The 144,179-nt window shown below is 38.6% G+C and overlaps 2 protein-coding genes and 1 long non-coding RNA gene across 8 annotated transcripts; 2 read left to right on the forward strand and 1 right to left on the reverse strand.

Moving 5' to 3' along the window:
* Positions 1-24,167: 24,167 nt before the first annotated feature.
* CISH (cytokine inducible SH2 containing protein) lies at positions 24,168-33,983 on the reverse strand. The gene is made up of 3 exons (XM_032210494.1): positions 33,132-33,983; positions 27,313-27,539; positions 24,168-26,469 (listed from the first exon to the last, which is right to left on the reverse strand). The coding sequence occupies exons 1-3, from the start codon at positions 33,176-33,178 to the stop codon at positions 25,967-25,969; spliced, it is 777 nt and encodes a 258-aa protein (XP_032066385.1). The 5' UTR covers positions 33,179-33,983; the 3' UTR covers positions 24,168-25,966.
* A 4,474-nt stretch (positions 33,984-38,457) lies between these two features.
* LOC116504425 lies at positions 38,458-44,350 on the forward strand. The gene is made up of 3 exons (XR_004254808.1): positions 38,458-38,600; positions 40,761-40,952; positions 43,932-44,350. It is a non-coding gene; the product is annotated as an uncharacterized LOC116504425 (long non-coding RNA).
* Positions 44,351-50,816: 6,466 nt separating this feature from the next.
* On the forward strand, positions 50,817-116,760 carry MAPKAPK3 (MAPK activated protein kinase 3). 6 transcript variants are annotated; one of them, XM_032212260.1, is made up of 12 exons: positions 50,818-51,056; positions 52,877-53,039; positions 53,386-53,740; positions 102,113-102,252; positions 106,964-107,028; positions 107,993-108,072; positions 108,417-108,543; positions 109,558-109,633; positions 110,196-110,320; positions 112,161-112,246; positions 114,018-114,098; positions 115,411-115,569. In XM_032212260.1, the coding sequence occupies exons 3-12, from the start codon at positions 53,516-53,518 to the stop codon at positions 115,567-115,569; spliced, it is 1,164 nt and encodes a 387-aa protein (XP_032068151.1). In that variant the 5' UTR covers positions 50,818-51,056; positions 52,877-53,039; positions 53,386-53,515. The 6 variants fall into 6 exon arrangements, with proteins under 6 accessions (XP_032068150.1, XP_032068151.1, XP_032068152.1 ...); XM_032212261.1 differs by having other exon boundaries at positions 53,448-53,740; XM_032212263.1 differs by lacking the exon at positions 52,877-53,039.
* Positions 116,761-144,179: the final 27,419 nt, after the last annotated feature.

Below are 144,179 nucleotides of genomic sequence, written 5' to 3' on the forward strand. Positions count from 1 at the left end.
AAGCTCTTCCTCTTATATTTAGAATGCAAGATTGCATACAAATATATGAGAAACACAGTTTGCATGACAATACACTTTTCATCATTTTAATGAAGTCTCAGTTTACCATGGACTCCTTTAGATATATTTACCTTGTGGAAAGACAAATGAAGAGGGATATGATGGCACTTTTCACTAGTACCTGGAGTAATACTACAGAGATTATTCTAATCTGACACATCCCAAAATTAAGGACACAAAAAAGTGGTCTCAAGTTACGTAAAGGTTTTTAAAAAGTTTAATGTTAATAAAAATGTCCTCAGAGTAAGAGCATCATATAGTGGAATTTATTACTAGGGGAGTTAGTTGGCTGCCTTTTAGTGGATGTATTCATTGTAGAGCTGTGCTTTTGGGATGCTTCATTGAGGAGGGATGTTGGATTCAATAGCCTAAATGACCCCTCCCAGTTCTATAATTCTATATAATTTATGTTTTGACTTTATAATTACATGGTTTTATAATTGCAGGATAGTTACAGGTATCTATCAGATTTGCTTGGTAGAAATGCGTTGCACCAGGCTAATTACATGCCATGTAACAGAAATCCCTGCTCCTGCACAATCCCATCCATTAAAAGTGCAATGATTTTTTTTAAAAAGTTGTAATCATAGTGAAACAAAGCTACCATGGTCCTACCACAATTTTATGTGTGCCTCTTAGAGCCAAGTGGAACAAATGCAGAGTCTGAAGTAATGTCACCAAGTGATTCAAATACAAACTGGTGAAGTTCAATACTAAACATACGGACAGCTTTTTTCATGTACGTATAACTAGCTCTCCATAGACAGACCAAACTTTATTTTGGTCATTGATAAATTTTAAAAACATAAAATAGAATGAACAAAGCAAAACTATTCCTAATAGTAACAATCAACATGGTGAAGTAAAAGCACCTGGCTATCAAAATGCTGTAACAATTTTTTAGTCACTCTACAGTTTCTCATGTTTTTGTATTGGCTCTGCTGATGAAACAAGGAAGCATTTGGAAGAAAAATAAATACATCAGCTATTTCTGGATCTGCACTAAATACACAACATCTATTTAACTATGTCATATATATAGTGAGAAGAATAAAACATAATTTTGTTGTGGCCTTAATTTTGCTAAGGGTCTGGAGACTAAAACATACAATGGATGGTTGCAGGAACTGGGTATAGCTAGTCTAGAAAAAATGACTAGGAGTGACAGCACTGTTGGAAGAAATGTCCTTCTGGGTTCATCTCCAAGTGGGGAAAAAGACACTGGAGACATGGAGGCTGCTTGGAAAGATGGTTTTAATGGTGGATAGGACGACATGGCTTGAGTCCTGAACAGAAAAAGTTATTACATGCTTCAATGTTGTGTGGAGAAAAAAAGAGGGGGCGATAAAGGGGCTTGCTGGGCTTTTTATAATCTGTTCAGCCCCACCTCTCTGTTTCCTGTTCCTGTGTAAGAAATTGGTTGATTGGTTGTCAGACTCCCATGGGGCCATGCAGGGGCAGCTCTCTAGGCTGTGTTTTGAATCCAGGTTTGGTTGAGTTCTCAGATACCATGTGGTGAGTGGGTAAAGGCTAATCATGCCTTAATCCCATCACCCTGGAGCTGAAGCGGAAAACTCTTTATTATGCAAATGGACTGCCTTGGGCATCTTAATGGCCCATTGACAAGGGGGGTGGGCAGGAAGCTGCAGGGAGCTACTTTGTCTTTAAAACATGTTTCTTCCTTTTCACACCAAGGGAAATGTAATATTCTGCCTTTTCAATATTTCCTAGGATATTTCATTTTTCTGGGAGAGGGCTGGGTGATAACTTTCTACTATTTTTTTTTTTTAGGTATTTTATTAAGATTTATAGGCCGCCCTTTTCCCTGAGGGGACTCAGGGCGGCTCACAATCATTAGGGAGGGGGTGCAATACAAAATAAACAATATGTAAACAAAATAAAGTAATAAAAGCACAACTTGCATTCAACATTCAACACTCGGGTGGGGCAAATTAAAGACTTATCCCCAGGCCTGTTGGGAGAGCCAGGTCTTGAGGGCTGCGCGGAAGGCCTGGACGGTGGTGAGGGTGTGTATCTCGACGGGGAGATCGTTCCACAGGGTCGGAGCTGCAACAGAAAAGGCTCTCCTCCGTGTAGTCGCCAGTCGACATTGACTGGCGGATGGGATTCGGAGGAGGCCCAATCTGTGCGATCTTATCGGTCGGAGGGAGGTAATCGGCAGAAGGCGGTCTCTCAAGTACTCAGATCCACTACCATGAAGGGCTTTAAAGATGGTCAACAGCACCCTGAAGCGCACCCGGAGAGCAACAGGTAGCCAGTGCAGCTCGCGGAGGATGGGTGTTATGTGGGCGAACCGCGGTGCGCCCACTATCACTCGCGCGGCCGCATTCTGAACTAACTGCAGTCGCCGGATGCACTTCAAGGGCAGCCCCATGTAGAGGACATTGCAGTATTCCAGCCTAGAGATCACAAGGGCTCGAGTGACTGTTGTGAGAGCCTCCCGATTCAGGTAGGGTCGTAACTGGCGGACCAGGCGAACCTGGGCAAATGCCCCCCTGGTCACAGCCGACAGATGATGATCGAGAGTCAGCTGTGGATCCAGGAGGACTCCTAAGTTACGAACCCTATCTGAGGGGTATAAAATTTGACCCCCCCAGCCTGATAGATGGAACATTAGCCAAATTGTTGGGAGGGAAACACAACAGCCACTCGGTCTTGTCCAGGTTGAGTACCAGTTTGTTAGCACTCATCCAGTTCTTAACGGCCTCCAGACCCTGGTTCATCACGTCCACCGCTTCATTGAGTTGGCACGGGGCGGACAGATACAATTGCGTATCGTCCGCATATTGATGGTATTTTATCCCATGCCTCCGAATGATCTCGCCCAGCGGTTTCATGTATATGTTAAATAGTAGGGGGGATAAGAAGGAACCCTGCGGCACCCCATATTTTAGGGGCCTCAGGGACGATCTCTGCCCCCCCACCAACACCGATTGCGACCTGTACGAGAGGTAGGAGGAGAACCACTGCAAAACAGTGCCTCCCAGCCCCACCTCCCACAGTCGTCGCAGAAGGATACCATGGTCGATGGTATCGAAAGCCGCCGAGAGGTCGAGGAGAACCAGGATGGACGCATGGCCTCCATCTCTGGCCCTCCAGAGATCATCGGTCAATGCGACCAATGCGATACTATTCCAGTATTTGAGGGACTGCCATAAAGAAGATGGTGTCAACTGATTTTCCAAAGCACCAGAGGGCAGGACAAGAAATAATGGCTGGAAACTGATCAAGGAGAGAAGCAACTTGGAATTAAAGAGAACCTTCGTAACTGTAAGGGCAATTAACCAGCTGGCCTTCAGAAGTTGTGGGTACTTCATCACTAGAGGTTTTTAAGAAGAGCCTGGAAAGTCACTTGTCTGAAATGGTATAAGGTCTCCTGCTTGAGCAGGGGGTTGAACTAGAAGACCTCCAAGGTCTCTGCCAGCTCTATTCTGAATTGAATTGAAAAGGTTGTATTCACATTTTACCTATCCTTTAGCTATATTTCTAGGTATGTAACTAAAACGAAGCTAATGACAAAGAAATCCCTAAATACAAATTCACAATACAAATTCTGAGGCTGTTGTCCTCAGAAACTATTCAATTTCCTCTATCAACTATGTCTTCACTGAGGCATTTCTAACTGTCATTTCCTCTTCAGTGGTAGACACTTCTTGACTTAAAGAGGAAGGAACATATCTGAGAATACAGGGGCATTTAATGCAACTGAGATATAAGTTACATATCTTAGAATAACTTAAAATCAATACTTAAAATCCAGAAATACTTAATCTCTAAAATATTATTCATTAATAAATATACTAAATAATATATCTTAATATCTTAATTTTTGAAACTTTATATCTGTCAATAGAAACATTTTTTTCAAACCTTGCCCTAGTTATTTTCCCTATTTTGTAGTTAAATGTATATGCTTTACCCAACATATTTATAAATCCCTTGATAGAACAAATATAAATTTTTGCTTACATGACCATGGGATGCTGCAAAAGTCTTAAGTGTGAAAAACAGTCATAAGTCATTTTTTTTCGGTGCCATTGTAACTTTGAAACTAAACAAAGTGTTGTGGATTGTAAATTGAGGATTACTTGTGTTTCAGCCTATAAACAAATGGCTAAATATATTCCACAAAAAAAGAACTGTATAATCCATAGTTGCAAAAGAATTTTTCTTGCAAAGTTTTAATAGTGCTATCTTGTTAAATGGAAGCACTTTTCTAGCCCTGGCTGATATCCCCAAAATGAAGTTAAGCTGGGCCAACTTTATATTTGAATGAGAAACAGCCAGGAATTTTTGAGCTAAAGTCTAGACTAGAAAGTCAAAGAAAAATCCTGCAAGAAAACAATGGCAGATATTTTTATACTGCTACAAGAAAATTAGAGAAATGTGACCATGAAATAACAGGAAGTCAATTTCAACTTGAGAAGACATTATGTTCTAAACTTATTAATGATGCTAAATCAAGAGCCAGTTTGATGTAATGGTTAAAACATCTGGCTAGAAACCAGGAGACCACAATTCTACTCCCATCTGAGGGTCAAAGCCAACTGGGTGACCTTGGGCCAGTCATTTTCTCTCAGTCTTAGGAAGAAGGCAATGATTTCTGAAAAACTTTGTCAAGAAAACTCCAAGAATCAAAAATCGAACAGAAGAGAGAAATGGATAGACAGACAGACAGACAGACAGACAGACAACAAAAAACAATGATCCAGAATAGGAAGTAAAGAAAGTGTTACTGTAAACAAAATAAATGTGTTACGACTCAGCTATAAGAAATCTGGGCAACAGTATCAATACTATTATTTTGCAAAGTCTTTACATCTATTCCAAAGTGCCTTCGTAGATATTGTGACAGATTTATCTTTATTGAGGCAAAACAAGTATAAACTAAGAATATCCCAACATTGCCATTGTAAAAGGAAAAAACTGCAATATCAAATGAATAAGCAAAGACATATTAAAAGACAATTTAGTATGACAAAGATGTCTTATCTAAACACATTCTGATTACAAGAACACCGTATTGCCTTCTGTTTCTACCATGATTGTATTGTGAAATTTCTAGCTGCCCAATCATGCAGGATTAGGTTCAATTATGAGTAATGTAAATAGGAAGATTCCTAGACATTCCACACTTTCTTGATCAGGCACTAACTTCATCTGCAGGTCATTTAATGTTAAATGCAAGGATGACTACTCAAGTGCAAATGTTCCTGGTTAATTATATGGCAAAGTATATGGGATTAAGCTCTTTCCAGGAACTCATCCTACTTTGTTTTGCTCTTAATTTTTTTTCTGGCAGTTCTAGAGATTTTATGATGCAATCGGAAATTGTGTTCTGGCAGAAACAATTATTTGTACTTTGGGTTTTCAGTAACTAATATTGACTTTCATAGTGGTGCATAAATTGGTCCAAATGTCATACTGCCCAAGAGGGATTCCAGAAAAAAATTGTGTAAGATATTCTGTAGGAATATTATACAAAATGTGCATTCATTGCCTTTCTTCAACAACAAAGCCTTTCCTTGAACTGCACTGTATGAAATTGTTGGCCTCTTAATGGAAACAAGTAATATGTTCTCAAATCAGACTGAGTACCAGACACTGAAAGGTGGCTAATATGGCACATTAAAAAACATTAGTGTTAGATTGGGTAATGGATAGGCACACACAAGCTTAACGGTAACAACCGCTCTTTATTAAGTACAACAAGTGAGAACAGTCCAGCGAAGGTTGAGTCTGAGAGCACCCCTTTTATAGGGAGCTGTTAGACCCTTCGACCAATAGGATTAAACTTCTGTTCCCACTGGAACAGAGGACCTTGGTGGAAACCATTGTAATTAGAACAAGTATCTAACACTCCTCCCCTCTTGGATGGAACAATCCTACTTGTTACGTAGTCACGCAGGTAGGCGGGCTTTTGTGTAGCTCTGCCTGACCTGTGCAGTTCAATAGGAGGGGTTTCCTTGGACAGGTCGGACGGACCTGTTTGCTCCGCAGCTCTGCTTGGTGGAAGCTCCTGGAACCTTTCACAGGCCATGGCTGGAGCTTCTAGAGCCAGTTTGCTCAGAGCTCGCTGCGCGCCTGCAACATAACCAGATAAGTTTCCCGGTACCCTCGGGCTTGAGCTGGCAGTGGAGTGTTTGCTTCGTTTGGGTAGGGCTTTGGCTAACGCATGCAGGAGTTACCTCTGGTTGTCTAAGAGTGGAGTTGGAGAGGCGGCCACGGTTTGGGCAATATGCCTTCTCCAATTCCTACTGTCTTCGAGCTCTAGGAGGTAAGAGTGAGGGCCGGTGATACCTTTCACTGTGGCAGGGATCCACAGAATTCCCCCGGCATAGTGTGGGCATATACCGAATCCCCTATGCTAAATGTCCGAATCTTGCTTGTGAGTCTGGGGGCGATGAGGCAGAATAATTAGGGTGTTACACCCTAAGTGAGACCTTAGCCAGCGACCCATGAGAAGCTCGGAGGGGCGAAGCACTGCAACGCACTTATTAATTGACTCGCCCTCTTTCTGGTTCCTGATGTTAAACTCATGCCAGCAAATGTGCTTAGACAGCTTGGGGGCATAGTGGGTCCTCAGCGTCTGCTGGAGCATGGACCAGGTGACTGATTGTAGCGGTGTCAGCTAAGAGAGGCCTTTCGCCATCTGAACACTTCCCAGCCACAATATCCAAGGAACATGTTCTTCTTGCGGCCTTCAGAAAGGCCCATGAGGTCATTTGCCTCGAGGAAGCAGTCAAATCGTAGCATGTACGAGTCCCAGTGCTTAGTGACTTGTTCATATGGAATCGGTGGGACGTGCATGGCCATTTTGTCTTCTGAGGGCGTTTTGAGTTTGCCGCATAAAAATGGCTGCTCGAAGCCGCACTGAGCTTCAGGCTGGATGTACTTGCTGGATTTCTACGCTCTTTTTGGTTCGCCTAGTTGCCTTCCAATCCCATCTTTGTTGCCAGTGTTAGATTGGGTAATGGATAGGCACACACAAGCTTAACGGTAACAACAGCTCTTTATTAAATACAACAAGTGAAATCCAGTGAAGGTTGAGTCTGACAGCAGCCCTTTTATAGGGAGCTGTCAAACCCTTCGACCAATGGGATTAAACCTCTGTTCTCGCCGGAACAGAGGACCTTGGTGGAAACCACTGTAGTTAGAACAAGTATCTAACAATTAGCATGTATTCCAGGCAAACTTTTTGAAATTGTAGTAAAGAAAAAATAAGCAGATGAGGAGCAAATTTCATAAAAGGAAACATGCATGAATTTTGCAAAGTTAAATCCTGTCTTACTGATCTCCTAGAGGAGTTTTTAAGAGTGGTAACAAACAAGTGGATTGAAATGACTTTACCAGATTAAAACGATACTTGACTTGATTCAGCGAAACTGATCTAATGTAATTATGAACTGCACACTTAGCAAGTATACTTTCTTTGAAAGCAGCAACACAACTGCTCATATGCAATCAGTTCATTATATTTAAAAATCTATCCTATGTAGCTGGAAATCTTCAGGGCTAAACTTTTAACACTAATCCAGAAGCTTCTTTAGCCTTCAGAAACTCCAAAAAAGCATATTTCAGCAGTTTTTATAAACATTTCATGTTTCCTGAATTTTGGCAACATAATCTGAAGAAAAAGTTAATTTTTCTATGTATTTATGTATTTATTTACTTGTTTTCTATAGCCACCCACCTTAGTCAGTGACTCTAGGCAGCTTATAATTCAATTGTTCTATTAATTGTTTCCTTTGTTTTTGGAGAAACCTCTGGCTAGGAACAAAGTTTGAGAAATACTTTAATAAGCAGAAAAGAATTGGCAATATTTGGTCAAATTCAACAATTCTAGATATTTGTGTGCAAACTTCAGTGTAATAGAGACAGGATGTTCCAGAGAAAGTTCGTGTTATTTTTTTTTCCAGATTCATCAATCCAGTTATAGTCAGATAATTTTCTAAGAAGCATTTCTTCTTCTGGAAAATTCATTTCCAGAAAACTGATGGTGATTAGATCTTACTACTAAGCAGAGGAGGTATCTAGAATGCTGTTGGAGGACATATACTGATCAGGGGTAAAGCATGTGTTTGAATTTATGCTATGGGATTTAGGTGACAACAAGAAAATTTTTTGTCATTTTTATTGCATCTGTTGAATTATGCCCAGAGACCCTTTTTAAGGCAGCCTATTCCCTGTAGGGATGAAGAGAATTTGCAAGGACACCTGAAGAGCCATTGTGAAAAATTCTCATGACTTTTGGCAGACAAAATCACTCAGATTCAAGCTAAACCTTATTGTCCTCCATGATCTTTCAATGGTGTCATACCTTCAGCCATAATATCCTTCTGGATCAAAGGATTGGAGTGAGGGCAGCAGCCTCTTTTCTCCTAAGAAGTCAAAAACAGTCTAAGGTGGAGAGGAAAGAGAGATCTACTTAGAGTTGTCTGTTCTACACTTTAGTATTCTCCAATAACTGCATGAAACCTCAGGAGAGGTCAACTGTCAACATGGGATCAGGTATCTTCATTATGCTGATGACATCCAGTTATATATTTTGGCCTCATAACAAAAATGCAGTAGAAGTGCTGACTTGGGTGCTATTAGATTTCGAACAAGGATGGGAATCTCTCCAAGGCAGAGTGGCTTTGAGTCTTGAATAATTGGCTTTAATGAAAATGGAACATGCAAACTTTCTTTTGATCTCTCTAGAAGTATTCCTCAGGAAAGATTTTAGCAAAAAGAAAAGCATGGGGAAGAAGCCAGTCTCTAACCTAAGTTACATTTACAGACAATGCCTCTAATTTAAAGTCAGTCTTATAGAAACTATAGACTGGCTGCACTGTATGGGGGAGGTGTTGATGCTTCTTTACATCAAATACTCAGAAACAAAGAAAATGGTTGCTCTTCTCAACTCACACACTACCCACGCAAGGCTTTGGAACCTCGAGGAAGAAACCAAATTACAGGCTTGGAATCCTGAACCAAAAAACCCACCTGTGGCTGGTAGCGCACAGCTCTCGGGCGGGTCCCCTATAGTGATGGGGTTGCTGATTCACCTGCCTGAACTGGTAGTGACAATGTCACCATGGACCAACGCAATATAATAGTAGTAATGATGTCTATCTAAAACAAACAAGATGAAAAAATAATAGAATGCATGTGACGTTGCCATAGCAACTTCCTCAACTTTGTCCCTATTTTTAGGGCTTTATATATCAGCGATGAAAAACCAACCCGTCTTTTTAGGGGGGTTGAAACGTACTCTTTCTAATGGGAATGATTTAACAGAGTTTCCAGAAGATCTTTTTTTGTAAAAGCGGGCTGAAAATACCCTATTTTTGGCATTTTTACAAAAAACTTCAACTTTACACTCAATTTGTAAACTATTGGAAGGCAGTAGGAAAATGAAACTTTATATTTGAAAACTTTGTATTGCTGAGTTATTACGCACAAAATTTCACATTTATCATACCTTTCCTTCCAGAGATATAAAAAGGCAAACTTTAACCTTTTGTCAAGCTGTAATATTTTTGGCCGACTTTGTTCCAAATTATCTAGATGGAGATCACTCATGAGAATGTTTTTATTATTTTGTTTAATAGAGCAAAAAAAGTTGTACAAGATGGGCAAGTTTTGTTTTATTTCAATAAAATATTGCCGAAGATATTACATTTCACAGTTACTGGAACCTCAGAGTCATACTGTAGAAGGCTGAGGTATGGGCTCAAACAAATGATTATATCTCTGCAAGTATTGCATTAGCAAATGGAACACTTGACCAATGTTCATTGGGGACATGTGTGGGATGTTCACACAAAATTTCATCAAACTCCATGATGGTCAAGTGGGGCATTTTTCTGAAATCAGACCACTTGACATTGCAACACTGCAACAGTCATAAATGTGAACTAATTGCCAAGTACTTGAATGGGATGCTGCAACGTTCCTAAATGTGAAAAATGGTCATCAGTCAGTTTTTTTTAATGCCATTGCAACTTTAAATTGTCACTAAACAAATGGTTGTAAGTCAAGGACTACCTGTAGTATAGGAAAACAGCTCAAAGCATTTATGATATATGCTATGCAGTCTCAGCTTGAATACATCCAGCAAAGGGAAGTCCTGGTTAAATTGACACCACTGTTAAACTGCCCTATCTCTGAAAACACCTTCATGACTTTCAACTGGAATTTTCTGTTCTGTAACTTAGGACCATTATTTCCATGTCATGGTTCTCTGAAAATATGTCCTGACTTTCTGTTGAGATATCTCTTCTGGTAAATTGAATGGGTATCAGTCCCAAGTCCCACCAACATAGACACAAAATATTTCTTTTGTTAATCTTACCTTTTGCTTCCATACAAAAAGCCAGTCCCAGTTCAGGGAGATTTATGAAAAGCAGTTAGAAAATTTATGGGAAGAGAACTGTTATGGAAATCTCTCTCTAGTCTCGTGTTTTGAAGTACTCAAAGTACTTGCAGAGATCAAAAAAGCCTTTAAGAGAGATAATCAGCTTCTCCCATAAAATTAAGTCTATTATTAAGTGGCTGCGCCCTTTCATAATATAACAAAGGCAAATTCTATATTCCACCCTATCTTTATTGAGTTTGAGTTTGAGTTTATTGGGATTTATAGGCCGCCCTTTTCCCTGAGGGGACTCAGGGCGGCTTACAACCACAAGGGAGGGGGGTGCAGTGTCAAAAAAACAAAACAAAATGTGAACAAGAAAAATAGTAAAAACACAACTTTCGTTCAGCAATCAAACACTCGGGCGGGTGAATTGGGAACCTATCCCCAGACCTGCTGGGAGAGCCAGGTCTTGAGGGCTGCGCGGAAGGTCTGGATGGTGGTGAGGGTACGGATCTCAACGGGGAGATCGTTCCACAGGGTCGGAGCTGCAACAGAAAAGGCTCTCCTCCGTGTGGTCGCCAGTCGGCATTGACTGGCAGATGGGATTCGGAGGAGGCCCAGTCTGTGCGATCTAATTGGTCGAAGGGAGGTAATCGGCAGAAGGCGGTCTCTCAATTTAACCGACATCTGACTAATGCGGTGTTCTTGGAAAATTGAGTTATACAACAACAGCATAATGTCTCCTTCCTGTTCTCTTTACATAACGCTCAGTGATTCGTTTCATATCTCTCTCTCGAATACACACCTAGAGAGTGTGTTTTCTCAGAGTTGTTAAACAATTAGCCAGTTCCATTTTTTATATCATTGATACAGATTCCAGGAGTTCTGCAGTTTATAAAGTTGGTTAAGAATGGCTTCATCTGTTACTTCTCCCCCTCCCCAGTCCCCCCACCCTGCTCACTACTATTTTTTTTTTCAATTAACAAGCAGTCTTCATTTTCTTCATGTAATCAAAGATACTGTATAGTAAAATATTTTAATGTTTATTCTTTGGCCTCACATTCTGAGCTAAATATTCAGGACATTTTTGTTGATAATGTGCCAATCAGACATTTCTATAATTCTTATGGGTGTTTCAACTTATTAGTAAGCAAACATATCATGACACATTGTTAGCTAAAAGAATGAGAGGAAGGTAAAGATATAATCATAAAATGTGTAACTGAAAGACTAGAATGCTGTTTGCTAACATGTGCTAATAAAGATGCAAATTTGGAAGATAATTGAATGATTTAAAAATAAATATAGAATATCTCACTATAGAAATAGCCTGGGCATCAACAGAACAGCTTGAATACTTGAATATAAATCAGATGGAACAGATAAGACTGAATAGTGCTCACATGCCTGCCACGATGGTAGGGAAATTCCCAAGGGCCAACCAACTCAAAGCAGCACTAAACTGTATGTTTTAAAGAGAGTTAAGCAGGATCGTGGGAAGATCCACTTCTCACAATATAGAGAAGGAAATCCAAGATGCAATATGCATTTAAGCCAGAAGCCACTATCACAAATTGTGGTGGCTGCCAACTTGGACAGCTTTAAAAGGAGTCAGGCCAATGCATTACAATGAAGGTATATGTAATTATGATCATTCAGAATTGCCTTTACTATTGCTGTTAGCTATTGGGAGATGCTCTGGATCACATGTCTGTTAGCTGATTTCCCATCAATACTACATTGTGATAGCTATTGTGGAAAACAGGGTGTTCAGTTTTGATTAGATCCAGCAGAATTCTTCTTATGTAATTCTTATGCAGCAGATCACAGTATCTTCATAAGTGTATTTATACATTCTATAAAATTTTAGCATGTATTCTCTGCATTTTGTTGTTCATCAGAAAAGATAATACTGTGCCAGAAATAGTATATAGTACTAGATTTTTGGAACATCAATGTGAAATCATTGTGCTGGGGAAATGACTATATTGCAAAATACAAATAATGTTTTGGACTGTAACTCTCACAATCCTTTGTTACTAGTTATTCTGGCTGGACTTTATGGGAATAAAATCCCTACTTTTGGAGAGAGGCACCAAGTTATTTATCCACTATTCCAGATTGTTGGGTTGAAGTAAGTCTGCTCAACATTGTGGACTTCAATCTGCAGAGAGTCTCTGGCTGAGCCACAAACAATATAGTCTGTTGTGGAGTATATGTGATGGAATGTGCACCTGGAGAATCAGTGAATAGGAGATTTGACAACACAGAGTTTTTCCCAAGAGGAAGCAGTAAATCTCATCTGAGAGGGGCCCAGATTAAGAGAGTGTGCAGTCCCAAACTGGAGGGAAGGGGGAAAGTTTTAGGGTAGACACACCCTCGAATCTCTCAGAGTACATCTATTAGATTAGAAGGTTATAGCTTTAGTTTGGCAAGACTGTGTAAGTGAATAAAGTATTGTACTCAATTGGATTTTTGCTGTGTCATCTTTGAGCTTGATCTGACAAAATGTTTCATCCCCTGTTGCCCTGTCATCAGATGTTGCATATCTCTATCAAGGTCCTCTTCCTTATTGTCTATAAAGCCTCAACCTAGCAGCCATTTTGAGAAATTGATCTGGAAAATGCCCATAACTTGCTCTCAAAATTCCAAATATACTCTCCAACGGTTGCATCCTCCTACTCTTATTCAATTTACAAATGAAGTTGATAATAGATGAACTCACAGATCTTCTACAATCATGTATGGCTTCAGGCTGCTTTGTTAATTAATATTGATTTGCATTTCAGTGTGAAACTGTAGTTTCCTTCAAGCAGTAAGTACATTAAGTGATTGAACTTGACAGTCCATAGCTGAAACCATAATCTGTGTGTTTTAACATCTGCCAAAATAAAGGTGGGTTACAAGCACATTTCAAAGTTCTTTGTGATACTGAAATGGGAGATATTATGCATTTCAGATTCACAAACTGTCAGAAAAGCATTTTTGTATCCATTCTTTCTACTACAAACAGCCTGTGTTAATTAAATTGTAATTTACCCTAACACTTGAGGATAATTTCAGTATAAAGCTCTGAAAATAATTGTGTATTTTATTCCTCCGGTACTATTAAGTTAAAAAGGCATGGGAATCTCTGTAGCAGATAGAGACTAACCTGTGAAAGTAGTTGTGTGTATCCTAATATTGTGATAAATGAATGGAAAAATATAAATACTGTTTCTTTTACTGATAGATTGATCATATTTTCTATTCCAAGAATATTTGCTTTAAGGAACTTGGTTGAATTGCGAAAAACATGGCAAAATACAAAATGATAGGAACATATAGTTAAACTGAAATTTATTCTAAGGACTGTGACAGGTTTCTTCTTGTCTATACTACTGAATTTTTAAAATGTTGCACTTTTTAACCTGCATTTGAAATCATAGAGCTGAAGTTTCTGCAGCTAACTTCATATTGGCCTAACCCAACGGGATGATAATGGGGACTGTCCTATCTGTTGGATTTATATCCTGCCTTTCCTCCAGGAACTCACGGCAACATATATAGTACTCTCTTTTCCCATTTCAACCATCACCATACCAACAAACTTTAATGGTAAGTAAACGTGGCTGGTGTAAGATCACTGCATGAGTTTCCCTGGCTACGTGTGGATTTGATCTTAGGCCACCATTTTAACCATTTCACTGCATCCGCTCTCAAATGATGGGATTCAAAGTCCAAAGTATGTGAAAGCAATCAAAATACATCTGCTTTATATATATTACCCTTTGGAACGAGCTCCCCGTGGAGATTCGTACCCTCTCCACCGTCCAGGCCTTCCGCACAGCCCTTAAGAACTGGCTAGCCCGTCAGGCCTGGGGACAAGGATAGTTGCCCCTCCCGAATGATGAATGTATGTTGTTTACTATTTTATTATATGTCTCTATGTTAACGTCTGTATTCCCCCTCCCCGATTTTATGTGAGCCGCCCTGAGTCCCCTCAGGGAAAAGGGCGGCCTACAAATATTAATAAAATCTATAAAAAAATCTATAAATATTGTCTGCTCATTCCATCTCAGAAACCTTGTGGTTTAATTTCAGTGTCTTTCCAGTTGTTCTAAATTTTCTAAAACTCTATTTCTGAATGGCAACAAATTATCTGGCAGCTTCAGGAGCACATTATTTTTCTTAACAAAAGGAGTTTTTAATACCTTGTTTCCCTGAAAATAAGACCTCCCTGGGTTAATAAGCCCAATCGGGCTTTTTGAATGCATGGGCTAAAGTAAGCCCTCCCCCCCCAAATAAGTCCTCCCTGAAAATATTGCAACACAACAGCAGCCATGAGGTGACCACACTTGCCGCCTCCTGCACCTCAAACATAATAAGACCTCCCAGAAAATAAGGCCAAGCACTTATTTCGGGGGTCAAAAGAAAATAAGACCCTGTCTTATTTTCGGGGAAACATAGTACTTTGTTTTGGATTGTATAAATCCTGCAATTGAGTCAGTTTGCAATAGTGGTTGAATCAGTTTGTTTTAGTGGCACCAGACTAAAACGAGGAGTCTGTGAGTTTTCAAGCACAAAGTCAGCCTAAAAAGAGAGCTAGTCTCTCTCTCTGTGTCAACCTTAGGAAGAAGATAATGGCAAACTACTCCTGAAAAACCCTGCCAAGAAAACTGCAGGCACATATGAAGGCACCACAAGTTAAAAAAAACCTGACCCAAAGACACCAAAATAAAAATACGGAGATAAATATGGCCTTGGCCCATAGTAACAGTTATTTTGATAGTGGATGAATCACAATTTACATTTGAGATGCCTTTCATTGCTCCTGTTTCTTCTGCTGTTTCTCTTCTTATTTTGATGCTGAGAATAGAAAATAATTTTAATATATTCTACATTGTATAGATGGATGGATATAGGTACACACACGCATATACATATACCTCTTAGTGAATGGTGGGTTCTTTTTGTTAAGTCTGAATCAAAACCAATAAATGTGTTATCTTTTAATTATATAATATGTAACACATTTATTGTTTTTGATTCAGATTTAACAAAAAGAAACCACCATTCACCAACATGTGCATACTACCGTGTGTCCATCACTGCCTAACTGTTGTCTGAACAGATCTATCAAGTGATGGATGGATAAGGTAATGATATTTTTGCTAACTCCATTCAAACTTGTGAATGTTGTTCATTATCAAGCAGAGCTGTTTCCCTTACACATGCAATCACACTAACTCTGAGTTGTCCAGAGATGTACACCGTACATGCTCCCAGTGGATTTCTACGCTGTACTATAAATACTTTTTGATGTAGAAAGCGACGCTCCCATCCACTTTGTTTATTTCATTGTACCATGTGAATTTAGAGTTCAGCAAAGGACAACATGCTGTTATAATTAAAGTTCTGTCTTCGTATCCATGCACATCTCTTTATAGCACAGTTGTATAAATAAATTCACTTGGGCTGTAACTCCTGAGTCTCCTGCTACCACAAAAAAAGATTGCCTCTGCAAAATATACTCAAATATAAGAATGGGGAATTATCTTTTAATACTGACGTATGAATAGAACTGTCCAACCTGTCTTCTTACTGGTAAATCTCTATCATGTTAGCACATGAATAAACCCAGAATACCTTTTAAAAAACGATATGGACAGTTATTTTATGCTCTGGGGCAGTGTTTTTCAACTTTGATATGTGGACTTCAACTCTTAGAATTCCTGCATCTGCATGTTGAAGTCAATAAATCTTGTTGCCAACACTGCTGTAAAAGGTTTCTTCTTATCTTCTTAGATTCATCTTTGGTTAACGTTGTTGGGTTTTTTAAATTCTGCTATTTTTCAATGTGTTGTTAGTTGCCCAGAGGTGTATCCATATAGTCTAAAGTGATACACTAAATAAATGTTTTAGCACATCCAAACATGTATGGCTTATATGTATGTGATTCCTTTTTGCTATTTGTTTTCCATTTAAAATAGGCTCTGCCAATAGACAGCACTTATTTACAGTAGCTCCTTATTGCCTGCAGCTGACTGGCAGTAACTTTCTATCCCAACTTGCTGTGAATTTGTGACTATTGTTATTTTTAGTTGCTTTTACTGAAGTTTTAATCCTATTGTGTAAGCCACCAAAATTGCTTTGTGATTTGAGGCAGCAAACAGATTGACAATTAAAAATAAATAAATAGGGGAATAGAACAAAACTACCAAAGAGACAATGAAAATGTTTAGCATAAGCTTCACAGCCCAGTTCTATATCAGGGCTTCTGCTGTCTCACAAACATGACACCTAATATTTCTACATACTCATTATGGCTCTTGTGGCCATCTGAAAAATGAACTACCACCTCTAGTATACGCCATTATCCTTCCTCATCCTCCTCAGATGCAATTACCTAGCTTTTAAAGTAGGGGTGTTAAACTTAAGGCCTGGGGGCTGGATCCGACCCATGGGGTGTTTAGATCTGACCCGCAGGGCCACCATGGAAACAGTCCATTTTTGCTGGCAGAGCTCTCGGGCCACCACAGAAACCCCTGACACAAGTGATGCATAGCTGGCCATCCCTACAACCCCCCACCCCAGGTCAAACACAATGCTGATGCGACCCTCAATGAAATTTAGTTTGACACCCCTGTTCTAAAGCAAACCATCTTTGTAAGAATGAGGTTCCTATGTCAATCACAATAACTAACCAGGGGGCTTCTCACTGCCCGCACCCCAATACATCTAGACAGGAATAGGTACCAAGAGTTGAAGCACTATATGCCTACAAGTTTTTCTTTCTGTCCTCACTTAACTGTTGCTCTCTTCTAAAAGTGGCTTTGACTTCATGCCAGCAGTTCTGCACACACCTCTGGGTGTGAGTTTTATTGTGTTTATACTTTGTCATTAACCACTTATGGGTGCTTATACAAGAAGTCTATTAAATGCATTGAAGTAAGTAATCCCATTTCTGAAAAAAACATGTAACTTCCTAAGCATTTGCCCTGTCTTTTATAGCACTAGTTAAATATTAGTTTCTTTCTTTTCTTTTTTTTTTTTTTAAATATATTTTATTCATTTTCACATTTCATTTTACAATCACTTATATACAGGGTATTTGCTATAAGAAAAAAAAAAGTTAAACAAAATAAAAAAGAAAACACAACTCATCATTCACAACCCCACCTGACACTTCCATACACCCCATCTACCCCCTCCAACTTTCCTTTCCTCCCTCTAACACTCCCCTCCTACTTCCCTTTCCCCTCAAACCTTCCTTACTCCCAACACACCCTCCTTACATTCCCCTTACTCCTTCCTTACTCCTCCCTCTTCTTTCCCTCTACCTCCCTCCTTGGTGTATTCCTTTATTCAAGTGTTGTTTATTATAATCTGATAAAAAGTAAAATAAACCAAGGGGGAAAAAAAATATAAAGAAAGAAAAGAGAAAAAAAAAGAAAAAAAAAGAACAACCGTATATAAGTGCATTCTTGTTCTTATTGAGACTATGTTAACACCCACCCACCCACCCCCCATAAATCCCCATCCCTAATCCTCCCGACTTCCCAGGGCCCACACCTGGCACTGCCTTCTATCTAAAGTATCTTATGTTCGTATGGATTAAAAATAAAAGTAATATATTAAAGGAAAGAAAAAGAAAAAATAAAAAAAGGAAAAGAAAAAAGAAAAAAGAAAAAAAAAGAACTCTTTGTGTTAAGCTCAGCCCCCCATCTTTATCTATGCTTAAATAGTGTAAGTCATTCTATCTATATTTTATTCTCGTCTCTTGCTTCTTTGTTATTTACCCAGACCTCCTGTAGACTCTCCCGTTCCTCTTCCTTAACCTTGTATTCAGATAAACATTTATACAAATTTGTATAGACATCAATATACAATCTAGCTCAAAAATAATCCCTTCTAGTAAAATTTAAGCAGCGTGGATCGTTCCACATATTCAAATATTGCTTTACAGAAGAATAATCAAACTTTCCCTTCTAATAGGGTTTAAACAGCGTAAATAATCTTTCTTAACCTTATTTTCAAACAGTAATTCAAAATAATCTGACCAAACTTACTCTTCTTAGTGAACTTTAAGCAGCGTGGATCAAGTATTACTTTACACAAAAATCAGTTTGCATTCTATCTTAAAATGATCCCGACCAGCTTTCCCTTCTAATAGGATTTAAACAACGTAAATCATTCCGCATGCATTTTACCCTCATCCCTTGCTTCTCTGATATTTACCACTATCAAATTTATGCAGACATTAGTTTAAAATCTAGCTCAAAATAATTTCACCAAGCTTTCCCTTCTAATAAAAATTAAATAGCATGGATCATTCCACATATTCAAATAATACTTTCAACAAGAATCAGTTTACCTTCTGTTTTAAAATAATCTCGTCCAGCTTTCCCTTCTAACAGAATTTAAACAACATAAATCATTCTGCGTTCATTTTACATATATACATTCAGTATCACCCCACCAATATACGTAAATCATTCCGCATGCATTTTACCCTCATCCCTTGCTTCTCTGATATTTACCACTATCAAATTTATACAGACATTAGTTTAAAATCTAGCTCAAAATAATTTCACCAAGCTTTCCCTTCTAATAAAAATTAATTAGCATGGATCATTCCACCTGTTCAAATAATACTTTCAACAAGAATCAGTTTACCTTCTGTTTTAAAATAATCTCATCCAACTTTCCCTTCTAACAGAATTTAAACAACATAAATCATTCTGCATTCATTTTACATATATACATTCAGTATCACCCCACCAATAAGTTCCGCTTTTTCTACCGGAGAGAGGTCGCAAACCCCCATTCAATCCACAACTTTGGCGAGTAATTTAGAATGTCTAAATCCTCGATCTCCGCTTTTCTGCTTCTCCGAGGGAGGAAAAGCTACCCCCTCCATCTTGCAGCCATGTGGTCCGTTGCTTGCCTTCTCCTTCGACTTGTCTCTCCTCTTTTCCAAGTGAATCAGGAAGCCCCGCCTTCAAGATCTTGTAATAGAAGTCTCGAGCCTCCGAAACAGAATTGAGACGAAATCTTTGATTCTCAAATGTGACTGTAATACCGGCTGGAGCCTCCCATTTATATTGAATCTGATAATTTCTAAGCAGTTTAGTTAGGAAAGTATACTCCCTTCTTGCCTTTAACATCTGGAATGGTATTTCTTTAAAGACAATCAGATCCTGGCCATCAACTCGCAAACTATTATTATGAAACTTTTGCATAATCGCGTTTCTAGATTCTTTTGTGGAGAAATATATAATTATGTCCCTTGGGAGCTGTCGCTGTTCCGCTACCAACGAATTCTGGCGATAGATTTTCCGAATCTGCCAATCAAAGTTAAGTCCCGGGCTTCCCACCGCATGGCTGAGGGCTTCAACAAAGGTCTGTTTCAGATTCTCTCGCTCCTTTTCACGGAATCCTCTGACTCTTATTGCGAATGCCTTCTTATTAAAGTTTATCATAACGAGCTGTTCTTGAGTGTCTCTAATTTTTTCTTGTAATATTTGAATATTAGTAGTCAAATTAGAATTAGCCTCCTCCAAGCTTTCCAATTTATTCTCTATTTCAGCGGTATAATCTGACAGGGCAGACACGGCTGCAAACGTATTCGCCTTCATTTGGTCAATTTTAGACTTTAAATCACCATATAGCTCCAATACAAATTCCTTAATTTCTTGTTTAAAATCATTAAACATTTGAAAGAAAAATTCCTGTGTTAAGAATTCTCCAGTAGAGGGCGTAGGAGACAAGGGCTGCGATTCCAGTGTAAATTCTTTAAGTTCATTCATAGGTTCTTTAGGCACATTTGTAGAGAGACGCTTCGATTTTGACCTGGGTGCCATTATAAATAAACAAATAAACAACGCTTTCGCTCCCCTCTGTTTCCCCAAAAAAAAAAAAAAATTTATTTTGTTAAGGAGCGGTCTGCAGGAAGGTAAAACCGGCTAAGTACTTCCCCTATCAATCACCAACGGAGAGAAATTGCCATTTTGAAGTCCGTTTAAACAAAGAAGCCTCTAAGACAAATGGTGCTGGTGTTTAAGATAGTAATAAAAGCATAAATCTCACAGGGGTGGGACCCGCCCGTATTAATCCTAGCTTCAAACAACTTTGCTTTGTCCTGGGGGGGGGGATCGCCTGTTTAGGGCTGCAAAAAAAAGGCAGCTGAGAAGAACTGGCTGGAGATAAAGGCTCCGCTACGCTGGATCTAATCTCTGTCCACAGCCAAAAAAAGGAGAAAGGCTGTGAATTACGAATAGACCCTAGCACACAGAGCTACTCCCTGCCCCTTTATAGCCAAAAAGGGGTGATATCTATGATCTTATTTAGATATACAGACCAGATCTCTGAGAGGAGCTCGGTTGAGCCCTCCTCGGCGACAGGCTCCGCCCCCCCGGAAGTCCCCAGTTTTTTTCTTTTCTTGAACCCCCGACACTTTTAGTGTCATGAATGTTCTGTGTCTTCAACGTGAGGAAGAGAGCAGAAAGTGGGACACAAGCACAGCTTAGGCTCTGCTTCTTTAATTTCTACGTAATCTTTTAGTAATCTTTCCAAACATACTGAAGCTTTTATCATACAAACAGGGGCATCAGTATCCAAAACAGCTATGTATTCAAAGCAACTTAGCCTTCTACAAATGTAAAAGGGCTGGCCAAATAATGTTTGATTTGATGCCATTTTGACCATCATTTCTCCAAAGCTGCCTTCTGTATTGCGTGTCAGCCCATTGCACCATGCGGTCCGGGCTGCCATTCACTTGGGGGGGGGGCACGGGAGACGGAGTACCTGCACACCAGAGGGGATTGTTCTACTGCCACGCCAGATGCCTGACTCCCAGCTGATAGCTTGAACTGTTGTTTGGATTCGGAGCATGTGCACTGAGTCAATTCATTGGGTGATGATTAGAACGTGCTGGTGCCTCAAGGAGAACAATACAATCTAGACTTTGAGCTGCATGTTGGTTTGTTTATTCCTTGTTTGCCAAACCGGAACCTGACATTGCATCTACATCCCTCACTTCTAACAATCAAGCAACCACTTTGTTTTGCTTCTATCTGCTTTGGAATTTCAGTCTGTTTCTAAAGAATTTCCCTATGAGAAAGGATGAAGAGAAGGCTTTCCTACAGTTGTAGCTGAATGGGCCTCCTAAGCTGGTGGCTCCAGCCTTCCCACCTTTCTCCTGCTTTAGCTGTTCAAAGCTTCTAGTCTGCACATCCTGGGAGATGACACCCACTTTCACCCTCCACCTCCACTTTAAAAAGTGGGTGCTAGAAGGGGGATGGGCATGTAAGGAATGCTGTGAGCTCTGCCACACTTGGCTAGTTCCTTCTGATTATATGGGCTGTCTGGCTTTTGTTAAACACTTAACTGGCAGGAGATGGATGCTTGTGGAGATTTATTTCATTATGATCTCACGTAGTTCTTGATATCCTGGTCTTACCTAATTCATGCCCATATGTGAAGTTTCTGTGATCATCATGGATGGAGGAATCTTCCCAGATTAGGTTAATAGCTTGCAGTTAGCCTTGGTTTATTAGATGATTACTTCCTTACTTAAATTTTGGGGGCACAACAGCTCTGTTTGATGGCTGTTTGTTGACCTTTGGGAGCACATGCAAGTCTTTGAATCTTGTTCCTTTTCCTCTCCATTTCTTGCTTTGTTGGAAGTGTTTCTAGCAGGTGAAGCTAGGCAAAATCACACCAGATACCTGTACAATTAGCACAGGAGTCTCCCAGGATTGTGTGCTCTCTCTCCACTTCTCTCTATGCACCAATGACTGCATCTCAAAGGATCCCTCTGTTAAAGTCCTGAAGTTTGCAGATGATACAACAGTGATTAGTCTCATTCGAGACAACGATGAATCTGCATACAGATGGGAGGTTGAACAACTAGCTTTGTAGTGCAATCAGAACAATCTTGATCTAAATACACTCAAAACCATATAAATGGTGGTAGATTTTAGGAGAAACCCTCCCACACTACCACCTCTTGCAATATTAGGCAACACAGTATCAACAGTACAGATCTTCAAGTTCTATCGTATCTCAAGACTTAAAATGGACACTTAGCATCAACAACATCATTAAAAAGGCACAACAAATAATGTTCTTTCTCTGCCAACTCAGAAAGTTCTAACTGCCCAAAGAGCTGCTGATTCTGTTGTACAGAGGAATTATTGAGTCTGTCATCTGCACCTCTATAACTGTCTGATTTGGCTCTGCAGCCAAACAAGATAGACACAGACTTCAACAGATAATTAGAACTGCAGAAACAATTGCAACTAGGCTGCCTTCCTTTGAGGACCTGCATACTGCATGAGTCAGAGGACTCATCCTACCTAGTACCTATCTCTTCCCACATGACTATAACCATGTTGCTTATATCTTTACAATTTATATTGTTTTATTTGTTTCCTTTTATGATTTGATTGCTTATTAGTAACCTATTAGTAACCTATGACTAAAAAGGGGTGGTGGTTCAGTGGCTAAGATGCTGAGCTTGTCAATCAGAATGATTGGCAGTTCAAATTCCTAGTGCCACATAACGGAGTGAGCTCCTGTTATTTGTCCCAGTTTCTGCCAACCTAGCAGTTCGAAAGCATGTAAAAATGCAAATAGAAAAATAGGGACCACCTTTAGTGGGAAGGTAACATTATTCCGTGCACCTTCGGTGTTTAATCATGGCGGCCACATGACCACAGAGACGTCTTTGAACAATGCTGGCTCTTCAGTTTTGAAACGGAGATGAGCACCACCCCCTAGAGTCAGGAATGATTAGCACATACTGTATGTGTGAGGGGAACCCTTACCTTAACCTAACCTAACCTATGACTATCACGAAGTGTTGTATCTTATGATACTTGATGAATGTATTCTATTTTATTTTTCTTTATGTACACTAAGAGCATATGTACTAAAGACAAATTCCTTGTGTGTCCAACTATACTTGGTCAATAATGAATTCTATTATCTGCAAGGACCATATCTGGAAGGGATGGCTTGGTTGCCTTGCAGATTGTAGGTACTAGGGAGTTTTGAACATTGTTTCAGCATTGTTTTTTAGATGTGTATGGGACTTTTTTCAGCTATTTCTCACTCCAGGTCTGTCCAGATCTATGATGACTTGAGTTTAAGTGTCCCCATAACACAATGTAGTGCTATGTAGTCAGTGTAACCTTGTTCTTGACCTGGTTTAATCGATTGTAGTCTTATTAAGTTGGTTGACAAGATCAGTTAACCAATCATTTTGGTATTCCTGCAGCATGCTTAATCCCTCCAACCCCAGCAAAATTGTCCAGTTGTGGAAATAGGACCATAGTACTATCATCATAAATGCTAGTATTACCAAGTTAGCCTTATTGTTTTGGATTTTAATTTCCATTTCCAGCCACCCAGCCACCCTACTTGATAGTGTGGGATTGAGGGAGTTCTAGTCCAGACTATGTGGAAGGCACCGGGTTGCCATCCTGTGGCTAATTTCCTTGGTATTTTTCATATCTGGTTCCTCTACGTCATGCACAGCAACAGCAGGTAGTCCATGTGTGCAGAGGGATCACTGATCTAATTCTTCCCTTTGGGGATCACTGCAGCACCTCTCAATTTTTTTTACCTCAGGAAAAAGCACTCCAACATTTAAAATTGCAAGATTAGCAGGTGTATTTGATGTATTCACTTCTATACTTCCAAGAAATGGCTAAAAATTAATTGTGCATGCGATTGGAAGAAAATAATGCTTTAAACATTTTTAGTATTTAAAAGTATCATTTATTATGTTTTTTTGTTTTGTTTTTAATATATATTCTCCCATTCATTTGCCCTTGTTCCAGAAATGGAGAGCATTGTGATCAACCAGACATCTCTCTCTCTCACACACACACACAGAGTCAGTTATCAAAGTATCTAAAATAAAATCATACATACAACAAATTCTGAAAAAAACATGAGAAGAAGTGGACACTGACTAAATATCCCAAGCCACGTTGGATTGCTGAAGGAGCATACTGCTCCTTTTGTTTCAAGTTGTATCTAGGGCAGCGTCAGATATGCTGGGAATACACCACCCAGAATTCTCCACCAGCAGGGCCAATTATAATTCAGGATGTTGTAGTCCCACATTTGAAGAGTGGCAGGTTAGAAAAGACTGCCCTAGAATTTTATCCCTTCCTGGAGCTCACACATGTAGCAGAGGTATTCACTGTTGAACTATAAAACCATGAAAATATGTATAACTCTCCTGAGGATTTCACATATAATGAAGGACAGTCTTTTGACAACACAAATTTTCCACCCTCAGCTACTGTTATTGTAAGACAGAGGAAGGAATGGAAGGCAGAATTAATGCCAATAATGCTTTCTTAGCCTTATACAACCTTATGCAACTGTAGTGTCTTAACTTCCGACCTAACAAATAAGGTGCATCAGCGCAACTGGAAAAGATGGAAGCTGGAGTGACACTTAATTCCTGCTATCTTCTCTGCCCTGTGGACAAGCATCAGAATCAAAGAAGGCAAGTACTCACAAGGAAAAATGGTGGTAAATAAGGTATCAGTATTGTGTTCTCCCTGAAGCTCCTTTGTGCTAATACAGCAATAATGCGGGTTAACAATAATGCAGCTAACAAGTTGACACCAATGTGATAATAGGATAAAAATCGCCCCGTTTCCTGAATTTTCCCTCCAAAAGATATAAACAAAATGCTACAGAAATGAAGTTTCAGGATGTGGCCATTTTTCCAAGGACATTATGCTTCATAAGACAGATACTGTAATTTTAACAAATCATCATTTGGATTTAACTGATTCAAATTAGGAAGAGCCTCTTCAAAAAGGGAGAGAAAAGAGGGTTTACTAATCCAAGCTCAATAAACTTGAATAAGTTTATCTCTTTGTCAATCTAATGGGAACTGAAGTCTGGATGTTGATTGTAACTGGAATCAAACTTTTATACACTTCCAATATTATTTATCTTATATCTGAGTATGAATACAACAAGACAGGTTATAGAGTAGCCAATGGCCAGAAGACTTCATTCAAGTTCATAATGAACTAACACAAGACTGTCTCATGTAGTTATGGTTTGAGTCCATCTTTAAATAATTTGCTTGCAAAAGTAAAAGAAAGATATTCAATTTATATGTTCTCAGAAATAGCAAAAAAAAAAAGAGTACCATGGGAATAAATAATACAGTTCTGAGGCTTGAACATTCCTGGCGCAGTTGTGACTGCCCAATTCAAGTAGTCTGCACATGCCAAGAATAGTTCCTTTCTGCAGAGAAAGAAGAGAAACGCCATCTTGAGCTTTTGGCCTTGGATTTGTGTACCTTGTGCATACTGCCTCCTCCATGGCATGAAAATGAATTTAAGTAACAGAGAAAAATAAGGGAGAGGATGGTGGGAAAAAAAGTCTCTTCCTTTTTGCAATTTAATATACTGTGCCCACTTAAGTACATAACCTCATCAATGTATCAAAGTCAATCTGTTGCCAGAATTTGATGTTTTTCAACATTATTTCAGTGGCTTGTCCCAATCAGACTGGCTGCCTTTAAAGTTGAAAAGGGTACTGCTTCAAATAGTCCTTCATTCTCTTTGGTAGAGGCAATTGGTCTGTCTTTCCAGTGCATCGATTGATCTGTAGTCGGCAGAGGTGCTGCAGGCTGGGGGCAATGTCCTTGCGGCTGAGTGCCCGGATGAGCTTCAGATGTACTGCTGTTGCTATCAACTCCTTTTGTGGGAGAGGCAAAGGCATGGGAGGCGGGTAGGGAGCATCACTCTTGCTCTCCACAGTACAAGAAAGAACATAATGCTGGATGAGACTAACCACATCTGGGAAGGCCAAAACCCGAGGTTTGGAGAGGCAATTGGAATCTAACTGGAACTTGCTATCAGCGTATTCAATGCGTACATTGGTAGGGCCTCTATTGGTCTTTACGGATAGCGTGAACAGGTAGCTGGGATGAGCACTGTCCCGTACCAGAAAAGTCCCCTCTGGCATCTTCTGGAGTTGCTGCTTGGCTTCATTGGCTGTAATAGAACCCCAATACCAGCCTGGAAGAGAATCCCAGAAAAGACACGGATAAGGACAAACTATTCATTTAAAAAAAGAAAAGAAAAAGAAATATTTATTGATGCATTTTCTATTTTATTAACATATGTAAAGTAAAGGTAAAGGTTCCCCTCACACATGTGTTAGTCGTTCCTGACTCTAGAGGGTAGTGCTCATCTCCGTTTCAAAGCTGAAGAGCCAGTGATGTCTGAAGATGTCTCTGTGGCCGCCATGACTACACACCGAAGGCGCGCGGAACGCTGTTACCTTCCCATCAAAGTGGTCCCTATTTTTCTACTTGCATTTTTATGTGCTTTTGAATTGCTAGGTTGGCAGAAGCTGGGACAAGTAATGGGAGCTCACTCTGTTAGGTGACGCTAGGGATTTGAACCGCCAAACTGCCAATCTTTCTGATCGACAAGCTCCGCGTCTTATCCACTGCGTCCTTACTTATTAACATATGTACATACATATATTTGTGAACTCAAGTGGCAGTTATTGTACACTCCCCCTCTCTAAGCAGTCTTGTTTAGTCACTATCATAATGGGAAGTATCACAGATATTTACAAAGGCATTTATGAAGTCAGCTTTGGGATGATATATTCAAGGAGCTGTGGAAGTGGTCCCTGAGTTAAGTGCGGCCTGCTTGCAGACAAAGAGCTATGGAATTGTAGCCCCAGACAACCATATTGGGGAGTTTGCATTTTTTGGAATTCTGCTCTTTAAAATCCAGGCTGCCCTAAAGGTGATATAGATGCTTTCCTCAGTAGCAAGGAAATGTGCACTTCAACAATATACAACAGGTTCTTATTCCAAAAGTCAAAAGTATCAGTTGGATCCTTACCAGATTCTCTCAGAAATGAAAACGTTCTGGCAATGCATAGCAGATCCTCCTCTGGGTCTCGTGTTTGAGGTGAGTTGGTTTCAAGTCTGGGCATTACCAAGGGAGGGGCAGACTGTTCTTGGAAGGATGTGACTGATAGAGGCTGCATGACCTGTTCTGACACATTCACTGCAAGGCCTTCAATGGGTAGCCTTCGGAGTTTCTCCTCTGAGACCAAAGGATAGGATCTGAAAAGAAGAGAATTTGGGGATTATTCCTTTTCTAGATGAAATGGATGCATCATTGAACACAACATCACTACATACACATTGGATCGTGCAGTTAAGTACACATTAGAGTTCATTTCCACAAACAAGGCAACCGTATTCATGGCAGTCACGCATTTAAAGCAAAGCAAAGAGGATAACTGGGCTCAGGATTCTTTGCTCTTTTTATCCTTACAGAAGTTACTCACTTATCAGTCCTTTTATTTTGAAAATGAGACAGTGTTTTAGTGTTTTCCAATAGGTAAAATTTGGATAAAATTTAAAAATCCATCTTAATGCTTTGCAAATACTACAAACAGATAAAGGAAAAAAACACAATGTAGATTCTTGGAAAGCACACCACCCTCCTAGTAATTTTTTAAAAAATTATTTGTTTCCAATATTTTAAAAGTTTCTGATTTTTAAAAGACCATCTTACCTGAATCAGACAATCACTAAATTCATTATTCACAATAACAAATGTAGGAACATGTGGGAGCCAGCCACAAAGTAAAAAAAAAAAAATCTCTATGCTAAACTATCATCCTATAGTTTATATTTCCTGGTTTTCCTTTGTGAAGGTTATGCATATTTTCTCTAAAGGATATTCTACTTAGGGCAATGGAACTTTCCATTGGACTTTTAGTGATATTCTTGGCTTCTCTGCAATTTTAAGATAATTCCCAAATTTAATTTAATAAGGAAGTATAACATTATGATAGATATACTAGTGTTTGGAAGGATTCCTTCCAAAAATTGGTATTAAAATAAATGTGATTATTTAATAGAGTGTAAATGAAAGATGAAGGTCTCTCTCATGGGATGATCTGAAATGGCAATTTATAGGCCATTTATATAGACCCACCTTTGTACCCTGATAATAACCCTATGATGCCTCCAACTCCATGAACAGCTGGTCTCCTGTACCACTCCTCCTGTCCAATCCTCAATAGTAGCACTCAACCTTATGGAGTTGCCAGGAAGCAAATATCAGATGGTAGCAATTGACTCTCTTTGCAGCTGAATGCTTGACAATCTAGTTTCAGGCAAACACATTGCCACATAGTGACTTTTAAGGAGCCACTTAAACATTCCAGATTGTGTGAAACTGCCTTAGTGTTTTAAAGAATCATTTTTACACTATACGCCAATCTGTAACTTTATCTAAGATGTGACAGGATATTTTTGGACACCATGAATTTCAAACAACTTTCACACAGTTGTATTTTGCTATTGGCACTTTCTCTCCTACCCCATAAATGCATTAACAATTATTTCCAACGGCTCACAAGACTGGAAATATTGCATTAATAGAAACTTGATCATTCACTCCCTCAGTTTACTTATCATTCAACCTTGTAAACACAACGGGCCCACAAGTAACAGTACTATACTTTCTGCTTTACTTACAGTTTATAGTTTCTCTTTTGAATAGTTAAAATAATACCACAGTACTGATTGTGTGCAATATGAATATGTTACCAATGAAAACAAGGATTAAATGTCTATTCTATGCTATCTCCTATTTTCTTTTCCTTCCCTCTGTTCAGCCTTTTTCTTTTCTCTGCAATTATTCCAGTATGAACTCAATACTCAAGTTCAACTATAGGTCAAGTAAAAGCAGAAATAAAATAAAACCATCCATTAGGAACCGAAACTTTCTTATTAAGAAATTAAATTCACCACTTCCTGACTAATAAGCATTTTTCATCTCACTAAAATGGAAAATGAGAACTCAAAAATCACTTCTAGAAAACACTTCCTGGTGTCTAGCGAGAAAGGAGATGCAATGATAAATGTAATTAAAAATCAACCTCTAGATAAAATCTGGAATAATTAAAATGCTACACACTGAAATTCAACTTGTGTCCACAAACTTGATATAGATTTCTTTCCATTTAAGAAATGGTATCTATATTCAGTATCCTAATTGGGTTAAATGAAATAGCTGCTTCTATTTCAGATTCTGTTGCTGATTTTAGTAAAAGTATCTACATCAGGGGTGTCAAACTCAATTTCATTGTGGGCCGCATCAGAGTTTTGTTTGATTTTAGGGGGATGGGGTGGGTGTGGCCAGTTCGATGTCACTCATGTCGGGGTGCCTATGGTGGCCGAAGCGCTCTGCCAGTGAAAACAGGCTCCCGAGCTCCCTTTCTGGCTGCGACAGCCTCCTACAACCCTCTGCCAGTGAAAATGGAGCTTGCAGGGGGGCTGCACATGGCCCTCCCAAGCTCCATTTTTGCTGGCAGAGGCATTGTGGGCCAGTCCTTTGCTGTTTCCAGGGCGGCCCCAAGGCCAGATCTAAGCAGCTCACGGGCCTTGAATTTGACACTCCTGATCTACATTCATTCAGGCAATTGGGTGTCTCTCTCTCTCTCTCTCTCTCTCTCTCTCTCTCTCTCTCTCTCTCTCTCTCTCTCTCTCTCTCTCTCTCTCTCTCTCTCTCCCCCCTCCCTCCCTCCCTCCCTCCCTCCCTCTCCCCTCTCCCTCTCTCTCTCTCCCCCCTACCTCACACACAGACACACACACCTCTCTATCTTTAGTTCTCTAAAGTGGATATGATTCACAGGCAGGAAAACAAGACATAAATGAGTCAACAAAATATACAGTAGGGATGAAAGATTTCCAGACCATTTCTTCAGAAAGGACTGTCATTAATCCTCAAATAATTCTGCAAAGGATAACCCATGAAGATCACTGCTGCTATTCCTAGGATCTTTGGGGATTTGGGGTCTTTGAAATTATGTTGGTGCTGTCGTTTTGGAGCAATCATGTTTTCACCTGAGGCTTTAAACCTTACCCATTTTGTCCCCGAGAACAAAATTTATATCTGAGACAAAATTTAACCTTTTCCTCTTATTAATCTTCTACAACACTTTGGTCTATTTCAGGTGTCTTGACTTTTCTACTCATTATAGTCTCCATTTACTGCTCATATTCTGTAAGCCTTTATAAATACCTAAAGCTGTAATTGTTACAAAGACACATCTTTCAATGAAATCTTCCTTTATTTCCTTAACATCTAATATTTCAGGAGCAGAAGAAAGGAACCAGAATAATCATGAATCTGCTCTTATCGGTGGTTTTCAGTGCCATTTGCCCACCCTCTCCCAACATGGACGCTTCATGTACACCATTTAAAGTCATTCTTCTTTCCATCACTATTGCTGCTCTGTAAATGAATGTTCATAGTCGTGAACAAGTGGAAACAAACTGAAATAATTATACTGTCTCACTCCCACAATTAATGAGGCAAGTAGTATGGTTGGCACTGGTAATCTCAGGGCTTCCTTGCCAAAAGGGGAAGAGGGCACATGCCACTGTAAACCATCTTATTTTCTTGAGTGAATAAATTTCTTGGCTGGGGATTCTCTGAGTAAAAACTCTCCTGGATAACTAGTGAGAGAAAAGAGCCTCTTGTTTGCTCATGTAACTGTAAAATAAGGGAGTTAAAAGTTGTATTAAAACCAAACTAGTTACAAGTTCATTTTAATTATTTTTGGGGTGAGGGACTTGCTATCGGTGTATTCAATGTGTACATTGGTAGGGCCTCTGTTGGTCTTTACAGATAGTGTTTCTTGTTTTCTTTGATTTTAGGGCCTTGATCTATATGCTGCAAGCAATGAACCGCTTGGGGCTCAATAGTTCCACAGTTTATAGGAGGAGGGTTTGGTTCCTTGGTGTGGGGAAAGGAGGAGGAAAAGGAAACAGCAGATTTGTTCTTCATTAAATGGCAGGACATAACAAAGTTGTGAGACGGAAATTGTATATATAGAAGTATCCACTGTGAATATGAAAAAGACTGCCGAGTTGTAGGTTAGGAAACATCATAAAGTGAATTGACTATATGACACAGTGGCTATCAATACTGAATTATGCAACCACAGTAAGAGAACCTTCCAGGGGAAGGCTCCACTGCAACCAAAACAGCTTCAGGACAAGCTGCTGAATAACAAACAGAACTGTCAAGTTGAAGATTGACAGAACCAGAAAAGTGTGTACACCAGGGTGAAAAAACATCTGCTGCAGTTGGCAAAGTTGGCCTTAAAAATATTCAAATTCAAATCCCCGTGCAGCCAGAAAGTTTACTGGAGGTTACTAGGCCCTTCTCATTTTCACTGTGATAATATACTGTATACCACTCCAGAGCTGTGTTTCTCAACTTTGAAAACTTTACGCTGTCTGGAGTTCAATTCCCAGAATTCTGCAGCCAGCCATGTTGGTTGGGGAATTCTGGGAACTGAAATTTACACATCTTAAATAGCCAAAGTTGAGAAACCCAGCTCTAGAGAGTACAATGCATCCAAAGTGATACATTAGCTCAGGAAGCAATTAAATGTTGAAGCAAGAGAGGGACATACAGAAATCATGTAACTACTATGTTCTACTAACATAACCACTACCACAATTAAAATACAACTTTACAGTACATGCCTAAGTAAGCCTGATGTAATTTAGCATAGTGTTTCCAGGATGGTGTGTATAAATCTATAACTTTAATCTAGCATTAATTGAGAAGCAGATATAGTATAAAAAGCATAACATGGATTCCGAATATAAAAAACAAACAAATGTGTGTCTGATATAATAAAACAAAAGCCCAAAGGAAAACTCCAATTTTTGTAACATTTAATAAATTTAAAAAAAATCTTATTTAGAACAGCTTTAAATGGCCAACAACTTTTAGTAGTTTGTTGGACCTGCCATATAAGATTCAATGAACCAATGTAATTATTTTGTTTATAAATGACCTGAAGGAACAATAAATGTTAGGCTTGGTAAACATATAAATACACAGAATTTGTGATTACAAACATTTATAATAATAAGAGAAGAACCTAAAAAAGATTAAACTGTAGGCAAAAAAGACCCAGTTAATCCAATGTGTATTACCCCAAGGGCAGCATTTCTGTACATGATTATTTACAAGTCGTTTCGATGGCGAATAGTCACACTGGAACAAACATTGTAAGTTTGACTTCTCACTCACCTATTATCCACTGCCATAATATGTGTAGGTTTATTCTATCATAACAAATGGCTTGGCATTTCAGGTATCCCTGCTATTCAAAGCAAAGTGCTTTGGCCCAGTTCAGACCTGGAATTCTCCTTTTCTTGATGGTTGCCCCACCTTCTTTTCAGCTCAGTTAGATTTATAGACATTTCACTTCAGAAGACATACATACAGGAAGGCCTTTTTAATTTTTCTATTTCTTTATAACTACCTAATAAATGCTCGTTTTGAAAGATCTCTAAATGCAGTAGTGCGCACACAGCTAGCCACTATGGCGTTTTGCTTCAAATGAAAAAGTACAGAAAATGTGAAGACTCTTGACAGGTTAGAAATGACCATCAGAGCTGATTTGAATGGAAGCCCATAATTTTACAAAAAAAAAACAGGGCAGGAGAATACATTTGCTGTCCTTTTCTTGGGGTTGTCTAAGTGTAAAATCCTAGACAGCTGGAGTAAACTGTCACTGAAAACAGGGCTGACTTCGGAGCAAGCTTTCAGAGGATTCCACTTGTCTCTGTGTGTGTGTGTTTTAAAAAGTCATTGTTTGTAAGGAAACTTACCCTTGAACGCAGAGGATCATGTCACTCCAAGACTCAGGAAAGAGCATCAAATCCTCAGAGAAATTGGGGGGGGGGGACCGCGCTCCTTCTTTTGTTCCCAAACAGAAAGCTGCCACAGTCCGTCCGAAAGTTACCAGAAATCCAGAAGTGTCCCAAAAAAGCTTTCTTGTGAAATGCACTCAAGAATCACCCCCAGAAAATAAGCTGCAGGTAGCTCCAGAGAAATCTTCTCCGCACCAAGATCGTAGCTCTTTTCTTGTAAACTCCCGGCTGAGCTTTAAAACATGACAATGTTTTAAATGTATTACGTTCACCCGCTTTTAAAAACAATCTCCTCGGTGGCGTGGAAAGTCGCCGCGAATAAAAACTAGAATAAAAAATAATAAATACCTGTCTGAATAAATAAATAACCTCGCGTAAAAAGAAAAAAAAAGTTCGGGGAGAAGCGCAGAGCCGGACACCCAGCCACCGTTCGCCTCGACGCCGGCTCTTGAAGAAATGCGGATTGCGGGGAGCGGAAGGGGAGAACCACTACTCCGTAATCTTTTGTTTGCGCCCTATTAATCTATTCCAGGAAGTGATGGATTCCTGGAATTGTATTGTATTCACACCAGTGTTCCGACAGGCGCGCACCCAAAAAAAGAGAAAGAGAAGTATAAATAGAAGGGGCCGTTCGAGGCACCTTCGTTTCAGGCTTGCGGTCGCCTAAGGTCAGGAATAATCCCCTCTCCAAAAAGGCATTCCTCGGCTGGAAAGGGAAGCGCGTGAAGAGATCTGCGCCGAATGGTTTGAAAACTTGCGTGTTTTTCGTTTTTAATTCAAGCGCTGCCTCCGCTCGCTCTCTCCGTTCAAGGAAATACCTTTGATAGATTTCCAAGAACTTTCCAGGAAAGCGGGGCGGGCTGCTCTCCTTCTGCCAATCGGAGCGAAGGAGGGCAGGGCCGGGCGACCGAAGGCCCGCCAATCAGCAGCGGATGACGCGCGATGCTGCAGTTACCCAGGCCCTGTAGGGCTAGTGAGAAACCCGCAGGCCGGTGCTGAGTCCCAGGAAAAGCGGGGGTGGGGTGGGGAGCTAAAACCAGCAGAAAGCCGCGAGGCGCCGCTCGCCATGTGGCCGGCGAGGGTGGGCGCTGACTCTCCTTTGCCCGCCGCCCGAAGGCAAAAAGTCTGATCGGGGAGGGCAACAGCGGAGTCCACCATCGCTCGCCTTTGACAGGCAGGAGAACAAAGGCTGCTTTCTTTAAGAGCTGATAGCCTTCCTCCAAACTTTTCTTATCGGGCATGAGTTTTTGGCACCCATTATTCTCCGTTGAACAATAATAAATATCAAACCTTCTGGTGGGGTGCGAGACATTTCAGCCAAGAGATCCTGGTGAAAAGCAGCCGCCTTCGCCCAATCCTTCCTTTCCGAATGCACATTCGGTTTATGCATTCCTTTCTTTTTAGGAATACACCCAGAGTTTATTTTCATTTATCCTTTTATCTTTTAAAACGATGAAAAACCAGGAAGGAACATCCTAGAATAATTCGGTAGCTCCTATAAATGAAAGTGAATGTATAGAGTAGAGTAGAATTTCTTACTGTACAAGTGTGATTGGACACACAAGAAATTTGTTTTTGATGCATATGCGCTCAGGGTACATAAAAAGACAAGATACATTCGTCAAGAATCATAAGATATAACACTTAATGATAGTCATGGGGTACAAATAAGCAATCAGGAAACAATATCAATATAAATCATAAGGATACAAGCATCAAAGTTACAGTCCTGCAGTCATAAGTGGGAGGAGATGGGTGATAGGAACGATGCGAAGACTAATAGCAATAGTAATGCAGCCTTAGTGAATGGTTTGACAGTAGAGAGGGAATTATTTATTTAGCAGAGTGATGGCGTACTGTATTGGGGACTTCTGTGAAAAACAATTAGGAATGATAGCCCGATCCTCCTAACTTGTAGGAGCTCATTCACAGCAGAACCTTAAGGCTATTTTATCTCCAGACATCCCAGAAATTCAGTATGGTGCACCACAGAACAATTCCATGATCCTGGATTATGTGTATTTCATGGTGCAATTCAAGGACAATTGGTTGTCAGGCAAAATATGCCAGCCTATTTCTTTCCAATCCAATGACTTCCTGCACCACAAGGCAGGATTCTCAAAAGGATTGAGTTCCCTAGCTGGATATTCAATTTCATTGTACACATGTTGTGCATTGACAATAAAGGTTTGATTTGATTTGGCCTTCAGAGAGGGAATTCTTCCTCCCAGAACAGGCTAAAAACCACAAGAATTTCCTCTCAAGTCCTCCTCTTCAAGTTTCAAAGCCACAATTCTTAAATTTGTTTTGTTTTTGTTTTTCTAGAAATTGAAGGGGATTGTAATTTTTCACTTGATTTAGGAAACAAACCAAATAGTTTTGGGCAAATCCTGGTAAAGGATTGTTGCTGTCAAGACTCTTGGGTAAAACAAGGGTTTTGAAGTGGGGGATTTTGACAGTATTCAAAAGCTGGAAAAGGGCTGATTGAGTCCAAGTGTTAAAGAATGGCTAAAATATGGGATGGGTGCTTCAAAAGTAACTCTGATGTAGATTCCATAAAGCAAATTGCTACTATGCATTGGATTGTAACACATTTGTTTTTCATGGGATTGTAAGTGCCAATCTCCCTGATGTAGAAAAGTTAGCTATTTACTATAATATGTGTGAATGATTAACAGTTCTTATACAGTAGGATACTGTTTTCCTTTTAATGTTAATTTTTTTTAACAAGTCAGTTTTCAAGGATTCCAACACAGTAGTCCCTTCCAAATGTGCCCTTGGAGATGACGCTAATGGTAATGGTTTCAGTGTCCAGCACAGGTTGGGATCCAAATACTTCTGTGTTTGTTGGGGAATGGTTTATTTTATGGGTCCAGTTGCATGGAGCATGGATTTAAATTCCATAACTAGAAACTACATTTTGGAAGAAAAATTAGTGAATAATCTTGTACAAGTAGGACAACCATGATTAATGAGGTAAACTTAGCCAGATAGAGTCCTATGGAGTGAGACAAGCTGCTATATGTAAATGGAACCTGTTTTGTCCTAAATGCCTGTAAATATGCATGTTTCTCTGACTCTATAATATAAATTATAGAGATACACCACTTATATAAACAGATGAGAAATAATGGTTGCAACCAACATACATCATAACCACTTAAATCCTAACATCATCTGGTCCTTATTTAACCTACCCTAGAAGATCCCAACCCTGTTGGCACCAGCTGTCCAGTGTCCTTCCACTACTGAAATATAGTAATCAGCTGTTTGCACCAGTGAAGATACTGTATCTTTTTAGCTTATTACTTTTCTTTATATTGATTTTGGACTGTAAGAAAATATTAGAGCAGTATGAGTTAATGTTATCTGACTAATTAAACACCAGATATTCTCATAAACTAGAACAGAGATGATTTAGTATTGCCAGATCGATCCTGGAGATTAGTTGTTCAAATACAACAATTTATTATTGAAATCAAACTGGCAGCTTAGAATGATTACCAGGACATAAGAAAGCTTTACTATTTCCTGGAGCTCTATTTGGGGGGCTCTTTTCTCTTAACCTCAATTAGATAGCAAATTAGCTGGTGCTTTTTTAAAAAATATTCACACTAAAAGAAAAAGATCCGACTAATCATCTGGAAAAGGGTCTGTGTGAATTTAATTACAAGCACTGCAACTGCAATTTATTTGCAAACTCAACATAACCTGCAATCACAATTTTCATTTCAAAGTATATATTTTGAATTTTAAATGTATTATGCCTTAGTGTTATGATCATCCCAGTTTATTATGGATAGAAAAAAACACGTTGCCTTTGTGTATTTTCTAGGCATGCCACCAAGTGCCATTTAGAAGTAAAAATCTGAAAAATGACTTTTCTAAGTACAAATGGAGTATTTATAAATCCAGACATCAATACTTGTTACAGCTGAAACTTTAGTAGATACAGTAAAAACTCAACTTCGGGGCTGATGTTATTATTTTCAGAGTAGGTTTCTATCTGATTTTGAAACCTCCCACCTTCTGTTGGCTCTAATTAAAGAATGTAAGCTTTTGTGTTCATCAAGCAGAATGAAATGGCAGCGTCATATTTTGTAACAGATGTTAGTTCAATTCTATATTTGTTTCAATACCTGATGCTGAGAATAATATTGACTTGGGAATTACCTGCACCATTGGATAACTCAAGTTGCCAGGTGTAGTCTCATAATCTGATTATTTACTTACTACCTCTTTCAGTTTGCTGTCTTCTTTTTCAACATGAAAAAAGATCTGACCTAATTTGGGATTATTTATTTTTTTATTTGCTGCTTTTTGTGCTTTATTGTCTGAGGACGTCAAAACTTAGAAAAGAATAAATCTTTCATAATTTTAATACATTACGATTGTGGTCAATAGTTCAAACAAATGCCATTAGAAATAAATTTTATTATCAACCTTCTGAGAAGCTCAAAGTAGCACTGCTGAAAACTCAAAAAAAGGAGAGCTAAGGGATCCTTCTTAAACAAACCATTCAGGATTTCAAAACAAAGTGTCACCACCTACTGGTCAAAGCATAAAAGAAAGAGGTTTGCAATCTGCGATACTGTTAAGTGGAGTCTTTTATTGTAGGATATTCTGATCATTTGTTCCTTATCAATTTCGGCAATTATCTTTTGTTGCTAATTTACAAGTAGAAGACTTGATGGCCTTGCTTGTCTCTGGCTTATTAAAATGTTGTACCAATTGTTATCCATTCTTCAATGCTTTCAATCTGTAATATTTCATTAAACCAAGTAGCCAATCTTTCATGGAAAGTCATCAGATGTTTAAGCCAAAATCCACGTAGTTCATCATTTCCTGATGCACTCTACTTAATATCTTTTGTTTGCTTTTTAATCATTTTTGATGTATGACCTCATTATCTATTTTTACTGATCTAATGCATTTCTCAATCTCCATTATCCATGTTGATCTTTATTATTGGTTATCCTAGATAACATTCCGAAATTTTAATATTTTATCTTTATCAGGGTTAACTTTATGTTTGTAGTATGTTCTGGCAATGTTTTATAAAACAAATGCTTTTTAAAAAAAAAACTGCTGATTTTGTCAAATTGTTTTTTTCCCCCTACCTTCATATCCTTCAATTTTTTTAAAAAACAGCCAGGACTCAAACATTTAAAAAAATTATTCTTTTTAAAAATTCTCTTAGGTTATATCATTTTGGTAAAAATTTTCATATTCTTGCCTGCAAATTATTCAAATTGCTAACATCCATTTGTAAATTATTAATCTTCCTTTCCAATTCAATTTTCTATTTTGAACCTTCATTTTGTTGCTTTTGTTTTACAGCCCTGTGTCCCAACCCTGACATTATCTCTGCTGTTGCGTTATAAATTGATCCCTCCATGTGTTACCTGAGCCACTAACTCATCCTAGGTATATGCTGAATTCTGACCTCTTTCCTTGCACCTCCCTTTCCCTACTCCTCTTCTCTCCTCTCTGAAGAAGGTTCCCTCTCCCTCAATGAACTGATTTGGATGGGGCAGAACTAAAGCGTGGCACGACTAAACCGCGCTCGACTAAGCCGCGCCTGATTAAACCGTGTCGCTGATGTCATCAACAGGGCGACAACAGCGAGCACGAAGAAAGAAGGGCGCTTTAAATAGCGCTTTGAAAGCAAGCCGATTCAACTTAAGGTAAGGGTTAGGTTTAGGGTTAGCTTTAGGGTTAGTTTTAGGGTTAGGTTAAGGGTTAGGGTTAGGTTTAGGATTAGGTTTAGGGGGGGTTAGGTTTAGGTTTAGGGGTTAATTTTAGGTTTAGCGTTTACAGCGTGCTTCTGTCTCCGCGCTGTTGTCGCCCTGTTGATGACGTCAGCTACGCGGTTTAGTTGAGCGCGCTTTAGTCGAACGCGGTTTTGTGGTGGAACCGAACTAAAGGTCTTCCAAGTTACTGCTTTGGACTCTTATGTCTGAGTGGTACAGGTAATACACCTTACAACAGTTCATTCAGTGACCATTCAAAGCAGAAGTGGGTTGCTCCCGGTTCAGCCTGGATTGGCCGAACCGGTAGTGGTGACGGCGGGAAGCTCTGCCCATCTGCCTGGATGCTTCTGCGCATGCGTAGAAGCGTTGTGCGCAAGCACGAGGAAACCGGTAGTAAACTGGCTAGCAACCCTCCACTGATTCAAAGTTACAACGGCACTGAAAAAGTGATTTATGATCATTGTTCAAACTTACAACTATTGCAACATCCCCGAGGTCAAAATGCGGGTGCTTGGCAACTGACATGTATTTATGATGGTTGCAGTGTCCTGGGGGTCATACGACCACCTTCTTTCAAGCAAAGTCAATGGGGAAGCCAGACTCACTTAACAGTCATGTTATTAACTTAACAACTGCAGTGATTCACCTGGCAAGAAAGGTCATAATATGAGATAAAACTCTTTTTTAATATTTCACTTAGCAATAGAAATTTTGAGCTCAATTGTGGTCATAAGCCGGAGATTACCTGTACCTTTTAACAGCGCAACGTTATCAATTTTTTTCCCAACTCAATCTTGTCATTAACAAATTAAATTTGCTTAAATCTGTGTTGGATTAGTTTCCCATAACATTTCTATATACCTCCCAAAGGAGGAATAGAAATGCAGACATGAATTCCTTTCAAGCCTCTATACCAGGCGTGTCAAACTCAAGGTCCGCATGGTGCTTTGATCTGGCCCATGGGGCCATCCTGGAAACAGTGAAAGAACGGCCCATACTGCATCTGCCAGTGAAAATTAGTTCAATTTTCGCTTGCAGAGGGTTGCAGGAGGCTGTTGCTGCCAAATATGGAGCTTGGGAGCCTGTTTTCACTGGCAGAGTCTTTGTGCCACCACCGGCATCCCCAACACAAATGATGTTAAGCTGGACACACCTACCTTGGCCACACACACCCTGCCCCCTCCCCCCAAGGTGAAACACAACCCTGATGCGGCTGTCAATGAAATTGAGTTTGTCACCCCTGGTCTATACAGAGTGAAGGATTTTGGTATGGTGAAAATAATATCTAATTGCAGGCAGCTATCTGTAGAGGTACACATACATATCAATCATAGACCCTTACTCAGGCAGCTTCAGTGATGGGGAAGAATGTCTATGAAGTAGGCAAGATGCAGCTTGTGGAGATGATGGGAGCCAGGCACCCATCAGGAGAGAAGCAATGGCAGAGCGGTGAAGAAGAGTCTGGCTGGAGACAGGTTGAATGGTGCCAAAACAGCACAGACCAAGAGAGTACTTGATTGAAGAAGCAGCAGCAGGAAGGCAAGGAAGCAGTACAAGGAAAAACCAGGCTTGTGCAGTGTGAAGCAGGTTGGGTATACTATCAGGTTTTGTCAACCTCTACGAGTCCTTCCCTATTTTGTCTTACAATAAACCAAATACAATTCTAATATGATTGGATATTTTCATGCAGGAACATCTCAATAATGGAAAGACATTATTGCAATTGAGATTGTCATAGCGTGACTAATGGTTCTTTTATAACTGATGTGTAGGTGTCTTTGAGGAGGACAATTGCTAAGCAGTGATGGAATCTTTTTTCTTTTATAATATACAGTAGTGGTGCAATTCAACCAGTTCTATCTGGCTTGGGCAAACTGGTAGGCTTCGCCCACCCACGCGGACGTCATCATGTCCCATTTTTTATGCTCTGCGTATGCGCGGAAGGTCCTATGCATGCACGGAGATGTCACATGCGACCGAAACGAGAACGTGTGCATGCGCTCACATTTGTGAACTGGTAATGAAGGTAAGTTGATTTCACCCCTGATATACAGATATATTTACAGGAATTATTGAAAAAAAATCCAAATGTCCAAACTTTAGAGGTTGTAATTTTTTCTACTCTCTCCAGAACTATTTGCTGACAACCACCTGTAACAAAGCATAACTACCAAGTTCCCCCTCTTTCCTCCTCCTCCAGCATCCATCTGCAGGGAATCATGCTCCTTAGGTCTTTTCTGCCTTGGATTTGGGGTGGAACATATTCTTCTGCCTGCGTCTTTTATTCTCTTTCCCCTGGGAAGAGCCCACCAGTGTCTTCTGCTTCCTCCTGGACCAGGAATGGGCATTTGTTCATTTCAATAGCCCAGCAGACACCCAGAATGAAGTCTCTTTTTAGCTACCACTACCAAGATGTCTCTCTCTCCCCCTCCCTCCTCCCCTCTCTTGTCCTCCTTTGGGTATTTAGACTTCAATACACCTATATTCTAGGTTTGGCCAATGAAAATGCTGCCTCCATCTGCCCCAAAACAGCACTGGTTAGCAATAGCAGTAGACTTATATACCGCTTCATAGGGCTTTCAGCCCTCTCTAAGCGGTTTACAGAGAGTCAGCATATTGCCCCCAACAATCTGGGTCCTCATTTTACCCACCTCGGAAGGATGGAAGGCTGAGTCAACCCTGAGCCGGTGAGATTTGAACCGCTGAACTGCTGATCTAGCAGTAGCCTGCAGTGCTGCATTTAACCACTGCGCCACCTCGGCTTAGTCGCCTGGACAGCTTATTTGCCCTTGGGAACAGCACAGCTGCATTTCAAAGCCACACCTCAGCCTGTTCTCCATCCTCTACCCCTTTTTGGGGGGATGGAAGTATATTTTTTCTCTGCTGATTCACACCTGTGTCCAGCTCAGTAGCAACCTGGACACAAAACCTTTTAGCCACACAGATATAAGTTTGATAAATAATAAAAAGCCCCTTCAGGCTACCAGTATGAGAAAAAATAAATTGGGTTCTGTGCTAAATACCATAATTAGGCAGTCCTGTTATTTCATTAATATCAGCTCACCCTTGAACTCTGTCCTTTAGATGAGATGGTTCTGCTTCTTTATAGCAGCAACATCACTTGCCAGGAAGATATCAAAGTTAAATTTGGTCAAGCCTTGTCTAGAAAGTAAATGCTAGAACTCTTCAAAAAACAACAACTAGTTTTTCACATGCCCGCATTAACAAATAATAAAATTGTTTTATTCCATGTGTGACCTTCCGGTTTATAGACTAGAAAAGATCTGCATATTTTACAATAATTCATCTACCTAGAAATTATTTCTCCCTGTGCAATTTACAAAAGAAGTCATTTTCTCAATAATAGTAGTTTGGTATGGCACTAAACTAGAGCATTTCAGTACGCTATACAAACATGGAAGATTGGTGTAGATTTGCATAACTGGAGATGTTTTGAATTCACTATTACATTCAAAATTAGCAATTCTCTTGCAGCTATCTATAGGTAGATAATTTTTTTAGATAAAATTAAACAGCTCAGAAAATCAGAGACTATAAATTTTCATTTGCAGTACTGTATCATTGTCAGGAGTAGAAACATTATATTTTGGATATAAATAATCAGAATTGCCTCCATGGATACTTCATGCAGTGTTTATTTTTTAAAAAACATACTGATGGCTGAGGTTAATTTGATTACTTTCAATGTGCTGTTCCAACATTACTTCAATGTTTTTTACAAGCTTGAAGAACATCCTTGTTTCCTTTATTAGAGAATTAGATGTTTTATTTAACAGACTATTAGTATTTATTAACCAAAGGTTAATGAAAGTGTTCATGAAACGTGCTGCAATCTGAAAAGATTAAAAGAGGTACTGAAGTATAGGAATGTTATTACCTACCAGTAGCTTAAGACTAAAAATAGATTGTGAATTTAAAAACCAGAGCTTGATGAAATTGTTTGTCCAGGAGGACTTGGATCAGCTTTTAATCTTAAAAAGAGTTTTGCATGTATGTAGTGAATGATGCATTAGTAGAATAGATTCAGTAGAGATTCTTGGGAAACCTTACCAAGAGGACAGTGGTTGTCCAGATGTTAAAGAGATTTATTTATTCAGCTCAAAGAAATTTAAATTAAATAAATTTATCTGTTCCTCTCAAACAAATGACTCTGGGTAGCCAACAACAATTTAAAAAAATAGCACAAAACAACAAAAACAGAAACAATATACAATCTGCAGCTGAGATCTTTCTAAACATCCCATAAAAATCCCAATACAAATGTTGCAATAACAATAATTCACAGGCTCCAATAGACATTCTGACTCCAAAGAGCAGGAATATGTCCACATTTTCAGGGCCTAGAAAAGGTTAATCTGGCTAAGGCTAATCTCATTTTAGGGAAGGATATTCTATAGGGCAGGTAAAAGGACACACATTGCTCGTGCATGCAATTGACTATAATTTGTTCTGCGCATGCGCAGAAACAATGCGACAGTGGCAGAAGAGACCGGGAAACCAATTTGAGGGCATGGCCTGCCTGGGCGTGGCCAGCCTGGTTCTGTGACTCAGGCTGAATCACCACTACCGGTTTGGCCGAACCAGGAGCAACCCACCTCTGGTTCATCGTAGGAAAAGCAGATGCTCAACTAGGCTCTCAGGTAATTCATTGGAGGCTTTAACTGGAGCACCAGCAAGGCCACTGTAGCCTTCACTGTTCCTCAGTGTGAGCAAAAGTTTTATTCCTCTACTTTGTGCCAACCATCAGGCGAACTGCCAGATTTTGCATTTAAGGATTACTCAGCTTTGTATATAATAAGCTTTTTACAGCAGTACATAATATTCACATTTTTAATTTTGTTTTCCAATTTTTAGTTCTCTTAAGAGTAGGAAAAGGGAATCAGACAATGAAGCAATTTTGCCTCCCACAATCCTGTTCAGCCAGATTCTCTGGGTTACCTGCAATGGCATTATTTTACTAACACCACCCTTTTATCACTTACAGAATCAAGGACAAATTTAAAACGAATTCCATTTTATGCATTGCAAGTGACTGCCTAGTGCCTTTACAACGCCTTGTTCTAACTGATTTATTACTCTATATCAGGCCTTTTCGGGCAACAGAACCTATTAGTTAAATAATAATAATAATTCCCCATGAAGCACTACCTTGGTCTGGTTGAGGGACTTGCATGCTCTTAGGAGGGCGAGAGCTATTCCAGAATATTTAACCATACTGGGCAGATCTTATCAGAGGAGCCAGAGATAAAAGCCTCTTTCATAAACAAGGAAATTTCTCAAATAGCAGAACAAAAGATCAGCTCTTAATTAACAAGATGATTTTGGAAAACTGCAAGAAGAGGAAGACCAACTTGAATATAACTTGGATTCAACTCCCTACCATGTGATTGGATAATCAACCACCTAGAAATAACAGGAGTAAGTAGAAACGTCAAAAACTTTGTGCAAAGATCAACGGCACAATGGAAGACAAGAATGGAAGGCATTGGAAGAATATCTGAAAGATACTAAAGAAGATGCACTGAAGCTAGTATACTATGAAGGCTTATTGAGTACTGAGGAAACCAAACTGGCCTAACAAGAAAGACCAAATAAAGAATAGAAAAGAAACACTGCAAGGCAAAGTATTAAATGACCAGTACATTAGAAGCATAGCAGGCCAAGCATGTACAACAAAGACCTGGCAAGGACTAAGAGCAGCAAAGTTTTAATGACAAGCTATGAGCCAAAACTCTTTCCAAGAAGAAACATGAGATATAATATTCTCCACTTCTTCCACCGTTAGTGAAGGGCAGAAACTTATGGTGTTGCTATCTATTAATCTGCAATTTACTGTCAAAGTGACCTCATGCCTTGTTTTTCTGCTGCAGTTCTGAAGGACATTATGTTTATTTATTTAAACAATGCATTATTTATTAAAATAGCTTATCTGGATGCCATCTCACTGCCATAATTCTTACGTTGACTCAAGCAGTCTTGTTTCTGATAACATGCTTCAGTTTGTTGCAGATTAACCCTTGCAATTCATTATTTATAGAGGCTTGAATGTCCTTTCAAGTGAATCGATGTTTACCATAGTCTCTTAGAGCTTTAAAAAATAAAAAGGGAATACAGCATGTGCATCGTTTTACTGCAGTAGAACTTATTTGGGAACTGAGTGTGACTAGAAAAATGATGAAATGGTTTGTCACTGATTTTTTTTAAATACAAGGAAAAGTAGACAACAAATAGCAATTGTTGAAAAAGCAGCTTGTTGTCCTTACAAGTGAGTGCATTTTAAGACTTTATTGAGAGACCGCCTCCTGCCAATTACCTCCCTACGACCTATTAGATCACACAGATTAGGCCTCCTCCGAGTTCCATCCGCCAGTCAGTGTCGACTGGCAACTACGCGGAGGAGAGCCTTTTCAGTAGTAGCTCCGACCCTTTGGAACGATCTCCCCGTGGAGATTCGTACCCTCACCACCGTCCAGACCTTCCGCACAGCCCTTAAGACCTGGCTATCCCGTCAGGCCTGGGGATAAAGATTGTAATCTGTCCCCACCCGAATGATGAATGAATGTTGTGTTCTATTTTACTTATGTGTTGTTTTATGTCTTACTGTCTTGTATTCCCCTCCCCATAAATTGTAAGCTGCCCTGAGTCCCCTCAGGGAAAAGGGCGGCCTATAAATAATAAACCATAAACCATAAACCATATTGTAGAAAATTAAAGTCCTAAAATGTACTATACTTTGTATAGGAGGAAGAGCCACTATGATACCAATGCAAGAATAAGATAAAGGGGCTTGAGCCCATTCCAAGAAGCTAATTTGAGTAAATGTTTCAGAATTCCTATTTCATAAACAGATAAAATGAGCGGGAGGAGCACATTCAGACCAGAGGTGGGTTGCTCCCAGTTCGGCCAGGATCGGGCAAACCGGTAGTGGTGGCAGCAGGAGGCTCCACCCACCCATGCACGCATGAGCAAACTGGTAGTGAACAAATGGAAACCCACCACTGATTCAGCATCTGAGAGTCCGTTTCTATGGTTGCTACAATAACATTTTTATCCCTTTATTACTTTACAAGGAAGTCAAGGCAGCAAACATACCTAATAATCCCTCTTCCTAAGTGGCCCAAAGAAAGTCCCAGCAACCTTTCATACCTAAATTAGGACTAAAAGTCAAGTCTTCTGATTTCTAGTCCAGCACCTTCACCACTACATCAAACTGGTTCTGATCTCTATGGCACTATTTTTTTAGGCTAGACTGTTCATGGTGCCCCACAGGAAAGAAAGCAATTCCTTTCCAGGAATAAAATCTTTTCTGATGAGAGCAACTTTTGCCAAAAGCACCAAAACCTGGTCCAATGACAGTGGGATTACTGTGCTTGATTGGCGTCTTCATTCTTCCTCCATACTCTGGGTCCTTGGTTTCCAAATGAGGTGCAAAAGTTGCTCTCATCAGAAAAGAGGACTTTGGACCACTGAGCAACAGGACTTTGGACCACTGTGCTTCATTAAGACCAGGGCCAACGCAGCCGTCTACCAGGAGATTTTGGAGCACTTCATGCTTCATTCTGCAGATGAGATTTATGGGGATGCTGACTTCATTTTCCAGCTGCCCACACTGCAAAAGCACCAAAACCTGGTTCAGTGACCGTGAGATTACTGTGCTTGATTGGCCAGCAAACTCACCTGACCTGAATCTCATAGAGAATCTATGGGGCATTGCCAAGAGAAAGATGAGAAACATGAGACCAGACAATGCAGAAGAGCTGAAGGCCGCTATTGAAGCATCCTGGTCTTCCATAACACCTCAGCAGTGCCACAGGCTGATAGCTTCCATGCCACGCCGCATTGAGGCAGTAATTGCTGCAAAAGGGGCCCAAAGCAAGTACTGAGTACATATGCATGCTTATACTTTTCAGAGGTTCGATATTGTTCTATGTACAATCCTTGTTTTATTGAATGCATGTAATATTCTAATTTTTTGAGATGGTGGATTTGGGGTTTTCATGAGCTGTACGCCATAATCATCACAATTACGACAAATCACGGCTTGAACTATCTTGCTTTGCATATAATGAGTCTTATCTCATATATTAGTTTCACCTTTTAAGCTGCATTACTGAAATAAATGAACTTTTGCACAATATTCTAATTTTTCGAGTTTCACCTGTATGAGTGTGTGTTTATACATACACTTTTTTCTTTAGGTACATAGTATGTAACCAATTAACTTGGTATTCCTTTTCTTATAGTCAGAGCAATACTTCCTCTGCATGACTCATTTTAATGATTAATCTCACAGCAACTGTTTGCCTTGAATAAAAAGCTTGTTTTTATTTTGCATTAGAGATAATTTTGGAAATAATTCATCAGAATTATTGGTGTTTAAAAAAATAGGAACTTTCGTTTGCAGGGCACTATTTAGAAGAAAACAATGCAAAGATTTTACACAAAATATACTTTTATATTACAGAATTACATTACTGACTTACTGGTAATTATCTAACATCTCTTCTGTTTACAAATTGAGAAGCCTCCTTTACTACGGTATGTCTCAATCAGATAATTTCACTAGATAGTTCTTGCTTTACTGAACTGATAAGACAATGCAATCTTTCTTTTCACACAAAGCTTACTCATAACAGGAATGATGTCAGTATCAGGACTTGCCTCTTGGGGTAAATCATACAGGAATCGCAGCCAGATGAGCTAATTCTATTTTATTGCAAAGCTACATTGATAGAATGTTGAAAGACCAATCCCTCCCCCATCATCTCCTTTACAGCCTGAGAAACTAGGGAAGGTCTCTTCTGAGCCTCTTGCCCCCACCCACCATCCGGTTGCAGGCTTTGCTGCCCTTTCATTTGACTACTGGTAGTCCTTGCCTTACAACAGTTCATTTACTGACTGTTCAAAATTACAACAGCACTGGAAAAAGTGACTTATGACCGTTTTTCACACTTATGACTGTTGCAGCATCCCCATGGTCATGTGATCAAAATTCAGATGCTTGGCAACCGACTCATTTTTTATAACCGTTTTGCAGTGTCCCGGGATCATGTGATCCCACTTTGTGACCTTCTGATGAGCAAAGTCAATGTATTCCCTTGGCAGTGTCTCTGCCCTTTGTCTCTCTTTCAAGAACTTTCCCGGATTCAACCACAAGTTCCTCAGCAAGACAGACAGGGGAGGTGTGGGCTCTGAAGAGTCTGTCTGACAAACCAATGCTGAGATTCTTTTGGATTAGAACCTCACTGTGTGTGTGTGTGTGTGTGTGTGTGTGTGTGTGTGTAGAAGGGACAGTGTTTCATCAGACCCAGAGGAAATGCAACAGGTCCCTTGTAGGTCAGAGATTTGCCTTCTGAATCGGCGTTGGAGAAGGCAGCATGGCAACATGGCTATACAAGAAGCTGCTGACATGTGGTTATTTGTTATGAAAATGAAAAATAAAAAACTTTAAAAAAAGATCTTTCCCACATACCATTACAGGATTGACCATTTTTCATTCATTGTTATATTCAATAGTGCAAAGAAAGATTTATTATTGTTTGTAAATTCTATTACACCTCATGTAACTATGGTTGCAAAGATTCTGGTTTGACTCCCAAGGCATGTAATTGAACACTCAATGGGGTTTTATACTGTCTCATTAGCATAGTGTCTTAATGTCTGCCATTAGCACTTTAAGCAACATTAACATACTATATAAATGGAATGAAATTAGGACTACTGGTTAAGTGTCCTAATTCTATAACCACAAATGTTTATGCATATGAACTTATACAGTATAATTGTATACCGGTAGTGACACATTTGGTTTGTTCAAAAAAAGTAGAGATCTTACTTCTATGTCACTTTTAGTGTCTTTCTCTCATATATGGATTTGTTCAGTATCAACGGATAGGGTGAAAACTGTAATTTTCCAACAAAGCCATTAATGTTCATTAACTATCAAAACTAAATAAAGGCTGGCATTTTGCATACGGTATTCACATAATTTAAGAAGCAAGGACGGGCGATAATATGTTCACAAGGAAAATAAAACCTCATAGTTTTTTGTGAATTTGGAAATAATTTGATTCTAGAGCAGGTGCAATCAGAAAGCTACATAAGCGGGAAGAATTAAATGGGAAGTGCAATGAAGGAAACCTGATGGATTATTGTAAAAGTCATCTTTTAAGATTAATTAACAGTTCATTGTTTAAAACAACAACTTGGGCAGCTTTTGTATTTATCAATGTATCATGCCCAAAGTCCAGCAACTGCTGTTATAGAATAGTATTAGAGGTTATTGTAGCCAAATAAGTAGCAATAAATAGCCCAACTAAAGAACCACCAAGACCACTCCCACTGATACGGCAAGGCATTATAATATAAATTGAGAGCAAACCCCACGCCTTACTAGCACTCATGATATTACCTAGTTTGGTAAAGAAACACCTGCAAGAAAACCACCAAGCTGAGAAACCTCCCCCCCACCCCAATTTAATACTGAGCTGCAAATACTATTCTATTGATAGAAAACTGTATTTTGTAAATAGCATTCAGTGTTACTATATATAACTGCAGGGAAGGCTGTTCAGGTGAACTGAGGCTTATAATGACTCTGACAGTGAAGCTGTCATCAGTGCCATGCATAACATTTTAGAACGAGCAAAGAGCATTCAAGTCCTCTCAAATTCACATTCCTCAATCCAAATTCTATAGAGATTCTCAGTTATCCAAGTCATGGTTATCCCAAAAGTGGTTTGTCAAAAGGCAACTGGACTTTATGGGGTGGTGGTGGTGGTGGTGGTGTGTGTGTGTGTATAAGATGTTTTGCTTCTCATCCAAGGAAGCTTCTTCAAATGAGCAGCAAAACATCTTCAAAGAAAAACCAGACAGTCCATTTGCCTCTTGAAAAACTACCTTTGGATTCCTCAACCCATGAACATGTCCATAATGCATCTTACAAAATACGATCAAATTAACTTGACTCTCCGCATCTGGCTTTAAACATCAACTGCTTACGAGCTGCACTCATCTTTTGATACTTTACAATTAGGAGACAGGCACACACGTGTCTAGCACAGCACCGTAGGCTAAACTCGCTTTCCTTCTTCCCCTTTCCAAACCACCGTGGAAACGTTGCTCCCGCAGTCCGTCTTGTCGACCTAACCTTCCTTCCACCAGTAGGTGTTGCCCTGATACCAGATTGTAATGGAGAAGCAACCGCAGTCCTGAAATCCGAATCTACAGACCCATCACGGTCAGATTCGTTTCCTGTAAATAGTGTCGAATATATTACTAATATTCAAAGACATTTCAACTGTCTCATTATCGTCGAAGGGCCTCAATGGTCTCTATATAAAGATGCTTCGTTGTTCTCCGGCGGGGGGGGGGGGCTCCGGCGAAAGACGGCGGCTCCCAGCCTCCCCACCACCCCTATCCCACGGCTCCCTTTGTTCTCAGTACAAGCTTCACTGTCTGGGAAAAGAGACCGATGAGCACGAAAAGACAGGCCAGGGCGTTTCAGAGAGACAGCAACGTTTCGGACGGGACGTCATCGCAAAACATAGACGACCTAATGTTACCCCACTGCTAACACCCACCCCAGATAGGCGAGATTATGCCTTTCACTATAGTCATCCGTAACTATTGAGGGCCGCTGCTCGCCCTTCGCTTCAGCAGCTTTGGCCCGCCCCGCCTTTCTCTCCCAGTTCCTTTTAGCTTCGGACGACAATACAAGTTTGTGAAGTGCCAGCTGGACGGGGCAGGCGGAGAAGCACGCCCCCACTCCCCCCCCCCCACTGCTGCTGGCCGCGGAGTGAATAGGTACCAAGCAACTCCCGCCCGGGTAGCCAGGTGCCCCGGAGCACGTGCTCTCCCGCCTACAATGCCCCGCCCTCCATGTTGGCAATTGTCTATGGCGGGACCGGGTTGGGCCGGCTGGGGCGGAGAGTCACATGAGCGGCTGCCTGAGCTCGTCCTGCTCGGTTGGCGAAGAGCTTTGGCTGGGCCTGGCGTGGGCGAGGCTTCCCATGGCCGCCAATTCCTCCCTCCTCCCCCACCGGCTAGCCACAGGTTTGAGGGAGTAGCGGCGGAGCGACCACCTGTGAGGAGCATGCGCGCCACGAAGGTAACCTCCCTCGTTGAAGCTTCCGCGGCTCTGTCGGGGGGGGGGGTTTCTAACCCCCAACCCCACCCCCGAACGTTGCTGCCATGAGGAATTGTACACGAATGGATGGGTCGTTCTGGGTTGTGTGAGAGGTTTGTGTGTTAGCCTCTAGCCAACCGTGAAGCAGGGCAGCCCCTCTCTTCTGGAATATTTCGCCTCTTTGGCCAGTTCAGAGTTAGACCAAGAGTTGCCCAGAAGGGAAGACTCAACTAAGTACCCATTATAAGAAAATGGCCTTGAGTGGGGGGGAACACCCCTCATTTTCTGCATCCGTGTCAGAGAGATGATGGTCCAAGTGGGGCAAATGTTAGCTGTAAATTTCCGCCTCTTCATTTGCTTGCCAGAAGGGATGGGGTCACAGGTGCTGTAGAAGATCAAGTAGACTGACCTGTTGGATGTCTTTCTTTCCTTAAAGAGAAGATATGCTGCCTCAGATGAGGAAGCAACTGCTGTAAAGTATTTTTCTTTGAAAAAAGATTTTTTTTCTTTGAAAAATGCACTGTCTCCGTTGTTTGGCCAATCCAGGTAGCTGGCTCTTGTTTTTGGATTTTAAAATTTCATGTGCACCCTTAATATATAAATGGGAACTATCTTTTACCCTAAAAGCTTGTTCTGACCATGAAATCACATCTTGGGTTAATGGCAAATATGAATAGGCAGACTCATGGCAGAAAGGGACTCTTGAATTGTCTTACCAAATACAGTCAGTCCTCAAATTAGGATCATTTGTTTAATAACTTCAAAGTTATGATTGCACTGAAAAAAGTAATTTACATCTGATCCTGCACTTTGACTGTCACAATGTCACTGTAGTCACATGATCAAAATTTGGGCTCTTGCCAATATGTATTTACAATGGCGGCAGTGTTCCCAGGATGCTTTCCCAGAAAGCAAAGTCAATGGGGCAAGCTGAATTTGCTTAATAACTATGGCAAAAAGGACATAAAATTGGATGCAAGTCACTTTTAATGATTGCCTTGTTTAGCCATGGAAATTCCAGTCCCAATTGTATTTGTAAGTCAAGAACAACCTGTATTATCAAAATACAGCCCTGCAATTTAGTTGTGCAGAAGACACGAGTTGTCAAATTAAAAGGAAAGATATGGGTCAAATAAGGTTTGTGGGGGTGTATCCATGAATTGTGATACGGTAAGTCTTTCTTTGCCTTTGTTGTGGTTTATAGTGCTTGTAATTCACAGGAGGCCTTTTCAACATTATTGAAGTAATTTTGAGCTGCATTTAGCACCAATGTGGGGAATTGAGCAGGAATGTCTTAAAATTTTATTTGCTAGGATTTTTAATTTGGAATCACACTGATTGGAACCTCATTGTATTGTTACCAATTTTAATTTTGTTTTTATGAAAAATTACCACTTTAGCTGCTAATCATATGCTTCCAAGTGATCAGTATTATATACACCTTGTCTTTATTTGCTAGTTACTCAGCAGCTTAAAAAAATAGCCTATCAATATACAGCTATTATACAAGATGTTAAATACAGTGATTTATTTCATTAATTTAATTCTTGCAAACATTGGAAGCAATTTCATTTGTGAGGGCTTTGCTTATGGGGATGATTTACCAGTTCTTAGTACAGGGCTATGTAATTATTCCTACTTAGGTGAACTGAATATTGTTTAAATGAACCTTCTTACAAATGTTAAAAGTTGTATTTTTATTTTAAAAAATAAGAAAATATGATTTTAAATGATCAGTGCTTTTTTTAGTTTTCAATCCAGGACTGCTATTTTGTCACAATGTCAGAAATTCTTTGTTACAGCATTTCTTACAATAACTATACAACAAACTCTTTGGCTTAAAAACAAGAAGATGCTTAGTCCATGGAGACATGAATGTAGTCCCTATTTACACCTTATGAAACCAAATGTGTGCTTTCTTGGGATCACACAACAGGGGACAGTCACCGAATCCGGAGAAAAGATGTAGGTACTTTAAAGAGTACAGATAGGTGTTATGTTCATTCAACTTCCAGGCTCCAAAGCACCTTTTTGTCTTCACACCTAAAGAACAACCCAGTTTCTTACATGGGACAGAATATTTGACAGTGCTTCTTAGTGTGTTAAATTGCTTAATGTTATATGACTTTTAGAGTGAAAATATGATAGTGATCAGTAAATATTAATGCTGCATTCCTGGTATATCACAAGATTATTGAGTGAATTATGTTCCTTACCATGTTATAAATTCTGTGCCATAGCATAAAACCAAGAAAGAAAGTGTAATAAATAGTCCACTCTGTGCCTTACAGTTAATATTTCTTTTTTAAAGGAGGATGTTCTGTGAAATCCTAGGAAATGTATCTAGTCTCTTTGAAATGTTTGCTTCAACAGCCTAATGGAAGAGTCTTTCTGAAGATTGGGACAGCAGATTTTTTTTAAATTTTGAGCTTCTACCTGCTATGGAACAAAGTGAGAATCAACAAGGATCCTCATCAGAGATTCAAGATGAAAGCAAAAACAACACAAGACTTTTGCCTAGCCTGGCTGCTACTGTCAAAGGGGAAATAAAGAAATACGCAGTTACAGATGACTATAAAATCTCTAAACGGGTTTTGGGCCTTGGTATTAATGGGAAAGTATTGGAATGTTTTCACAAAGTGACAGGACGGAAGTGTGCTTTAAAGGTATGTAGCAGATGATTCATGGTGATTTAGCTGTTAATTTTCCTTATTTGATGTCTAAGCTAAAAGCAATTGTTGAGGCCTAGGTAATAAAGTATTCATATTAGAAATTCTAAATTGCCTTTCCCAGCCTTGTACTCTCCAGAGGTGTTTGAATTCACAACCAGCAGCCATAATTCATAGCCAGCAGAGTCAAAGGTTACTTTAACAAAACCAACCAAATGTTCAGATTCCAGGATTCCTTCAGATCAGCATCTTTTTTTAAAATTTAGAACTGAGCCCAGAGATAATTTTGTTTATACACACTAAAACAAATGCTGTTGCTTGCTTTTTTCTGTGATAATTAAATGCAGTAATTTCTTGTGGAGGAATTAATTTTGAAAATCTGTATATTAAATTAGCCCATGTTAAGAAATAGAAAATGATTGAAATTGCTTTTAGAGAAGCAAAATAAAAAATGTAAGTTTTTAAAAATACCTATAACATTTGTTTGGAATAAGATTTGGTTGTGGTTATTAAATAATTTCTGGTATTTTGGTTAGAATACTTACATTCATATTGAGAGACTAAATATTGTGCTGCATTATATATGGACAACTGACACTGAAGTCAAAATAGGACCATGATTAATAACTCAGCTAGATCCTTCGTGATAGTTAAGAATAATGAGAGTGAAATCTGAGAATGTGTACATTACACTTTTATGAAACTTAATTATAAATAAAATGGCCCTCAGCTGTTAAGTATATGCAAACATAAGTTACAGTTGTAACTGTACTGAAGTATAAAGCAGGATGAATAGAGTGGGAATGCAGATTTACATGTTCTCTTATAAGTAACCCTATTTGAAGTTTAAGGCTTTGGAGAAAATTGGATAAAGCAAGTCATGAAGAGATGTAACTTATTACATGTTGCCCTTTATGACCAACTGTGTATCTGGTAGACCAGTACGTATCGTGAATTCTTTTTCTTACTGTATTACTCAATCTTAGTAATCTCCAGTATTTGAGTTTATTTGCCTAATGATAGAACTGTGAGACAGGTTCTATTGATATACTCCCTATCACACTCCTGAAGTGTTTCCCTGATTGAACTATGAGAGATTATGTTGATACCGGTTCACACTATCCTGACTGTAGGTAGGATTTTAAAATTTGCACTGTATCTTACCTTGGGAGGTTTAGGAGCCAGATTTCATTCATGTCAAGCATCAGTGTGTCAGTGAATATCTGACTATTTGTGGCAGGTTATACATTCTATACTTATAGTTGTCATTTAGCATATAGGCATCTTTAGGAAGGTTCAAAAGTATGGGTAGACTAGTTTAACAATAGTAATTGGGACAGGATTTTTTTTGTTGCTAAGTGATGTACTCATAAAGTTCTATATGACATGACCACATGGCTTAGCAGTATCAGTTCTGTTGGTTCCCAGTTCCCATTGTTAATCAAGGACCTCATGTGATCTTCTGACTTCCTGCTAGCTTCCTCATTGAATTTGCTTGTGGGAAGGCCGAAAGAAAGCTTGCAAATCAGGTTGCATGACCTGATGAATGCCAGATTGTATTATGACTGCTAAAACTTTGAGGACTAGTTGTAATTACTATTTTTTAAATGTCATTGCAAGTTTGAACAGTTAATGAACGAGTGGCTGTTAATTGAGGACCACTTGTACTTAACATTATCATCAACTGATCACCATCAAATACGATCTCTTAGGTTCATGTGGATTGGAATGTCTGTAATAGTAGGGAAATGTTACATTCACAAATGAATCGTGAATTAAAACTAGCAATCTTATCTCAATCTTCAAACCTGATTGATCTGTGAAAAAAAGAAATTGGTGGTTATGATATATTGATTGGGATCTTGAGCTGAATTTTCTTAAATTTCCAGTAAGTTTTGGGTGGTGACACATCTTAATAAATTGTGAAGTAACAATAGAGGAATTCACCTTTGCAAATATCAGAGCCATTTTAAGATCTTTACTATATAAGGGCACTAAAGAAAATTCTATAATTTTATTGTTTTTATTTGGTAAAGGGAACTTTGCACACTTGAGGGCTGGATAGAAAGGAAAACTTCCTGAACTCTAATATTTTAGGTTTGCCAGATACTTTATAAGAAAAGTCTTTATTATCAGCTTTGATTTAATTTTTTTCTTACAGTAAAACTAATAACAGATGACTGAAGTACCACTTTGCATAATTTAGATGGATGAATTTAATTTGTATTATTTGAAAGTAAAGATAAGATGGAAGTGTAGAAAGAGGCCAGCTACGAGTTCATTTGGTTGATGTCTACCATTACTTAGAAAAGCTGCTAATTGGAGATTATTTATAAATTGTTACTAAAATATTCGGAAACTGAACAAGTTAAACATTGTATGCAACAGTGGGAATTCCAGTGGAAGAAAAATATTAAAATTTATGGTGATATTACATTCAGAACTTCTTTTTCCATTGATAGAATTAATAGTTATTGGTATAATTGCACCTGTGTTGATTGCCAAACTAGATAATTATGTTTTAAAAGATATTGCAATAATCAAGCTGGTTTATTTTTTTAAAAAGTGATGCTGAATTAAATTTAGCTTATAAGGCAGTTATAGGCTATACTTCTGCACATGGACTTTTAAAGTTTGAAGTTGTTCTATTGATATCTCTGAATGGGATAGAATACCCCCAAGTAGAATCGATACATATTCTGGGAGTCAAAATCTATTGTCTGTACCAGTTGCATCTTGTTTCTAGATCAAACTTTTTCTGCCAAAAAATTCTTTTTTTATAATAAGTTTCAGCGTCATACAATAAAATGAAAATTAATAGAAAAGGAATGACAAAACAATGAATGTGGATTGCAGTATAATTGCAGCCACTTCCTCTGGTCCTATAGAAATAAATTGAACAGGCTGAATCGCTAAATATTTTGGTCAATTTTGGTTATCCTGTTTATGAAGCATAGTTGTTGCTGAAAGGAGAGTAACCTTATACAGCATCTCAGATGTACACCATTGCAGCTTTATAGGCTATACTTCACCTTGAAGCATGGTAGAATGGAATCAACAAGAGCACCAGGTGGTAATGTGAACAATTGCATTCTATATATTTGCAATACAGAAAAGCTATTGGTTCTAATCTACTTACGTTAATTTGTTCATAAATTTTATAGAACTTAATTGGATACATTAATCACACGATAGTATCTTAAGCCATCTTTATTTCAGTAGACTTAGGTAAGGGCCATCTCTGTACAAGCCACTGTTGTATAATAATCTTTTCTAATTAGAACATAGATTCTTTTTATTAATTCATAGAAAAATTGTTACTACATAAAACGTTAAGAATTTACACAATGGATAATGTAAAAAGAAGACAATGGAGATCTAAATTGTTATAATATAAACATTACAAAACAGACTGTAGGCTTAACTTCCATTTCTAGATTTTAAACAAAGTTAAAATGGGAAAGGTCAGAGGCAGGACTACAATTATGTAAAATTGAAGTGAACTTTATATATTATCTTAACTGTAACAGATCTACCAACACCACATTTAGGATATATACTGTTTTTATTGTTTGTGTCTATATTTACTTTTCAGCACATTTTCCTCTATGCATCATGTATTTATGTTACCTGATGATTAAGTTACTTGATATTGTTTGTTAATTACTGTTCAACAAAAAGTAAAGAAAAAAACAACAATTATGATAGCAATTACTAGTATTCTTACACCAGAAATTTTCACATTTTCACTTTTATCTTTATATCAATTAATTGCACAAGTCAACCACAAATATAAGTAATATACTTTCTCAGTTACATTTTCTGCTAGACAATCATCTCTGTCCTGGAGCCTTGATGTTTACACTTCGATATCCAGTTATTTTGACCCCAACTATCTATAAGTTATATGTTGTCCAGCTTTGAAACCTTACATTCTTTTCTTTAAAAGCAGACTCCGCAAAATCTCCTCTGGTAGCCGTTCTGTGTCATCAAAAAATGAACATAAATAATAGCGATTGCAATTATTGAGGAAACACTCAAGAAATCAAGAAGAGTAAAATTGTTGAAGTGAATGAGGTACATTTCATTCCTAAAGGTTCAAACACAGAAAGAGTCAAGCAAAAACTGACTGGGTATTTAATCCTGGTTGTATATAGAGGCAATTGATGCTGAAGAAAATCAAGGAACCAACTAGGAATGACAGTTCCCCTTTCAGCTTGAGAGTTTTGTTTTTAAAAAGCCAAGGTATAATCTTTATTTTGTCTTTAGTCTAATCTCTGGTATGAAGAGTAAGCCTTCTCTTCCCTGTAGACTAGCTGAAAGCCAAGTAAGAAAAGAAGCCCCATTCCTTAAAAATCATCCAAAAAGGTGGCAGTTTTTATACTACCTATTAGAATAAATGAAACTAAATTCATGTTGGATAGTACTGTATTTTATTGCCAATGATCAGGGTTCTTGTGGCTTTGTTTTAATTTTTTTTCTTGATCTCAGTCTCTTTGTGTTGAGTGAGATCTTAAAAAAGCAATTGAATAGTCTTCCCAAAAGCAAGTATTCATCTCGTCTCCTTTTCCCCCTTTCTTTTTTAGTGCGCTACAACTTTCTTCTAGTTTTTTTAACCTTAATATATATGTTTGTAATAAAGACTTGAATTCTTAAGTGGTATTCATTCTGAAGAAAAGAATCAGCCTCTAGGGCGTAGTTTCATATTTAGGGAACTTCTAAAGGAAAGTCACACGTGCCTCTTCCTGAATAAACTGGGGCAGACAGCATTTATTTGGAGAAAAGCAGCTAATACTGTGTGGGGAAATAGAAGCATTTCTGTAGTATTGTTGTAGCTGGAGTATTCCGATACATAACTCTAGTGTCCGGTGGAGTAAATTGAAATACCTTATTCATTCTGTGATTCCCATTACAGTTGCTTTAATTTATTTTGGGGCATTACAAATATAGGATTTGGAGGGAAATATTTATACAGGTGGTCCTCTTTTAACAACCAGTTCTTAAAGTTGTGGCCATTGCAGCACTCCCATGGTCATGTGATTGTGATCTGGCAACCAGCATCATAGTCATCATGATTTGAAATCTCCCCTGCAAGCAAAGTCAGTGGGGAAGCCAACAAGAGATCAGAAGTTACAATCACAGGAGATCCTCATTTAATGACCTGCCTAGTCCTTTCTTAATGATGGTAACTGGAGGATTGCTTGGAACAGCCATTGTTAAGTAGCACGGCCATGTGATTTACTGCTTTATACTGCATTGCTTAGCGATGGATATTCTGGTTCCAATTACTATTGTTAAGTGAGGACTACTTGTAAAAAATTGTGACACTGTGCATAACTGTTCTCTTAAGATTCTCTTAAGTGTTCCTATTATCTCAGGTGATCTCTTTTTTGAGAAAACTGAGTTATAACAGAGTTCCAGGCTCATCCAGTTTTCCCCATTCAAGCTTTTTGTTCTTGACAGATGGTGTTTTACCAAAAAATATTTTGTCTACTATGTGAACAAAATTAAAGCAGTCTGGACCTGGACAGATGACTCAAGGGAAAGTTATAGTTAAGTTTGTGATTTTAAGATTCTTCAAAAAGTTTTCAGGAAGACTTACTTGCAGAGCCATATGTTACTCATCCAAACTGCTAGTAACTGGAAAGTCCCTGTCATGTCCAATAATTCCTATTAATGGAATTACTCAACATTTTGGCTAATCACGTTTATCTGGAAATGTGAACATGGTATCTCTAAAAAAACGTAGGAGTTTCAATAGTTGCTTTAGTTATTTTCTCAAAGTGTTTAAGTTGCTATGCTAAATATAATAAATTAAACTATTTATTATGCCCTTCTTAGAAATGGTGTTAACCTATTTCCGTGCAGTTGAAATGCCATATGCATTGCTGCCATATTTTAGAAAATTAAAACTGGGTATTTGGTTTTAAGACAGATTATTTGAGAGGCAATGCTTCCAATGGAAAGAATGCTCAGATTAAAAGGGCAGAAAAATAAAAAATGTTAGCTGATGTGATAATATGTCAGGAATTGTTTTTGTTTTTTTAGTTTACTTTTGTTAATTTTTATATCATTTATTTTGTCTGTGAGAATATTAAAGGATTAGAGGTATGTAATATTTTTTATGCATAGAAATTCCCCATCTGTCCCCTCATCCTTTTTTATAACTGGCAAAATATAGTAGGACAGCTGATATTTATAGGATAGTTGATACTGAATAAACTGAATTTAATTTACTGAAAGGGAGAAGCTGGGCATTGAAATAAGATTTTTCGTGTTCATTTTATTCCTTTTTAGTCAACCCAAATAATGTGTTCTATCAAATGGTTGCTTTGGCTTAGTACAAAACATGCTTGTTCACTTAAACTGAAGTACTAAATTTTCCACTTGCCAAAAGCCATTCTGTTCTAAAGGGTCCCACAACTATCAGCAGTTTTGCTAGAGGATTCGGGAGATTAGTGGCTAAGGGATTAGGGAAAATTAGGTGCCCCAATTTCTTTTCCAATAAAATAGAATCATCATGGATTTTCCATTAATATCAAATAATTTAATCTTTAAATATTCTCGGAGTTAAAAAATGTGGCACAAACAAAATAATGAAATTGGATTAATCCCCAATCAAATTCTTTTCTTCTTTCTTTGAACCTTTTCAATGAATGCCCAATAATGCTTTTAGCATTCTAAAGACATTTTGCAAAAAAATGAGTTTTATTTACAAATTGTATGTTTTTCAGAAAAATGATTTTTCTATTATTTTTCTAATACCATACATGTGATGATTAAATAAACATGAAGAAAGCATGTGTATATTCCAAACTATAATTTCGCTCAGGATCAACAATTTTTTAGAACTGATGATGGTAGATTTCTTGAATGCCTGAAGTGTGCTTTAATTTTGTGAGATCAAAACTTGCTCCCTTTCAGAAAGTTAATTTATTGTGAGATAATTACTTCTTGTAACATAAGATACTTTGTTCTGACTAGTTTTATTCTGATGAGCATGTCTTTTCCTGTTAGGTTACCACTGAAATCAAAAGTGAACTTTCAGTTGCTTTACAGTAATGCTAAAAATTCCCACAATTTTAATATATAAAGAATGGAATAAAATCTAATTTAAATAAGGGATCCTTGATACTCTCTAGGTTTGGTTGTTTTCTCGCAGAGGTTTTACTACTCAAACTAGGTAACATCATCAGTGTTAGTAAGGAATGGAGTTTGCTCTCATTTTATATTCTGGTGGCTTGCCCTGTCAACATTGGTGAGAATAGTCTTGGAGAGCTATTTACTGTTAGCTTGTTTGGCAATTCTTTGATTGGGAGATTGTTTGATTCTTGATTGTTAGTCTAATGTTAATCTTGACGTTAATCTCTGCTCATTTGGGTGTCTCTTTGTTTCCTTTTTGGCTTGTTGATTGTCTCTTTTGAATAAACAAGAATATTATTTAGATGAGGACAAATACATTGCAGCAACCTGGAACATTTGAAAAAGGAAAAAGATTATCTGTGCAACATCTTCCAACAAGACATATATCCATGCAACTTCAACAAAAAAAATGTTTGCGCACTCAATCCAATATAGAACAATGAATCAAGCTGTGGAAAGGGTAATGTGGCCATGCATCAAAAACATCTCAGCAACTTTTGCATCTCATTTGGAAACCAAGGACCCAGAGTATGGACGAAGAATGGAGAGGCCAATCAAACACAGTAATCCCACGGTCATTGGACCAGGTTTTGGTGCTTTTGGCAAAAGTTGCTCTCATCAAAGAAGAGGACTTTGGACCACTGAACAACAGGACTTTGGACCATTGTGCTTCATTAAGACCAGGGTCAACGCAGCCATCTACCAGGAGATTTTGGAGCACTTCATGCTTCCTTCCACAGACGAGCTTTATGGGGATGCTGACTTCATTTTTCAGCTGCCAAAAGCACCAAAACCTGGTTCAATGACCGTGGGATTATTGTGCTTGATTGGCCATCAAACTTGCTTGACCTAAACCCCATAGAGAATCTATGGGGCATTGCCAAGAGAAAGATGAGAGGCATGAGACCGAACAATGCAGAAGAGCTGAAGGCCGCTATTGAAGCATCCTGGTCTTCCATAACACCTCAACAGTGCCACAGGCTGATAGCTTCCATGCCACGCCGCATTGAGGCAGTAATTGCTGCAAAAGAGGCCCAAACGAAGTACTGAGTACATATGCATGCTTATACTTTTCAGAGGTTCGATATTGATCTATGTACAATCCTTGTTTTATTGATTGCATGTAATATTCTAATTTACTGAGATGGTGGATTTGGGGTTTTCATGAGCTGTACTCCATAATCATTACAATTATGACAAATCACAGCTTGAACTATCTTGCTTTGCATGTAATGAGTCTTATCTCATATATTAATTTCACCTTTTAAGTTGCATTACTGAAATAAATGAACTTTTGCACAATATTCTAATTTTTCAAGTTTCACCAGTATAGTGTAAAAACTGCAATAGCCACTATGAAGAACAAACAGGCAGAGGACTAGCAGAGCACATCCATAAACTCCAACTAGCAGTTTAAAGACATGATGAAAACTCCATAATTTTACAACATGGGTAGACTTAGCCATAAGTTTCAACTGGGAAACATCCTAGACCAAGTCAAGTCTAAAAATGCTACATAATTCCTGGACAAATCGGCCATCAACAGGCACATAGACATAAGCAACATCTACATGACATCCAAAAGAGATCATCAACATGCCAAAAAGGGAATAAAAAGACCAAAACATGGCCTCACCAGCAATCCACGCTCAAATGAGTAAAGATTAACACCAAGATTAGCTTTAGATGAACAATCAAGAAGCAAACAATACTCCAATCAAGGCATTACCAAACAAGTTAACCATAAACCAAACAACGACCAGGACCACTCCCACCAACTTTGACAGGCAAGCCACTAGAATGAAAGCAAATCCCACTTTCTACTAGCATTGATGATATTACCTTGGTTGGGTAATGAAACAAATACCAAGTTCAGAGGGCATCAGAGACCTCATTTCAACATTGAGAGACAAATATTCTCTAGTTTAACTATTGAAAAGATTTCAATGTATTTAGAAACACTGAGTGGAAATGTGTGCTCTTCAATCTGTTGAAAACTATATCATATGTCATAATTCATATGTCATTGTTCAATAATATATTGGGAAATACATGTTTATTTTGATGTGTGAAGTAGACTTCAGAAATAAAATTATCTGATAAATAAAGTAATTATGTACATATATTGTAGAAACATAATCATATATAAAGCAGCTTTTAAGTGTCTCTCTTATAATGATAGGTAAATAGTGTAAAGAACATACCCTGTTTCCTTGAAAATAACACCTTCCCGGATTATAAGACCAATCGGGCTTTTAACCACATGCGCTAAAATAAGCCCTCCCCCCAAAATAAACTCTCCCTGAAAATATTGCAACATAGCAGCAGCCATGGGGTGACCATGCTCGCCGCCTCCTGCACCTCAAAAATAAGACCTCAAAAATAAGGCCAAGTGCTTACCATGTTTCCCCGAAAATACAACATGTGCTGATAATAAGGCCAAGACACATTTTTTGGTGGGCAAAAATATAAGCCGTCCCCTGCAAATAAGCCCCCTGGACAACACTCCACCTCCGGCCAGGCAGAGCACTGCTCACCAACCTACAGTATCCTTAAGGTACCAAGCCGCGGGAACTGGAAGGGGAGGCAAAGGTTATTGCGTTGCTTGGCGCCTTTGGGATACCACTAGGTTGGTGAGCAGCACTGTACCCAGCTGAAGAGGGGGGTTGCTGGGCGGCTGCTCTCTTGCAAGCAGGCTCCCAAAGAGCCGGGCACAGCCTCATGGGCGAATGGCTGTGTTTTGCTGTTGCAGCAGCGCAACACAGCAGCCATGAAGCAACCATGCTCTCGAGTAGCCACCCGGAAAACCCCCTTTCCAGCCAGGCATAGCGCCATTCACTGACCTAGGGGTATCGCCAAGCTGTGTGAGTGCTTGTTCGCCGCTGCCCAGCTCCCACGGCTTGGCGTCTTTGAAATGCCAGTGAATGGCGCTCTGCACGGCTGGAGAGGAAGGTTATGTGAGCAGCTGTTCCGCTCTTGTTCGCGTGCCTCTCAGCTTCATGATGCCTTGGCCCAGCTCTCCCTGCGGAGCCAGGGCACCTCCACTGCTGCATGGCTTTTTCGGCAGCTTCCAAACTGAGTCTTCCGGCAGTGGCCACTCTGGGCGTACGCTCTATGGTTGTGGGCCAGCTGCCAGCTGAGCATACATCCATAAAGCGTATGCCCAGAGCGACCATTGCCGGAAGACTCAGTTTAGAAGCCACTGAAAAAGCCATGCTAGGATGGTGGTGGCGGCGGCAGCGGAGTTGCCCTGGCTCTGCACAGAGAGCTGGGCCAGGGCATTGTGAGGCTGGGAGGCACGTAAGTGAGAGCGGAGCAGCTGCTTGTGTAACCCCCTTCTCCAGCCATGCAGAGCGCCATTCACTGGCATTTTGGAAGCGCCAAGTCACGGGAGCCAGGTGGTGGCGAACAGGCGCTCACGTAGCTTGGCGATACCCCTAGGTCAGTGAATGGCGCTGTGCCTGGCTGGAAAGGGAGTTTGCCGTGTGGCTGCTCGTGAGTGTGGTCGCTTCATGGCTGCTGCGTTGCGCTGCTGCGACAGTGCAACACAGCTGTTCGCCCCTGAGGCTGTGTCAAAGTGCATTAAAATGATCATTTCTGTATCTTATGTTCTACCTTTATTTTGCTGCTGATGGAGTAAATTCATTTATTTTAAAACACTTTCAAGGGTGTTAATATTTTACTGATGGGGTAAGGCTTACAATGCAGGGCAATGTCTACACAGAATTTAAAATTTTGTCTTCTGGACACTATCCTGTATATCTAAAATCACCAATCCAACTTCAATTTTTCCTTTATAATGCACAGCTGGAAATATATCTGGTATTCAAATGCAATTCTGTTTTGCTACTTTCGGATGATAATATGGAAGCCATTTGGTGAAGTAAAATTGGTTTGGACTGGACGGGGTATTATTATTTGAGTGCTTGTAAACTGGCTTTTTCAAGAGGTCACTTGAATAGTTTCTTTGGTTATCCTTTTAAATGGTAGTGGTTGTCTTTCTCTTTGGTTTTAAAATGGTAGTTCTTGTTAAAGAACAATCATGTAAGTAAGTGAATACTAACTCATCAAAATTTGGTAAGTAGAAATGCAGGAATTAGAAAAAGCGGAAAGGAAAGTACAGCATAATCATAATGCATCTTTGTAATACAAGCTGGGTTAGTGCTGCTCCCTTTCTGAGTCATTTCCAAACTGCCAACTATCTGAAACAAGTCTGTCTAGATTTATGACATAAAATGTCATTAAAGATTGCAATATTATTTTATGGCTTGGAGACAATTTTTAAAAGCATTGAATTACATTTTGCTTGTTGACTCTGTATACAGTTGTGGTGATTAGTGTTAGGGTCAGGGTTAGGGTTAATTTAAACTCTAATCCTGTTTATTGATACCCCTGTTAGATACTAGTTTAACAAAAAATTCCTGGGTGTAAAAACCACCTCGGTTTTGGAAGGTGGTTTTGTTTGTTGTATTAACTGCAATTTCAGGTGGGGTTGCTAATTTGATTAAAAAGTAAATCTGGAGCTGAGATGGATCTGAGTCTTTCTTTATGCCATTTTATCCATAGGAAGAAATATATAAGCACCTGCAGTTTACCTTTATTTTTCACACAGAGTATATATGAAAAATACAAACTAGTTTAAGCTTATTGCTATACTTATAAGTATAAAATACTGCCGATATTACATAATATAAGCTTTCTTTCAAATGTAAGATGAGATTTTGTGGAAATTTCTCCAGAAGAATTCAATAATATTTCTGAGAATAATGTTTTTGCCATATGAACTTGCCTCACACTTATTTAAATGCTATAAAAAGGCAACCGAGAATGCTTCCACATCTGAATTGTTAAATATGTGTCATGACATTAGAACAGCCTACTGTTTAAGTTATAAAATGTAGCAAATCAGACTTATATACATATATATGTTTATTTAGAATATGCTTGCTGTGTTGTTTTTTGCACAAATTAATATTGTATGAAGTATGGTAGTAAGCCTTTACTACTAATTCTTCCTGATTCTAGAAACATCACAATGTTTCTAGCTTGGTGGATCCAGAATGGGCATAGAGTATCCAGTGAAAATTGAATAGGATGCAGCCTTTTTATTGAGATGAAAAATTGCAAGAACGTTTCCTCTTTTACCAGTTTTCCTTCCTATAAACTATAGATACCTGGAATTTGGTTGTCCTTCATAAATGAGAACGCTTTGCATCATCCTAAACAGTAAGACTATGGTGCAATTCTCTTGCATTTCAAATTGTATTTTCAAAGTGTTTTAGTTCAGCATGCAAATTAGCTTGGCACAGCCTATGATTCTTCTCTTTGGCAGTATATGCAGGCTAATAATTTTTATTGAATAATACTGAGTAGTGGCAAATATATTTTTAATAAAATGGTACAAAATGCTTACAAAACTATGTGAAAATAATATATTAAAAGATCAGTGAGCAACAGTGAATGAAGCAGTTGAATAGCAGATTTCCCTTAAAATATTTTTTTTTAGTTTGCTGTATGCAAAGAAGTTATGAATACAATACAATACAATGTTTAGCATCAAGGTAATCATTGGATTTGGAAAATTATAATCCCATTCTGTGTTACAGTGGCTTCCCCCCCCCCCTTGCAGTAAATATTTATATAGAAATAACAGATGTTGGTTTAAGTGGATAGGGTATCTTAAAGTACCCTGAATAACATTTGCTCCCCACAACTCATTTCCACTATGCTATTGGCTTTCAGTGACCTTCAATTTTTGCATATTTAAGAGGAAATTTACATAATTTACAAAATCAGATACTCTAAAATATATCAGAAACAAAGAATAATATCTAATTAAAGACAGCCTCATTTTTTAAGCTCTAATTAACTCTTCTCATATCTATAGATCTAGAAAAGCTTTTGTAGGAGATAACACTGAGAGACAGATTGTTCTAATGGTTAAAGTTCTGACATTAACTAGAAGACTATGAGGTCCAGGCCTGCTTTAAGCATGAAAGCCTGCTCGGTAACCTTGGGCTGGTCACTCTCTCTCAACCCAATCTACCTCATAAGATTGTTTCTGTGGGAAAATAGGAGGAAGGAGAATTATGTGTGGGTCCATAGTGCTCGGTGTGTTTGATTGTTTTTTTTTACAGACAATTTATTACTAAACTAGGTAAAATCAGGAGAATTACATATGTATGCCATCTTGAATTACATATGAAAGACTAAAGATGGGATTTAAAAAAAAGGTTCAAATACTATAATGCTCAAATAAGTTTATAGACATTCATTTAAAACATGGTTGGTATATTCTCCCTAGAAATAGGATTCATTCTGGAATTTAAATCTAAAATAAATAAAGCAAAGCAAAATTTAAACAGGATTTCATATTAGGATCATTCTTTGTGTATGTGTACATGTATGTGTGAAAAATATTTATGTGTTAAACATGCTATTTCTTTTCAGGTTAAACTGTGTTATTATTCAAAGCTTGGCAAAAGAAATAGTAATATAAAAATATAAACAAGTTGAAGAACAAAAAGGAAATATTTCTCAATTTATCTTATGTTAATACCATTCTTTGTCGCTCTCTACTATATCCTGGCAAACCATCTTTGATTCCACCACATCCATACATTATTTCATTGATTCATACATTACCTTTTGTTCTTCAAATAACCACCTTTTGGGGGATTTCATCAACTCCAATCAATTCTTCTAAATTTATTCATTCTTCCTTCTCATATCTGTTTTGCAGTTTGATTCTCATTCTATTCCCTCTGTGTGATCCAATGGTGGGTTCCGGATTCTGTTCCAACCGGTACGGTTGGAATGGCTCTGGCGTCACCCACACGGAGCGGAGCGCAGGCACCGCACACGCCATGTGCATGCAGGAAGCACCGATAGCCTTAAAACATGGTGAGGAGCGCGGGCGGGCAGGTGGGCCCTCCGGAGCACCGTATCGGAATGGTATCCGGTGCTCCGGGCTGGCTCTGGTACGGCCGTACCATTTTTTGCTCAAAGTTTGTCTCCCCAGCCCCCCAGGAGCACTCTACGAGCCTAAAGGCTATTCATGCCTTTTTTTTTTAAAGGGCCCATTTTCACGAAAAATGGGCCATTTTTGGGAGGTCTGCAGAGTGCAAAAACTTTTTTTTTAATTTGCCTCTTAAAATCTTGGTGCATCTTATACTCCGGTGTGTCTTATACTCTGAAAAATACAGTAAATGAATAAGTTGCAGAAAAACCTCACAGAAAGGACACTTTGACTGTGGAACCAATGAGCCAGAACTAAATGGATAAATGAACAGCCTTCTATTACATGTGCTTTAACTCAGTTACTGCCCTGAGCAAGGCCCTGTCCAGTCCTGATTCTAAGATTCACATGGTTCCAAAATTTTAATCCTAATTTTTCTTTTGACACCCATTTTTTCAGAAGGCTTTCAAAATTCCAGTTTTCCACATGTTGCTTTCAGATAGTTGGTTAGTGTGGCTTTCCAAAAAAGAATCTGGTTGCCACAGCAACTCATTTGTTGATACCAAATATGTCATGGCTTGAAGGGGGTGGTGGGTGGGTTTCTCTAGCTTCAGCAAAAGCTTCCACTGCCTCCATGCTATATTACAAGGTACCCATGAACTGCGGAAAGTAAAAGCCTTTATGGGTATTTCCCCGCTTTTGCTTTAAATCAGTTTATAATCTTGTTTGGAAGGAATCTGGAGGAGATATATCATTTTTGACTCAGATTGAGTTAATGTGTAAAACTCAGCATGCTAAGAAGTCTGGAGTTTTTCTTGGGCAGGTCAAATTCAAATGGCATTAGATATAATTGTATGCAACTCTCTCCCCTGCTAATATGCATGATTATTAAAGCAGGAATTGGATTCAGAAGTTACCTGCCCATGGCTATATTTTAACTTTTCTGAAATACAGAACAGTCTTCCTGGGCCTGGTAAGGGATTATGCAGATTGATCTGGAGTATGCAGGTCAGGAAGGACTGATAACATGGAAAAATACAACTGGCCAGTCTTGCAATGTTCACCTCTACCGTACAAATATTGAGAGACCGCCTCCTGCCAATTAGCTCCCTGCGTCCCATCAGATCGCACAGAGTAGGCCTCCTCCGAATTCCATCCGCCAGTCAGTGCCGACTGGCGACTACGCGGAGGAGAGCCTTCTCAGTTGCAGCTCCGACATTATGGAACAACCTCCCCGTGGAGATCCGTACCCTCACCACAGTCCAGGCCTTCCGCACAGCCCTCAAGACCTGGCTATCCCGTCAGGCCTGGGGATAGGATTACTCTCACCCCGCCCGAATGTTGAGTGAATGTTGTGTTTTTATGGATTATTTTCTTTTATTCACGATTTTTTTTTTCTTTTAAGTCTTGTCTTGCACCCCCTTCCCCTCATTGTTGTAAGCCGCCCTGAGTCCCCTCAGGGAAAAGGGCGGCATATAAATCCTTAATAAAATCAAATCAAAATCAAATCAAATAAATTCTCTTCAGGATCTAAATTCTGAGTTTTGGTGGCAACTATTCTTACCCTTCCCATTTATTTTAAATTACTCTGCAGAGTACTAAGTTTGCTCATAGTATTGTCTCCATATATAAAATAAGTAAAAAAAATCCCTGGCACATCAGAAAAGCATACACTGTCAGATAAGGAACCTTGTTTCATAGCTCAACTGGTGGTTTGTAGTTTTTGCTGCAGAAGTTACTAATTTAGGAATATAAAACTTGCATTGTGCTAAATCAGGCTATTTGTACATGTACCCCATTAAAGTACATGCTATTCTGTTTTCATACTAATCTGTAGTGTTTCAGGCAGAAGCCTTTTCTGTCTCTGTTACTTTATGGGTGTACAATATAATACAGTAATAATGCTTAGTGGCCATGTGGATTAAACATGCAAAAGGACAATATAATAAAATAGACAATTGTTATCATGCTTTTAATAGATAAAAAGGATCAGAATGCAAAAGTACTGGATGGCAAAGTGTAAATTAAACAACAAACATTAAAAACATAATCTTTTATGGTTATTCATATAATAGAAGTTAACCATTATAAAATATACAATCTGAAACCACTTTTATTATCCATTACAAATCCAATGAAACAGAAGTAAACAATAGATAAAAAATAAAGTTTGAGGCTGAACATCCTCAGCAGCAAATAGGTTCCATTGAATGCGACATTATTTCAACAAATATTAATATTGTTAAGTTTCATTTAGTTCTAGAGCTCAAGAATCATACTACTACCTATAAAGGAAAAGGGATTTATTGAGGAAAAAATAATTTATTAAATATATGACAAAATATTATCATTGGAGTAAAATTTAAAATATTACTGTATAGAGGTTAGTGTAAAAACATGTTGATAAAAGTTTTTTAAAATGCAATACATGTACTTTAGAAAGTGAAGTGCAACTTTTAAAAATACATGATTTATAATATGCTGTGATTTTTTTCCCCAATGGCATTTTTCCCAGGGCTCATGTAAGCAATTTCGGTAAGCTAAAGGATGTCACAGTAGATAAAATAAAATGATCCATTTCTTTTTTGCAGACCATAAAGACAAACTGCTACGTAGATTAATTTCACAGAGGCATTTAAAGACTTAACTCTTAAACCTTATGTCATATAGTAAAATTAATGTGTATTAACAATTCTGTAGGCATTTATTCCTATTAGATTAAGATGATAAGCATAGTTCTAGCAGGAATTATTTTTATGACAATTACAATACGTGGGAAACAAATTCTGCTAGCTGAAAATTCTACTACTAGAAGTGATGTGCTGTTTTGATACTATGCAAATATTAACACTGATTTGGCAAATAATGTTTGTTTACTCCATTGTCAGAGTTTATACTTGTCTGTCATCATAAAAAGCTTAGACCAAGTAATCTGTGGAAGCATCTCTTCCCATATTCTCAAATCTAGATGAATAAGACTTTCATCAAAAACTCTTCTCCAGTTTTTTTCCACACTAATGGGGTATGGAGAGTGCAAACAAAAAAAATGTTATTTTCAGAAATGGCATCCTGTTTCTGAATCTTCTCTCCAGAAAAGCTTATTTGGTACCTATATTTATAGTCTTTTTGGTTTCAGGCAGACTTTTGTATTTTCATAAACATTTAGTAAGATCTTATCTACAACTGTTATTACTGTATTTTTGTTCTATATTCTATTTATATTTTATTTTTATTATGTATGAGCACTGCTGAAGGTGTAATTGATGAGCAATTAGAACAAAACTCATAAAACAAAAAAAATGTCTAAATGATTTTCCTGGATATGTATATGTATGTGTGTTGTATGCCCATGCAGGCAAACTTTATATTTACATCTGTACGAAGAAACCTTTGGGATTTTATAAATTTATAGAGTGCTCTGCTTTCATGTAATTTTAAATGATTGATGTGGAAATCTAAAAAACCCAAAGGAAAACATAAAACAGTTGGGACCCTTTGCGAGTCATAAGGATTTGCATAAAAACCCCAACAAAAGAGTTTTAAAAAATGGAACTTGCACCAGTAGATAGACTCACAGAGTATAAGATATTCAGAGGTTATTTAGTTCAACCATCTTATCATTGTAGGACATTGATGGACCTGTAGGTCCTTTTCGGCATCGAATGCCGAAAAGGTCGCATGGAAATGTCATGCATGCGTGCTCGTCAGGGCCACACTAAAGAAAAGTCAAACTTATGGGTTCTAGCATGCATACACAGCCAACAATCAGCAGGCTGGTGCACATGCAGAGGCTGGTTTTTGGCACTGCTGCGCTGACAAAGGGATCATGCTCTGGGAAAGCTGAACCTTCGGGTTCTCGCATGCATGCACCCCGACAATCAGCTGGCTGGTGCACATGTGCACACTGGTTTTTGGCACAGCTATGCGCATGAAGGACAGCTGTTCATTGTCTGTGCATGCGCAACAGAAACTCGTAAGACAAACAGGCAAGGCCAGGCGTGCCAGGCGACACGCATGCCATAGGTTCACCATCATAGATGTAGGATGTACTTTTTGAGAGGTGTTTACCCAGATTCTGTGGACTTTCAGTAAAAGAAAACATGCCATTTCATGAGATAACCTGTTTCACTGGTTGACAATTTTTATTCTTAATAAATTCCTTCTTGAATATATATTTTGAATTCATATATTTTATTCTAGTTTCAACTAATACTTCTGGTCCTATCTTCTAATGCAGCGATGCCGAAGCTTTTTTGGCTCACGTGTCATAAGGGGGGAGCGCGGGGGGTTCGTGTGCAGGCGTGCCACACCCATAATGCAACGCATGATCCCCCCAGATGCCCATGTGCACAGGAGAGACGCTCCCCCCATTTTTTGCATGCTTTTTTCGTCCTCTGCAGGCTCCAGAGGCTTTATAGGAGCCTGGGGAGGGCGAAAACAGCCTCCCCCGCCCCCCGGAGGCTTCAGGGACCTTTAGGAGCCTTCCCTGAAGCCTCCAGAGGACTTAAACTGGCCCTACGAGCAAACCGGAAGTCCGTTCCCAAACTTCCGGTTTGTCCATAGGGCCGTTTTTTTGCGCTTCCCAGGCTTCAGAAAACCCTCCAGAGCCCGGGGAGCAGTCATGCGCACATGCATGGGGGGTGTTTACGCATGCGCAGGTGTGTGGGGAGATTGAGTGGGCATGCACACTAGTGCATGTGTGTGTGCAATTTTGGCACCCCGTAAGAAAAAGTTTTGCCATCACGGTCATAGGACATGGTTTTTCAGGCCCCTCACAGCATTGAGGCCTTTCCTGAATTTCCTTCAGTTTATTTGTATTCTTTTTAGATTTATTTGCCCAGAATTATACACAAATATTCCCAATTGGGCATGGCCAAGGCAGACTAGAGTGGGACAATTGCTTCACATGATCTGGACTTTATGTTCCTTTTATTGCACCCTAAAATAGCATTTGCCTTTCAGCATTTATATCACACAGTTGTGTGTTCTTGTAGCAGAATTGGATCTTTTCATATATGCTCCTGCCAAGTCAGATTTCCCCTGCCTATACGTCTAACTTTCATTTTTCCTTCCCAGATAGATGACTCTATATTTCTCTCTGTTAAAATCCTGTTCATTTTGACCTGTTGTTCAAGCTTATTTATATTTTATATTTTTAAATCTTCTCAAGTGCTCCTCATTCCTTGTTTTGACAGTCATCTCCTGAACCCTTTAATCCAAATCATTAATAAAAAAATGAAACAGGACCCCGATGCAACCTTGCAGCCCTCCACTCGAGACTACTGTACAGTCTAATGTAAAAACTATTTAGCACTTCTGGGTGTGGTTATTCAGCCAGTTATGAATCCATTAAAAATCTAACCCATGTTTTAGAGTTAGATATTTTGAGAAACATTGACTGTGCTTTTATATCCACAGCATTCACACAATTTATTAAGTTAATCAGAAAAAGCCATAAGGCTAGTCTAGTGTGACTTATTTCTAACCCATCCTGACTTTTGAAAATTATCACAATTTTAAGTGTTCACAGATAATATTTTCTAATAATTGCTTGAGGACATTGCCATTTATAGGTGTCAAGATGATAGATCTATAACTTCCCAGGTCCTCATCTTTCCCCAATTTAAAGATAGGGACAACATTTAGTCCCCTCCAGTCTTCTGAGATCTCACCAATTCTCCAGGTCTCCAAGATTATAGTCAGTGATTCTGCAATAATTCTCTCATTACTTAGGGTTGTCATTCATCTGGCCCTGGAGACTCAAATTCATTAAAATTCAGTATTTTACCTTCTTGCCTATCCTAAACTGCACTTCCCTCTTTCCACCATTATTGTGAACCTTATTCTTATTCTTAGTTACTTACTGTTGTTGTTGTTGTTATTTGTGGTTAATCTTTGGTGAGATTCACAGCCTTTGGGGCCGGTTGGTAGCTCAACAGCTCGAGTCCTAACCAAGGACCTAGGAACTGTTAAGGTAACGTCGGAGGATATAAGCTGTTCCAAGTAGGATGGTTTTTTGTAGAATCAGAATCTTCCAAGTCTGATAAATTTAAAATTTCCAAATAGCGAGGTAGCCCTTTGGGTATTGCTCCAAGGGCTCCAATTACAATCGGGACAACACATGATTTCTTTTTTTATTGTTGTTGTTATTATTATTTTATTATTTTTTATTTATTATTATTGTGACACATTCTCTACGTGGGGCTGCCTCTGAAAACAACTTGGAAGCTACAGCTGGCCCAGAAGATAGTGGCATAAATAGTTATGAGAGCACCTTGATGCACTAGTTTGTGAACTACACTGGTTATTGGTGCGTTCTCTCCATTAAAGATGCTGCAAAGTTCTTCATGACATAAGGCCCAGATACCTGCAGGACCTATCTGTCTCCAGTTATCTCTGTCTGTTAGTTAAGCAGTATTGTCTGACACAACCCAGAAAGCATGACCTGCGATCAGCATTCTATCCAAGATCCAGATGGCCCCAACCCAGCCTGTCTTGCAAAGGACGTTGAAGACTATACCACCTTTCCCCAATTCTGGGTTGGGAGGTTGATATCCATATCGATTGTTTTTAATTGTTCTGTTTGATTTTAAGTTGCCCAGCATAGCACGTTTTATTGCACTTTATCATTTTAATGTTCTTTTCCCCCTTCTGGTTATTATTTTTTTACAATCTAGGCATCCCTGAGTTATAGATAGCTATATAATTTATTAAACAAATCAAATCCTACCATAAAACCAAGAAACAGTACCAAAAGCTGTAAAATAATAGCATTAATTTAATTTAATTTAATTAACCACATTTATATGCCGCCCAATCCCGAAGGACTCCGGGCGGCTTACAAAAATAAAGAGAAAAAAAAGACACATAACGAACACATAACAAAAGAAAACGGTTTAAAATAGCAACACCTCATACATTCATTCTAATCGGGGCTGGACCTCAACAGTGAGGTCAACAGCCCCAGGCCTGCCGGAACAGCCAAGTTTTTACAGCTTTCCTGAAGGCCATGAGAGTGGGTATGGTCCGGATCTCTGGGGGTAGCTGATTCCAAAGAGTCGGAGCAGCCACAGAGAGGCTCTCCTCCGGGGGCCCGCCAGCCGACACTGTCTGGCTGACGGCATCTGAAGGAGGCCCAATCTGTGGGATCTTACTGGCCTTTTATATGTGTTTGTAATAATAAAAATGCCTTATAAGTATTGAGCCAGTCTTTTGAATCAGGTAACTGTTGCTTGCTTCCCCCCCCCCCAATTTTTTTTTATTTACAAATTTTAGGTTTCCTAGAAATACCATAAATCACTGAATGGGTGGCCCTCAAAATCAAATAAGTAACTGATTAGTATTTATTTTTCTTAATTAGGAATCTTGATACTTTGTCAGTTGACTTCATTGTTACGAACTTTTATTTTGCATGCCTATGGAGATTCTTAACTATCGAGGTTATAGTTGTTCCAAAGGTGATTTTTTTAAAAAATTGGACTTTTTTATTATTTTTCCTTTGAAAAATTTTGCTTCTCCTCCATGAAGCTTCTTCAGTTCAGTTTATTTTGCATGTAATAATGTAATATTCCTATTACATTTTTTCTAACACAATTCTGGTTTGAAATTGTGACCTACATAAACTGTTTGAACATTTTAATGTAATATTTCAAATACAAAAATCATCCTCAAATGTATCAAATAATATAAGGAGCTATGGCTATATAATTCCCTGAAAATACTGAGACTCTTGAAGTTGCATTTATTTCTGTATTATTAAACATTTTAGATAGGGATCATAAATTCCATCAGACCCTCCAATTGTTTATGCTAAAGATACAGCACAATGGAACATAACTTTTTGTCCTTCCAAAATTTATTGTACCAGGTAAGTTGTTGAAAAGACTAAATGGGTTGGATTTCACTGGCGGCTTATTAAATTTGGAAAATGACACAATGTCATTCCACAGGGTTTCCAAAAGCAATTTGAGAAAGACAGACAGATAGGAAGGGACTGATGAGAAGCCAATTCATTTAGAAACTGCTGCAATTATGATGGTTCAGTATGGAGTGGAAATTTCCTTCGCTGTCTGAGTACTATATTATCTTTTCTCTTGTTGCTAAGGAATTCAGTATTATACTACTAAGTGTGAAACATAAAATGAACAAGGAAATTACTTGGAGTAGCTGGAAACATTCATTCTGTTTTATGAATTTAGCAGATGCAGTTGAAGCCACATGGTTATTATTAAAGTACTTTCCTTTGATAAAGAAGTATAACTATCTTGTCATATAGAAGAACAACAATTATAATGCGTTATTAATGGATTTTATTAATAAAAGATTACTAAATGAATATACGCACTTCCAATATAAAAAAAATTGTAGCCAATAAAATAATTCATGGAAAACTATAATATATCAGAATTGATCATTAAATCTACTGTACAGAATATGGATAATTCCTTCCTTCCTCACAGAATGGAAAATAGTGATAAAATTATACTCATCCAATCTTTTGCCTGAAGGATTTAGTATTATTTCTCAAGCCATATATGAGTAAATAGAAAGAAATAAAAAACAATATGTCAGGTTATTATGACAGATCTACAAGAATAAGCCAATCCTCTATTTTAAACTCTTCAATTTTCTTTAAATTTCTCCTTCAAAGAATTATAAAGTAGTGTATCTGTGGCTCTCATGTTTCACAAAAGTGAATAAAATCTGTTAGAGGAGAATATCTGTAGCTCAGGATAACTGTGGGGTCCTTGGTGCTTTCTTGGTGGTTTTCTTGTAAACATTTCATTAGCAAACTAGATAACACAATCAGTGCTACAAGGGAATGGGACTTACTTTTATTTTTTATTACTCTTTTATTATATACTACTGGCTTATCTTGTCAGGGTTAGTGAGAGTGGTGTTAGTAATTCCTTGATTAGGCTGTTGTTTACTATTGTTAACTGTTAGCTTTTTTTCCTGCATTGGTACTTCCTTGATTGGTGTATTGTTTATTTTTGATTCTTGATCTAGTGTTAATCAATGGATGTTGATTGCTGTGGCGAGGTGTTTTGATCTTGTTTTTTGATTGTCATTTTTGAGTGGTATGTTGTTTATCTCTATGTGCCTGTTGATTTCTCTGAGTGCCAGGCTTCCAGGAATTCCTGTCACTTTGGGACTTGGCTTAATCTAACATGCTCACGGTTTCCCAGTTGAAACTACAGTTAAGTGTCCATGTGTTGGGAAATGAAGGAGTTTTCATCATGTCTTCTGACTGCTAGTTGGTGTTCATGGATGCTCTCAGCTAGTCTTCTGCCTGTTTTGTTCTTCATGGTAGCTATGTTTTAGATGACTCCTGTTTTGTCTTTTACTTTTCTTAGAATGTTTTGGAGGGCTTTACTTGGTTTGTGTGCTATGCTGATGCCATGTGCTTGTAATAGTCTGTTGGTAGTTTCTGAGATGTTTTTGATGTAGGACAATGTTACCCTTTTCACAGCTTGTATTGGTTGTGCTATTGTAGGTTGAGTGATGAAACACTTTGTGATAAAGTTCCATGGATATTCACTTTATCGGAAGATACTGTATAGATGACCTGTTTCCTTTTTCTGATGTTCAGGGTTGCTGCAATATATTTGTGCTCGTGTAAATAGTGTTCTTACACAGCTTCTCTTGTGGGAGGTTGGTTTGTTATTTGGTAGTGGAGCACTTGGTTGGCATGGGTGGCTTTTCAGTAGTCTTATATTTCTAATTTGCCATGAGAATAGGTAGTCCTTGACTTACAACAGTTCATTTAATGACTGTTTAAATGGCATTTAAAAAGTGATTTATGACCATTTTTCATACGTATGATCTTTCCAGCATCCCCATGAATATGTGATGAAAAATCAGATATTTGGCAACTGGTTCCTATTTATGACTGTTGCTGTGTCTTGAGATCATGTGATCACCTTTTGGCAAGCAAATTCAAAGCTAGATTCACTTAACAACCTGGTTACTAATTTATCATCTACAATGATTTACATAACAACTGAGGCAAGAAAGATAGTAAATGGGGCAAATTTCACTTAACAAATGTCTTACTTAACAACAGATGTTTTGGGCTCAGTTGTAGTCATAAGTTGAGGACTACCTGTATTATTGTTTTCTTTTTCCCTTGAGAATTTTGTTGATAGTTTTATGTGTTTTCTCTGGTTGGTTCTTTTTTATTATGACATGGATGTCATCTACATAAAATCTATTAATTTCTTTCCCCGCTAGCTGGATTACATGTCAAGAGCTGAGTTGAGGACAGACTGTGTAGTTGTTGAATTATTTGGTATCATCCAAAGGAGATATTTAAATAATCTACATTTTCCATATGATTGCCAGAATCATTTATTTTGATTTTTAAGTGAATAATAGCAAATGTGCTTGAAAGTTGGATTTTTATGGGAAGTTTTTTAATAACATTTGTTATTATATTTTATTTTATCATGTTTCTTACTATATTTCTCTGTTCTCAAGTAATGTTATCGAAACGTTAATGAATCTGATAGGGAACTGCAGCTGCATAGCTTAGACAAGCACTCTTTGTGCAAGTTAAGATGGAGTCATGTTTACCAGTTCCATAGCACATCGTGTTCTGGATAATGACACCAGATGGCTTAATGTGGCTTTTACAGTAGAAGGCTGTACATTCAGAAAGTTATTATTTGTGTAAGTGGTTGCTATTCGTTGACAACACCAGCAGAATGCTCAATAATGTTTCTACCTTAATTCACATTTACAGAGGTTTTTATTTCAAACGGTACTTTAAAAGTAAAATGTGTTCATTATTTATATAAACTACTTCAGTCGCAACTGACTTTGAGCAGTACATACAGTCCATATGAAAAAGTAAGTATACCCCCGTGTAAAAAAAAATCTAACATAGATGGACAAATACATTTTATGTTCATTCAAACAAAATGTAAAGATAACCCTTCTTTAGCAGATTTATTGGAATGTTTAGTGCCATTGTCATGTTGCAAGCTCCATTTTTAGTTGAACTTCAAACTTCTGACAGAGGGTCTCAGGCACTCTCTGGTAGAATTAAAGTTTCATAGTAGATTCTGTTCCCAGGCCCTAATGTGACAAAGCAGCCTCAAACAAAACATTCCCACCACTCTGCTTTATAATTAGTATCAAATTCTTCTGGTAAAATGCTGTCTTTAGTTTTTGCCGAACATATTTTCTGGTACTACAGCCAAAGAATTCTTTGCTTTTTTTGTCCAGATCATATTGTTCCAGAAGTCCTGTCTTTGCTTAGGTATTCATGAGCAAATATTAGTCTTTTTCCTGATGTTCATTTTGGACAGTTCCTCCTAGCGTATCTCCCATGTAGATCTAATTTGTGAAACCTCTTTTTAATGGTAGACTCATGCATTCTGGTATCAATAGTGGCAAGAACTATCTGTGGGTCATTCTGGGATTCTGTGAGACCTCTTTTAGCATCTTACATCCTGCTTTTGAACTGAACTTGGTGTGATGACTTGGCCTGTGCAAGGTAGAAATTGTTGGAAAACTTTTCCCCCTGTACATATATCTTCTAGAAATGATTGATGTCCAACTATTTGGCAATCTTTTAAAATCCCTTCTCATTATAGATGCTCTTCACAGGGATATATATATATATATAAACCTACCTTCCAAAAACCTGAGTTTAATTTAGGCATACTGATAGCACACACTTCAACAACAAAGAACAAATCAAACTAAATGGCTGAGGTTTAAATAAGACGGGTTTCTTCCAGGTCCTCTTTAACAATGTTCTTACCATTCACACCTGATACTGGTGTGGTGCACATGATTCTAATTTTAGCTATTTGAGGTAAGGATAAATGTAGGGTTGTGCTTACTTTTCCCACATGAGAAATTTGCATTTAGGTTTATTTAAATTACAGAGTGGATTACAAAGTGCAAATAATGCATGATATTTGTTGAAAGGAACATCAAATATTTGTATGTTGAAATATGCTGAAAAAGTAAGAGAAAATTAATCGTGTATAGTTTTTCACATGACTATACTCCAATCATAATTGGGTTGAAATACACTACAGCAATCCTGATAGTCCTTGACAGGGCCACAATTGAGCCCATAATTTCTGTTGCTGAGTGAGACATTTGTTAAATGAATTTTCCCCATTTTATGAGTATTCTTGCCATAGTTGTTAAGTGAATTGCTGCAGTTGTTAAGTTAGTAATACGGTTGTTAAGTGAATCTGGCTTCCCCATTGACTTTGCATGTCAGAAAGTCACAAAAGGTGTTCAAATGATCCCAGGACACTGCAACCATCATATGATCATAAGCATCTGAATTTTGATCATGTGACTCTGGAGATACTGTAGCGGTAGTGTGAAAAATGATCATAAAATCTCTTTTTTCAGTGCTGTTGTAACTTTGAATGATGACTAAATGAACTGTCGTAAGTTGAGGACTATGTGTACTCAGTCATCATTAACTTTATTGCACCAACAAAAGACAACAAAAGATAATCACAACCTCCAGAGGTCCATATGCATTGCAGTCTTCCAAGGCTTCCTGGACCAACCAAAGGCTATTCATAGCATAATAGTACACTGATGATGTTACCTGTTGGGTAATGAAATGTCTGCAAGCAAACACCCAAGGCTAGAAAAGCTGCTTGAATCCTGCATGGGAACACCATGCCATAGGAAGGGGGTTGCAACAAAGAAGAATTACTTTGGGGCCCCTAGTGGTAATAGGAAAATTAAAAGACTCCCCCCCCCCCTTCCTGATCATGTAGAGCAGTGGTCTCCAACCTTGTAGAGCAGTGGTCTCCAACCTTGGCTGAGGAACTCTGGGAGTTGAAGTCCACAAGTCTTAAAGTTGCCAAGGTTGGAGACCACTATGCAGATATTACTGGAAGCAGTCAGTCCTGAAGATAACTGTGGACTTAAACTATATAGGACTTTAAAGGTGACAACCAGAACCTTGAGTCATACTTGGAAACCCACTGGCAATCAGTACAGCAGTGGGTGTGCTTTTTTTAAAATGAACAGTAATCTACACATACAAAAAGAAAAGTATTGAGTAAAAAGCCCGAAGAGGAAAGGACACATTTAAGAGGGTTGAGCAGTAAGATTGGAGAAATGTTTATGTTTTGATGCACTTATTGCTAATGGTAGGCTCAGACCTTCAGTTTTACCCATGCTTAGCCAGGGTTGTTCTTTATTTTTTACCAGCATTGTTTAGGCATACTTAGTTCTTAGTATTTGAATCTATTCATTATTATTTTAATGATTGTTATCCACCCAGAATTGCAGAAATGAGATGACCAGACGTATAAATCATATACATCAATATTAAAGAAGAGCTGGATTTTAGTGTGCTATCTTATGGAGAAGAATGAACATTCGGCTTGCATCAATTTGTTTGCTTTTCTTTCTTCCCATATGATTAACTGCCCTTCTGCACTCCTGTAATCCAGAAGGCACAGTGAAGTAAGCAGATTGTTTTGTCACTAATGCTTGGAAAATTGGATTCATCTGAAGGAAGAAAAAAAAAGCCTTTCATCATCCACTTAATGAAAAACTTTAGACTGGAATGGGAAATAGAGTGGATATTTTAGCAAGGTTGCAGAAATTATAGGCTTCAATTCTGACAGGAAAAATTGCACAGAGAAAAATAAAGCATGGCTGCATCATAACAGTTAAATACGTACTGTTGTTTATGAAGAATACCAGACATAGCTTCCTGGAGGATGGGAAGTGGAGGTATTGAACATCTATCTTTTCTTCCAGTAAATGTTTTTATGTTAAGTCAATTTGACAATATTCAGATAAGAAGTTTAAACAATGAAAAATATCGGGATATTCTCTGGCTCTGGAATATATTTTTTTCCATCTCAGTTTTTTTTAAGAATTTCTTACTATTTTTAAATGGTTTTTGACATTCCTAAATTACCAAGAGCATCTGTAGCTGAAGTTTCTTTCACTTTTGATTTGCAGCCCTCTTTGTCATTGAAGAAATGGAATTCCCTACTGTGGTATTTGCACTGATCAGGAATCCAGCAAAGGTGACTCATGCAATAAGCAGAGGGCCAGTCAAAATTTTCTTCATTCTTTATAGTGGCAATGGTTTTTTTATGGCAATTTTGATTGATTGATTATGGGCTATGATGTTAATGTTAACTCATAACAACCACATAGACCATTTCCATAAACTTTTATCTCCAATCTGGCTCTCCAGGTCTTTCAAATGTGCACACTTTGTTTAATCCATTGTCTTTGCTGCTGATTGTCACTTTCACTTTCCCCCTACTTTTCAAACCGTTAGGTCTTTGCATAATGAATCCAAAGTAGGATAATTTTAACCTGGTCTTTGTCCATCAAGTGAAAACTCTGAGTTGACTTGTTCAATAATTGGTTTTTTTCTTTTGTTTTCTTGACTAACTGTGGCATTCTCAAGAGTCTTCTCTAACATCAAAATTCAAAAGCATCAATGCTAATTCTATTCTATTTCTACAAAATGTAACTTTTATTTCCATAGACTGAGAAAAATCATTATCTGTATACGTCTGATCTCTGTACTTGTGTGGTGAGTGCTACATGAATTGATAAACTATTGTTAGATTTGTTATAGTTACCTGACACCAAAAGAAAATGAACTGCCACATTAATATTTTCACTTTCAAATTTTAAGGGTAGTTGCTGTATTTGTTGTCATTAGTTCGGTCTTTATATTAATATTAGTCCCATTTTTTCACAGTGCTTCCTGATTTTCATTTTTTGGGCTTCTAAGTGATTTGCGTTTTTAGCTATTAGAGAAAAAGATATATTTGGGAGGTACTGTTTCATCAAGCAATAAGGATGCAAATTTGATTCATGTGCCAGTCAATTAAGAGAATAGTGCTGAGGGCAGATTCTATTAGCTTTGTTGCAGTTGTGTTTGTGTTTAATTGGGGAAATAGAGTAAATGATTGCACTATTTACAAAGAGTATAGAATAAGTAGATGAATTTATATCTTTGTTGACCTTTTACTAAAGGAATGGGGAAATTCAAGACATGCAGATGCTGTTAGAAAGGTATGTAGTCTATTGTGAGGAATGTTTGTCAAAAGCAAAAAATGATTGTACATAAGAGTATGCTTCTAATCTCTTTTTTATGTGGAAGAGTTGATATGTAACATGAATGGGATACTTAAGTATATGATAAAATGAAGGGGACTAGAATAAATGGATGCTAAATAAATGCAATCAGTACAAAATCAATAGTTTGAAGTAATTTGGATGTAGAGAATGAATGAGAGTACAGCTGCAAAGTAGTGAATGGGTTATTAAGAATGGGAAGACTGAGGAAGTTGGATTAAGTTAGTGAGATCCAAAAGGCAAGAAAAATAAGAAAATTAAAGAGCAAAAGGTGATTTATTAGGGGGCCTCTGGATGTGGTGAATGGTTTGGAATTCAGTGCTTTAGGGTTGGTTTGTTTTTTGCTTACTATTTCTTACTCCCTTTGTGTACTTTGCATAATAGCGCATAAGAAATTTCTTATCATCAATCAGCTAGAAACTGATCTGGAGGGAAATGTAATTTTTAAAAGGAGGGAATCTACTTTGCCACCCTGTGTAATTCTGTTCATGTACTTATAGCAAAATAAGCTTACACTTGGAAGTGAAATTTGGTGGAACATTCTACAGAGTTAGAAAAAGAACCTGATAACTAGATCCTTCTGCCCACGGCAGTAGTAATTTGCCTCTTTTCTATCTTGTGATGGATCCCATTATGGTAATAGTGTATAATAGCAGCATCTACCTTTTAAATATGTTCCCACATTCAGATTTATACATTTGTTGCTTTAGTAGGCTTGGGAAGTGCCAAATGGTTCTTGTATATATTATGGATATGTATTTAAATAAAGATACACACAATAGATTGGAATAAGATTCATATTCAGGTCTGTATCTACATTTACCTTGTACAATTTGTTGCCCACTAATACATGCATGCATAGCTACAGCAGATTTAAAGCCAATGCAGTACTCTATGCTATCTTTCAATCTCCATTTTCTCCCAAAGCTCTCTTTAAAATTATGTTCTTACTTTGTTTTCCCTAAAGTGCTATATAAATATTCTAAACCATCTGTGCTACTTTATGTTTCTACCCTTCTCACATCCTCATTCTTCAGATGTCTCTTTTTAACTTCGGAGCAAGTGTATCTATTCAGCATTTTCATAGAGTTCAAATTACTTAGTTTACAACAGCCCTGGGAATTACGGCAAATGGAGTTATTTTTAGGATTGATCTGATTACCAACCTGAGGACAACTTAACCTCCTTGTAGACTGTACATCAGAAAGGAAGCAAAACAAAACACCTGTTTGAGAACTTGTGTGCAAACTACCGTAATTGCATCTTTTAATCACTGCTTCAGATCTCACTTAATGAACATTCTAGGTGCCTTCAGGATAGTAACACCAGAACCCCAGATTAGGTTGCCTGCTTTCAATATTGGGTTGTGATATTTTTTAAAGAGCACGGAGATCATGTGTGATATGTATAGTACAGGTAGTCCCTGACTTACAAATTTGTTTAGAGATCGTTCAAAGTTAGCAATGCCAGTGAAAAAGTGACTTCTGTTTTTCACTCTTATGACCATTGCAGCATCCTCATGGTCATGTGATCTAAAATCAGATGCTTGGCAACTGATTCATATCATGTCCTGGGGTCATGGGAACTTTAGCAGACTTCTGACAAGTAGATTCAATGGGGAAGCTAGATTCACTTAACAACCATGTTACTAACTTAACTGTCTCATTTAGCAACAGAAAATTTGGGCTCAGTTGTGGTCATAAGTCAAAGGACACCTGTACTAAAATATGCAAAGTAATAATGTTGAGATTGCTGAGCAATCAATATCTGTGTCTTTGATCTGGGTAAAAAAATGGTTTTTTTCCCAGTCCGTTGCTCAATTCATTTTTTTATACTTGTAAGGTAGTTCATTTCTGGCAATTTGAAAATGAAATAAAGAATACTTTGGAAAAGTTTTTAAATAAGGCTATGTAAAAAGATAAAATGTGAGAAAGATGTTAAAATAGTCCTGCTTGTGAACTTTGACCAGGTGGTTAATATATTTTGATCCAAGTTTCCCAAAAACAAATGGTACAGAAATAACCCAAACTAAAAGTACATAATAGAAATGACACCGCAATATATATATTTACATCTGAATACTTAAGGAGGGATGGGGTTTGGTCATGCATGGAATGGGGTGTTGGTTCTTACCTGATACGCCCCTTCTCTGGGCAGGTGGAGACAGCGGTCATGCATGGGTTAACTCAGTCAGTAACCAATAGAACTGAGTCTACCAAAGTGATGTCATCGCTTCTGAGGAGCATGCTCCCACTTTCGTTGACGAAGGACATTAGTAGACTGCTGTGCGTGAACAATCACTTTCTCTCCAGATTCAACACAACATGCTCCTAGAACACCCCTGCGAGGTAGGCCAGAATCCCAAGGGTGGGGATGACCGCTCTCTCCACCTGCCCAGAGAAGGGGTGTATCAGGTAAGAACCAACGCCCCATTCTCCAAAGTTGGTGGAGACAGCGGTCATGCATGGGGCGTACCAAAGCTGCGTGTCCCCGGGAGGGCATGAGACTGGCCTAGGAGCTGGAGGATGGAAGGACCTGCTGGAGCACTCGCCATCCGAAATCTGCATGCGCCGATGCATACCGATCTACCTTGTAATGTCTTATAAAGGAATTAGGGGTAGCCCAGGTCGCTGCCTTACAGATCTCCTCCACCAAGGCCTGCCGCGCCCACACCGCTGATGTGGCCGAGCTGCACGTGGAATGAGCTGTAATGTTGGGTGGAGGGGGGAGATAATGCGTGATGTAAGTTTGAGCAATGACAGACCTGATCCATCGCCAATCATGGAAGGAGAGGCTTTTAGACCCTTGTTGGTAGGGTGGAAAGAGACAAAGAGGGCTTCACTGCATCTGAAGACAGCCATCTTGGTGATGTAGGTTTTAAGAGCACGCCTGACATCTAGCTTGCGCCATTTGCTCTCCAGACTGTGAGATGGAGCCGGCAGAAATTTGGAAGGGTAAGATCCAGAGAACGATGGAATGCTGAATTCACTTTTGGAACAAAGGTGGGGTCGATGCGAAGGACCACACGGTCTGGGTGGAAGATACACAAGTCGGCCTGGATGGAAAGAGCCACCAGTTCTGACACCCTCCATGCCGATATTATGGCCACCAGAAAGGCAGTTTTGAGAGTGAGGTAATGCAAAGTCACTGACATGAGGGATTCAAAGGGCGGCTCCATAAGTCGAAGACCTTGGGCAGATCCTAGGAGGGGAACCAGTGTGTGACAGGAGGGCAGAGATTGGAAGCCCCCTTCAGGAATCTACGGACGTGAGGGTGCAATCAGAAGGGTTCATCCCAGTGAAGAGAGAGAACTGAGGAGAGAGCTGATACCTGCCGCCGCAAGGTATTCACAGATAGCCCCTTATCAAGACCTGCTGTAAAAACTCTAGAAGTTGAGGTACTACAGCTTTCAAAGGATCCTCCCCTCGCCCCAGGCACCACACTACAAAAGTCTGTCAAGTAGATTCATATATCCTGTTGGTAGCTGGGTGGAAGGCCTGAATGGTATGGATCACAGTCTCGGAAAGGTTAACTGCCCTCAGGACTGCCCGCTCAGCTTCCAAGCGGTTAGACGTAGCCAGCGTAGGTCGGGGTGGTGAATGGAGCCCTGATGAAGGAGGGACGGGATCATTGGTAGGGGCCATTGAGGTTCCATTGACAGATTGATCAGATCTGCGTACCATGGCCGGCGCGGCCAATGGGGGGCGATTAGGATGAGTTCGGCCTCTTCTATCACTTTCCAAATCACCCTCTGTATTAGGGAGAAGGGAGGGGAGGCGTACAGGAGACGTGAGGCCACCTGCACCTGAGAGCGTCTGTCTCTTCCACGCCTGGAGTCGTGTATCAAGACAGGTACCTGGGCAGCTGGTTGTTGGATGATGTTGTGAAGAGATCCAGGATTGGAATCCCGTACCTGGATGACAGTTGGCAGCGAATGCGGCGATTCAAGCTCTACTCCACAGGGTCAATTGTTGTGTGGCTCAACCAGTCTGCTGTGGTGTTGTCTGAACCCAAGATGTGTTCGGCGTGTAGGGAGAGAAGGTTGGCCTCCGCCCAAGTTCCTAGACGAAAGGCAGACTCCATGAGAGAAACGGCTCTCATCCCCCCCTTGGTGGTTGATATGCACCTTGGCCGTAGTGTTGTCTGTTCGGATCAGCACATGTCTGTTCTGAAGAGAGGTCTGGAAATGAAGGAGGGCTAGATGGATGGCCCTCAGCTCCAGCCAGTTCATACTGTGGGACAGGTCAGATTCGGACAAAAGCCCCTGAGCAATCTGATCCTCTAGGTGAGCCCCCCAACCCGTCAGGCTCGTGTCCATGGTCACTACAAGACGTGGGGGATCCCTGAAAAGAGAGCCCTGAGCTATGGCCGGGGAGATCTACCAGTCCAGGGATAGAAGGACCTTTGGGGTCAGACTAACCTTCATTAGGGAACAGCTGCTGTTGGTCTTCTGGAATGGCAGAAGAAACCACTGGAGACAGCGGCTGTGAAGCTGTGCCCAAGGGATGATGGAGAAGCAGGAGACCATCTTCCCCAGCAGTTGAAACAGCTGAAGAAGAGGGACCTGCTGTCTCCTTCGTACCTCCTTGGCTAACTCCCTGAGACTGCTCTGGCGTTCCTGAGACAGGAAGACCTTGCCTTGAGAGAAATCTATGAGGGCTCCCAGGTGCACCAGGCGAGGAGTGGGGACAAAGTGACTCTTCTCCCGATTGATGGAGAATCCCACTTCCCCCAACACCTGAAGGGTGTCCTGGAAGTCCCTGAGGGCGTGGGTGTGTGACCTGGACAACAAAAGGATGTCGTCCAGGTAGCAGAAGATCCGGATGGGCCTGGCCCGCAGATGGGCTGCCACAACCAACAGACGTTTTGTAAAAACCCTCGGGGCTGAGGATAGCTCAAAGGGGCGGGCCCGGTATTGGAAGTGGACTCCCGCATGCACAAAGCGGAAAAACCGCCTGTGGATTGGCACATGAAGGTAAGCCTCCGTAAGGTCCAGTGATGTGAGGAGATAGTGTCTGCAAACGCTCTCCAGAATTGATAGGAGAGAGTGATCTTGAATCTCCTGTATCTGATGAATTGATTTAAAAAATTTAGATCAAGGATTGCCCTCCAGCCCCCCGAAGACTTTGGCACAATAAAAAGACAAGAATAAAACCCTTGTCCCTCCTGACCTGAAGGTACAGGTTGAATGGCCCGAATCTGGAGTAGGTGTTGAACGACCTGCTCTACCAGGAGCCTTTTTTGAGGGTCCCTGGAGATTGGACATGTGACAAAGTGGTTTGGAGGACTGGAACACAAATCCAGGAGAAAGCCGAATCTGATTGTGCACCTGACCAGACGCCCCCCTATTGGGAAATTCTCCAGGCAGTCACTTCTGCCTATTAAAGGAATGATTGGAATTCTCCCTGAAAGACTTTCTGGGCTGGAATCTCTGGTTGTTCCTGCCTGATCTGTTGGCGAGGAAGGAGGCCTGTCTGGGAGGGGCCTGTCTTTGGGAACAAGAGTTAGAGGCACTCCCGTCCTAGCTACAAAAGGGCTGCCTGCGATAAAAAGATTGTTTCCGACCTTCCTTTTCTTTAGTGGCTGGTTGAAGAACCTTTCTCTTATCCTTGGACTCTACCAGAAGGGGTTCTAATGGAGGGCCAAAGAGAAGAGATGAAGAATAGGGGGAGGAAGCAAGTCTCCACTTGACCTGCGGCTCAGCCTGCCACTGTTTTAGCCAGAGGAGCTGGCGGGTGGAGATCGAGGATGCAATGGACTTGGAAGCAAATTGGGCTGTGTCCAAGGAGGCCTCTGCTGTGTATTCCAGGGCCGCCTTAATTTTGTTAATGTACCTGCAAGCCCTGGAATCCCTGGTCGGAAGGCGAGCCTGAAGTTGTCTCAGCCATAGGGGAGCGGAGCGACTAAAGAAGGAAGCTGAGGTGCCCGCCCTAACGGCCCAAGCTGAGGCCTGGTGACTCTTGAACAGAGTTTGTTCTATTCTCTTGTCTTCCAATCATAGAGCTTCCTCCGGCGCTGCTGAGGCCACATTGGGAGAGGAAAGGGCAATTATAGGTAAATCAATAGATGGTACCTCCAAAGCCTTGGTGAAGTCAGGAGCAACATTGTACAGGCGCTTGTCTGAAGCATTGGGAAGGGATCTGGTACCTGGAGAAGCCCTTTGATTCTGCACAACGTCTATGAAGAACCGTGGTGATGGGATCACCTCCTTTTCCACCGTAGGCTGGATGAAGAGTGGATCGATGGTGTCAGCCTTGTCAGCTTCCGAACTCTGAGGTGCCTTTGGAGAGGGAATGCCTGCTATCTTTTTGGCCTTGAAAAGGAGAGAATGAAAGACAGCGGGTTTAAACAAACCAACAAAGGGAGGAGGGTCGGGAGGTAGACCTTCATCCTCCGAGAGATCCGAGTCTCTTGCAGGGCGTTCCTCTTCGCACACAGGCAGCTTGTGTGAACACGAAGACGAGAGATCACCATCTCTGCGCCTGGAACTAGAGGAAGAAGCAGACCTGCGAGGAGCAGAACGATTAGATGACCTGTGTTTAAGGCCGGCTGCAATACCATGTTCTATGGCCTCAGAGATCATATCAGCCATGCCTGGCTAGTAAGAAAGGTGTCGGTGGGGAGTGGGAGAAATATTTTCCCGGTAGAGGGGATTCTCATCAGGAGTAACGCTCCTGCCACAATCTGAATCGTCCTCACTGTTGGCTAAGGCGTTTGTGCCCCTAGCCTTCTTGGGCTGCAGTATGGCCATAGCAGGGGAGCAGTCATCCTCCGAATCCGAAGAAAAATTGGGGGGGACGGGACTGGAATGAATAGGCCTTTGGTCCTGGAATATGCGAAGTTCAGCATGTTTGGTCTTAGATTTGGCCTTCTTAGCCGGGGCCTGAGGGGCCCTGTCATCTTCCTGAAGAGATGGGTCCTGCACGTCCCCTTGATTAGGCCTGGGGCCCCTGGGGGTGGCTCTATGTTGGCAGCCTGAGGAGGCCTGCGTCTGCGGCCTCGAGGAGCAGGGGGTTCGGTGGTAGAGGCAGCTGAGGCTCTGGAGGAGGAGAGGAGGCTCACAGTTCCTTGATCCAAAATGGCCGCTGGATGATCTTCGCGCCAAAATCAACGGCCACTGAGGCTGCAGAGCCTATGGGCCGGTGCCACAAGGTATCCGAGGCCTCGCAATGCAAGTGAGCCTTTTAGGCCCTGCGGAGAGGCCGAGGAGCCAGGAAAGAAGTTGCAGACATTTAGAGCTTGCTGGAGCAACGATAGGCAGTCGCGGAGGCAGTCGCGTTGTTATTTCAGCGGCGGGCGGCTCTGTTGCTGGTATGAGGCTCCCTGCAGCATTCAGAGGCTCCTGGAGGCGGAGTCGGCAATTAGTGGTGCAGGCAGCAAGGCTGGGATTTCCCCGCTAAGGAAGTTAGAGCCTCCCTGACGATTTCAGCTGCTTCTGGTAAAATACGAAGCCGCAGAAGCCCGGAGGCTTTCACAGGCAAGCCTGCAATTAGGCGCGATAACTAGTCTCCAGCCCCAAGGGCTATTGCGAGATTTTAAAGGAGCCCAGACCAGAAAGTTAATTTAGAAGGACCAATTTGCTTAGTAATTTTGATAAATCCAATTAAATTTGATTAAATCCAATTAAATTTGATTAAATCGGATTAAATTATCCGATTTTTAAGAGATAGTTGAGGAGAAAGCAATTAGCACAGCCAGTTCCAATCGAACGGAGTCTAAAAAAAGTGGGAGCATGCTTCTCAGAGGCGATGACATCACTTTGGTAGACTCAGTTCTATTGGTTACTGACTGAGTTAACCCATGCATGACCGCTATCTCCACCAACTTTGGAGAAGCTGGCATTTCTAGGTCATTTACTATTTTAAAATGCCAATATTTTTAATTAATTAATTAAGTATTAAATTTATTTGCCACCCATCTCGTTTCAAAGCAAAGGGTACTGTATATAAATTTGTGGTCATTAGTAAAGATTGTATCCAGCCAACAGAGGAAAATTGTCAAAGTGCTGGACTTGTTGCTTATAATGCCTCTCTGAGCTTTTTCACTCCTTGTTACCCTCCTGTTTATCACTTGTATAAAAAAATTGAGCTTTGCTCTTTGATAGCTTGCCTGCTCTCTGAAATCTCTTAAAGTCTCTCCTAATGAATTTGTATTTCTCTTTGATTTGTGTTGTCACCCCTTTCAGGTTTCTGACATAGCTTCTTCTCATAAGACCTTTGGATGAAACCAATTGCCTGTTTAGCCCAGCATCCTCTTACCAGAATGGCCAGCCATTTGCCACTGGAAAGATAACAAGTAAGCCATGAAGGCAGTGCATCTCTACTGCTGTTCCCCAGTAACTGGCATTCAAAGTTTTCCTGGGGGAGCAGATAGTTATCATAACTAGTATGCATTACAAATTTTTATCCATAAGTATGTCTACATTTGTTTAAAACAATCCAGTTGATGGGTAATCTCATATCTTTTCATAGCAAGCTGCATTTAACTGTGCATTTTGTAAAGTAGTACAGTTGTTTGTCCATTTCTTGTCTAAGCAGGCTAGTAAACACTTTCACTCCCAATATCTGGAAGAATTATGCTGAATCTTATCTACAGTAATAGATCTGCATTTCTTCTGTCCTGTGGGCCAAAACCCTCAGAGTATTCTTTATGTTTTCTTTGCAGTACAAGAGGTATATTGTCTCTCATGTACTTAAATCCCTGTCATGTGCAAAATGGTGAGGGAATGGCATTTTCTTATTGAATTTTTATTTGATTTAATTTATATGCTGCCCATCTTGCTATCCTTGCTATCTAGGAAGCTTACAATGCAATAAAAACATAAGACATTTTAATATATATTCTTAAATACAAGAACTTTGGCAACAATAACAGAAACAGAAGGTTTACATGTACAAACTATGTATGATCTCCCTTGAGAGCACTGAGAATTTTGGCAGAGATAGGGAAGATATGCTGTTCAGTTAAAGTCCTTGGGTTGTTTTCCTTGGCAAGATGATTTGTTTTACTTATTTCATAACTCAATAATAATTGATTTACTTATTTCATATCTCAATAATAATTAAGACTGTTATGCTAACAGTACATGGGGGAATTCTTTGCTAAATTTTATATTGCCCTCCTTGCCTTCATTATGTTGTGAGTTGACTTACCATTCCCCTGGGCTCACATTTTATAAAAGTAGGATACTAGTTTGTAATTATTTTTTTCATGTTACATCAATATTTGAATTAGTAAATTGAGGTATTTAGACTTAATAATTAATATAGTCTTTGAAAATCCACTTGGTAACTTAAGATAGCCCAACAGTTTTGGGTTTTTTTAACATTTTTGTTCCTAATTATAGGAAGGCCTTTTGAACTACCTAGTTTAATGTCTCCCCATCAGCTTTAGTTGAAAGAAGATTGTTTGTTTGCTTGTGCACTTGATATGCATATGACCATAGGGTACCAGAGAATTGGAGATTGTGCATTATTTTATTTTGCTACAGTGTTATACTGTTTTGTATCAAGAAGTCCTTCTTTCTTTTCTAGCTAATGTTCCTGGAGGCTAGAAGAATTTGATATAGGCTCTTTTTATCCTTACTGTTTTATGTTTACTGTTTAGAAGCACCGGTAGCAAAGTTTTTGCTAGGATCTATCACATATGTCAGAATGCAAACTTCATCAAATAAAGTTTAGATCACAGGAATTAGGTTACTTGGTTTTGACATGTCAGTATCACTGGAGATGCATTCTACAGGTTTTGCATTTTTTTGTTTATAACCAATGGTTTTATTAACGTTTTTATTATTCAAACACAGGTGAATTGAAGTGTTCATGAAATGCAGGAGATAGGAGGACTTTTTTGTTACTAGGTTGTATTGAACAGTTGTAGGATGTTGTTTTAGGATCTTGATATTGTTATGCCTAATATGAAATATTATAAATTTATGTTATATTTGTGCTGATAAATAAATAAAGGGAGACTAGTATAGATCTAGTATAGATCTATTTCAAGCTATTTAGCTCTCATCAGCTAGCCATACCCTTACTGGGATTCGAACCTGTGCTGTATGGCTAGCTGATGAGAGCTAAATAGCTTGAAATAGATCTATACTAGTCTCCCTTTATTTATTTATCAGCACAAATATAACACAAATGTAACAAAGACAACAGTAATAATATTGGGTTTCTGTTGTGATGGTCTCTTGTGACGAGCCGATTGACAGATAATGGAAGCAGTTAGCTTCCTCCCATAATTGGGGCATACCAGGAGTTGTGACACTAAATATATTATAAATTTAGTTTCAATCTCTCTCTTCCTACAAATTCAAATCAGTACTTATTAAAGATGCTATTATAAAAAAAAAATCTCCACTAAAAATGTAATGCACTACTTTCTTTTCTGCTAATATGAACAAAAAACGTTCTTGGTCCAACTAAACCTTCATTAAATATGAACTGGAAACCTGGGAACAAAAGCTTGCAGTTTTTATCCAAGCCTGCTTAAAATTATATATATATATATATATATATATATATATATATATATATATATATATGTATGTATGTATGTATGTATGTATGTATGTATGTATGTATGTATGTATGTTATATTTGTGCTGATAAATAAATAAAGGGAGACTAGTATAGATCTATTTCAAGCTATTTAGCTCTCATCAGCTAGCCATACCCTTGCTGGGAATCGAACCTGTGCTCTATTGCCTCTTAGGCAGATGTGTTAACCATTGAGCTACAGAGCTCGACTCCTTATCAGCCAGGCCAGGGTGAAAGGTATATATTTAAAGTCACAACCCCTGGTATGCCCAAATATGGGAGGAATATATATATTCCTGGTTTGAGTAAAGAGTTGCATTGTGAATACTACATATTTTGCTTCATTGCGGGAGCTGGCTGACATTATCCTTCTCCTTGAAATTTTGTACAGTCACCAAGAATAATTTATCTGCTTTTTAGGTGGCCCATATGCACATGCATGCCCACCTGCCCCTACTCCTTCAGTGGTGATCAATAAAAATTCACTCTTAAGCATAACAAGCGCTCCCAAACCCATGCAAATAAACATGTTTAGAATTGGGCAGTTAATCATAAATTCATTTGGAATGTTTAACTGATTACTCATCTATGTGGGAATGAATTAATCAGCGTCAGGAGATATTTTAGAAGGGAAAAAACATGCTTAAAATATCCAGCAATACTGGACTTTGGGTCATCTATCTTGTTTTCCCCAAATCATCTCGATTTCTCCCTTCCTAGTATTTTTCCATATCTGCAAGAAGAAAATAAAAGACGGATGAGGTTTTATCCCCACAGCTTATGTTCTGATATTCTCCTCTTCTCCCATTTGAAAAGTGTCCCAAGAATAGAATGATTGAAATATCATATATCTGATACCTGAGCTTCCCATCAGGTTATCTTATATTCAAGGTCAGAAAAATTATCCTGTTCAAAATAAGCAGTGATGTTAAATAGGATCCTCTGTTGGGAACTGCAGCACTTAGAGAATAAATCAATCGGCTCTTCCTCTATTTCTCAAGTTGTATTACTGAATCCAAGAGATTTCACTGCACAGTCATTGCAAGGACTGTATAAATCAGAATCTCTTGTAGGAAGCAAAGTTTCATGCAACTTTATCAAAGAGAATACTACAATACCTGCAGTAGATACTTCTCTTGTTGTTCACCTTATATCATATATGTTTATGTTTATATTTTTATGATATACTGATAGTTTTTGTCATAATGTATTTGTTGATTATGTTAGTTTTTGCAGCTTTACAGAGGTCATTTGGAAGTTAAAAGAAGAAAATGGAAAAGGTATTATGTGTTCCAAATAGATTCTATAAAGACTCTATTATCAAGCACATGAGTGATTGTACATTAGAGGACATGCTGTGAGTGCTCACACAGTCAGGATTCTTGACCCACTTGTTAGTTTAGTTATATGTGTTTGATGATGGTGTGAATATATATCAGATGGATGTGTGTGTGTGTTTTTGGAATGTAATGCAGATTTGGATTGGAAAGACCTAAATTTATGTCTACATTGATCATGGACTGAACTAGGTGATTTGCAGTCAGTCACTCAGTAGCTTACATTTAACCACTTTTTCCTTGTAAATATGTTTTATTTTCATTTTCATTTCATACAGTCACATATATACTGAGCATAACCGGGGCCACTTTTTATGGGGTTAATGTAAGCCACTTTGAACTCAGAAAAAACAGAAAAAATTATAGCACAATGTTAAATATAAACTAACTTCAAGTCAAGAGAGAGAGAGAGGGAGGGAGGGTGGGATGGGGAGAGAGAGAGGGAGAGAGAGAGACTGACTTTCATTTCCCAGACAAGCTAACAGCTCTGATAGTTTAAGTCGGACTCCCAAGAATAAATCAAGTCTAATTCTGTTTAGCTTTTTAGTAAATACTATTGCCCTCACCTTATGTCATATATTTGATTTGCTTTTCTTAAAAGGAGGTAATCTTGCATTTGTTTTCATTAAATTTTATTCAGTTACTTTCAGCCCATTTCTCTAACCTATTTTTTTCCCAGCCTTGTAGCTAGTATGTAACTGTCATGCTATTTAGAGAATTCTGAGTACTGAAGTCCATGCAACTTGAAATTACATGTTGGGAACCAGTGTTCTTATGTACCAGTATTGTTTTGAATGTTAGTTTTATATTTAGGTTATAGGTTTATCATGCTACTGATAGTAGTCTTAGGGTATGATGATTTTACAGCTATGTATTCAGCTAAGTATTATATTTTATAGTCAGCTGTGTGTTAAGCGTAGTGCTAATCAGATAATTAGAAGGTATTGTATCAAATCATGTTGAAATCAAGATGCATTGTGTCTTCGTTATTCTGACAAGTCAGTAAATAACTTAACCAGTCGAAAAATGAGATTAGTGGCTAGACTTGTTTTTGATAAATCCACACTGATTGTGTAAAAGACTGTGAGTCAATCTTTTGATTATGATAATATACATAAAAAACTACGCACTTTTGCAATATGTTTATGAATCAATCTCTTTATGATCTATTTATGAATCTTCTCAGATATCTTTGTGACACTTTTCCTCCCCATGCCCTCTTTTATTTTTTGAACACAGAGACTTGACAGATCATTATTTAGTTCCTTCCATAGGCTAGAATGCAATCCATCTGATCCTGAATAGAGCTAAATTGGTTCAAAGTAAACATGCATTTCTTGGATATGACATGTGAATCTCAAGTTTCAATTGTGCCCTTCCACTCTTCGCAGTTTCCTATTATACAGACTTTTTAATTAGACAAGACTTGATTAAAATATGAGTTGAATAGCGTTGACTTTTAAAAAATTATTCCACGGTATCAAATAAATGACCCAAGAAATGATTTTATAAGGAAACACACCTGCTTGTTTTTCTCTTCGTATATACAACATTGGGTGATCATCTGACCTTTCCATAAAAATATTATTGACTTGAAAATTGCAGGAGTTAAGTCTTCCATTCCTATGAGCATATACTATATATTTTAATGTAAAAGAGAAATAAGCACCATTCGGTCACCTTGTGACTTAGAAAGATCCTAGCTTAGAAAGAGCATAGCTTTGTTTATCCCTGCATTGTGAATTTTTAAAGAAACCTTTCTGTCTCCTGTATATAAGATCTGCACCTGTCTTCCCTTCCTCCAAAACACAAAACAACTAACAGTGGGTGGTGAGGAAACAGATCTTGAGTTAATGGTAAATAGTTCAATGAAAGTGTCAACACAGTGTAAAAAGGCCAAGTGTATTCAAGATAATAAGAAACAATAGTGAAAATAGACACAACCTCTGCTGTCTGTCAGTTTGGTGACTTCAAAAAAGGGTTGGACAAATTCATGGAGGTCACGGGGTCAGCAGCTATAGTTTTGAGGGCAGTGATTGCCTTCAAAGACATCTGTTAAGACCGTGATGGCGAACCTATAGCACGCGTGCCTGAAGTGACCCATGTCGCCATGTCACCTGGATTATTAGTAATTAATTTGCAATCAGAAACATCATTTCATTGATATCAAAGTCTTTCTAGAAAATTTAATCATCTCTCAGGCTCCATAATTTCTTTTCTTAGGCAGCTATCACATCATTTGATGTGTCCTGACACATCAAATAAACAACTCCTAAATCCACATAATTGTCAGTGAAGACTGTCAGCTTCTTGTGTTGAACTAAATCTAAATATATGCATCCAATTTTATTTATTTATTCAACTTACATGGCCATCCATCGCAACAAGGTACTCTGGTGATTTTCTATTACCATAAAAATCCAGTCCTTTCAGAAAGCAATGTGGGAAAAGCAAAAGAGAATAGTTTGACTTTTTTCCAGTGATGCTGCTTTTGATTCCTACTAGGCCATTAAAGTATGATTCAAAAGTATCTTTCTTTTCTGAACATTTAATTGATGCTTCTAAGCAGGAGATGGAGAGAATTATTAAAAGAAATCAGTGGAGGGGAAGGATCAAGAACACTTCCTCCCTCCCTTCACCTCCACATTAGCTTTCACTCCACTGCAAATTGTCCAAGTCCTACAGCTTTCTAAAGTACAGAAGAAAAGAACTTGCTTGGATAAGTTATTTTTTCAATAATTAATGAACATAAGATTTAATATAATGCCTCAGATTATTAAAATTTTTAAATTTATGCTTAAAAACTTATCCTCTGGTAATTCCCAATAAAAACGGTCTTTATTTGCACATTCCAAAGTACCATGTGGAGTGGAAAATTATTAGCCTTAGGATATTGCAGTTCCCTGGATGTTGCAGTTCTCAGCACTAATAATATTTTAAAATATATTTCAGAGTAAAAATGCTTTATGCTGCTGCCTCTCATATTCCAGCTACTTATTCAACCCAGTATATACTTTCATTTTAGTTCAGGATGAATTTATTTAGACTAACTTTGAAAATATTAGCATTGCCACTCAATCTCGCATATTCCAGATAATCAGTAGCATCATTATGAAATTCTAGATTGAATTCTGTGGACCCTTAATATTAATATTTCGCCTAACAATAAAGGTAAAGGATTTTACTCTGCTAGGAGTTTTACTCTGCTAGTTGTAGCCAATATTAGGAATAGTGTTCATCTCCGCTTCTTTAAGCCATTGAGTCAGCACTATCTGAAGACATTTCCATGGTCATGTGGCTACCATGACATAACACACATTTTAGGGTATGTCAAATTTTTCAACTTTCAATTTCCAAACATTAGGGGTGCTCAAAATTTGTGACATGCCTTGGGGATTGTAAAGATATTTTGGTTACTTTAATATAATTTAGATGTCCTTGGTAAGTAACTACATGCATATCATAACTTTTCAACATTTTGTTTGTTTCATTGCACAAAGCATACTTATTTTATGTAAGCCACCCTGAGTCCCCTCAGGGAAAAGGGCGGCCTATAAGCATTAATAAATACAAATACAAATACAAAATACAAATACAGTGAAACTGTATTGTTACTTTCCCACTGAAGTGGTACCTATTTATCTACTTGCATTTACATGCTTTTGAACTGCTATGTTGGCAGGAGCTGAGGCAGGTGATGGGAGTTGACCCTATTGTGCAATGGTAGGTCTCGAACTGCTGAAGTATAGACCTTCTCCAGTATCTTTTAAGCCACTGAGCCCCGAATCTCTCTGCCTAATAGTAATGAAAATATATTTATGCCTATAAGAGAGTTGCCTGAATATTATAGTAAGTACATCTAATTATAAAAGGAGGCTTATCTACTTATAATACATGCCAAATTTAAGACTTGATATACAATTATGTTCACAGTGGCTTTGAAAATGCAAAATTTAAAATGGCAAAATTCTACTGCACTTACATGATCCTGCAGCTCCATGAAAATGCAATTGAATTGATTGATAGTTGTAAAAGTGCTTCGTAAAGCACTTTAAAAAAATCTATATGGAATCATGTCTGTGCTTTTTTGTAGGAAAGGCTATAAGAAGCACTTTTCTTCTTTGGCCAATAAAAGCAAAAGTACTAGAAACTTATCCATGCAATAATATAGCATTAGAACAAAATGTAACAAGAAAAAAAATTAAGCAACTTAAATTTTTGAACTGTACCAAAACATTTTTATGTTCATCTTTCTCAGAAAAAGTCTGCTGTTTTGAAAGATAAAGGGAATACCAACTGCTTCATATTTATTAAGAATAGGGTCAGTTTCTTTTTTTGGTTTTAACAAAGATGATTGTTTTAAAACTCTGTTTTGTGTCTCATTAAATATCATAAAACTGTGATACCTTGAATGGGAGGAGCCGAGGTGGCGCAGTGGTTAAATGCAGCACTGCAGGATACTTCAGCTGATTGCAGTTCTGCAATTCGGCTGTTCAAATCTCACCGGCTCAGGGTTGACTCAGCCTTCCATCCTTCCGAGGTGGGTAAAATGAGGACCCGGATTGTTGTTGGGGGGCAATATGCTAACTCTGTAAACCGCTTAGAGAGGGCTGAAAGCCCTATGAAGCAGTATATAAGTCTAACTGCTATTGCTATTGCTATTGGTAGTAAGGCTACAAACGTATATGTAGTTACTGTAGAATGAACCAGTAGTGGGTTCCTACTGGTTTGGCCGAACCGGTAGTGGTTTGGTGGCCTGGGTCGCTGGAAGTGGCAGCGACCCAGGCCTGCCATGCTCCAAACCAGTTCCCATTTTTCAGTTCTGTGCATGCGCAGAACAATTTTAATTGTACTGCGCATACGTGCGGTGCGCACAGAAGTAAACCGGCCTGCCGGAACCCACCCCTGGAATGAACTGATTGTCCACTTTAGAAACTTCTTTCAAATAAACATGCATAGGAAAATGCATGTTAAGATTGTAAAAAAAAAAAGAGAGAGAAAATGAAAAACAATTACTACTATTTATAGTATATGTGTTATGTGGTGGAGGGTTAAAGGTGATGTTACATTTCTGGGCATACAAATGAAGCAGAGCTATCATTTGTTTTTCTATGATATACTTGACTACTGTTTGAAAAACTCCCTGTGCTCTAGATTCCATGTTTACTAAATGACAAACAAGGAATTTGTCAATTCTGTTTTTGCTTTAGTTTTTGTTAGAGAGTAGCCGTCTACAGCTACACACACAGCTACATTAAAATCCTGAAATGTTTTACAGGTACTTCTATCATTTTCTATTAGGGCTTTCCCCCCTAATTAAAAGTCATTTTCTTTAAAATACTGAGAATTCAGAACAGGCATTTTTTGCATATAAAAAAGAAAATTCATAGCTGTAGAGTTATCTTATATTTTGATTTGTAGAAAGGCTAGAACCACCTTCATGTTTTAAAGCTCCAAATCTAAAGATGATGGTCGGTCTGAGTTAGTGGGGAGAAATTATGGTCTCCCTGAGTTTTGGGGATTCCCCCCCCCCTTTCCTTTCCATTTAGGACACAGCAAGACATATTTATTTATTGCCATTCTATGCCACTATGATCAGAAATTTCTTTTGTGATTTTCTATGTCTCTCTCTCTCATTACATCCCTGTCCCCATGTATGAACTGTATCTTGTGATGATGGATATATATGATGGATATGAAAAAATTATTCTGATAGCAAATTTATGGATGCTTCAAAATTAGGTTTGGGAACATATACAATATTAGGGACTAAAGTATCAGAATAAAGGCAGTGACCCTTGGAAATATGAGGTTAAATTATCATTTAGGAAGCATAGTCATAGAGTCAACATGTATTTAACAACCCTCATTTACTTAAAGGTCCTGAAATGCACTTCCCAACTGCCAAGTATTGTGTTGAGTCAGGTAAAGAGGAAGAGAAGTAAATCTTTTTTAACACTGTCAGACAGGCGAAACGCCAAGCTATAAATTGCTTCAAACACAAGTAAATCCTCTTATAGGCAGTCCTTTAGTTATGACCATATTTGAGCTTGCAATTTCTGTGATAGTCATAAAGCAGATGTGACCATGTCCAATTGTACAACTTTTTTTTTTGCAATGGTCATTATATGACTGCAGTGTCCAGGAAGCAAATGCCATGGTTCTGAAGTGAATCTATTGCTCACTATAGGTGTTTTTTGCTGGAAACTGGAAGAATACACCAGTTTCTGGGGGGAAAAAAACCATAAATTGCATCACTGCAAACAGCCATAAATTTGGGCCAGTTGCTAAGCACATAGAATGCAGTTACATGACTCGGGGTGGAGGGGGGAAGGACAGGCATCGAAACTTAGAATCCAGGTTGTAAGTCCCCTTTTGGGGGTTCAAGGACTGTGTTCTCTTTGGCTTCACTCTACATTGCTATTACTTATAAACCTATTTTGGGGCTAGAATATATACATAATTGACAAAGGTTATTTTTGTGTAAAGGGATGAGAAACAAAATTAATCCTATATTTCTGCCACCACTTTTAATATTACAAGCATTATTTGTAATATTTTTTTCTTTCCAAATGCCTATTAAATATATACTGGCTATCAACTCAACCCTTTCAATACATACTCCAAATTGAAAAAAGATACATGATCTCAAAATACATTTAATTTCAATTTGGAAGAGCAGCAGATAAAGGCCAATAGTTTAAGGTTATAAAGTCCTCAATTTACAACAGTTCATTTAGTGACCATTCAAGATTACAACGGCACTGGAAAAAGTGACTTATGATCATTTTTCACACTTACGATCATTGCAGCACCCCCATGGTCACATGATCAACAACTGGCATGTATTTCTGACTGTTGCTGTGTCCCAAGGTCATGTCATCCCCTTTTGTGATCGTCTGACCAGCAAAGTTAACAACCATGTTACTAAATGCAACAATTCACTTAATAACTGGCAAAAGGTCATAAAATGGGCCAAACTCACTTCACAAATGTTTCACTTAGCAACATAAATTTTGGGCTCAATTGTGGTTGTAACTCAAGGACTACCTGTATTTCATTCTATTGTAATAAGGGCAGTGCTTTAAAAACTCTTTTGTTTCCAAGCATAGTGCAGCTGCCTAATCTGGTACCCATAATTTTGGGAGAAAAATTAGGAGTAATGAAGGAGGCCAACTGAATGAGGTTGACAGTTTTCATTCCCGTTAGAGCTTTAACGGCAGCAAATTTAGATGGTAAGTAAAAAAAAAAGTTACCTTAATTGTTACTCCTTCCTGTCTCTTTACAGCTCTTATATGACAGCCCAAAAGCACGACAAGAAGTGGATCATCACTGGCGAGCTTCAGGCTGTCCCCATATTGTCCATATCTTGGAAGTTTACGAGAATATACACCATGGGAAGAGATGCCTTCTAATCATCATGGAGTGGTAAGCCTCTCCCTCACTAGTTTTATATTTGGAATCTTCAAGACGATGATTAGATCTCACTCATACAGTCTCTTTAGTATAGAAAACAGTGGTGAGTTGTCCATAATTCTCAAGAGTGATCAAAGCTATTTTGGATTTTTTTTTTTTTTAATATCTGAAAATTTTGGGGAAGGAGTTGGGTTTCTACTGTACAGGTAGTCCTTGACTTACAAATCTTGCAAGTTTGCCAGATGGATGGCATAGGGAACAAAGCTGTTACAGAATCTGGTAGTCCTGTTAGAAATATTTTGAAACCTCCTCCAGTTACAACAGCACTGAAAAAAGTGACTAATGACCATTGCAGCATCCCCCTGATCACGTGATTTACAGTTGAATGCTTGACAACTGCTTCATATTTATGATACTTGCGGTGTCCCGGGGTCATGTGATCATCTTTTGCAAACATCCGACAAGCAAAGTCAATGGAGAAGTCAGATTCACTTAACAACCATGTTACTAATTTAACAACTGCAATGTTTCATTTAACAAAAGAGGCAAGAAAAGTTGTAAAATGGAGCAACTTAAATTTCTCATTGAGCAACATAGATTCTGGACTCAATTGTGGTTGTAAGTCGAGGACTACCTGTATATATATATTTTCTTTTACCATTGTCTCTGTGAATGACTATTGGGTCATTGAAAAGTAATAATCTAAATCAGTCCAAATAACTTACTGCAATTAAATTCCACTCTCCCCACCTAATGCTTTGATTGATAAAAGCTAGTCTGTAGTTGGAGTGGCAGTAGAAAAATCTATATGAAGACTTCTCTGTTTGTTTTTCCATAGTTTATCCACACCAGTGGTGGGTTCCTACCAGTTTGGATTGGTTCAGCTGAACCAGTAGTGGTTTGGCAGCCTGGCTTGCTGGAACCATGCCTGCCATGTCACTGAACTGGATCTCCAGGCAGCGCCATAGGCGCCACCATCCTGTTTCTCAGTTCTGCGCGTGCGCAGAACAATTTCAATTGCACTGTGCATGCGCACACAGTGCGCATCAAGTGCACACATGTGCAGTGTGCACACGAGCAAACCAACAGTAGTGCCTGCTGGAACCCACCCCTGAGCCATACATATGTAGTAAGAGATGGAAAGGCATCAGAATTGCCTTGAGAGTTTATCAAGGTCATCATCCCATTTTCCTCAGTAGCCAGTTTTATGATTTGAAAATAGCTCTTTACAAGAGATGAGGATAACAGCATCTTCTGGGAAGCTTCTCTATCGATAGCATTATCTGATCTCTTTAAAGTATAATCAATGTATTTATTATTCTTAACTAATACTAGGAAAGCTGATTAGGATTGTCCCCATGGCTACAGAGAATGGGACGTATTGGCCTGAGGAATAACACAGATTGCTGTAAGGCTTTTTGAGAAAGGTGTTATTTTCCTTAGCTTGGGTGGAGACACAAGGGAAGATGTTTGAAATTTTTGTACAAAACTGTAAATGACACAAGCATTATAAATGTTTTATTCAAGATGATGTTGTATACAATAGAACTGAGGCTCTTAGAAACATATTCTGTATTCTTATTCTTACATCGTGAATATGAATATAGTACAGTGGTACCTCAGTACTCAATTGGTTCTGAGAGACACAACAAGTACTACAAACAACAAGTACCAAATAAACCATGTGACTAATGCATGACCCTTTGTTTCCTCTGGAAAGGGTTGCCAGTCATAAGGTAGCCAACACCAACAAGTTCTTGTTTGCACATCAAGAACCAAAGAAACAACGAGTTCCAAGAAAAGATTTTTTTTTTGTCAAAATTCATTGAGTAAAAAATTTGACGAGTTTTAAAGCAGTCGAGTACAGAGTTACTACTGTATGTTTCTGTTGAGATTTTCTATTAAAGTACAGTAACATTCATCTGTTTGAAACATAAATGGCATTGACTTAAATGTAAAATATACTGCAGTTGATACTTTTTCCATGCTATGGAAAGAAATCTTGCCAAGTATTTTTTGAAAAGTCTTGTATGGATATGATGAGAGATGGTGAACAAATTAATATAGTTGATACTATTAGCTGGCTGCCCTGGCAGACTGTCCAGAAATTGAAAAAGTTGCAGAAGACGGGAGTATATTCAAAGAAATTTGTAGCTATTCTCATTTATGATTAGAGAAGGTTATAACGCACTGTGAAACGGTATATGCTGTAAATCTAAGTGCTATTGCTATGTATGAAAATAACTGGTGTGGAGGGAAAGATCAGGGTCAAGTCAGAATCAGTGAGAGACAGAGGCTAATCAAATTCCTCTCATCCTCATTCTAAGACTTATGTATCTTTTTCTGAACTCTATATGAATCTGCTCAAATTATCCTTTTCTCCTGTTGGAAGAAATGTCCATTTGGGTTCAGTTCCAAGTGGGGAGAAAGACACTGGAAACATGGAAGCTGTTTGAAAAGAATGTTTAATGGTGGACGGGAACACATGGTTTGGGCAATTGAGCACATGGATGAGAGAGAGGGAGAGAGAGGGGGGGAGAGAGATTTATATCCTCTCTTGGGCCCCACCACCTTGGAGCTTCCTGTTCCTGTGTAAGGGCAGGTATTCTGATTGGTTGTCAGACTCCCATGGAGCCATGCAGGGGTAACTTTGTAGGTTGTCTTGAGTCCCAGGCTTGGTTGAATTTTGCTGGGTGATGATGTAATGAAGAGGGTTTCGGGCAATTCTTATTATGGCTGAGGGCTAATCCTACCTTTGTTGGATCTGGTGAGAGTATTTGCTTATGAATAGACCTAGCCATCTCTTTATCTCTTAAGTGCTGATATCTACTGTAGGCTATTGAGGAGGGTGTGGGCTAATAAGGGTGAGTCTGCTTCCAGCCTTAAAAAATTTCTCCATTTCTCATCCAGGGAAATATAATATTCTGCCTTTTTAATATTTCCTAGAATATTTCATTCGTCTAGAAGATGGGTGGGTGCTAACTTTCTACACTCCGTAAGAGTTTTCTTTTTAGAATCTAGATTGGACCAATTTTATATTTCTCTTCAAATACTCTCCCACCTTTCAGTTGCTATTGCTGTTTTATTTTCTGTTTCCAGAATTCTGATAGCATCAAAACTAGAGAAATTACTTTTAGCTGTCCTGCAGTACTGTCTGTTATGCTCATTTCAAGTAATAATAGTAGTAATTCAGCTTTCGCTAAAAAGCCCACATGTATATTAAACTTCAAGCTTTAAAACCCATTCTGTGTTCATTTGGTTTCTTTGTTATCAAATATATCAGGGAGGCACAGAGATGAGCAGCCATTTACAGTCATCCAGTCACAAGTGGGTGAATTATTGCAGCAATGGTCTTGCTGTTAAACATTTAAAATCCTATTAAAGACAGCAGGATTTAAGTAGTCTGCATGCACAACAAATAACATATTTAAAAATATTTACGAGATATACCCCAGACAACTGTGTGACTCCAGATAGTGAATTTTATTTCCTAGCACTTTTATGATTCCAAGCCCATGAAAATACATTCTGGGAATTATGGTTAGCCATTACTGGAGGGTGTAAGTTGTTACTTGTAAAATGTAATTAGTGGATAAATAAACATAGCATTAAGGTAGTCCAGATTAAGGTCTTCCAGCCATTACTAAAGGTGAAAAGCCATGAAAAATATTTTTTCCTGCCACACTCTTGACTGTATATATATTTCATCTCCTCCCATTGTAGAGAGACTTCCTTTGTGCATTGCTGTACATTGGATAGGAAATTGTATAAAGGGCATGGCAGTAGGGCAGGGATTGGCAGTACCGCCCTACTGCCATGCCCTTTATACAATTGAAGTTATGCTTCAAGGAAAGAAAGTTGTAGAGCAGCCCCAACTGCTCTTCAACTTTCCCAACTGCTGTTGCATCTAAATGTAGTTCCCGGATGATATCAGGAAAATATTCTTAGCAATTTGACGTGCCTGTAGAAGACTAGCGTGGAAGGCATACTTTCCAGATATCCAGCCACTTTCTTTGTAAGCAGGAAAACTGGATGAATCAGAAGCAGGTGATCCAGAGGCTGCAAAAGCAAACAAGCATAGCAAATCCTTTAGAAACCTTTCAGCAAGGTTTAAACATGCGGCAACATGATTTGAGGTCTTGTTGTATGCTATAAGGTTAGAGCAGCAGCCTTGGGCTTCTATGTCAGATTGGTTCGAGAAACACACAGCAGAGACGATGAAATGGAGAAATAGTATTACCTATAACCATGATGGTGAGCCTATGGCACGTGTGTGGGCACATGTGTCATCGCCAGCTAGTCTTCTGGTTTCCGGCAATCACATGCACGCTGGCCAACTGGTCTTCGTGGGGGCCGCAGTACTGGAAAACATCCTGAAAATGGCTTGAAACTGGTTCAAAAAAATGGCCTGAAAATGGCCAAAACAATGCCCAAAAAGCAGGGCATTTTTCGGGCCAAAACTGGCCTGAAAATGGCCTAAAATCAGCTTCAAAAATGGCCAAAAACAGGCATGTGTGTGCCAGCCAGATGGTCTTCGGGTGTCTGGTGACACGCACAAAAACCAGCTAGCCAGCACGCATATACGTGCTTGAAACCTGAAGACCATCTGGCCCGTCACTTGGTGCCGAAAAGGTTAGCCATCAGTGACCTATAAGAATTGAAATTAAGCGAAATTAAGCTTCTGTGCTTGCATTTCGAATAATGTGTATCTTGTTCACAACAGCATGGAGGGAGGGGAACTCTTCACTCGAATCCAGGAGCGAGGAGACCAAGCTTTCACCGAAAAAGGTAGAAGATCAAAGGTTTTTATGGATACATTTTTGGAAGTTAGTACAGGTAATCCTTGACTTATAGCAGTTCATTCAGTGATTGTTCAGTTACAGTGGCACTGAAAAAAGTGACTTATGACTGTTTTTCACAGTTACAACTTTTGAGCCTTCCCCATGATCATATGATCAAAATTCAGATGCTTGGGAACTGGTTCATACTTATGACCCTTGCTGTATCCCGGGGTTATGTGATCATGTTTTCTGACTTTCTGAAGTTAATGGGGAAGACAGATTCACTTAATAGTGATTCACTTAACATCTGTGGCAAGCAAGGTTGTAAAATAGGGCAAAACTCACAACGAATATTTGACTTAACAACAGAAATTTTGGGCTCAATTGTGATCATAAGTCAAGGGCTACCTGTATCTAGATAAATTCTTTATTTCTTATTATTTTAAAGGAATTCTAATCAAATCAAAATTGGTAACTCTTTCAGAACTTCTGTAGCACTTCTGATTATTTTTATTTCTAAATACCTGAAAACCCAAAGAAATATAAATTTGATTGGGGACCGTGTGCATTGTTGTTCATGAATAACTATCTAAGTTTAAATAATGAGGCTTTCACTTTATGGATTGGAGCTTCACCAAACACTGCAGTGTTTATTTCAAAATAAACATAAACAAAAGGTGTTTCTTTAGTCATTTAAAAAATTGTTCAGTGTATTGCAGGTATGTAACGTACAAGATTTCATGTCAGTGGTATTACCTTTTAACCAAAGGACTGAGGAGCAGAAATGTCGATTGATTGATTAATTAATTAATTAATTAATTGTCATTCTCAAAGCAAAACACCAGTCTTAGGGCTAATTTTATGCCCCCCCCCCCCGACATAAACAAGCTGGTTGCTAATTAGAAGCTCTGTGTATCTTTGAGATACAGCAAGAATGTTAATGTGACCTTTCTGTAAAATAACATTTCTAGAAGCCTCCGACATAATGAGAGACATAGGAACAGCCATCCAACATCTTCATGGGATGAACATAGCTCATAGAGATGTCAAGGTGAGAACTACAATAAATGTGTTCTAACTATGTGAAAAAATTAACACAACTAAACAGTTGATTTGCATAGGCCTGTTTCAGCACTGAGAGAAACAGCTTGAATCAAACATTTAAGTCACGCTCTTGGGCAGGAAACCAAGTATCTTTTAAAGTCAGTCCATTTAAATAAGGTGCAAAGAAGGCCTCAATTTAAACTGACCCACTAGATTAAAATGTACTGATATTTAAAAGTAAATTTTGCTCTAGCTACAAACCAAACAGAATTAAAAATTCAGAAGAGATTAGCACCAAAAATTATCCTGTTCATCTTTATTTGTGTTCTTTTTTTAAATATTCAATTCCAGCCAGAAAACCTTCTTTATACATCCAAAGATAAAGAGTCAGTGCTTAAGCTCACAGATTTTGGGTTTGCTAAAGAGACAACCATACAGAACGCATTGCAGACTCCTTGTTATACCCCTTACTATGTGGGTAAGTTTGGATTTTTCCTATATTCTGGTTTATTCATTTTGGAAATCATGAAATCATTACACTTTCATAAATGCACTCAAGGCACCAATCCAGAATTAGAGCGAAAAGCCCCCTGTGCATAGTCACAACAGGGTAGGAGTTCATTTTCATTGTAAGTATTTGGCTTCAGCAACCAATGTAGTGTGAAAATTAAGAGGTTTGTGGGACTTGTAGGCAAAAAAAAGGGCTTCTGTAACAACTGACAAACTACCTTATTTTTCAGAGTATAAGACTTTTTCCCTCAAAAAAGAGGCTGAAAATGTGGGAGCGTCTTATACACTGAATACAGCATTTTTTGCTTCCCGAAGCCCCACCCCCTTCACCAAAATGGCCGTGCATAGCCTTTAGGTGCTTTGCAGAGTGCTCCTGCGGACTGGGGAGGGCAGAAATGAGTGAAAAACAGGCTATTTTTTGCTCAATTTTGCCCCACCCCCCCAGTCCCCGGAGCACTCTATAAGCCTCCTAAAGGCTATGCATGCCCATTTTCTGGGTGAAAAACAGGCCCGTTTTTCACGAAAAACGGGAGGTTTTTGGGAGGTCTGCAGAGTGCAAAAACTTTTCTTTTTAATTTGCGTCTTCAAAACCTTGGTGCGTCTTATACTCTGGTAGGTCTTATACTCCAAAAAATACGGTACATTTTGGATATAAATTATGGAAGGATGGTATGAGCTGAGATCATGCAATCAAAGCAAAATTGCTCAGTGTTCTAGATTTCTTATGGACTTTGCCATTATTGGTGGCATTGGAAATAAAGCTTGGGATGTCTATTTGTGATACTCCCCATATATGTACACTTTCATGTACACTAGTTTACATAAGTAAACTATATAAAGTAGTTGTTACTGCTGATTAGATTAGTACCTACATTCAGTTATGTACTAACTTATTTAATAATAAGGAAAGAATAAATATTAATTAGCATATAACCAACGTCTGAAAAACTAACATTCACAATTCTTTTGTTCCCTTCTTCAGCACCAGAAGTACTTGGTCCTGAGAAATATGACAAATCCTGTGATATGTGGTCTCTTGGTGTCATCATGTATATTCTGTAAGTGTAAAGTTTTGATAACAAAACAGAATTCTTATATGTCACACATTAGCTCCTTGTTACCGTAATGCCACTAATAAATCAGAAAAATTAGTCACTAGATCATTACTCATTCTGTCAGAAGAATCAGCAGCCATCTGTGACTCTACATGGGACCAGGGAGAGAATATATAGTAATCTTCTAGCAGTGGTGGGTTCCGGATCCCGTTCCAACTGGTACGGTTGGAAGGGGCCTGCGTTACCCATATGGGCGCGTGGTGTGCATGCATATGCATGTGGCACGGGCATGTATTATGGCTGCAACACCTCTGCAAGCCTCCATGATACTCCAGCTGCTTGGCAGAGTGTTGCGCAGGCACCATACATACCATGTGCATGCATGGAAGCGCCAAAGCTTAAAGGACAGGTAAGGAGCTCGGGTGGGCCCTCTGGAGCACTGTACCGGAACAGTACCCAGTGCTCTGGGCAGGCTCCGGTATGCCCATACCAGGGCGTACCACCTGCAACCCACCACTGTCTTCTAATTACCATAAGCTCATCTATATATGTCCTTCTTTTGCAGTTTGTGTGGATTCCCTCCATTCTATTCCAATACTGGCCAACCCATTTCCCCTGGAATGAAAAGAAGAATTCGGATGGGGCAGTATGGATTTCCAAATCCTGAATGGTCAGAGGTATCTGACGAAGGTAAATGAATGTTGCGCATCACTGATGGGTTTTAAAAATTGCAACTTTTAGTTGGGTAACCTATGTGCTCATAGAGACCTTCAAGATACAAGATTGTCTGGTGGTTAAGGTACCAGGCTTGAAAGCCGGAGACTCTGAGTTCTAATCCGGCCTTAGCCATGAAAGCCAGCTGAGTGACCCTGGCCTAGTCACTCACTCTTAACCCAACTCACCTCTCAGGGTTGTTGTGGGGAAAATAGGAAAGAAATGTATGTTGGATATGTTTGCCACTTAGAGTTATTTGTAAAAATAATAAAGGAAGGATAAAAACAAATAAAAATTGACAAATTTCATGAAAGCACATGCCTAACTCATAAACAGTGTAAAAAGAATGACCAGAAACCCAAAAATTAGACAAATTGAATTAAATGCCATTTCTTCAAATATTATTTTAACACTAGAGAGAAATTTAGATGTACTGGGCCAGTAGAAAATTAGCAAAAATGTATTCCAGGTAACAAATATAATATTGCTCTACCAGTATGCCTCTTAATATCTGGTTTTCTTTGTAATTAAATTCAGTATGTTTGTCTAGAGCAGGAATAGGCAACATATGGCACTCTGGAAATTGCTACCTGACCAGCAGTGGTGGGATTCAGCCAGTTCGCAGCACTTCGGGAGAACCGGTTGTTAACTTTCTGAGCAGTTTGGTGAACTGGTTGCTGGAAGAAATCATTAAGGCAAAGAACCAGTTGTTAAATTGTTTGAATCCCACCACTGCTGACCACTACCAACAACTGTCACTATTTCCCATGCTTTCTAAGAATTAAGAGCTCAGTAATATCTGGGATACCACAGCTTGCTTACTTCTAGATTAGTAGTAGAATATCGACAACAGTTGCTGCTTCCAGATATGAGATTCCACATAACAAATAATATTATATATACATGTCCAACATTTGTAAATGCTCAAAAATGCATCATCCTAAAATAATTTGTTCCTAGTTTGTTCCAAGTTTGCCTCATCTGGCCTACCAAATCTAGTCATCTTTTGGGAGCCAAATTTCTGAACTGTTCCAGACTTGGCTACAGTGGAATGACATGTCCCCTCAACCAAGGGAAAATGGTTCATTCAAGAGCAAAGAATCTTTGGCCTTTTGGATATTGGTTATGCTGTCTGAAACTGAAGTCCAACAACATTTGGAGAGCCATAGATACCCTATTGAAGCTTAAAGAAATCAGAGAAGTGATGAGAGTACCAGATTGGAGGAGGGTGTGATCTAGCGATTTCAGTTTATAGAGCTCTCTAAGTCCACACCACGTTTTTCCTCCCTTTCAAATTTCTCTCCTCCCTATAGAATTAAAATATTGTAGCAGTTAGGGTATTGGTGTAAAACTGAGGAGAACTGGATTTATTCGTCAAATTTATATGCCCTTCTCACAAACAAATAACTCTCACAAACAAATAACTCTAAAAACAGTTTAATTAATAATTAGTAAAACAATTATCATTATTATATTATTAAAAACATTTAGAAACTATAATAAGCCATGAAAATTCATTTGGTAATATACCTTTCGTGGCTGCTAGCTTTAGAGAGGAAATCACTATGTATGGTCTTGTGCTTCTGGGTGAAAGGCAGGATATAAATGGGAAAAGATAAGTAGCTCTTAAATATAAGAATATGAATAAATATGACATATTCATTCTACAGATAGTTATAGGTGCCATTTTTTCTAATTTGACAGAAGAGGAAAACTGATTAGGGTGCATGGATATTCTACAATATTTTTCTTGTATAATTTTACAAGCTCTTATTGCTTACAGTAAGTTATGTTTCCACGTGTTTTTTTTTTCTAGCCAAGCAGCTTATTCGTCTACTGCTGAAAACTGACCCAACAGAGAGGATGACCATTTCTCAATTTATGAATCATCCCTGGATTAATGTGAGTCCTGCACAATGGTCTGCCTGTGTTTTAGTGTGGGTACTAGGCAGCCTGCTGAGACGATTAAGCATATTACTAATTGAACTAAGGCTGTAAAAACGAATATAATTTCTCCCTCACAGTATGAGGGAAGTCTTGGAGGGGAGAGGGAAAAAAAACTCCCCGTGAGTGGCAGCCAAGGACACTACACCCCCAACCCAACTGCTCTCAGCTAGATTTAGCTTTCGTTGCAGTGCACACATTCTCTTTCTCTTATTTATAAAAAGCTACATTACCTCATCAACGTAGGACTTATTATTAGACCTCCAAGGCACCATCGTGCTACACAGTGTTGATATGAATAGAGACCTCCTGCTTTGGGGGCGTTCTCAGTTTTTGGCAGAGGACTGGGAAAACTCAAGATAGGGAAGGGGGAGGCTTAAGCGCAGCTCTTGCTGAAAATCACGCCAGAGTTGTTTCTGATGGAGATGCCAACTAACTAAAAGGCTCTGGGAGTGTTGAAGTAGACTCCCCTCTGGAGTGGAAGAGAGAGAGAGCAAGCTGCTACTGAAGCTATGAGTTTCCCATCTGCATACTGCCAGGCAAAAGACACCATCCTTTTCTCTACTGGATTCTCACATCTAGCAACGCACTTCAAATAGCTGCTTTAAAAATGGATTCATATAGTTGCCAAGAAAAATCAATCTAAAGAGATTAAATGCCTTGTGAACTCTTAAAAGAGACAAAGTCCAGGAGAGCAATTTGAGTGCTCCATAGAGCAAATGGTTAAATAGGGAGCTAACTCTCATTTCCCTCAGCCCAAAGGAAATGTAGGCTGAAAAGGGTCTCAATAAGAAAGGCTCAAAGTTAAGCAGACCAATGAGTTGAGCGTGTCTGTGAGGAGAAAGTCCTGCTTTCTTTCCGGTCACCAAAGTTGAAACTGATTTATTAAGTTTTAAAATTTAAATTTGTAATATAAACAATTCTGGAGAGATTTGGACTCCGTATCTCTATTACAGAAACTCTGTTCTAGCACCTGCCATTCCTTTGAGCCAGAAATCTAACTTGAACCACATTTGGAAACACTGACATCGGTCATAGTGCAGAACTGATTAATTTGGACATAGGGATGGCAGTTGGTCAAGAAGCAATTGTAGCTAAGCAATTGTAAGCTTAGCCTTTGATTCAAATATTGTGTCAACCTCATGGTGGGCTTTAAGTAGAATATACAAACTAAAATGTAAGTGTAGCTGTGTTAAGAGCTGACAGTCTGTTCCATTTCTCATTCAGTGTGTGGCCTTTAAGTAAAAGTATTTTAAAAGGAAAATGGGAACTTGATGTTAAAAGCTACGGAATTTCATACCGAGATAGAAGGATAAACTAAATTATTTTATGAAGAATATGGTTTTGAGCCTTATTATGAGGTTTGAGATTTACTTGGGGGGGGGGGGGGAGAGAAGGTGTATCTGGAAGCAGAAGGGGAAATGTGCTTTTTCCTGCTACTGCAAGCTTTATCCTCCTTTGACAAGTGTTTGCTGGGGGAAGCGGGAGGAACTCAAATGTGATTTTCTCCTCTAGTTTTTACCAAGTTAATTGCCACAGTCTTATGCAATTTTGTGATTATGAAAAATACGACTGTCTCCCAAAATGCAGCCGCCTACACTCTTTCTCACATAGCTTAGGAGACAAGTTTCTACATTTTGAACACAACTTCTTTTTTTAAGAGCAGTTAATGGTTAGTGTGTCAGCAGTCTGTCACAAGAATTCATCTCTATTGATTTCCCTCTCTTAGCAATCCATGATGGTGCCACCAACCCCTCTTCACACTACTCGAGTCCTGCAAGAAGATAAAGACCACTGGGATGAAGTGAAGGTAATCTTTATGCATGTGCAGAGTTGGGTGGAGAGCTTCCTTTTTAATGGATGGTTGGAAAACAGTGTTCTCTCTAATTATTTATAACCCCACTGAGTGCGAAATAGCACAATAGTTGCTAAATCCTATGCAGATAATAGATTGAAAGAATTTCTACAGTTAGGCATAGAAAGACAATCAGGGTTTTAGTGGCAGGATAGGTGTTTAGTTTTTTTAAATAGACTTTAGCCAAAAATGTCTGCAATGGCTAAAGCCAGGATTTTTACTTCAATCTTTCTTTAGTATGCCTTTTGGAGCAGGAGTTTTGGAGTTTTTTTTGTTTTAAATAAACGTGGTAGATATGTCCAAATACTTACCGTATTTTTCGGAGTATAAGAGGAACCTTATTCCCTCAAAAAAAAAGAGGGTGAAAATCTGGGTGCGTCTTATACACTGAATACAGCATTTTGTTGCCTCCTGAAACCCTGCCCCCTTTGCAAAAATGGCTGTGCATAGCCTTTAAGTGGCTTCCAGCATGGTCCTGGGGGGCTGCGGAGGGCAAAAATGAGTGAAAAATGGGCCATTTTTTGCTCAATTTTGCCCCCAGAAGCACTCCATAAGCCTCCTAAAAGTTATGCATGCCCTTTTTGTGACAAAAATGGGCCCGTTTTCACGAAAAACGAATCTTTTTTGGGAGGTCCACAGAGTAAAAAAACTTTTTTTAAAAATTTGCCTCTTCAAAATCTTGGTGCATCTTATACTCCAGTGCGTCTTATACTACGGAAAATACATTATATTCTTTTTTTAATCATCTTTTCTTTGAAAAACAATGGAAAATTGTACCTTTGATGTTATTCCAAAAGTTCTGGGGGCTACAAGAAAAGCATTTATAATGTGCTTTGTGAGGTGTCCATTCTGATTGAGGCAGATCCAACAAGAATAGGTAGGTTGGGCTTTCAGATGTTTTGGACTTTAAATACCCACTTCACTTTGCCACTAGTGTTTTTTAGAAGTTTTCCTAATGCCAGGTTGCCTTTGACATAGGAAAACATTAAACTTCCGATACACACAGACAGCATTAAAGACATTCTACTTCGTTGAATGTTCCTTACAGAATTAATTTAGTTCTCAAGGGTTTTTTTGTCCCTAATATGTAATGTTTAATCCTACATATGAATTGTTTTATTCATTACAGTCTACTACATTGGGTATTTAATTTTTGCGGGGGGACTCTAAAGCTGTTACTTTTGCCCAAGATCGATCCTTCTGTAGACATAACAGGAGACGGACTATTTTTCCTTAAAATTTCATTGTTACTTCTTATGTATTTTAGGAGGAAATGACTAGTGCTTTGGCAACCATGAGAGTAGACTATGATCAGATAAAAATTAAAGATTTGAAAATATCCAACAATCGACTCCTCAACAAACGGCGTAAGAAACAAAAACAAGGAGGCACCTCAACTGCATCACCTGGCTGTAACAACCAATAAAGACGAGAGAAATAAAATGAAATAATTAGTTGAATTGAAATCATTGCGCAAAGGATACATAACTGAAACACGAATGTGGGTGATGAGAACTTTTTATTTCAATGCAACTGGGCCTTTTTCTACAAATAATTTTGTTAATCATTCTTATTACATTTTAGTATACTTTACATAAGGAGCTGCAACAAACCTTAGAATATCAGTGAAGTTTGGATAAATACATATTTCTTGTGGTAATGCGGGTTCAGTGCTTACAAAAGCACAGTCACAACAAGCAATTCTCAATCCCTTTTTTCATATAAAGCAATTAAGAGCATCCATCTGCTTAACTCTCAGATGAATTCATAAGGACATAAATGTGCTTAATTTAGACTGGATTATGCTGAATCCATTCAAGAAAAATAGAATAAACCATGCATAAAGCAAAGGAGTAAAAAAAAAATCAGGTTATTACAAGAAGCAATCAAAGAATTATGAAAAAGTAAGTTTTTCATATATTTTTGCTTGATTTTCATTGTTCATTTCTATTGTATTTAATGTTCTTATCAGGTTAATGCTCTTATTTTATACACCGTCCATCTGTATAAGGAAGCATTGCTTTTTAGTCTTTGGGGAATATTTACAATTTAAAGTTTAAGGGATTAATACAAGCTTGCTTCCATTCTTACATTCAGATCATGTAGGTAAAAACAATGTAGTTAGTCATATGTGAAGTGGGCACACATTTTTTTCAACCACAGGAAACTTCCACTGGCTGCCTTGTAGGATCCACATAGCAAAACAGGTATGAGGGCAGTTGCTACATTTTATGATTTAGATGTTCCATTTCATTGTTTACGTATAGGACATAATTTATTTTCATCACATATTTTTTCAAGTGTTTACTTTTTTAAATTAAGTATCAGAGATTAATATATAGCATTAATCAACCAAAGTATCATCGTTTGTCAGCATCCACAACTTTGCACAAAGATTTTAGCTGAAAATGTATACAGTTCAGAAGGAAATGAATCCCAGATGCACTATGATTTTTTTACTAAAAGAACCATCAGGGTATAGCTAGAGGGCACACTTTTTGCATTCTTTTCCAGTAGTAAAGAGCTTCCAGTGGTCTGGGGTTGATATGGACAGGGGTAGAATTATTGCCCCCCCCCCCATCTTTCTTGTGATGTTGTTTTTAAAAACATATTAAACCAATAAGCCCTACTTCACCTATTTTATTAATATCCCTTTTATTTAGCTATTGATGAATTTCCATGAGAAATCTTGGGAAACTACTATCAGGAAAATAAATGGTTACAATTGCCATTTCCCTGAGATAATGTATCAGTTTGGCTATTCTGTGAACTGGGAGATATAGCACTTTCATGTACTGTCTATATATTAAAAAGTTTAAAACCTGGGCACATGCCATGAGTGCTTCTAAATTCAAAGCAGAAATTTGCAAATTTGACACCAAGACACATGTTACTACAGTTGTTTTTACGTATCATATATTATTTCTTAATACCCTGTAGATTAGGGTGGATGGGATAACAAAAAAATTGAAGTCACTCAAGTAATTTGTGTGGATATTTTTTCAGAGAGTTTAGATATTTCAGTATGGCTATATATGCAACAAGAAAAGCAACTGTGCCAAACACTAAAGGTCTCAAACTGGGGTGTATTTTTCACACAGTATCTCACAAATAACCTTGTCCTGTGAAACCTGCATTGCATATCAATTATATTTTTTCAGATCATTTCATTGTCCAAACATTTTCTTTGAAAAGGGATATTCATATTCCTATAACGATTTCCCACACATGCAAGTGCCCCTGGCCCTCTAGGTAGAAGGTGAGAATTGATCCAGCCCTCCCTCCCTCTCAGCTTTCATTTGTGCTACAGTTTTGGAGATGCTAACGAACAGCAGGTGTGCTTGTTTGTGTTACTTCTCACTTCTAACACTCAATACAGGAAAGAGGAATCTTTTGATGGCCTTCGTGTTTGTCAGAGGGCTCAAGGGGGAGATGAAGTCTTCTCCTAATGGTACTTGTAAAATGGCGAGATGATAAATAATTGCAGATGAATTGTTTTGTTCTTTACCTTCTCCAAACTAAGTGTGCTGCACAACCCAGGAGAACAGAGATGGAGGAGGAAAATGTGTGGCTGTTAAACCAAAAAAAAAAAAAATTGGTGACTTTGTATTATATCCTTATTCTAGAATTATAAGGATTAATCTGCAATGAAGTAAATTTCTATTAATTACATAGGTGCCTCTCTTTGATTTGCAAGCATATTAAATTGATGTTAAAAGCACTTCAAACTGTTTGTGAAATTCTAAACATTTTGCAGATATTAATAAAATGGTGCTTCACCATTTTTTTTTCTTAAATGGACCTCGTTCTTTTAATCCATCTTCTTTTGTGATATTTTACTTTCAGTTCTAGGATGGCAGACTTTCTCTCTCTTCTTCCCTTCAAAGAACGTGAAGCGAACTTAATTTGAAGGCATCATTTTTGTCCATATGTTATTTGTTTTAATATTCAATTTAACTAAATTTAGAGCAACTGTAAATTAGCAGTAGTCACTAGGTGGCAGCACTTAGCCAACCTTGGCTGCTCTTAAAAAAATAAACATGGTTGGATCTGGTTAGTACTTGAATCTCCAGGGCTAGATGGTAGATTTGGAAATGTGGAGGGGGGGGAGATTATCAGAAGAAGGCAGTGGCGAACATTTCTGAAATGATGGCAAAAAACATGAACGTGTGTCTGTAGCCACCAGAAGCCAAGCGTGACTTGAGGATACTTTAGCATATGAGACTAAATCAGTGTTAGTCAACCTGGTCCCTACCGCCCACCAGTGGGTGTTCCAGCTTTCATGGTGGGCGGTGGGGGTTTGCTGTAACTCTGCTTTATAAATTTTATAAAGTAAAGTTACTTCCCTACTTTATAAATCACCATTACTGTGGAACCAGTGGGCGTTTAGAACATTTTACTACTAACAGAGATACAAAAGTGGGCGGTAGGTATAAAAAGGTTGACTACCCTTGGACTAAATCATAGCAAAAGGCTTTTTTTAAAAAAAGCAAAAAGACTCCACAATTACCCAATATTTGCAAAAGTGCCATAATTCACTGTCTGATGACATGTTTCACATTTCCTGTATTTCTCAGAGCTAGTGCCAGATGACTTTGAGAACAGCTGTTACTCTTTCATCACTGGTGAACTAGATAGACATAAGATCTGACTTCTGTGCAGTTCTTTGGATTCAATCTCCAAAAAGGTGCTTTGGAGCATGCAGACGGCACTGTGCAGAGCATCTTAAAACAACAAGAGTTTTTCTTGAGATTGGAGGGCAAACGCAGGAGCCGAGGTGGCGCAGTGGTTAGAGTGCAGTACTGCAGGCCACTTCAGCTGACTGCTATCTGCAGTTCGGCGGTTCAAATCTCACCGGCTCAAGGTTGACTCAGCCTTCCATCCTTCCGAGGTGGGTAAAATGAGGACCCGGATTGTTGGGGGCGATATGCTGACTCTGTAAACCGCTTAGAGAGGGCTGAAAGCCCTATGAAGCGGTATATAAGTCTAACTGCTATAAACTGCTATAAAGGATCCTGGGAAAATATGCATTTTAAGTTGTTGCAAACAGGCAACTTAGTTGCATTAGATGACTTTCCAAAGCTGTTGCCCATAGAATTATTTGCTGAATCAGTCTTGCTTCCAAGTGGAATTATTGATCCTCTATGGATTTCTGGCTAATCTTATTGCTGTTTTTAGCCAATTAAAGAAAACTATATAATTTTGGACAAACTCCCCTTTGCTTGCTTTTTCTTTCATTTGAGTGTCAGATTGAACCTTGATGTGCAGCAATTCAGTCCTAAGTGAAGTTACATTTTACTACATCTGACATTTTGAATAACAGGAGCAGGGGTGAAATTCAGCAGGTTCTGAGAACCGGTAGCAGAAATTTTGAGTAGTTTGGGGAACCGGCAAAGACCACCTCTGGCTGGCCCCAGAGTGGGGCTGGAATGGAGATTTTGCAATATCCTTCTCCTGCCATGCCCATGAAGCCGTGCCCACAGAACCGGTAGTAAAAAAAAAATGAATTTCACTGAACAGGAGCACAAGGAATTGATAAAGAGGATGTTGTTATAAATCTCACAATCACAAGAGAAAAGTATGTGGACAAACCCACAAAACCTTTGCACAGCCTCAAGCAATGTTCCCTCTAATTTTTTTTCAGTGTGAGCGGAAAAGTATAGTGTTTGAGCGGCACATTTTCATGCCTGAGCACCTGAATTTTTTTCACAGATGTCACCTAAGACAACAACAAAATCAGTATTATTTGAAACTCAAAGTTATGTTTATTCAAGGTACCCGCTTAATTAAAAGTGTTATATAATATCAGTATCACTTAACAACGGTCCTGCTTAGCAACCAAAATGTTGGCTCAGAAACTCTGGCATTGAAGCGTGCAAGTCTTAAAGCTGTCAAGTTACAAGACCCTCGCACCCCTAACCCTTTAGGAAAAAAACCCCAGGGGTCTTCAAACCTGACAGCTTTAAGCCTTGTGGACTTCAACTCCCAGAATTCCTCCTCCAGTCATGTTGCAGCAACATCATCTGCGTGGATCTGCTCCATCTTCGGTTTTTTCACAGGAGGCAGGGCTGCTGCTGAAGATGCCAACGAGCTCCTGCCGCCACTAGAATATGCATTTGTTTAGCATGACATAGAATAGTCTTTCAACCAGAAGTATGGAATAAAAGAGAGACTGATAAATATTTAAAAAAAAATACAACCAAAAAGCAGCTATTTGAGTTCTAGATAAACATTTAGTTCAGAAGAGATTAGAATAGAATAGAGAAAGAATAGAATATAGAGAATACAATAGAAATAGAATTGGAAGGGACCTTGGAGGTCTTCTAGTCCAACTCCCTGCTTAGGCAAGAAACCCTACACCACTTAAGACAAATGGCTATCCCACATCTTCTTAAAGACTTCCAGTGTTGGGGCATTCACAACTTCTGGAGGCAAGCTGTTCCGTTAATTGTTCTCACTGTCAGGAAATTTATCCTTAGTTCTAGGTTGCTTCTCTCCTTGATTAGTTTCCATCCATTGCTTCTTGTCCAGCCTTCAGGTGCCTTGGAGAATAGCTTGACTCCCTCTTTTTTTGTGGCAACCCCTGAGATATTGGAAGACTGCTATCATGTCTCCCCAATTCCTTCTTTTCATTATACCCAGTTCTTGCAACCATTCTTCATATGTTTTAGCCTCCAGTCCCCTAATCGTAGAATAGAATGACAGAAGGGACCTTGGAGGTCTTCTAGTCCAACCCCCTGCCTAGGCAGGAAACCCTACACTACTTAAGACAAATGGTTATCCAAAATCTTCTTTAAAACTTCCAGTGTTAGAGCATTCCCAACTTCTGGAGGCAAGTTGGTCCATTGGTTAATTGTTCTCACTGTCAGGAAATTTATCCTTAGTTCTAGGTTGCTTCTCTCCTTGATTAGTTTCCATCCATTGCTTCTTGTCCAGCCTTTAGGTGCCTTGGAGAATAGTTTGACTCCCTCTTCTTTGGAGCAACCCCTGAGATATTGGAAGACTGCTATCATGTCTCCCCTAGTCCTTCTTTTCATCAAACTGGACATACCCAGTTCCTACAACCGTTCTTTATATGTCAATATCATTTAGACAAAGTTGATCCCCTTATTCTCCACTCCAGAACCTTGGAGTTTGAAGTTCTTTGGTTCTCTTCCCTCTGTGTTCCCACGAGGAGATTAGCATCACAGCTCAACTGCCCCCCTCCCACCCATAAAGACCAGGAGAGCATCGCTGCGCATAGCCAAATGCTACCATAGCAACTATGGCGTTGTCTGATGTCTTTCTTGCACGCTAAGATGGACTGATGGGGTGAAGCATAGCTTGCATTGTCCCTAGTGCGGATTCTTTTCCCAGCCTTGGTCACTTTACGAGGGGTGGACTTCAGTTCCCAGAATTCTTCAGCCAGGGAAATTCTCCATCCCTCCCTTATTCCTGTTTCCTTTTCCTTCATTATATTCAACTGTTTCAATATTAAGTGTAATTCTTCCTTCCTAACATTTTTCCATTTTTTTCCTTATATTCTTTTCCATTTCAACATTGTCTTTGTTCCTTCCATTCTTCCTTCCTTCTTTCAATCCTTCCAATATTTTTTCCTTCATTCCCTTGTCTGTTTCAATATTAAGTACATTTCTTCCTTTCTTCCTATACTTTTTTCCATTTTCTTCCTTATATTCTTTTCCATTTCAACATTGTCTTCCTTTTTTCCTTCCTTCCTTCCTATACGTCTTTCCATTTTCTTCCTTATATTATCTTTTCTGTTTCAACAGTCTTTGTTTCTTCCTTCCTTCCTTCCTTCCTTCCCTTCCTATACTTCTTCTTTCATTCATTATATTTTCTTTTCCATTTCAATATTAAGTGTAATTCTTTGTTCCTCCTTCCTTCTTTCAATCCTTCCAATACTTTTTCCTTCATTCTCTTTTCCTTCAATATTAAGTGCAATTCCTTCCTTCCTTCCTTCCTTCCTTCCTAAGTTATTTCCATTTTCTTCCTTATATAATATTTTCTGTTTCAACATAAAGTGCCTTCCTTCCTTCCCTCCCTCCCATCCCTTTATGTTTTCTTCATGCTTTCTTTTCTTTTTCCTCTGCTCTTTTTAAATCCCCCCCTTCTTCTCCTCCTCTACATTTAGGTTGGATTAGTTTGTACAACGGTCATCAAACTTCTGAAGTAAAAATAAATAAATAAATCATATTTAAGAAGAAGAAGAAAAAGGAAGACGTTTTTAATTAAGTCAAACGTTTTAATAAAAGTTTCATCTTTTAAGATTCGTCCAACACATCCAATTGTAACCTTAACAGTAAAGAATATTACCCCAGCTGCTAAAGGTTCAACCAGTCTGAGAACCATTGAAAAGACAACAGTGCAAAATCCAAAAGACGCAACTTCCTCACCGCCATTGCTTTGGTACCAAATCTTTGAGGAAGGGGCTCCAGAAAGAAGGAGGAGGAGAAGGGAACCAAAGAGAGGCTTTTACCGGGTCTGCGCCCCACAGCCAGGACCGTCCTTGCGCCTCAAGCCGCGTTTCTTCCTGCAAAGCCCTTTGGGCAACCCGAGAGTTCCGTTTGACGCCAGAAGGGCTTTGCAGGAAGAAACGCGGCTTGAGGCGCAAGGACGGTCCTGGCTGTGGGGCGCAGACTCGGTAAAAGCTTCTCTTTGGTTCCCTCCCCCTCCTTCCACAGCTTGCATGACGCTGCCGCCCAGGCTGAGAGCTGCCGCTGAAACAAGTTTGGGGAGGTCCTTTGTGGGCGGCCAGTTCTAGCCGCCTGCAAAGGACTTCCCTACGTTTACTTTGAAAGAAATCTGCGTGGCAGTTAGAAACCTCTGCGTGGGGGTTTCTTGCCATGTGCGCGGCCGCGCAGCCGCGCACCTTAGAGGGAAAAGTGGCCTCAAGGAAGAGGCTTTCTGTAATTCCTTATGGGGAATAATATACAATACAAAAATCCGATGTTGTGGCCCTAGAAACACTGCAGAGAAGAGCAACAAAGATGATAAGAGGTCTGGAAAGGAAACCATACGATGAATGGTTAAAGGAACCAGCTATTAATGATAGCTGTCTTCCAGTACCTGAAGGGAAATCATAGAGATGAGGTCCAAAGCATCTGAAGGACATGAAGCCACACGTGGAAGCTCAATGAAGAGAGATCCAACTTGGAACTAAGGAAGCATTTCCTGACAGAGCAATTAATTAGAACAGCTTTCCTCCAAGACTTGTGGGTGCCCATCACAGGAGGTTTTCAAGAAAACATTGGACAACCATTTATCTGGGATGGAATAAGGACTCCTGTCTTGGCCAGAGGGCTGGACTAAAAGATGCCCAAGGTCTCTTCCAGTCCCAGAATTCTATAATTCTATGAACATGTGGAAAATTCCCCATGAACACAGTAAATATTATAAGACAAAGCATAGGAAAAACAGTTGTTACTGCTCTTTGTTTCAATTCTAAATCTTACAACTATCAGAAAATATTGCATTGATCAAGAATGGCAAAAAAGCATGATAAACGTAATAGGTATTCCATTAGTGAAGGCTCAAGATTTCGTAGAAATACACTGACAATTCATCATGCAACCATTATTTTCTGAGAAAGGATATAACCTCAGAGGAAATTAAAGTCTCTAAGCAACCTACATGCTTATGAAATGGGCCAGGTTTTCTTTCATTTTGTTTCTGGAAAGATATATGGCCACCGAATTATCTGTTCTCCAACTTTAAACTTCTCTAAAAGGTGTCCTATCTCTTCTGCCTTTCTTCAAGTATGCATGATGCTTTTACTATTGATTAGTAACACTTCCTTCTAAAACACATTTTCTTTTACTGTATGCGAACCCCCTTCTATGTTCTGAATGTATGTTGAGCACCTTTCTGTTTAGGCTATGAAGCAAGATAGCACTGAGTTGAATTTAACTCCTGGCAACTGGATGAACAAATGCTTGCCATTTTTACTATAAAATTATAGCTTTCTGAGAACATTCAAGTTTCTTTTAATCTCAGCCTCCCGCCTCCATTGTCTTCTTTTATAGCCTAATAGTGTAATAATTTATTTATAGTCCAACATGCATTCACACCAGATACCAAAAGTATATGCTTCTTCATATTATTGTTCCAGTGGAACAGTCAGTCTTTATTTGGACCATGACTGAGTGGCTGATCAAGAGTTCAGTGGGTAATTTATTTGTGCCTGGTCTCTTTCTATTTGATAGGTGATATATTGTTTGTTCTTTATTTTCTACTGTAATCACTTTGAATATATAATTTTTCTACAAATGTTTTCCATTCTATAATCCTGTCTGTAAAGGGTTTCAATAGTCTATCTTATATTAATCTTATTTGCCTCTTCTTAGATTCATTCTGTGACTATTAATATTCTTACCTTACCTGTACATTTTCTATGATTTTCTTGAAAAATCCTTTTTTATTATTGTGATATTTCTTGATTATATACTGTATTTTTCGGAGTATAAGACGCACCTTTTTTCTTCAAAAAAGAGGCTGAAAATCTGGGTGTGTCTTATACACTGAATACAACATTTTTTGCCTCCTGAAGTGTTGCCCGCTTCACCAAAATGGCCGTGCATAGCCTTTAGGAGGCTTGCAGAGTGCTCCTGGGAGCTGGGGAGGGCAGAAATGGGTGAAAAACGAGCCACTTTTTGCTCAATTTTGCCCCCACCCTCAGCCCCCAGGAGCACTCTGCAAGCCTCCTAAAGGCTGTGCATGACCTTTTTTGACCAAAAAATGGGCCTGTTTTTGTGAAAAATTGGCCATCTTTTGCTTGTTTTTGCCGCCCCCACCCCCAGGAGCATTTTACAAGCCTTCTAAAGGGTATTCATGCCCCTTTTTTGGGACGTCTGCAGAGCGCAAAAACGTTTCTTTTTAATTTGCCTCTTCAAAATCTTGGTGCGTCTTATACTCTAGTGCAGTGTTTCTCAACCTTGGCCACTTGAAGATGTCCGGACTTCAACTCCCAGAATTCCCCAGCCAGCATTCGCAAATGCTGGCTGGGGAATTCTGGGAGTTGAAGTCCGGACATCTTCAAGTGGCCAAGGTTGAGAAACACTGCTCTAGTGCGTCTTATACTCTAGTGCATCTTATACTCTGAAAAATACGGTATCTTTCCCTGTTCTTTTTGCTTGATGCTGCTTTGTGTCCCTGCTGTCCAAGCCTTTCATCCTTTCCTGATTATGATAGCTTATTGTGAAAGCTACTTATATACAATATAAGCCCATCTCAATATTTCATCACACATGAACACATCACAATATTCTTTACAGAGTAATGTTATTAAAAATGCAGAAAAAGCAAAAAGTATTAAACAAAACAAAGAAAAGGAGATAAAACGAAAGGAAATCTAGCCAAGTCTAATTTTTATCAGATCATTTGCTATACCTCTGCAGACCATTCTGTCCTTGGAGATATTTTTGCTTTCACCAGATCCATACACTGATTCATGCACTACATTTTATTCTTCAAGCTCATCTTTCTGAGAATCTTATAAAGTCCATTGAATGCTGGAACTGAAGATGACATCGGAATGGAGGTTAAAAAACAAAACAAAAAAACTGCAGAAAGATCCTCAATGTCTGAATAAAATTAATTTGAATATGGATTTTAAAATGACCAAATATAAGAGTGATATGGAAACTAATAATATAATCTAATAATTAAAATATACAAAAACAAACTGGACAATTTTTCTATATTGATTTCCAAAAGGGACTTGTTAATGTTTGAAGGATTTTGTGAGATTGGACAAAAAAAAAGAGAAAAGAAATAAATTTGTAGGGCATTATTTGAAGGGATTAAAGCAAAGATGGTTAAAAGAGGGAAAGAATATAAGTTTGGTTTATTTGATCAAGGTTAAAAAAGATATATTGCTCTCCGGTAACCCTTAACAAACTTGTTGACCAGGACTGAATGATGAGGCTTTAAAAGTTTTGATTATAAATGTGAGGTGAAATGTGGAAAGATCCTTTGTTATATTTTAAGAAAAGGTTATCTGTTACTAAAAGAAAATATACTTGTGATGAAGGAGGAAGTTATTTCTTTATATCTTTTTTCTTTACAATATTCTTGTTCTTTTATGCACTTTCTATTTTTCTTGTTTTAGTTGGTATTAGCTTCTATTTTTTCAATTGTAATATTCAATGAAATTATTCCCAAAAAATAGAATTAACTTGAATTTTCTTGTTCTCTCACTTTTTACACTTCTATTTAACATTTTTTTAAAAAAATACCTATTTTTTTTAATAATTTTTGACTTTCCAATGTTCTTTTACCTGTCAGCCACAGATTAAAACTTTTTGGCCTGTCTACATTTGGCCACAGCTGGCACTAATAGGAGGCAATAGTTTTCATAACATAGCAGAGAGGAAAGGAAAAGGAGGAGGCAGTATATAAATGTTTTTTAATAGAATTAAACAAAAACAACAACAACCCATAAATATTTATAATACAGGGAGGCACCAACTGTAAGTAGTAAGACTCCTATATTTATCTCAGATTGAACCTTTGCAATGAGATTTGTAGTGAGAGCTAACCATTTCTGTGGTTTTCCTCTATGCTACGAAAAGTGTGGCTCCCAGAAGGGGTCTGTTGCTTTAACATTTTCCCTATGCAGACTATCAAATTAGTTCTGTAGCTGCCCTTTCTTTAAAAGAACATGAGAACATAGATTTTAAAGCAGTGTTTCTCAACCTTGTCAACTTGAAGATGTCTGGACTTCAACTCCCAGAATTCCCCTGCCAGCATTCGCTTTAACACTGTTTTAAAGAAAACTAACATGGTGTCCTAACAACTTCTATTGACTGCAAAGTTATTTATATTCCTGAACAGTTATCAGAAATAAAGACCCCTGAAGGAGAAGAGGGCATCAGCCAAGAGGCTGTGAACAGGAAGACTGGATTCCTACAGACTAGTCTAGTTGCCCTCAAGTTACATTTAATAGCATGCCAGAAAACTATGACCTGTCTGGTCATCGTTGCAGAGATATTTTATACCACATTCTCAATGCATTCAACAATGACAGAACTTCTAATGGGCAGCCTTCACTGGAAAAGTAAATGTTAAAAATTCAGGGAGCTATTCAGAAACGATGTACCTGCTTTGAAAATCGCTTGTGTTCAAAACGTATCACACCGTCAAACCGCAGGAGTTGATCACAGAAAATGTTTTGTGACATTTTGTATTATGTCATAAAATGTTTTATAAAATTTGCCAAATCTCAATTCCCTAAGACTCATGGGTTCTGGGTTTTGCAACACACTCTGTAAGTTAGCCAATTTGAGGTAAGTTAGCCAATTTGAGGTAAGTTAGTTCAACAATTGTAGCCCTATGTTGTGCCATTTTGCTCCATTAAAGGTTACACACAGACAAACAGGACAGTTTTAGTAATACAATAGACAATCCATGACCTGTTTGTTCGTTGATTCAGAGATATTTTATTACCAGATTCCTTAATGCCTTCAACCATAACAGAATTTCGAATGTATTGTCTCTGGAAAACTTCTTAAAAATTCAGGGAAATATTCAGAGATGTATCTGCCTTGGAACTAAAATTGTGTTGAACTGCATCGTTCAGTCAAACATCAGCACAGGAAATGTTTTATGGCATTTGTAAGTCACCTGGAATCACTGTGAGTTGGGCAGCTATATAAATTTTCTAAATAAACAAATAAAAACACTTTGTATTGTGAAATAAACAATTTTGTAATTTTTTTAATGTCATATTTTATAAAATTTGCCAAACTTCAATTCCATGGGAGTCATGGGTCCTGGATTTTGGACACATTCTGCAAATTAGCCCATTTGAAATTCCTTGGTTGAAAAATTGTTGCCATATGATGTAGCATTTTACCCAGTTAAAAGTTATAGGAACAAGCATTTTAATAATATATACAGTAACTAGATAGCGTATATAGGCATTAAGCATTTTGGGAGATCAAAAAAGTCCATCACCCTCTCTTTGAGTCAGCTCTTTTGCTGTGAACTGTATTTTGTTGATCTTTTCGAACCTGAATGACTGCCAAGCAAATTGGGCCTCAAAGTATGTAATCTTTCATTCCTACTGTACTATTTATGATAAAATCCTTTGTTTATAGTTTCCCCAGGCCAAGTGTTTCATGATAAAAGACTAGGTATTTCACTGGATTTATTTCCCTAGGATGGTGCTACCTTTTTCAACCAAGATATGCCAGTGACAGTGCCCCACAAGGGGATTGAGCTTCTAAAGTCCTTGAGAGGAAACTGCTTAAATAAACACTGGAGCATAAAGACATATAAGATGCCTTCAGAAGAATAAGAAGCAAGGTTAACTGCGACATTTGAAATCTTGCCAAGAGATGAGCAGGTGGACGTAATTAAAAGTGTAGATGAAGTTAGGCAGGCATTGCTAGCGTTTTGTGCCACAGCAGAACTAGAAGTCAAGCTATGGTTTGAATAGGAACTTGACTTAAGGAGGATATCTTTGACACAACTAGTGTCAAATATTAAAAATCCCGGGTAAGAAAAATCACAAAACACTGATCCACTCAACACTGAATCTTCTCTACGAGATACCAGTATTATCAATATTAACAATCCCCATGTTCAGATCTTAAAGAATTATAGAGTTCAGAGCTTTAATGATGTGTCCATTGGCAGAGATTTGACTATGTCTATCCCAGTAGATGTGTCAGTCAGGACCCAGATTCAAGGGTTTGATGTTTTGGCAATAGAAGCTTGCAAAACTATCACCATAAATCAGATGTGTTTAGAATTCTAAAAAAGAGTTTTGGTCTGATAAGCATTTTGGAAAATTTTCTATGAATGAATTACAATAACAGTTTGTTAACAGGAGTTTTGAAACCTTTTGTTTGTTCTGTTGTACTATTATTGTTTTTCCTGTTAACTACTTTGTCACTAATATATAGAAGACAGGTCAACATATTGTTAATAAATTTAGAAGTTTAAAAATGTTGGGAGAGCCTGTTTCACAAGGATGGGAACTAATGTAATAATATATTAATCAGTAGCCAACCAGAGGGGACAATATGTGCATAATGTGTTGTTGTTTTTAATGTTCTGATTGCTTTGTGTTTTGTATTATTTTTTTCTTTTATGTCTTTTGATATTTTAATTTAGTTTTGTATTTTGACTTTGTTCCGAATGCATCTCTAGAGGAATCACTTTACCAAGGATCAGCAAAGGACCAAGGTGCAATATGGTGAGAGCATATTTGATATAGCTGACTATACCTCTTTGTCTTTTGAATGGTGCACTATTTGGAGATTGCCCAGTGGAATATATTTTTAGATGAGTGGGCAGAAGGTTAACAGATTACAGGCCTTCTCATAAAATCTTTTATCATATCTTCTAAAGGTGGAGATGGGGAGCCACATCCAGAGAGTGACTATCATCCCCTGGTGTTAAAACACACTATTGCAAAATGAGTTAATGAAAACAAAGGCAAAGTATACCCAGAATTTGGAGGTTGTTAACACTGCTGCAATCTGGGTGAAATAAAAGGTTAATGTTCTAACTGATGAAATTTACTAGATTTTTCCAAAATGTTCTCAGGACGAACTGCAAACGAACTGCAGAAATGCTAGATAAAACTGTACAATCGGCTGATCAGAAAATTCAAGCCAATCTTTCCCACAGTGAAGAGGAAACATTCCCTTTGTCCAAATAGTAAAGATCAGCAGTGATTTGACTACGAATGTCAGCAGCTTAAGCTGCAAATTTAGGGCAGCTTATGTTGTTTATGCATTTCACTCATCTAAAGCCTATTATCAAATCCTATTTAGCCCTAAATCACAATGTAAATCAATTCTCGGGAAATGAAACAAGGCTTTGCATATTGACCTCAATTATAATTGTGATGATGCATACTTTGATTTCAGCACTGTAGATAAGTGGTCTCCAGTTACTTTAGCAGATGTGATCAAATTGATAAGAGTATTTTAAGTCTGGAGTTGCCTTGTGTAATGATCTTATGTTTTCTGAAGTGATCAAATTGAATTACAACAGGAAGATGCCCTTGCTGGCATCTATTTACATTTATTGATCAAGCAGGCAAATAACTAAGAATGAGATTTTAGCAATAGCTGTTTTTTATAAGGAAAACAACAAGGAAGATCCAGTTAAGTACAGACTTATCAGTCTGTTAAGAGTTACAAGTAAACACTATACAAAGCATCTAAATAAAATTTCAGGCCTGAATGGAATGAGAAGAAATTTGAGGAGATTAACAAGCTAGCTTTAGAAAATGTCAATGAACTATATATAACATTTTGTTTCTGTACAAGATTCAGAAGTATGTGCACAATTTAAAATCCCCTTTATATGTGGCACTTCTGTACTTCAAATTTGCCTTTATTTTATAGATGGAAATATCCTGTGAGATAACATCATAAATAACACTGTAGATCAGAATTGTCTTTGTTCTAGAATCTATACGCCATCTGGACCTTGAGAAGCAACAGCCAAGGGCCACTTTTTGATTTGGTACCCCTATGGAGAGGGATATGGCAGTGGTGTTTTCTAGCTCCTGCCCTGTTTAATTTGTTTATTAATTCTACGATCAAGCCAGTGAACAGCTCCGACTGTCATGCCCCCAATTTAGCAGGCCTCAAGGTCCATACAAGTTACTGGTGTAGGCTTTCATAGCTGATACCTGTTGGGGAGTTTCAGCTTTAGGGTTTAGTAACCATGGTCCTAGACAACCATGAGCCGGATGACTGAGAATCTCCATAGACTTTTAGCTATGCACTTTGGGATGAACACCCTTCAAATGGCATGGGAATATGAATAGATTTCCAGAAAAACTGCAGACTACAGGAACTATTTGCACTTCAATTTGAGATGCAGACAACACAGACTCATCCCCAACAGCACGCGCCTGTCTTCAACTGTAAAGGGACACAGGGCAGAAAACATCCTGTAGCTAAGAAGGCTTCACACCTATTTGCACTTCTCAGGTGACCTATTCTATTCTATTCTCTATATTTTATATTCACCTCCAAGTGGCCTCAATAACTCTCTACAACTGTCTGCAAGGAATATAAATACTTCCATTCCCCACCATCCAATCTAAGCTGAAGAAGCTTCTTGAATGAGAAGTGAAACATCTTCAAAGAAAAAAACAAGAAAGTCCAATTGGCTCCTGAAAAAGCACCTTTAGGACAACCATGGCCTGGATGACTGAGAATCTCTATAGAGTTTTGGTCCTAGACGGCAGATCTTTTTGATGTTTCACTTGCAACTGTGCGTGGCTTCTTCAATGTATTCGACACAGCTTACTGTATACATTCACACTCCATGTGAAATGGAGTAATGAAACAGCTCAACATGTATTCTATTACTATAGTATCTATAGGGACATTCATAACACCTACCCCAGCTTCATCAGTGCACTGGAAGAACAGACAACGTTTATATGATTTTACTTGATCTGGACTTCAAATTTCTACAATTCAGCCTCTAGCAACATACTGTGCAGCAGGAGTGAAAATGTACCAATGCAAGGTCTTCCATAGTTATTACTCAATTTACTTCTGAGTGTTTTGAAGTTATTTGATGTTTTGTTTTATCATCTTTTGTAGTATCGAAAGTGTTTATTTTTGAAAAGGCAAGTGGACTGATTTTTTTGAGGAAGAAGAAGCTTCATCAGTTGTATTGGATGGTGTGGGAGATGAGTTTCTTCATCATCTTTTCTCTCTTATTCTTACATTCATTATTCACCTGTTTATTCTTTATCCTATCTTTTCATGTTTTACTGCACAAGCTTCTTATAGAACATATTTCTCTTTAATTCAACTACTAGGTTTTTCTTGACCTACCTAAATTTCCTTTCTGTTCTAACAAAGGAGGGAGATGAACCATTTCATAAACATCTATTCTTGCTTCTTTTGCCGAACATTTATTGCCTTGCAACACATCACATTTTGCCCATTGCCTTCTACTAGGATTTACATGTCTTAAAAATTTCCTATCCATTTTACTTAACTTTCTATCCAGATTGCCATTTATCTGAATTTCCGTTTATGCCTAACCTGCAAATTCTATTTTCTTTGAAATATTGGGGCTTCTCTCCTTTGGGTTTTCTTATCCCATTCCTTATCTCTTCCCATAGATTATCACTTTCTTTGCTTCTGAGTGTACTAAATATATTTCTTCCTCAATCCTATATAGGTAGTCCTTGACTCACAGTCACAACTGAGACCAGAATTTCTATTGCTAAGCAAGTTTGTTGTTAAAAGAGTTGCAGTTTTATGACCTTTTTTGCATCACACACTTGTTAAGTGAATTCAGCGTCCTCAAATGACCTTGCTTAGCAGGAGCCACCTGGAAAAGTTGCAAATGATGATCAAGGACCCCAGGACACTGCAACCTTTGTAAATATATGCTGGTTGCCAAGCACCAAATTTTGAGCACATAGGGATGCTGCAATGATAAGCGTGAGGATCGGCTGCAAGTCATTTTTTTTCAGTGTGTCTGTAATTTCAAATAATCATTAAATACTTATTTTAAGTTGAGAAATGTCAGGGTTCCAAGTAATAGATCCACATCTGTAGTCTGACTACATTTTCCAGCTCAACTATAGCCACACTGCATTTTTAATTACATTTTCTAATTGATTTCTAACATTAATAATCCATAGAATATTCCACAAACTAGACCTGAACTTCCTGACCTAACACCTCCAAAACACCTGGAAGGTCCCACATTGGACAAGGGAATTTATGTTTCCTGTGCTCCTCTGTCTTATTTCCTTCATATTGGTCTACTTACAAAGTCACCGTTTCCCGAACGTTCCTTTGCAGCTCACTTCTCCCAAAACTATATTACATATAAAACTTACATTCAGAACAGTGTACACTTTTTCTTGGCATACCATTACTAATGTCTAATATTAATTATAAACCAATGTCTTGCTTTTTCATCTCTTAATTGAGGAAACCCAGCAGGCAACGCTGGGATTGAATTTCTCTTAATTCCTTATTGCCCCAGGGTTGGCTGTCTAATTAAAAAGCAGCTCCTAACTTGTCCAGAGACTGAAATAACAAGATAATCACACTGCCTCTTCTCTGTTAGTTTAAAATCCTGTCCCCATTTCAGAACAAATTATTTTTTCCTCTTTCAATCCAGTGTTGCAACTGAACTTTGATTGGATGCATAAACACAATATGGCTTGTTATCTTCAGGTGTGATAGAAAGACTTTTGGAAAATGCTGATTTTCAGATACCATCTACTTCCTAATTACCATTGAGTTAGGTTTTTAAGATGCCTTTTGCACATCTGGAAGAAATGTGCCCTCTGTAACCTCAGACTTTTAAATAGCTTCTGCAGAACAAACACCTTCAACATGCTGTGACAGAGATCCCTGCCTCCCCACTCCACCTTTGAGGCGTAGGTCTCTATAAATTAAAAATAAGACCTGACATTTCCATGCGAGCAGGTGGTAAAGTTGCCTTCTAGGAAACACTGAGGCTGAACTAACTCATCACCTTTGATCTTTCAGTCACAATACAGATCTCCAGTAAGTGAATTGACTAATTAGTGATCTTAGAGAAAGAACAGATTTCTGGTAGGATGGATGGATAGATCATCTTTTATCTTCTACTTCTTCATATCAGTAGTGCCACATTTTAGGAATCTCTGCGCAACATACTTGGAAGGGCTTCCAGGAATCAAACTGCTGTGTTCCCCCTACTGCTTTTGCTCTCTCCCTCTAATTCCTCATCCTTCTTTTCCCTGTTGCTGCTGTGTTTTCTCTCTGTAAGCATCCATTCAATAGCCCCCCCCCACCGCCCACTTCAAGGCTACTGCTACTTATCTTGCTTTCTCTATTCATCCACCAGTGACTAAGAAATGCTGCACTAGCCAATTGGTTACTGTCCTAAATGCACAGTGTTCAGTTAACTGAAATCTTCAGTTAGCCAGTACAGGGATTTGTTGGGGGTGGCATTTAAGGGCCACCCTAGTCCTTAGGTCCTTAATCTAACCATATAGTTCATCCCTAGCAGTGTCACTCTTTGTTTTAGTAACTGACGCAATACCTGAAATGCCAATTACAAAGTTTCAAAGTATACAGTTTCAAAGTAAACCTTTTATTGACTAGTTATGGTTATTGAAAGATATAAGTCAAGGCTGCCATATAATCTTGACTAAATTTCCTTGAATTCATCTCCAGAATATCGAGAAAACAAAAACATTCCAATACGAGGGGAGAAGGGTCAAAAATTACCCTATCCTTATAAGGGTTCTACCTTTACTCTGTCTTATATGCTTTCATGACAGGCTGGATGCATCCTCTTTTGCTAGCACCCAGCTACCCTGCAAATCGTGATGCAGCTTGGACTGTAGGAAGAATGTTATCCCAAGAGCAGCAGGTGATGAGGGGAACAAAACGATGGATGTCCAGATTGGAAACACTGGTCACAGCAGTATCCTTGGGGTTTTTTTAAAAAAGAAAAATACATTGGAAGGGTTGAATACATACATTCAGGTAGTCCTCAATTTACAACAGTTTATTTAGTGAGTGTTCAAAGTTACAATGGCACTGAAAAAAGTGACATGACCATTATTCACACTTACAACCTATGTAGCACTCCCATGATCATGTGATCAAAGTTCAGATGCTTGGCAACTGATTCATACTTACAACTGTCGCTGTGTCCCAAAGTCACATGATCACCTTCTGTGACCTTCTCACAAGCAAAGTCAATGGGGGAAGCCAGATTCACTTAACAACTGGGTTACTTAGATCAACTGCAGTGATTCACTTAACCACTGTGGCAAAAAAGGTCATAAAATGGGGCAAAACTCACCTAACAAATGTCTCCCTTAACAACATAAATTTTGGGGTCAATTGTGGTCATACACAATTGAACCCAAAAATTGGTCCTCGTACATTGAGGACCACCTGTACCTCCAAATGCCAAAGACTCTCCTCTCTAAATTGGAACTGTCAGGGGGAGAGAAACAAACTATATTTGGATTAAAAGCTTATCAGAAGTATTGTTAACTGATGGAGAGGCTCAAGGTCAGAGGAAAAAAAGCTGGCCAGATAGCTGGCAGGTTAATCAATGAGGCTACAGTTTGAAATCACTCCAGTGCTTGATGAGTGATGCTGCCCTGTCATAGCTCAACCCACTTTACACAAATGCTCTGGGATTAAAAGAAAGAGAAGGTATCTCAACTCCTGCATAAAAGGCAAAAGAATGTTGCCAATCAATAATAGCAACACAATCTGAATATTATTAATTGAGAAGGTAAGACAACCAGCTTTGGACAGCAGACATACCATTGGCTAGGGATGGGCAATATATGGCGTTACAGGTTGCTCCATTCCAATCCCAGTCAACCCTTGGGAGCATGTTAAAAGATTTCCAGGAACTACAACCCAATATTTGAAGCTTCCCATACTGCACAGAATGTGTACCTGTGTTGATTACAACTCGTCCTGTCCTAGATTACCTTCATTGCTTATGTAATAGCCTAACCTGGTGGACTTCAGGTATGCTAGGACTATAATTGTTAGAAAGATTACCAATAAGAATTGACTTCACACAAGAGAAAGCTGGGTTAAATGTTACAGAAAATGATCAAACATTTGATTTCCATTGGAATTTTAACCAGTAATTATGCAAAGTGACCTGGAGGAATATTAGGTTTTCAGCAAGCATGACAGAATTGATCAAAATTGGCTGAAGTAGGGAAAAAAAACAATCTAAACATTCACATAGCTGCCTTATATCTTCATCTGCATGTGTGGCACAAAGAAACTATGAAACCAGCAGCTTGCTCTGATGTTACCACTTTATAAGAAAGTCAAGGAAATGGTTGGACCACTAATGGGAGAAAATGGCAAGAAGGTAAGAGGGAGAAAGGAGAACTACTTAATTCCTTATTTACGTCTGACTTTATGCAAAAGAAAAAAATAGTCCAACCTGTCAAAAGCATCACCATGTCAGAGAGAACAGGAATGCACATCAAAATAGCCAAGGAATTGTTAAATAAATACCTATCCACTTTGGATGAGTTCAAATCTCTGGAACCACATGGTATGTAACCCCTGGATACTGAAGGACTGGCAGATATCTTGGAACCACTTAATAAAATATTTCTGAGCTTCTGGGGCATGGGAAAACTGAAAAGAAAAGTGGTTCCAATCTTCAAAAAGGGAGAAAAAGTAAATCCAGGAAACTACAGTCCAATCAACTTGACATCAATACCCGGGAAAATTCTGGTAGTATAAGATAATGAAGCAACAGATTTGTGCGCAATTAAAAATTAACAAGGTGATTACTAGAAGCCAGCATGGGTTTGTTAAAAAGTCATGCCATGCAATCCCTATCTCCTTCTTTGATAAAGTGACTAAATTAGTGGATATAATATATTTAGAACTCAGTAAGGCATCTGATAAAATAGACCACAGCCTACTTCTTGGCAAGATAAAACAATGTGGGACTAGACTGCACACCACCAGATGGATTTGCAGTTGGCTGACCAACTACACTTAATGGAACTACATTTACGTAGGCATCCAATGGGATACCTCAAGGTTCTGTCTTGGGTCAAGTGCTCTTCAACATCATAAATGACCTAGAATCCTTTATCTAGGTCCTAGATGAAAAGATTGAAGGGTAGAACCCATCAACTCTACAGTTGACACCAAGCTAAGGGAATTGCTAACACTTTGGAAAATAAACGCAAAATTCAAAAGATCTTAACAGAGCATTAAGCCTTATCCAAAAAGATGCAGTTCAGTGATGAGAAAAGTAAGGTCCTGCACATAGGCAGGAAAAACCAAATGTATAGGTACAGAAGAGGCAGTACCTGGCTCAAAGGTAGTGATTGTGAGAAGGATCTACGTAGCTGTCCTGGTGGACCACTGCTTAACTACAGGTCAGCAGTATGCTGCAGTTGCCAAAAAACCCATGGCTGCATCAACAGAGGGAGAGCACCAAGACCAAAGGAAGTAATAGTACTGCTCTTTACTGCACTAACAAGATCACATTTGGAACACTGTGTCTGGTTCTGGTCATCACAATACAAAAAACATGTTGAAGCCCTAAAAAGAGTGCAGAGAAAACAACAAAGATGATAAAGTGCCTGGAGGCTAAATCATACAATGAACAGCTAAGGGAACGAGGTATGTTTAGCCTAATAAAAGCTTAGCGGGTGATATGATAGCTGTCTTCCAATACTTGAAGAGGGAACAGGGGTCAATTCTCCATATCACCTGAGGGCAGAACCAGAAGCAATGGATGCAAGCCCATCAGAGGGAGATTCAACCTGGAATTAAGAAGCATTTCTGATACAATTGATCAATGGAACAGCTTGCCCCCTTGAATTTATGGGTGTGAAGAGTGGACAACCAAGAGTAAATTGTATAATGACTCCTTGGGCAAGGGATTGGACTAAAAGACCTCGAAGGTCCCTTCCAACCCTATAGTCCTGTTTCCCCATTTACAGTGGCAGAACCTCTTCCTGACAAGAGATTGTATTGGAGCACAGTCCTCTTGTGCTCCTTATCCAAGGATTTGGCTACTGATGTCTAAGAAGTCCATTCTCCTAGATATTTAAACTACTACCGGCTGTTCCGGCATGCCTGGGGCTGTTGAATTTTCCAGCCCCATCCGAGGTTACGACTGTTGTTGTATTTTAAATTGTTTGTCTTTTATTTTTATTTTTGTACCCCCTCCCCTTCTGATTGTTAGCCGCCCTGAGTCTTCCGGGAATAGGGCGGCATACAAACCAAATAAAACCTTAAACCTTAAACCTACTAATGTGAAGCAATGCTAATAGCATTTTGAACCCCAAGCCCTGTGAATAACTGACCTTAGGCGGGATAGAAAAAGAAAATACAATATAGTAACTGCTGATGCCTTTTTCTCTCCAGGCAGGCTGCCAAGCATAACTGAATATTACTTAAGATTGCTTAGTAAAGGATTTGGAGTAGCTGAGGAATCCCCCTGTTGCTATTCTGTTATGGAGATTGTCTGTAGCCTGATGGTCACAGGAGGCTAAGCGGTCAAAGGAATAAATCAATCAAAGCTTTCTTGTTCCCTGAGTGGCTATGAAATAGATTTTTTACTCAATACTGGCTGTGTTCAGATTAATGAGAAACATTCTCTTTCAGTTACATTAATTGCCAACATAAATAGTCTATATGAAAAGTAGCCTTCTATATTTTAATAAGGGATGTTGCTGCATCCAATGGTTGCTCCAGCTAGATTGGACACTTTAATATTGAGTTCACTGTGTTTCTTCCAAAATGTCTTTTCCGATGCCGCCAAGACTACTGATCTTAGTGCCCCTTCTAAGATTGCTTTTTATCAGTTGGTGACCAAAGGGTAAGCAATCTGAAAGACAGACACATCACTGAAATATGAAAAGAGTGAATAGATCTGAAAAAAAGAAGCTTCTTCAAAAGGTAAAATTAGACTAGAATGTATCAGCGGAAAAACAGATCTGGCAAATACCTTGACTTTCTCAAACCAAGGTTAAAATAACCTTAAGGGGTATTTGTAAATAAATACATTCTACAAAACCAAACTATGCTAATAAAAATAAATATAAATTATAGGAAGTGGCATGTGGCTAAGCTCATTACAGTTAGGCATTTATTTATTTTTATTTATTTAAAAAAATCCTATATAGAGCACTGTCACAATATGTCTATCACAAAAATTTGATTTTAACTTATTGTAACAGAAGGAGAGGACACTATATATGGATAACATCAGTGCTAGTGAGTTTGGGGTTTGCTGCCTGTTTATAGTAGTTTGCCCTATCCGTACCGATGGAGGTGTGATTTCTGTCTTGGAGAAAACCAAGAGATGAAACCAAGGAACTGAAAACCAAACTATAAGCAGTGGTGAAATTCAATTTTTTTTACTACCGGTTCTGTGGGCGTGACTAGGTGGGCATGGCAGGGGAAGGATACTGAAAAATCTCCATTCCCACTCCATTCTGGAGCCAGCCAGCAGTGGTATTTGCCGGTTCTCTGAACTACTCAAAGTTTCCACTACCGGTTCTCCAGAACTTGTCAGAACTTGCTGAATTTCACCCCTGGCTATAAAATATCATTTTGTTCCTTAAAAATGGAGGGGGAGATGTTTTTATGGAAAGTTTATGGTAGGTGTTTTTCCATTTACCCAGAAATGGATCTTGGCCTCAATCAATTTTGGAGTGTAACTTCAATACGTTATGCAGTCCCTGAACAAAAGGCAAATTGTTAGTATGGGCTCAATATGCTATGAAGACTTTGAACCAAAGGCAAACTGTTAGCAGAAAAGGCTATTGGGGGAAACCATTGCACAACTACTTTAATAATAATTGCAAATTTATTGCGCTAAATATTCTTGCACTAATTACACTAATGCCCATGCACCTTCTAGTTGACCACTTTACTCTTTTCATAGGCAATGTTATTATGGATAAATGTATATTCTGTAAATATAATCATGCGTTTTCCACTAACTGTAGAAAGATGAATCTATTTTATATAATTACAGTAAACAAATACTAAAAAACTCCACAATGTTTATAAATACTGCTAATAGTTCCATATTCAGCTTATTTCTAACAAGAGATAATTTTACGAGCAATGTTTTACAGTTGGCTGCTGGACATATTTATTGCAAGCTGCCAATTGCAAGCCAAGCACAAAGCTACAAAGCGATGTGTTAGAAAGATGCAGCTTGGAAGAAATAAGTCTTCAAAGAGAAGCAAGAACACAGGGCCACGCGCGTCTTCTATCTTGTTACCAGCTATTCTCCTGTGGCTACATGAAAAGGATGTCATAGGCAAAGCAAATCCAAGATGACACTGCACCATTTACTACTCTGTGCTCTTGCTGGGAGAGAAAATTTTGGCAGTTAAATCTGATACTTTTAAGCCATCTTCTTCGGTAGAAATATTTGTTAAATTAAAAATTAAATAACTTCTTCAATAGCACAACTAACAGGTAGGTTATATACCAAAATGTACAGTATGTAAGACCAAAAGAATTGTGTATTGTTTATTTCTGGAAAAAGATTACTCTAAATTTTACTTTGTGCCATACCACTCACAATGGACTAACACTTGTGTGGTGTTATCTGTGTGTGTCTAATTTTTGTTAAGAATTTATAGCAGTAAAATATGAAGCAGTATGTATACAATAGTACAAAAGTAAAAACTAATACTAACTAAACTTAAAGCAAGAAAAGAGATTAGAGAAGTAGTAAAAAAAGTGCAAGGAAAAATTAAAGAGTAAGAATAAAGCAAAAATAAATATATAAAGAAGTGACTTCCAAACTTCACCACAAGTATATATACAAATTTGATAACTCTTCACCCTCTTAAAGCTATAAACATTTCTTCATTCCATGTTTCATCTCTTATTGATAAACAAATCTATAAAACAACATTTTTGGTCCTGGTGACAACAAAAAGTCCATAAAGGATAGCCAGAACTAATAACATATCTCATTTGAACTTTAATCAAATACACCAGTTTTGTTGTTTCTATATTGGAACAATATTTATTCTATATTTATTTTGAAATCTGGGCTTTTCTGAAAAAAGTGAACAACTCTTATGGAAACTTGAGTCCTTGAATTATTGCAATATGCTTCCTTCTATGTATCTATATATCAAGATGCTTCATAGTTGTTTGGATGATAAATTTATAGAAAGCTGAGACAGGCAGCTATCGCCAATTATGCAAGATGATCTCCCCACGAACTTACAGGGTGCTGGTTCTGCATGGCTGCTCGTGTTGTATTTCACCGAAGATGTGCTTTGAATAAATTCTGTTATGGAAATGATAAGAGCACTAATGGTAAGATTTTCACTTTAAACAAGGATTAACCACTTCTTATGGATCATATATGTCTGCTATCAAGGTCTAAAGCATTTAGTCTGTGTGCAGTACAACATTTAAAACTAAATCTTTTAACAGTGTTATAAGAGGAGGGAAAAGTTTAAAACATAAATCCTTCTTATGTCATTTAGAATCTAATCTTTTATTTTTCTTTCAAATCCCTCTGGCAAAGAAAATCCTAATTCTTCAAAAATAGACACTGGCAGATTCCAAAGCTGAAATGATACTTTAAATCTCATTGCACAGCATATAATTATTGATGGATTTTTATTAAACAGTTTAAGATTATTACATTTTTCCTTACCACTTTCCCATCAATTATTATTATTATTAAATTCAACTAATATAAGAAAGCACTATGATGATAGAAGAATGACTATGGCTTTCTTTTATGAAATCACAGAGCTTGCAGCACATATTTTATCAGGGCAAGGCCATTATGCAGTAACTAAGAGACTGAACTACAAGAAATATTTCAGTATTTTTCCTGCAATCTGCAACACTGTAATAATATAGTCTCAGTCTAAATAATGCATATTAATTCCTCTGAATGCTGTAAAATGCAATGTAGTGTTATTATTTATTATTTACTATTATAATTAGCAACAGCAACTCATGGTATTGAACACTCATACCTATGTCACCATTCAAAGTGCTCCCTCGTCTGCATCTCTCTTTGCTAAGCTGATTAAAAGCATTCTGAGAAGATATTTTCAGCTATGGGAGTGACTTAGAGGCGTGTTCCTGTGTCTTCAATTGTAGTGTAAATAATAGTGCTTTCTATGCAAAAGACTAGGTGACTTGCAATCATGTCCAGCCCCGTAGTTATTATTGCAAGAAGAGTTTGCAAGAAGCCTACATGCCAAGTTCTATATATGGTTCTTTCAGCTAGGACTTGTCCCTTTCAAAATTTTACCTTTCTGTGGTTTGGATGTATTGCCTTTGTTATCTTAGCAATACAGGTAATATTTCAATGTTTTATAAAACACGCTTAGCAAGTCCATTATATTACTAGGATACTTCTCATTCCAGGAGCCTGGAAATCTACCTAGAGACTGTGGGGTAAAGCAGCAGCACAGCCAACACAATTATCTGGAATGTGTTGTTGAAAACATGATATCAAGAGGGAGAGCAACAGAGAGGACCAGACTTTAGAAGAACAGATTGTGATGAATTTTGAGGGAAGCTAGATCAGATCCAACAGTTCAAATACTTAAGGAAAAAAGTGTAACGGAAGGACGGGCATTTCTACAAAAAGATTTTGGAGGTGCAGACACAAAGAACACAAGGTTCCACTGAAGAAGGAACATGGGGAAAAAAATGAAGCAAGCCTAGTGAATGCTTGGAGTTCTCTAAAATACTGAAAAGAAAAGGAGAAATGGAAGGAGGGGCATGTAATCAAATGATAATACAAAGATATGTAGCTCAGAAAAGCTAACTATGAATTAGGCAGTAGTTTTGTAAAGGTTCCTTGGATATTTTAGCAATGAAAGAAAAGCCAAACAGTGTGTTAGATTCAATGTGAAATGGTGACAGTGAGAAGGCAGAAATATTAATCCCAGGATGCCTGCCAGGTGGATTACATACTACAATATTGAAGGAATTAGCAGAGGGGATTGCAGAACCATGATTCAAATTCATGAGGTATTGATGAAGTCTCAGAACAATAAAGGAGAGCAAATATCACCCACTTTCATGAAAGGGAAGAAGGAAGACCAAAGAATCTACAGACTTATCACTTTGGTTTCTATTCTGGACAAGATCTTCAAACAGATTGTTATGCAGCATATTGGCTAGGCATGACTATATTATTTATTGCCCTAGAAGCTGCAGAAATAGGACTAATATATTAAAACTATAAGGAAGGATGTTCAGGCTAGAGATCAGCAGGAACCTCCTGACAGTACAAGTTGTTAGCCAATGTAACAAGCTGCTCTTCACTAGGGGTGTTCAAACAGGCCTGATGGTCATCTGTAGAGAGTGGGGGAGGGAATGCTGGATTAGGTGATCTCTATGATCCTTTCCAACTCTTCGACTCAAGGATGATAACAAATTTCACCCTTCTGTTTTTGTTGTTCTCTTACCCTCATTTCTGTCTGCACCCACACATTTTAAAACTGTCTCAAACTTAATGTACTGTGTTAGTTAACTCATCTCAAATAGTTTAGAATGTCTCACCCAGAGATGCAAAATTATATGTCTTTAAAAATTTTTTTTGATCCACTACAATTCTAAATGATTATTTCAAACAGGAATTTATATCCAAGTTCATTTTTCCTACAAGTACTTGGTGATTGTATTGCCTGAATACTATTACAAATATGCACAATGATTCTGGCATTCTTTCTTATGGTTGACTGAGAGAACCATCTATTTGGAAAAACTACTTCCTGAGTATGGGGGAGGGGGTTGATGTAAAAAGTAGGCAGGTGGAGAGGGGAGCAGGTTGGCAATTCTAGAATGAGAAAAGAGAGAGAGAAACACCTTTTGGAGCCCTCATATCTAGGATTATGAAGTAAATGATTTGCTATGACCACTAGGCATTTGCATATAATGTGCATGTTGTGAATGAATATGTATGTATGTATGTATGTATGTATGTATGTATGTATGTATGTATGTATGTATGTATTTAGTGTCACAACCCCTGGTATGCCCAAATATAGGAGGAAGCTAACTGCTTCCATACTCTGTCTATCGGCTTGTCACAAGAGACCATCACGACAGAAACCCAATATTTTTACTGTTGCCTTTGTTACATTTGTGTTGTATTTGTGCTGATAAATAAATAAATAAATTCGAATCCTAGTAAGGGTATGGCTAGCTGATGAGAGCTAAATAGCTTGAAATACATCTATACTAGTCTCCCTTTATTTATTTATCAGCACAAATACAACACACACACACACACACACACACACATATATATAGGCACAAATGCAGCATACACACACACACACACACACACACATATATAAAGAAAAAAAGAAAAAAACGGAAAAAAGGAAAAAAGAAAAAACTTCCTCCCTTTTCCAGCACCTTAAAGCTACAGGACATGAAATTAATTTTGAAGGAACCAGGTTAATCCCCAAAACTGAACACTTCAACAAGAGAATAATTATGAAAGCTATTGAAATAGAGAAACACCCTCACAGCATGAATAAACAATACCTCCCGCCTA

The sequence above is a fragment of the Thamnophis elegans genome, chromosome 2 (assembly GCF_009769535.1).
Source record: "Thamnophis elegans isolate rThaEle1 chromosome 2, rThaEle1.pri, whole genome shotgun sequence".
NCBI lineage: Eukaryota > Metazoa > Chordata > Lepidosauria > Squamata > Colubridae > Thamnophis > Thamnophis elegans.

Excerpts from the sequence above, each read along its gene's own strand:
- MAPKAPK3 (XM_032212260.1), top strand. The coding sequence starts at position 53,516 with ATGGAACAAAGTGAGAATCAACAAGGATCCTCATCAGAGATTCAAGAT. Across the intron at positions 110,321-112,160 it reads GTCAGAGGTATCTGACGAAG|CCAAGCAGCTTATTCGTCTA; the intron begins GTAAATGAATGT and ends TTTTTTTTCTAG. Across the intron at positions 112,247-114,017 it reads TGAATCATCCCTGGATTAAT|CAATCCATGATGGTGCCACC; the intron begins GTGAGTCCTGCA and ends TCCCTCTCTTAG.
- CISH (XM_032210494.1), bottom strand. The coding sequence starts at position 33,178 with ATGCTCTTTCCTGAGTCTTGGAGTGACATGATCCTCTGCGTTCAAGG. Across the intron at positions 27,540-33,131 it reads ATGATCCTCTGCGTTCAAGG|ATCCTATCCTTTGGTCTCAG; the intron begins GTAAGTTTCCTT and ends TCTTCTTTTCAG. Across the intron at positions 26,470-27,312 it reads TTCATTTCTGAGAGAATCTG|GCTGGTATTGGGGTTCTATT; the intron begins GTAAGGATCCAA and ends ATTCTCTTCCAG.